Raw genomic sequence first — 125,129 nt, 5'->3', positions numbered from 1 at the left:
CGAACCTTTCCTTGCCCCGCCAGAGCATCAAACCTTTCCCATCTCCCAAGAAACCTGTCCTCATTCTATGCAAGACCCTTTCTCAATCGCCTCTACCTATAGCCAGAAATTCCGAGTTGATTGTAGGTGGTAAAAGTATTTTTAATTATGTGCCACGTGTTGTACATTTATTTTAAACAACTGTTTGGACTGAGTTAGTCAAGTGTTCCGCTTAATTAATATGAAATACATTAATGTCAAACATTCTTTCCAAGTTAACTTTTTTAGTGCTTGGTGAAATATTTTTAACGCTATCAATTTTAAGTGTCCAAATGAAGCAAGACGTTATTTTAAATGAACATTTTGGAAACTAGAAATTTGAATGATATTTTGAATGGTGTACATTCATTTATCACCTGTGTCTACAATCTGCGAGTTTACAGCCTAGTCATAATACCAATGAAATGTATTTACAATGTCAGCGTTTACTTGTAATTTATAAACTATTTTCCACCCAAACAGCAACTGTGTGAATTTTAGTAGAAATTTTTTTTTTATTAGTGGCGTTCATTAGTTTGTGAAATTTGTGTTTGTAGACTACACAAAATTAACCCAAAGACTGTGTAGTTAAAAGTATTCACGTTGACAAGAGCAGTGCATCAAATAGGTTCTCTTGATATTACAATTTAATAGTATATAATAGTAGTAGAATTTATTTCTTAATATATGTATGGTGTGGTGTAAAGTGCTTAAAGTGACGATATACAAACGTGAATGCAGTGTTAACTTCCAGTTGTACTATACACCGGGTTAAATATAAAATAAAACGAACTTAAAGAATATTTCATAATTTGTTTATTAGAGAAATAAAGTGTGTGGTGTATTTTTCAATAAGTTAACCTTATAAATACAGAGAAATTTGTATATGTTACGTTACATGTGGTACATAACCATTAAGATCACCTTCATTTTTTTCACTTTCTTTGTTTCTGCTTCATACTTGTCAAACTACTGAAAGTTACGTAAAAAAACAAAACCATATACAAAATCATTGTAATTTAAGTTCTAGATATATTGAGTATACGTATTTAAAATAAAGTATCGAGAGGTTTCTTTTTTTTTTTTTTTTTTTGCAAATAACATTGTAATTAAATTTCATAGCATTTTCCTAGTCGTAAAATGTGTCAATGTCAGTTAACTTGTAAATTAAATGTTAGTTTTTTACAGTACTTTGATATCATATAAAGACATTGTATAGCTACGTTTTTATCAAAAAAATTATAATATATTATAATTATTGTACATATTACAAATATGTTTTGAACTTAATAATAATTTTAATTAATTCACTTTAATGAAGCATTTCACCAGATGCATGCAATGTTGCCAATTTGATTTCGTTTTTACATTTTCAAACACAAAGCTAAATAGACATTCTCGTTAATTTTTGGGAGTCGCTCTCACGTCAAAGGTTTGCATAAAAGTGGTTTTAATTTTAATTATTAACTAAGTATATTTAGCATAAAAATCTGTACAGTATTTTAAATAGTAGTCAAGTTTTTTTATTCGTTAATACTGGCTTCTAATAACTAATCGCAAAACGTAATTATTCCTTAAAAAGGTAGTCATACTCATGTTGTTGATTATAACTCTTGAGAATTAAAAAGTTTTACGAATAAAAAATTAAAATAATTTAATCTGTTTTTCAATTTGTATCAATATATTCATTGAATAAATCGCGTTTACATTAAGACAGTTAAGTGTAAACATTTTCTGTTCTGTTCGATCTAGTCACAGTAAGACTCGGCTAATATGTGTTAATTGTTACCTAGTTATTTTATGTTTTTGTAATGTAAAAAATTATATGCTGGTATGTTTGTATGTTAACATAATTTTAGCCATGTTTTAATAAAATCACATGCATTTTCTGCCTCTAAAATAATGGTAGGCTAACGCATATGTGTTATTAAGGCACAACCTTGAAAGATTTGTTACCGAAAGCTTTTTAGTACTACTTTTAGTTTATAAAAAACACTATCTCAGACATTAATGGATTCGAAACATTGTAAGTTAGATAAATTACATAAATAAGTAGAAAGTACTAATTTTAAGTGACTATGTTAAATATTTAAAATATTTTATAAAGTACATTACACTGATATAATTTTTTTCCTCGTTGTTTAAATACTTTAAATTGTAAAACCATTAAATATAAATTGGTTTTATCCTTGTAAAACTATAATAAAACACTATGACCTTTGTCTTTTTTTTGTGGTTGTTCTATAAAAAAAACTATTGTTTGGCTTCACGAAAAATGTTTCTAACAAAATCAAATGTCGTTAAAATGTCGATTTTTGGTATTTAGTATCAAATACAAAAAAAATCCAAACGTTTTCAATTTAATTTTATGAATTTTATGAAAGCATCTTTGCACAAATTTTTTTTTCATCAGACACGTGAACTTTGATAAACAGTAGTGAAATCGCTGCAATTTTGCAAGCAGGCTTAAAAATCATTACGTCGACTACATTATCCGTCCGTCCCAACGAAGCCAAAAAACTGAGACTCTTCACAGAGCTTCTCAGTCATTAAACCTTTTCAAAACATAGACCTATTGCTTGTAAACCTTTACGAGAACTTTACAATCAGAGTAAATGTTTTCCATATAGAATAAAGTCCAAATTCAGTTAAGCCGCTGTCTCGTGAGCCATGTTCAATTTTTCATTTTCTCGTCATAAATATTATTTAAGAGCTAAACTGTGAATTTAACACGATACCTTCCTTGCATATGTTGTTCTGTGACACTAATTTCCAACAGATATTCTCTACATAAGTATAATTTATTTTGTACAAAAAGTTGCACAAATGTTTGTGATTATTGTCACTGTGCGACGTTTTACACATATTAGTGTGTAACTTAGTAAATATCTGTTGAAAGTATTTGTTACAGATTAATAAACTCAAATGAGATGTCCTGTAAAATTCTAATTTTTAAATAATAGTTTTGACGAGAGCCTTAAGTACCTACCCTTTCTTTAAAATCTTTCTTTTGATATTAATCTCGACTTGTTGAAAACAATTCACTTTTAAGCTGTCATTCATAGTGATTTTTCCTTATTTTTACATAATTATTTATATTGTCATTAGTAATTATAATATCATATAAGCTTCATAAAAATACTGTCTCCGCGTGGCTTTAGAGAGTGCTGTGATCATGAATGAAGTCTGAATTTTTTAATGTAAGAACTCAATGATGTAATCATGTGGTTTGTATTGTTGTGAATTTAATAAATATTATTTACTTGATACATGTATATTTTTCATTAATTTCCAACAAATTATAAAATATAATATTATATAAATATAATATAATATTATATTATATTATATATTATATCATATCAATTGTATTTTATGAGTTAATTTTTTTTTGTTATAATTGAAGTGCCTGCAACCAATCGAAGTCTGAAGGAAGCAGGCACTAAATAAATAATAATAATATACACAGACAAATTTTGCACTCATGAACACAGGGTAAAAAAATATTAAACAAAGCACAGGACAAGGACAAACACAAAAAAATAACCTCAGAAACAAACAAAATACAATAGATGAAAACATGTGTATGAAATTCATTTAATTAAATATACTTAAATTGGTTTTAACATTGCCTTACATAATAATTTACAATTTCTTTATTTGAGTAAAATCTTTCAAGCATGCGTTACAATAATTATCTGTTTGTATACAACGTTTTCAGCTAATGGCTTCTTTAAGATTTTTGTGTTAGAGAACAGGACGAACTATTAAGATAGACTACAGTATCGGGTAGCAGAAAGTAATGCCTTATCTATGCAAACTGAAACGACGGTAGGAACCAAACTCTAGGAATTTAAACAAAAATAGTTTTAACATTTAATAAAAAAACTTAAATCCGCCTGGCTTCAGGGCTTAGCTTCAGCTTTTAAATTTTGTAACGCTTTTTGCGATTCAATTCGCGGATTCCACATTTAACCTTTAAAAATACGCGGAAAGAATGACGTTGTTTTTAATAAATTCTGAAAAGAAATTACATATTTCTTGAAAACAAGATGTGAGTGAGTAGCTACAGAAGATTAAAGCGATTAGAATTCGTAATAAAGAGAGAGAGAGAAAACGGAAAACACCAGTTGTGGACATTCACAGGTTGAATTATGACAGAATTAAATATCTGCTTTCAGTGTTTCAGAAGCAACATTTTTATAATGTTAATTTAAAAAGTCTTTAATGTGAAATAGTAGCAAAGGGTCCTAAAAATTGCAATACCTTTGAACCCCAGAAATCTAGAATAGTAGTACAAAAATTACGTAAACTCTAACGCATTTTCAGAATAGCTTTGTTGAAATTTAGCGTAAGCTTAAGACCATTATATCTGGAATGGAATTCCAGGCAGACAATCTAACATTATTGTTCTTTTTTTTTCTCTTTTTCTAACCATAAAGTTTATAACTCGATGTAATGGCAGCTACTGACGAGTATAGGCTACTGTTGGTTTGTTTCCAGCAGTTATAATTGACACAGTTAGTTGGATTAGTTAAGGCCAGTGCGGTCTTATGGGAAGGAAGATGGGGATAATCCCCCCTCCGTTTTTATAACTTTCCCCCCTAAATGTGGAACGATAAAACTGTAAACTAAAAAATTATTAGGTAGATCGGAAAAATTTCTGCTATCCAGATTTAAATAGGTGTAGGGTGCCGTCCCTTTTAGTCACACTTTGTAAATTCCTAATCTATCATTTTAATGTTTTATTTAACTAAACTTTTTTTATGTGGTTAATAATTTTAAGTTGTAGTTGTAATACATATTAATACATAATATATATTACAAATTCACACAATTTTTACGTAGGTAGCCCTAAAGAATGAATTCGACTAGAATGCAGGCTACGCCATGACCCACACATTCAAACTTAAAGTATCATTAAGATATAAATTGTCCACTTCAGTTGACGAACAGACTGGAAGAGTCAACTGTGCACACACCCTTTCCCTGGCTTCGTACGTCCACGCAGCAAAGCCACGGACGCGAGGCAAAGAAAGGCGAATGTTTACCTCTTTGGTGGGTGATTCCTCATCGCCGCGCGGCCACCTATAAGGCGAGACACGTGAGAAGTGTTGGTCGCAGAGCGCGAAGAGCAATATGGTTAGGACCAGTCCCCGTGGCGGGAGTCACCGGTCTATTTTTCTACCGCGGACTAAACCGGGTGTGCGTAGTTTCCATTCGCGGGCGTGGCTGCGGCGTGTTCTCTTCCTCGGCCTCCGAGGTCGGCGCCGACTTCCAGGCGCGCGCTGTTGCACAGATACCCTTCCCCCTCACACACAAGATTAATCCAGCTTCCAGTTCGGACTTCTCAGCCCGAACTGACGTTTGGCACCATCAGCGAGTCCCTGGGTGTCCCTAGTCGTTTTGGTAGCAAAGAAGGGTGACAAATTGAGGTTCTGTGCGAATTAAAGGAAGCTGAATGACATAATCAAGAAAGGAATGCTACCCCCTTTACAGATATTGATATCACTCTATAAACAATTTATGGTACTAGGTGGTTCTCGCCACTAAACTTGAAGAGTGAACACTGGTAAGTTAAGCTACACCCGAAGGACAAGGAGAGGATGGTTTATTCAACTGGAAGTGGATTGTTCCAGTTCACTGTAATGCCTTTGGATTTTGTTATGCTGCTGCAAATTTTGAAAGACTGGTTGAATTTGTGTTGTATGGATTGATGTGGAAAGCAATCCTGGTATATTTGAATGAAATTATTTATCTCTAGAAAGTTTTTTATAGGCTTCGCTGTGCAAAACTCAAACTAATTTCCAAGGGCGTCGCCAGCCGATGGCTTGGGGGGGGGGGGGGGAAGTTGTGGGAAAAGTATGTATTTTTTGCATTTGGTTACTTTTTTTTAATCTCTAGGGCTCTAGGGGGGGCTTGTGCCCCCTACCCCCCCCCCCCCCCGATGCCCTTGCTAATTTCTAAGAAGTTGCAGCGTTCGCCGCTGCAGTTAAATCCCGCGCGTGTGCCGCCCCCCCCCCCCTCTCTCTTTCCTTTGTCTGTCCCTCCTTCCCCCTCCTTTCCCTTTCCAACCTCCCTTCTCGCTTGCTGTCTTCCCCTCACTTCCCCTCACCCGCCGTGCGCTTGCGCACTGTTTGTCTGCGATGCCTAAAACTTGCGAAGGACCTGGTTTGACCCTCCTTCTCCGTCCACCGCTTGTCGGAGTAACATCGTCTAGTGTTTGGTAGCTTCGGCTTGGGCTGATAATGTAGCGAGCGGACTTCCCTATGGGTGCAATGAGAGTTCCGACATGGCCTGAGTGAGTTTGATTTGCATTGGTTCTGTTGATCGCATGGCAGCTGCGCCGTAACGTAGTTTTGTAAATGTCAGTGACCGTTTTGTAGTCTGTTTCGACTTGCTGTCTCTAAAATTAATTTCTTTCATTACGTTCGTATTGCTTGAAGGTCACTGCGAGAATGTGTGATCCACCCCCGGCCATGTCGTCTTCCAGTATCGTGTGTAATGGAATACACTTATGCCCTTTTTGTTTTGTTTGAGCTTTGTCTGTTAACATTTCTCTAGTCTCTAATAAATTTGTACCCCCGACCCCTGATTCTTTTCTTGTCTTTCTGTCACAAACAAGACTCACTCTGGATCCTAATCCAGCTTAGGTGTTTAATTTTGTCGTCTTAACTTTAGCGTCTTAATTTTGTAGCCTATTAGGACGGATCGATCCCGCCCAGTACGCTGCAAATAACTGCGCTACTCTGCGTTCAGAGTGTTAATTCCTTGCTTGTTTCTGTGTTCGCATGCATTATGAGCTCGCCGGCTATCGGTTGGGTGTATAAGCTGCGGAGAGATGATCTCCTGGAGTACCTCGCAGACAACGGCATCGAGTATGAGCGGACCAAGACCATTGCCGAGCTGCGTTCCAAGCTGGTCAAATTCTTGCGGGATTCGTGGGAAGTCGCGCCTGAGCAGAGGCCGTGGCAAGCCCCGGCTGGAGAGAGTCCTACGGTCAGTAACTCCTTTAACCTCAAACTATTCTTTTCTTCCTTGAAATCCCTGCCTTGCTTAGAGGGGGTAGAGCATCGTGCAGTCTTAGATTTTCTAGTCGAGGCCAAAAGGATTGCTAAATTGAATTTAGTTAATGAAGATTAATTTCTTAAAGCTTTACTCAGTAAATGTGGCAACACCTATGTTCAGATGTTAACTGATGCTATAGTAAACAAGCTTAGTTTCGCCGCATTTAAAACTCAAGTCTTACGTTTTGATTTTCCCGCTCGTGTCATGGACGCCTGTAAACGTGACTTTGTGACTCGGTTTCAGAAACCTAATGAACCCGTTACTTGAAAGTAGTTTGAATAGTGCCTATGGTACCGCTGTTTGATACTTATTGTTGTGCTGATATATTGCTCCTGGTAGGAATATTAAAGGGTGGGGGAGTTGCAGCGTTCGCCGCTGCAGTTAAATCCCGCGCGTGTGCCGACTGCCCCCCTCCCCTCTCTCTCTCTCCTTTGTCTGTCCCTCCTTCCCCCTCCTTTCCCTTTCCAACCTCCCTTCTCGCTTGCTGTCTTCCCCTCACTTCCCCTCACCCGCCGTGCGCTTGCGCACTGTTTGTCTGCGATGCCTAAAACTTGCGGAGGACCTGGTTTGACCCTCCTTCTCCGTCCACCGCTTGTCGGAGTAACATCGTCTAGTGTTTGGTAGCTACGGCGTGGGCTGATAATGTAGCGAGCGGACAGCCCTATGGGTGCAACGAGAGTTCCGACATGGCCTGAGTGAGTTTGATTTGTATTGGTTCTGTTGAGTGCATGGCAGCTGCGCCGTAACGTAGTTTTGTAAATGTCAGTGTCCTTCATTTTGTATTCTTATTCGGCTTGCTGTCTCTAAATTTAGTTTCTTTCATTACGTTCGTATTGCTTGAAGGTCACTGCGAGAATGTGTGATCCACCCCCGGCCATGTCGGCTTCCAGTATCGTGTGTAATGGAATACACTTATGCCCTTTTTGTTTTGTTTGAGCTTTGACTGTTAACATTTCTCTAGTCTCTAATAAATTTGTACCCCCGACCCCTGATTCTTTTCTTGTCTTTCTGTCACAAACAAGACTCACTCTGAATCCTAATCCAGCTTAGGTGTTTAATTTTGTCGTCTTACCTTTAGCGTCTTAATATTGTAGCCTATTAGGATGGAGCGATCCCGCCCAGTACGCTGCAAAGTGGTTCTTTTTCTTACATGAAGTAACAATTCTAGGACATTCGGTATCATAATATGGAGTACGAACAGGCCCTGAGAAGATCCAGTCATTCTAGATGTGACATCGGCCTAAAATGAGGTAACGAGTTTCCTAGGACTTTGTACCTACTATAGGTGCTTTGTTCCTGAGTACCTGAGTTAACAGCTATTTTCAGACTACTGCATCAACTGGTAGAGGTAAAGAGACAGTTTTTGTGGACTTCTAACTGTGGGGCTGCCTCTCAGAAACTTAATGAGTTACTTCTTCTATACTTCTAGCCCTATACTTGCATACACACATCAGCATGGAGAATATATACTTGACAGAGATGCAAGTAGTGCTATAATTTTCTAGGTTTAGGATGGTAGAGGACGGGTTATCAGGTACTATAGCAAAGCTTTATCTAAGCCCAAATGTATTTATTGTATCACTATAATAGAACATCTAGCTTTAGGTAAGTCCCTGAAGCATTTTCCCAAATATTTATATGGGAGAAAATTCCTTGTATGAACTGACCATGCTGCACTTAAGTGGCTGTTACAGTTCAAGAAGCCAAAGGGACAACTCGCTAGGTGGATTGAGCAAATACATCAGTATGGTTGCTGTATCGAACATAAAAAGTGCCGAACTTACAACAATTCTGATGCCCTCTCTCACCAAACATGCTATGTAGTCTGCAAAACATTGGAAAAGGGCAGAGAAGAACTAAGAAATTAAAGACATCCGATGTACGACTATCGTTAACAACGAGGATAAGTGGGACCATTAGAGTCTAAAAGGGGCACAGTGAAAATATTCTGGCCTAGGGCCCAATATAGGCTGGTTAGATATGAGTACAGAATTTCCATCATGGCATGAGATATCCAGTGATGGAAGGGCTGTAAAGGCTCATTGGGCATAATGGGATTCCTTAAGGATAGTGGATGGGTTATTGAAGAGGGCATGGAAGAATCCAAATAGGAAAGTAGTTACCACGCAGCTTCCCCCAGACGAGCCTAGAACCTGAAGTGCTAAAATTAATCCATACTAGAACCTCAGGTATTCATATTGGAGTAAATATAAGTTTTATGTACCCGTTACACGCACTGTGTGTGCATTACACGATACATTGGTTACACAGGTTATCTGACGAGCTGTCCGCCATAATGCCAGCTGCTGACTAACGAACCATAGACAACACAACATTCTCAGCCTTACCAACCGAGCTGACAGTACATAACAGTCCTTCCCTCCAAGTGATTTTTACCCTAAGCACTTGTACATATTGGTTATACACAATGGAGAGCGTAGTCACTCAAGTATATTGGTATTTTCTTGACTCGGGTGGATCGCTCCCTCACCCTCGTTGGCAAGTTTCTCAGCTCCTGGGGCTGTCCCTGGGTCTCCTGCAGTGAGAACTCCAAGGTTCCAGCAAGCTCCTCAGATGTTTGCTGCCCTGGACAAACATGATCGACTGCAGCTGCCGATCCACAGTCACTAGGAAACCCCAAAAATGGTAGCTCGGAGTCCCCTAACACTAGGGAACCGGCTGCTCGCTGGAGGGGCATCTTGCTGCCACTCATCCTCGTACCAGATGATCCTGGTCATGTTGCTGTACTGCTTGGAGGCCTCGGTGGTTGCTGCTGAATCTCTGGTCTCCCCCGATGAACAGCTTGCTGGAGTGATTCTTCTTGCTCTCGGGGCCACGTCCCAGATGCTCCTCACACCGGTAACCTCGAGCTCCCCTGGAGTCGTGTAGCCATATTGCGTCGCACCATCTGATCGACATGTCTCCATGCCATGTGACCTCCAGCCTACACTTCCTCTTCAACACTGGATTCACACTCATGCATCGTGCCATGGGCATCCAAGGGGGCATCCGGCATTGCTTCAAATATCAGGATATCTGCCACTGCCGGGACTTTCATTGGTGATGTCGGCTGTGGCAACCTGCTCAAAGAGTCTGCATGTCCAATCCGAACCCCTGGCTTATGCATGATGGTGTACTCATTCATGCCCAGCAACAGACTCCACCGTAACATGCGAGGTGACAGTATGTTCGGAGTTGGGCGCTTAGGATCCAAAAGTCGTAATAATGGCTTGTGGTCCATCACCACTGTAAATGATCTGCCTGTCAAATATTGACGAAATTTAGTCACCCCAAATATCACCGCGAGGGCTTCCTTGTCGATCTGCGCATAGTTCCGCTCACATTTTTGCAGTGTCCACGACCCAAATGCCACCGGTCTCTCCTCACCATCATCCATGACGTGTGCCAACACTTTACCCACACCATACTCTGAGGCATCGCATGTTAGCACCAGAGGTCTTGTGGTGTCATAATGGATCAGCACACAGTCTGTTTGTAGCAATTCCTTGGCCTTGGTAAATGTGTCTGCATGCTGTGTCTCCCATTTCCAGGCAGCATTTTCATCAAGCAGTTGGTGTAGTAGCTCCAACACACTAGCTTTATCTCTCAAGAACCACTCATATAAATTGAGCAAGCCCAAAAAGACTGCAGGTCTTTCTTGTTTTGGGGCACTGGTACCCTATGTATTGTTTCCACTTTGTCGTGTGTGGGATGTATCCCTTCCACATCTATCCTATAACCTAGAAAATCCACCACTGCAGATGCAAAAACACATTTGGACTTCTTCAGCTGTAACCCAGCCTTGTCTATCCTCGTCACTACCTCCGCTACATGTTTCCAGTGCTCTTCTTCATTTGGACCCGCTATTAACACATCGTCCAGTAGCACTACCACTCCTTCTACTCCTACTAAGAGTATTTCCATGAGGCTCTGGAACACGGCAGGGCCACTGCTCACTCCAAACTGTAATCGGTGGACCTTAGAAAGTCCCTTGCTGATATTTACAGTCAACAAATCTGTCGTTCCCTCGTCGACTCCAACCTGCATGTAGGCATCCTCCAAGTCCAGCTATGTGAAATATTTCTCCCCTGCCAGCGATGCCAGAGCTTCGTTGATGGTCGGCAACGGATAACACTCTGGCTTACATGCTGGATTGATTGTGCCCTTGTAGTCAGCACATATGCGAATGGACCCATCCGATTTCATAATAGGCACGACAGGTGTCGCCCACGATGAATACGGCACTGCCTCATAAGCTTTTCGCATCACCAGCTTGTCGATTGTATCTCCTACCTTGTCCCTTATTGCAAATGTCACTGGTCTGCATTTCCTAGACTGGTGTGACTCCCTCTTTAAGCGCGAGGGATACCGGTGGACCCTTATACTGTCCTAAACAACTGCTGTCAAATACCTTTGGATACTTGAATACCAGTTCCTCCACCCATCGGCTCTTCAGCACAACACTCAGTTGCTTGCAACTCTCTGCCACAAAAACACCCTCCACAGAAATCCCAAGGGGCTCCAACCAGTTCCTCCCCATCAAACTCGGCACTTTCCCAGCCGCCACTAACATCGGAAGCAGTACTGCCTCACTTCCCCTTGTTTTTACCAAGACTGTTTTAACTCCCTTAACCCGCAACTGTTCCTGGGACCACATACGCAATGCGATGTTACACATGTCCAATGGTGGCTGTTGGGGCCACAGGGCCTTGTATGTTTCCCCACCAATAACAGAAAAACTTGTGCCTGTATCTATTTCCATGCAGTGTTTGTTGCCATCCAACCAAACGCCCATGACAAAGGGTGCCTTACTTTTCAACACTCGCAGGTTATTCAAACTGTACATTGTTTCATTCTGTTCTCCCTCTTGCTCCCTTATTGTATCTGACAACATGTGAGTAAGTCCAGAGTTAGACTTATTCCCCACATTTCCCTGTCGAGCACCACCAATAGGCCTACCTTGCATTTTGTTTCGTAATACAGGCTTTCTCTATGTGGCCCTGTTTGGAACAAAACTGGCACACAGTTGTCACATGCTAACACTCTTCCGCAACATGATTCCCTGTACATCACCAACACTGTTGTTTCCATTTGTTCTCCTGGGGGCCCATCATTTGTTTACGTATTCCCTTGTGCATGTTTGCCTGAATACCGTCCGGACGTCTGCCGGTATGGCTTCTGCCCGCCACCGCATGCACCGGATGTTCGTCAACACGCATTGGACTTATCTCGTCTCCTTTTCCACGTAAGTCCAATATGTTCTTCCCTGTTGCTTCAATCGCCATAGCAATATCCACTGCCTCTTTGAAGCTCAGTGGATCCTTAGACAGCAAAGTGTGCTGAATCGATCTATCCCGCACACCGCACACCAGTCTGTCCCTTAACATCCTCTCCAAATTGGGGAAGTTTCAATGTGTGCTCAATCGGCGGAGTTCCGCCAGATAGACTGCTATCGTTTCATCCGCTAACTGGTCACGTTTCAAAATTTTGTATGTCTCCACAATCTCGCTCGGTTTCGGTTCTAAATGTGCGGAAAGCTTGCTGAATTCCTCGGCGATGGGTATCTCATCGGTAGCCTGTGGAGCTAACAACGATGAAACTAAGTTATAGAGTTCCACCCCGCAGACAGTGAAAAATACAGCGCGTTTTGCTTCGTCGTTTTCAATTTTATTAGCTATAAAATAAAACTACACCCTTTCGTGGTAACTTTTCCACATGTCCCGACCCAGCACAAACTCTCCCATAACCCCAATCGCCGCCATCATCGCCCGCACACCACTCCACGTGCACGAACCGATCTGGAATTCCTCATCGCCACTTTTATGTACCTGTTACACCAGTAGCGGCCGGTGATGTTAAATTATGGGTGTTCACACACTCATACATACACACATGCTAACACATATGCACTCATAAAGAAAAAAAAAGACCTCCTACCTTACTGCATTCTTGAAGCCTGTTTTGGTGTCAGATTATCTGTGTTGGTGCGGCACTGTAGCAGTTACTGCTTATCTTGACGTCGTCCGACCGAAGGCCACCCTAAAGCCCGACCTGCAACCGCCAGTATTCACCCCCGCTAACGGAACGCGCCCCTAGCCATGGCCCACCCGAGTCAGGCGAGCCACCAGCAACCAAGGTAGAACCCGGCCCCCCCAAAATAAACAGACCGTCATTAAAACCAACCACGTTAAAAAACAAACATAGATTATTAAACAGTGTTACGTATTTATTTGAAGTTGGTCAACGAAAGTGCGACGTAGGAGTGCCCGGGCACTCACGTGTGTAACTACAGCAATACGCGTGTGAGTGTTCCCCTGGCGGCCTTCTGCCTGAATCAATCAATCAGACCTTATGACATAATTATTCAAACCTTGTGTTGCGTCATTAACCCCACCAGAGCAATCCGACAAGAGACGAACAGTCGCTGGTGTGACGTAAAAATTCAACCATAATAATTCTTAAATATAATAACTTTCAATTCGTAGAAGGGACGAATGACCTTGATTCAGCCTTTATAATTAATATAAGAATTTAACATCATTAAATTCTCTTATTAACTTATCAGATCAGAAACTAACGTAATGAGGTCAACCCTGGCGCGAGGGCCACCGAGCCTCGGCCGGACGCCATGACATGATGCCAGTTCAACGCGACTCGTGGACCGGGGCGGACGCACGTCCCACAGAGAGACATCATCCTTTGTCCACACCGAGTTCACTTCTGGTAAATATAGTCATTCTTCAAACCCCTTTTTAATAATCTCTCCGTGTGTACCCGGTCCAGTTTTTCGGTCCAGGACCTAATCCGGCCGCATAAATATCAACCCCCCCCCCCCCCCCACCCTGCACCACACTTGGTCCGCGGGGTAGGTTCATTATCCGGTACGGGCCGACTCCCGAGGACAGAACTTTGGTTAAACTCAGTCGCTCCGGCACTGACACTCCCCGTAAGGGAACTTTTGAGCGAATTTAGCTGCGGTCCGCGCTCCACTGCCGTGGACGCGAGCACCGCCTCGATACGCAGATTTACGGGATTGGCCGCCTCCAATCACCCTCACCCCTCGTTGAGCAGCCAGGCTCAGAAACGCCTAGGGACACGATAATACGGAATAATTAGTGACTTTGTAACATTTCTTTGTAACCTTGTGCAACGCACCCTCGTGTAACATTTTCTTTTGTAAACTTGTGCAACGCAACCTCGTGTAACATTTCTTTTGTAAACTTGTGCGACGCATATCTCCACGTAACATTCGTAAACTTGTATAACGCAACCTCGTGTAACATTCCTTTTGTAAACTTGTGCTACGGTAATCCAGTAACTCTCAGACTCAGTTGCGTGTAATTGTGTAATTTGTATCTTGTGACGTCACCTGTTGTACGACGTGGCGTGTAACCAACAACGTTACACCAGAGCCCCGGTCGACTGAATAAATGACGCACGTCATTTATTACCTCACTTCAGCGTACGCTTCTTTAAACCTGCTATTCCCAACCACCGCCGAGTAGGGAATTCCTCAAACCCACGCAACACCGCCGACGGTCCTAGTGGGCCATGCAGGGCAATCGACCCCACGACCCAACTACCGACTAGCACCAGAACTAGTCTGGCGCCCACCCGGACTCATTACATTTGCAACAGCCACTCCCGCTAGGAACCGCACCGGGACTCGAGCCCGAGACCCCGGACGACGGCAATCTTGGAGTCGTGAAAGATATATTTCGTTTATTACACAAACTCATGTCTGTAGTTGTAGCCCGAATTAACTCAACGAAGCTTATTGAGCAGACTAGTTGTTTTTTAAAAGATTTTAAATTGTAATTCAAATTGGTAGATCGCTGATCAAGCCTCACATAAATAATAAAAAATTATGTTTGATGTTCTTGATTTTTCAAATTTGTGGCTGGGCTTAAGCTTATCAAAGTGTTGCACCTGAAAGCAATGTGAAGCTAAAAAAAATATGATTTTACATATTTTAATGCTACAAAGGTATTGCACCATTATTTATTTGTAAAAAAAATCCATTCTTCTGGTTTTCAGCTGAGCAAACTTGTTGATGACTCTATGATTAAAATCATGCATGCTATTTATTAGTCTTTTTTCTATTGACAACATTACTAAAGCAGTAAGTCTTGCTTCTGACATAGTGTTCCTAAAATTTTAATTGTTAACTTTTCCTTGTAGTAAGTTTTCTGTTCGCTAAAATTGTTTGTACGGAATTCATTATAACGATTTTTAAAAATCGTACATGTTTGCTATACGCGCCAAATAACGCAGTCACATTTTCACATTTAAAGTCTTACAACAAAGGGAAACTTTATAACATACCTCAGAAAAATGTTGTCCTGCGTAAGGCACAGAAAAATATTTTACAAACGCACAGTCACACTAATTATTTAAAGATATTTACGCTCGCATTGAACCACACGCAAATACTTGTTTCTACTGGACGTAAAAAACTGAAAACGAAAAGTTTGTTTGGTTAGGGGTGATAGTATTGGAGTGGACAATACTGGCATCTACCGGGCTGATTCATAAGTTATGACTTACTTCTCTGATCAGTGCTGCTGTGCGTGCTGAAATTTGGAACTTCATCAATGAGCAACGAAATGCCAGGACAATCACGAGCACACCAGAGTCGTGCACTCGTCCAGTGTAAAATGTCCCGTAGGAGGTGACGTAATTCCTTCGAGCGCATGCGCAAAAGGACCGAGGCAGGCATGCAGGCAGCGCGTTTCGTGCACAGATCCATTGTGAACACTACAGCGTTGCCGTATCGCCGCAAACGAAAAAATAAAAACAGACGTCCATGACAGATGCAAACAAAGCGACGAGTGTAACTCTGGTAGCTGCCACTGGTAAAAGTAGATAAAAAGGAACTTTTAACACTATAAAATAAATAAATGTTCTTTAGAAAACTGGGTGTGCACATGCACTTGTACTCTTTAATACTGGCCGCTACTGCGTTACACGCACTGTGTGTGCATTACGCGATATATTGGTTACACAGTGTCGTGTCCTGCATTTGGCCTCGGCCTCCTCCCTCTGAAACCAACATGGCCGCCTCTCAAAGAAAAGCCATATCCCACAGTCTTCTCTACACCAGCCTTGGGATATAGGCGACGAGTGGTGCCACAACCAAACATAGATGACATCAAGCATTATTGACATTTATAACAGTGAATATGTATTTGCTAATTAATGAACCAGATAAAATGTGTGTCAATAATATATATATATATATGTAAATAATAATTAAATAGTGTCCTTGTGTGCGGATTTCTGGGGAGGAAAAATAATGACCTGTGTGTAGAATATGTGTCGCTTCTATCAGTAACTAATGTCTGAAGGAGTTGTATTTAATCTAGGTAGAAATTGAACAAATGTATAAATTTACCGTATCTTTTAAACCTAAAAAATTATTATTTCGCGGGCTGTTCCAATAAATGGGTGGCCCTAAATTCTTAAGTAAATTAATCAAAGACCATATGTTATAGGAATATCAGCTAGTGATGGGCAGAACGGTTCACTTTTATGAGCGGTTCAGAACTGGTTCGTTCTTCGAAGTGAATCGGTTCGTTGATATGGTTCTTCGGTTCATTTAATTTTTTTTTACTAGAATTTGAATTAACTGCATACTTATCGCAATTACGATGTATTTGTACTATCAACTTAATTTTTATAGAAGAAAAAATTTAATTGCATAGCTAACCAATTAAAAATATTGCCATTATTGGACTGCAATTAAACAAATCTGTTGATTAAGCCCAATAATAAAAAGTATATAAGTACTAAGTAGTAATAATAAAGATGTACTAGTAACTCAATATATATTAACTAAGTATTTTTAATCGTAAAATGAAAATAAAATTGAATGCATATTTGCTCATGATGTGAGAATTATACCTAAATTGTATGTAGAAAAATCCAATTTAGAGGCCTCTCGTGTGTACTAGAGCAGTTATTGTCACTATTAGTTGAAAATGTATCCGCAAGAGGTCAGCACGAATGGCAGCGACGAGCAATGCCATGTGAAACTAAAGAGAAAGAACTGTGATAAGCCGACCTCCGTAGCGTAGTCGGATGCACACCGGCTTACGGTGCGAGGGGTCCTGGGTTCGAGTCCCGGGTAAGGCATGGGTGTACCATACATATTCTGATATTTGAAAACGAGTTGAAATTGAGATTCATACTGAAAATAATGACCCTTTGGCTGTTGGCGAAAGCTGTAGGCCACGTTAATATAAAAAAAAAAAAAAAACGTGATAAGAAGGATATAGTGGTGGGCTTACCTGTTACATTTGAGTATCAGTGAAATCGGTTCCAGTGAAATTTAGGTTCCTGTGAAATTAAACGGTGAACGGTGAAATCTCTCTCTAGTAATGCTCGTAATCGTAAACTGCTTCCTTCGCACCGAAAAATGGTGAAATAAAGGGGATAAGTGAAATCACTGCCTCTCGGTGCATGATGAAATTAAATGCATGCAATGTTTTTCACAGAAACATTTCATTTTGTTTTGAGCTTATTTCGAGTTAAAATTGAAAAGTACTGCATAATTATTATGTTAAAAATATTTTTAATAATATTGATTCCATATTTATATCCCTGTCCTTTCAGTTCAATAATATAACGAACACACATTAATTTTAAAACATTTATGAGAATTCATTATCTTCCGTGATATTCTGCTAGGCTTTCATTCGGTGAACTGTGATTTTTTTTTACTGTAATTATTACAAGTATGCAATTCGTATACTCCACATACAGTTTTACTTCAAAATATATACATAAAAAAATGATTGTACTAAGACTGAAAACGTCAGAAACTCAATTCAACGATTATGTGGACACTAAAAGCTAGTGGTCGTATTACTGTAGGTAATCAATTTCACCGAAATTCACTGATACTTATAGAAACTGGTCGCAGGTATACCCGTGAAATTTTGATATCGGTGAAAAAGTAACAGGTATGGATTTCACTGCCCACCACTAAGAAGGAACCGACAGCTTTGAAAACCACGAGCACGAGAGCCGGGCAGGTCCTTTGTGGAGGTGAGTGGACGAGTAAAGAAAGAACCGAGAGATTTGAACCACGAGAGCCGATAATTCCGTAAGAGCCGAGCAGCTCACATTAAAATATATCAATTTATTGTTAGTTAAAATTTTTTGATGCACGTGTAATTGAAATAAAGTGAGGAGATTTGTTCAGTAATCTACTTATAAACAAATAAATGCTTTTATTAAAACTGGATAAAACAAGTAATAAAAAGCTTTTTATTTTGACTAAACAATGCCAACAAGACCATCATACAAATGTTTACCCCGCGAAAGTGTCTTTCTTTATCTCTTGTGTTTTTTTTTGTTTTTTTTTGTTTTGTTTTATAGTACATTTACTGAAACTCCTCCCTCGTCAGTCACGCACATAAAGATAGCTGCCAGCTGTTCTTCTTTTCTTCCCGTAAACATGAGCAAAACACATCTTTCCCACACTGTCATACCAAGTGCAAACTCTGTATAAATAAATTTCTTGCTCCCACATCAGTAAACGAAGTAAAAATATAGGTATATATAATTTAATAATTGAGAAAATTCTACTCAGAGCATACATCAACTGTCGAAGTCAGGATTTCAGTTGTTAATTGTTGCCACAAGCACATATAAAAAAGACCCGCAAGGGCAAACTAAACAGAGGATGAGAACCTTGTTCATTAAAAAAGAGCGACGTGTTGAAGGAGTGGGGGAAGGGACGGAGGCTTTTAGTCACAATTATGTATGAGTCACGTGCACTGAGAAAGAAGGAAGAGGAAGAAGAGCCGTGATCAGTGAAAGAAGGGAGGGGAAGAAGAGACGAGACCGTTCACTTGGCCGGGAAGGGGTGGTGAGTTGTTTGGAGTGGGGATTGGTTCTCCCCTCTCCCACTCTAAAGTGCGGAAAATAACCGAAGAGCGGAGAGATCAGAGAAAGAGCCGAGAACGCGAGAAGAACCGAGAGCTATGTGAATTGCACGACGCATGGAATCGGGCAGCTTGTGAGGAAGGGAAGAAACAAAGAACAAACCATCTCTCCTTGTAGAGATCGTACCATGGATCGTACGTGTACATCGTTCGACTGAGCTAGTGAACCGCGGTTCTTTTTTCAAGAACCAGTTCCCGAGCATTCCTCGAGGCGAACCGGTTCAATTGAGCGGTTCGTGAACCATTTGCCCATCTCTAATGTCAGCAGAGCAGTAGTATTTAAAACGAAAAACACATAATTTAATTATTTTAAATGCCAAAAACTTTAATAGGACTACTTGCGCACGAACATGGCAGGCAATTTAATTGAAGACAAAATCTCAAAAAGATTACAATAATACCTATAACCTTTTGCCCTATAGAGCTACAGAGGCTTTTAATAGAGCCACGTTTTAGTATATACCAATAAATAAATACTGTAATAAACCCATAAATAAAATCAGACATTGATGAAAAGCTGCTCCAAATATATATATATATATATATATATATATATATATATATATATATATATATATATATATGTAAATAATGAATTACAATTCTTTTTAAATAAAAGTTAATAAAAATAAATGTCACTCTAAAATGTCTTAATTACATCCGGGTGATTTATAATTTTCGACGCTTCGCTTCGCATGATACAAGGTTCGTTAAAATTGGTACCACGATGGAACATACACTCGAAGTTGTGGGCAGGGTCTTTTTGCAGAAGTTATTTTTGAATTATTCACTCTTATTTTGGCAAAGTCCAAATCAACGCCCCGGGATTACAGGGGCAAAAGTTCAGGGCCGGAATCACTTACTTGGACGAACGATGTACGTTGAATCACACCCCGGACCTCCTGGCCCGGAGTTTAGCGGGCTGTAATTTAGCAGAGGTGCTAAATGCTTCATATTAACTCTGCAATCAACGGAAAATGTAGCGTGAACTCTTCTTCTTCTTGGCGGCACCCGTGACGACGTAAGTATTCCCCAATGCTCAATACACGTCTGCTGATTTTATTGAAAAAGTATTCGCGAGCTTGCCCAGGCCCAATACCACGATCCATCGCGCCCGTTACGCTCGAAGCGCACACACGCCACACGGCGATCAGCTGACGACTCCCCGCCTACAGCTCATTCTGTCTTTTTTTTTTTCCTTGACGTATTTCCCCCACCACCTTATAGCCTTGGAACAGTCCATTTGCATGCTCACAGCGGGGGAGCGTCGCACACAGTATTTTGATTGAAAGTCCAATGCGTTATTATTAAATATTAAGTAACTAAACCATTAACGTAAAAAATAACATAATATAAAAACATATTTAAAAATAAGATTTACAAAACTTATAACAAACCAATACTTTTTAAAAAAAATGAAAGGGGCAAATATTAAAACTAAAATTACGTAACAGTCATAATTCAAAATTAATTAAAATAAATCTAAAATCAAGTGGCCATGCCGCCTATGGCCCCCCCCCCCCCTTCTCCCTCGCGGGCTGGGTTTTCCAATTTTTCCCAGCATCTTATACCTTTGCTGGTAATACCTTATTTTCATTCTTTGCTTTATTTCCCCTGCTCGTAGCAGTGTTTGCGAAAGAGCTCCAAGAGCTGGAGCGTTTGAACCCAACTGTTGGTGGTGGGATCGTGTAATTTACACGAGTGAGTACCTTGCTCAATAGGTGATACTTGACTTGTCAAACCTTTAATTAAAAAAAAAAAGAAAACCCTCCTTGGAGCGGCCTTTCGGAGCTCGCTATAGGGCTCCAACTAACGTCCCTCCTCTACCCCTGGCCTAGCAAACGGGCAGGAAAGTGCCAACATCCGAGAGTCAAGGAGCAGCTGCCAGCTTACCAGCGGGCCTTTCGCCCCACCTCACGCCACTCCAGCACCAGACGCTGTTGCCGGGACACGTCAACAGGTTATCTGACGAGCTGTCCGCCATGATACCAGCTGCTGACTAATGAACCATAGACAACACAATATTCTCAGCCTTACCAACCGAGCTGACAGTACATCACAATAAGTATATTAATATAGACTCTCGGTTCCCACCGCAAAACCCGAGCTACAGGATTTAACCAATTTCGTTTCTTAGGAATAAAACTACCGCGAGGAATAAGCATAACATACCAATATTGATAAGTTTGCCTGTGAAAACTGTAGATCTGTAAACCATGTCATGTGTGAATAAAACACGTGTTTTCCAAATGATTCTATCATTCAGAGACCCTTTTCAGCTTATCTGGCAATGCGAGTATCTGGTGAGTATTGGGTTTCTAATTGAACCGCAGCCTCCGAGCACAGTGGGTCATGCTGGGGCCGACGACCCACAAGACATTATTGGTAAGCCACAAGAGCTAGCCTGGCAAAGTCAAACCTTATTCATGCCAGCCCCCGCTATGCACACCCCAGATTTCCAACACAAGACTGTGGGTAGAAAGGTAGTTATTCTGGTAAGACTTCCTTTAATTGCATGTATTACTCGTACATCGTGCTACTGTGAACAAGGCTTGATTATGTCAAGAGCCGAGACTCGATGCGACACATTGATTGGTCACGAACTGATGACCATGCATATTTAGTGATGCTGGTTCTTACATACAGGCCCTCTTGCCTTAGCATAAACTAGATATGGGCAGATGTGACTATGTAATGCTGCATTGAATTTAAATGGATACCCTCTGGCGGCCCAGTTTGAGCGAAGCTGAAAAAGTCCAGTGTTTTTGAAGTTCATTACTTGAAGTCTGGTTCACATCCCATGCCCAGACTAAAATGTAAAATTACGAATACCACAAAAAGTCTCATACGTGGGCACACATATTTAGGTTACGCGGCCGGTGAGTTCAGGCCGGCCGTGAAAACTACCCACAGGGCCTGAAGCAGAAGGATTCGGAAATGTACACTATTGTAATGCTGACACCTGTGGACAAAGGTTGATGGGTCCTGGGAGATATATGCGCCTGGTCTGCTTGAAGGGTGGTGACGAACTGGTCAAAGCTGTGGCTTCTGTACGCTATCCTCAGCATGGTTCCTGCGAAAATGTGTTGTGTGCGAAAGGGATTTTCAAGACATGTCTTCAGCCGAGTCGCGCTACTTCAGACAATAATTATTAATTTAAAAAAATTAATAGAATGTAAAAATTGTCTAGTAATTGTCTTGTTTAAATTATGACAGCATTAATATTAAGTAAAATAACAGCATGAGGAGCAATAACACTGGTCTATTGCCACTCGGGCGACAATCGGTACGACTGTGACAGTTGGCATTCGTAGCATTGCACTCGTTTGACTTCACTGCAATGGGTCGCGTTCGGGTCGCTCACGCAGGTACACTCGTTCCGGTTAGGCGGTGATGTACCATAACGGTCTGTGCTGATTGAAGGAGCACCGACGGTTGGCGTAAATTCATTGCACAGATGAAAACAAATGAAAGAGTTAGGCATTGCGAACTAATCTGTATGTGTCTAATCAGTGCCGCAACTAGGGGGGAGCAAGCGGGGCATACGCCCCGGGCGCAAAGCTGTGGGGGCGCCGAAATCGCTTGCATTGTAATTCCTACTACAACTGGTAACTGGTAAAAAGTTTTTTAACTTGCATGCCAGGAATGTCTAATCTGATTTACAATATAACGTCTCAACATATTTAATGAACAAGTCTAGTGATTATACGGACTACTTTATGGACATAGTGGGTTCATGCATGGAAAGTACAGTAGCACAGAAACTGTTACATGTAGGTATGGAAAATGCTTAAATAGCACCATTTTTCCGTGGGAGGGCCCCCGGACCCCCCCGTGCTAAAAAAGAGGGGGGGGGGCCGCATAAATCCATTCATGCCCCGGGTGCCAGAGACTCTAGTTGCGGCCCTGTGTCTAATGTGTGCTAAAGTAGACACTCTAAACCTTGAGAGCCAGCTCCATTTAAGAAATACGTATCCAGTTCCATATCATTGTAGAGTGGCCTTAGAAAAAACATGAAAATGAATTTATTTAGTTCATTTCTATTTTGTATTTTAAGACATGTGATTAATTTGCCAACAAAATTTGCCTGCACAAACATGGCCTCCTTCAGTAACTTGTCATTAAAATACTATCAGCCTTTCGACGTAAGTAAACACTCGCTTCTAAAGTTTTTATACTCAAGAAGCTGTACTATACAATCACTATGGAATTGGTTGAATAAACCTTATTTGATGACAATGTTTTATATTCGTTAAAATGAAAAATATGTTTTGCGTACTTTGAATGATTGTCGTGGTTCTAATATGTTGACAGTTTTTAAATTGTTTTTGGAACAGTACAAAAGTGTGTTCGACATTCATTGAGTTCGTGGTTACGGCAAAGTGGTGTGCCTAAGGACAACTAAACCTCCCCGTTTCAAGTTTACGTGATACTTTAGCCATAGTCGGTAATGACATCCGCAAGCAGTATTGAGGAAGTTGAAAACGAACAACTAGAAGCTTTGTTGATAGAATGTGTACGCCTACGACCTGTTTTATATGACAGGGATCATGAAGATTTTAGGAATAATGATAAAAAGGAAGAAACATGGAGGGAGATTTCAAATATTATGGATGTGCAAGGTATGGGTAATCCATTATATTTCATAACTAAAACTATTTTTGGTTTGTTTGGACAAAAATAAATTTGTGATGATAATTTTAGTAAAATTCTCGCCTCGCGCCTTTTCGTTAAATATAATAATAAAATTTGGAAATTACTTTGTTTTCACACATTTAAGACGTTCCTCTTTTTAACAGTAAAATTTTTGAGAAAGTTATTTATGTAAGATTGATTCAACATTTGGAACTAAATAATATTTTTTCTCCTTCCCAATTTGGATTTAGAAAAGGTTTGTCTACTGTAAATGCAGCGTACCACTTATTAACTAATTTATTAAACATATTATAATAAAAAGTATGCCTTAGCTATCTTTTGTGACTTGACAAAAGCCTTTGACTGTGTTAACCATGACATTTTATTAAAGAAACTGCAATTATACGGTATAGAAAATTTATTGTTGTTGATTAAATCATATATATTGGATCGTAAACAGAAAGTACTAATATATGATCCACAGACTGGTAGAGAAGTGGTGTCAAGTTCTGGCGATATCAAACAAGGAGTACCTCGGGGATCTATTCTTGGTCCATTACTTTTTATGTTATATATTAATGACTAACCAGCATATCTGGATGATGGTACTTCATCAGTTTTGTTTGTAGATGATACGAGTATTTTTATTAATGCAAAATCACAAACTGAACTCGAATTGATGGCAAATAAAGTATTTAGCACTTTAATAGATTGGTTTAGAATTAATAAACTAGTCCGTAAGGTAAATATGTAGTTGGGCGGTATTTGCGGAAAAAAAATTTTAAAAATCCGAAAATACTTTTATTATATGCTCTTTGACTTCCTCTTTTCATTAAACCCGGCGGGGATAAGAAACTCCAAAAACTTTAGGAGATATCGAGTTTTTTAATTTTCATAGTTGGGCGATATTTGTTAAAAAAAAATTAAATTCCGAAAATACGTTTATTCTATGCTTCTTAACTGCCTCTTTTCATTAAACCCGGCGGAGATAAGAAATTCCAAATACTTTAGGAGATATAAAAATTTTTAATTTCCATCAAAATACCTGTGCATTCATGCGGCGTTCTCCATTGTTTCTTGTTTAAGAGTCTGAATTTTTTTTTTCGAGACGTAGGTGAACAACTACATAATTTTCTACTAATGGCAAAGGGTAAATATTTACAATCGCGGTAGATGCCCAAAAAAATGCTAAAAATCTGAAAATACTTTTATTCTGTGCCCTTTCACTTCCTCTTTTCAAAACAACCGGCGGAGGTAAGAAATTCCAAATACTTTAGGAGATATCGAATTTTTTAATTTCATCATATGTAGAGTCGCTGTATATGCCAAAAAAAATGCTAAACATCTGAAAATACCTTTATTATATGCTCTTCAACTTCCTCTTTTCATTAAAAGCGGCGGAGATTAGGAATTCCAAATACTTTAGGAGATATCGAATTTTTAAATTTCAGCACAAAACCAGCGCATTCCTGTGGCGTGCGTGCACCATTGTTTCTTGTTTACGTACGAGTATCTATTTTTTTATTGGATAACGATGTCACGTGATTGTTCGTGATAGGCCAGAATTCAAATGAACTAATACGTGATTATTTAGTTCAATTATTGTTTAAAACGGTGTTTAATTACCGCCTCCAACTTACGTGAGTTTTTAACGTTTCTAATTTTAAAGTCTTATTTGTTATTTTGATATTGTTGCGCAAGTAATAAGTAACAAAAAAATTTACGTGAGTTGTTACTGTACATCCTTTGTTACGGGTTTGTTAGGTAAGGTCAGTTACATTATAAATAATCTAAAACTAAAGAATAATTAAAATTAATTCACATTATTTTTAATATCACCTTAGTTTTAAAGTATTTATAATGTAACTGACCTGACCTAATCAACCATTTTAGTTTACTGTTCACCCTCTGTCCGGGTTTGTTTGGTCAGGTCAGTTACATTATAAATATTTTAAAACTAAACAGCCATTAAAATTAATTCACAAAATAATTTTTGATGTCGGCTTAGTTTGAAAGTATTAATAATGTAACTGACCTGACCTAATCAACCATTTTATTAATTACGCATTCACGATTCACGTATTCAAGAACACACGGCAAAATAACAAAAATGGCGCCGCTCGAATGGTTCCACAGGTCTTGTATTGCAAAATTAAAAAATTCGATATCTCCTAAAGTATTTGGAATTTCTTATCTCCGCCGCTTTTAATGAAAAGAGGAAGTTGAAGAGCATATGATAAAGGTATTTTAGGATTTTTTACATTTTTTTTTTGGCATCTACCGCGACTCTACATATCATGAAATTAAAAATTTGATATCTCCTAAAGTATTTGGAATTTCTTATCTCCGCCGGTTGATTTGAAAAGAGGAAGTGAAAGAGCATAGAATGAAAGTATTTTCGGATTTTTAGCATTTTTTTTGGCATCTACCGCGATTGTAAATATTTACCTGGCAAAGGAATTGTACCCGCCTCTAACTTAGGTGAGTTTTTAGCGTTTCAAATTTTAATGTTTTATTTGTTATTTGGATATTGTTGCGCAAGTAATAAGTAAAAAAAAAATTATGTTAGTGCCTACTGTTTATCCTTTGTCACGGTTTGTTTGGTCAGGTCAGTTACATTATAAATACTTTAAAACTAAACAACCATTAAAATTAATTCACATTATTTTTAATGTTCGTTTAGTTTGAAAGTATTTATAAAGTAACTGACCTGACCTAATTGGGGCGACTGAATTGCGCCCCATTGGAAAGGGCGCCTTTCAGGTTTTTTCGAGCACACACACAATTATTTAAATCCTGATAGGCTGCCTTTCCAGAGTTGGCTGTTCGCTTTGCTTTAAGCGAAAGAAAACCCTGAATTGTGCCCCATCGGAAAGGCCGCCTTTCAGGTTTTTTCCTTGTACGCATACAGTCCGTAAAATCCTGATGGGCTGCCTTTCCAGAGTTGGCTGTTCGCCTTGTTTTAAGCGAAAGAAAACCCTGAATTGTGCCCCATCGGAAAGGCCGCCTTTCAGGTTTTTTCCTTGTACGCATACAGTCCGTAAAATCCTGATGGGCTGCCTTTCCAGAGTCGGCTGTTCGCCTTGTTTTAAGCGAAAGAAAACCCTGAATTGTGCCCCATCGGAAAGGCTCCCTTTCAGAAATTTTTAGTTTTCGTTAGATCGTTGTGGGCACTGAATTTCGCCCCATCGGAAAGGCCGCCTTTCAGGTTTTTTCCTTGTACGCATACAGTTTGTATCATCCTGATGGGCTGCCTTTCCAGAGTTGGCTGTTCGCTCTGTTTTAAGCGAAAGAAAACCCTGAATTTCGCCCCATCGGAAAGGCCGCCTTTCAGGTTTTCCCTTGTACGCATACAGTTCGTAAAATCCTGATGGGCTGCCTTTCCAGAGTTGGCTGTTCGCTCTGTTTTAAGCGAAAGAAAACCCTGAATTTCGCCCCATCGGAAAGGCCGCCTTTCAGGTTTTTCCTTGTACGCATACAGTTCGTAAAATCCCGATGGGCTGCCTTTGCAGAGTTGGCTGTTCGCTCTGTTTTAAGCGAAAGAAAACCCTGAATTGTGCCCCATCGGAAAGGCCGCCTTTCAGGTTTTTTCTTTGTACGCATACAGTTCGTAAAATCCTGATGGGCTGCCTTTCCAGAGTTGGCTGTTCGCTCTGTTTTAAGCGAAAGAAAACCCTGAATTTCGCCCCATCGGAAAGGCCGCCTTTCAGGTTTTTCCTTGTACGCATACAGTTCGTAAAATCCTGATGGGCTGCCTTTCCAGAGTTGGCTGTTCGCTCTGTTTTAAGCGAAAGAAAACCCTGAATTTCGCCCCATCGGAAAGGCCGCCTTTCAGGTTTTTCCTTGTACGCATACAGTTCGTAAAATCCTGATGGGCTGCCTTTCCAGAGTTGGCTGTTCGCTCTGTTTTAAGCGAAAGAAAACCCTGAATTGTGCCCCATCGGAAAGGCCGCCTTTCAGGTTTTTTTCTTGTACGCAATCAGCTCGTAAACTCCTGATGGGCTACTCAGACAGTTTATACTCTTTATTTTATTCCAAGACAATTTTGAATTGTTCCCTATTGTTGAATGATCGGCGCAGATAAAACCCTTTTACGCTCAAAATGCAATCAATGTATGTCTATACAAATTAATATTCAACTTATGGTGTACAACAAAACGAACAATTTTAGTTTCCTTGTAATATTTTATTTTAACATTATAGTTATCTTCTGACTGATGTCTACCATCAGAAACAAAATCGATGCTTATACAATCGCCCAAGAGATCATAAAGCTATACGTGAAGGAAATGCAACGTAAATAAAATTATAATACAACTTATTTCTAGGTACTATTACAGAATAAGACCACGGGGCGTGAGGACATCCAGTGGGCATTACAGTGACTTGTACGGCCGTAGATGTACACACAGGCACAAGACAGCTTTGTTTTTGACATTCGGTGAGGGATAGTAGAGAGCTTTTATAAAGATTGCCGTGACAACTTGTCTATGTTCTTGCGGGTTTGTGGAAGTAGTGTTGCATTTAGTGGGATTTAAACTGTGTAACGCAGAAGGCCTACTGACCATAGTTCTATTCTACGTTTTTTGCACCCATGAATGTGAAGCCATGTAAAGTTAATGTAATAGAAAAAAGTTTAAAATAATCAAAATGAAAAAGTCTATGTGAAAGCGTCTGAGTGCCTGATTATGGCCAGTAATTATAACATACAAAATGAAGTGTACTCACCGATAAACTAAGCTCTAAGCTCTCTTTTTATGTGTATTATATATATATATATATATACACACACAAACACACACACACTCCACGGTACCAGGTTTTCGTAAAAGCTGCTGCGTGGACTACTGTAGCTGCTCCCATAACACCTTATATCATAGAAATCGTCAGACCAAGAGCAGATTTCGCAGCGGGTTTGACGATATAGCATGCTTTATTTTCTCCAGGAGGTGAACAGGGTTGAAAAATGTTTACACCATTTTATTTTTAACTCCCTAACCTGTGCAGATATGGTACTGTTATTTGGTTCAAAAAAATTGCTAAATTAAAGACCCTATATAATGGTATAGGATTTAGGAAATTATAAAAATAAGGGAGTGAAAAGGGGCGCAAACTGTCTTTGCAATTTCCTTAAAATCTCCCTCTAAATCCCCATAACTTGGGCAGAAATCGCTATGCTTTTTGGTTTCAAACATTGTTGATTTAAATACCTAAAAAAAAAGTATTTTCAGGATTTTTCGAAGTTAAAAATTTAAGGGGTAGAAAAGTGGTGAAAACTGTTTTCGCCATATACTTATTAGCTCCCTAATCTGAACAAATATACAAATATATTTATACTATTTGGTTTCAAATCACTGCTTACTTAAATACCTACAAACTAATTATTTATTTTTTAGACATTTGGAAATGTAGGGACTGAAATTGGGGTAAACCTGTTTTCGCAATAAACTGGACATATATCTTTATCCTCTCTGGTATAAATCTCAACTGGACATGTATCGTTTTTCCCTTAGTATATTAAACTCAGAGTAAAACATAGACTAAACAATTTTAATGCGGGTAAAGTCGTGTCAGGACAGCGTCAGGACCATTATAATAATGGCGAAAGTTTATATTTTTGTTATTCAATCACGCCTGAACAGGTTTGTATAATATTTGGCATAGAGAAAAATTATGTCCAGGAATAGAACATACGCTATTTTTATCCCGAAAAATGGGTTTCTAAGGGAACTAATCAGACATGATCTTTGTTAAGGCTCTACTATACTTTTTTCTAGGTGATATGATATTGTGACCATACATAGGCCTACATAAATAATTTATGCAAAGTTCGTTTGCCTTCCGTTACATAAATGTACGTATATGTTCATCGTTTCTTATGGCCGTAGCAGGTAGTGTTAACATTTTTACAAGCTTTTATTTAACTTGCAATGTTTGTATGTATGTATGTCTGTGTGTTCGACACTAATCTTGGAAGCAGAATTAGAACCACTTCCCTATGTCCGATTAAGCTCAAATTTGGTGCACATATGTATCTTCGGTGACAATACAACAATATGGTACCATGAAGTTCTGATAATGAAGCCGGAAGATGGCCATAGTAATTTCTGAACTAAATAAGATAAACCCATCGAGTTTGGGCTCGATAGAATCGTTTTGAGGAGTATGTTTTTAAACCTCAAATCTACACTGAAATAAAACTTAGTTTGTAAAAACAAATTTGAAATATAGCAAATGAATTAGGCGCAATGATTAGGTTTATACTATCTCAACAATAAGCCAAATTGTTTTATTAATAACAAAAAAACTAAACATCTATATTATAGTGTTTACATAGAGAAATAATATACACCAAATTTTAGAGTACCACAGGGCAAAAAACACAAAATCTGCTTTCTGTAAAAAAGTTGAAGGTCAAGATGCGAAAGTGGAAGACGTTCATCTACCTTAAGAACTTCAGAGGCTCAGCGGCATATTGGCGTACTGCATTAAACGAACTGTTGGCACAAATTCGGTGTCTAGGACCGCAGACTTACTTTTTGACATTCAGTTGCAATGACATCAATTGGCTAGATATGTTAAAAGCTCTCCTCATCGTCGTTGGACAACCTATGGAATATCCGGATGATTTGGATATGGTAACAACACAGCGGTTAATTGAACAGTATCCCGTAATTGTTCGCAGACATTTCATGTATCGCCACAACGCCCTTATGAAATTTATGTTAAGCAAACATACAATTTTAAATGGTCGTATTAAATATTTCTGGCGGAGAATCGAATTTCATAACCGCGGAAGCCCCCATATTCACAAGGTAGTTTGGGTGTTCACATTATTCAACCTAAATCTGTGCAATTCCCGATAAATTTTTGTCACGGCACTGCAGAACGAAATTATGAATTATATTACGCTAGGCTTGCGCAGTACACAAAATGCAAGGTAGCACTGTCGACCACGCCGTCGTGTACCTACTAAGGTTCAAAGCTCTTCGCAGCTGGTCAAGCCATATGTGGCCCTAAGTAGAGTAAATTCGTAAGAGGGTCTACTTATTGATGAATTAGACTGCACCAAAATTGACTGACAAACAAACAGTCAATATCGAACCTCTAAATGAAATGAACAGCTTAAGAAACATTTTGATATTTACAATGATAAATAAAAATTATGAAATAAATTAATTCTAAAAAAATAAAAAAAACTTTTATTTAAATGCTCTAAAAACAAGAAAATAAATTAAATTGATTCAAAATCATCTTTTTATAACATTACACAACACCACTATTTTTATGAAACTAGCGACGGGTCGCCCCCAGAAGACCGTAGCGACACTAGACCGTACGCTACCTACCTGGCCAATGGTAGTGGGGGGGCGGGTCATGCGGGTGGGGGAAGGCTTTCCTCACGCCAGTTAGCCAGTCATTTAGCTGTTCCTTCAACACTCCTGCGTTCACAGTCCTGAATGCGATATAATTTTTATAGCTTAATAGCCCATGAATTTTAGTGTTCTACCTGAAAAAAAATAATGCAGTTTAGAAATTTGGCACAGATGTTCCTTTGGGTGTTAAAAATTGATCCTAAAAAGTCCCCATCTCTCAGATGCTGGCTTCATACATTTTTAAGGCAATAAGGGCGTAAGTGCCGAAATATGCATATCACGACTGTTGCGTGAAAAAAACTCATTCTAATATATCAAAATTTGGTCAAAATTTTAAAGTTAAGGGCCCTTAGTCCTTAATCATTAGTTTTTATTACTTTATACATGGCAAAAATTATCTTATAACCTAATTTATACTCAACTAATGGAAGTAAAATATATCACTGCTCTATACAATCACCAGTTACATCAAATTCACCACTGATAGGCAAAAATATACCTATATAAAAAAAATTCCGTTATTTTATTAGCTTTAAATCGGTTGGTCAAACATGTATATGCGATAATAATTGACTGACGTATTAAGGATGACAATGAACTACTGTACAACAATGGGTTTTTGAGCAATTTAGGTCAATATTGACTATAGCATATTACCTGAAAAAAAATAATGTAGTCTTGAAATTTGGCACAGATGCTCCTTTGGGTATTAAAAATTGATCCTAAAAAGTCCCCATCTCTCAGATGCCGACTTCATACTTTTTTAAGGCAATAAGGGTGTAAGTGCCGAAATATGCATGTCACGACTGTTGCGCGAAAAATTTTCATTCAGTTGTATCGTAACTTGTATAAGATGTGAAGTAAAAGGCACTTAGTTATTTAACATCCATTATTGTTGCATAATACACAGCAAAAATAAGAAACCTGATCTAAAATCAATTAATGGAACTACAAAATAAAAAAATAACCAGTCCATTAAAGTCCTCTTCATCAGAACGATCATTGATAAACAACATTAGTGCATGTTGCCCCACGACATTTGGTGCACATAATACCACACTGCAATCCACACTTCATCCGCACACACTCGCATTTGTGGCTGCATTCACTTTTACAGTTACATGATATCAAATTCAGGAGCTGTTCTGGAGCTGTAGGAAGGGAGGTTGTTATAGGAACAAGTGTGTCACTCACACTTTTCCATCCCCACTCAACAGGATCTAATGAATGGCCCAGCCACTCTTGCACCTGTAGGTAAACCCGAAGAGAATGCTGTTCACATGCGGCACTGGTTGGTGGAAGAGAGGCTAGCTGGAAAGAAGCACTAACAGGCATCTTTGCTATCTTGCAGGTATACATATATACTCTCATTTCATCCAAAGTGGAATACTTATCATGTCCCTGATACATTGCAATTGCAAACTTTTCTCCAGCTGCAATAACTATCTTCTTGTCCGCATGTGGACATGTAAAAACATGTACTGTTCTCCGAATGGAAACATCGTTCTTGATGATGTTCCATGCTTGCTTCTTTCCCTTACCGAAGAAAGCACTGGTTGTATCTGATCCGGTCATAGCAAAGATCTTAAAAAGGTGTGAGGTAACCAATGAGAGCATTAGTGTAGACTGCAAAGTAGTTATCGATGGAGGATACCTCTTGCATGTACTTGTGTGGCCAAGACCTACTACATTTGGTCAAATATGTGAGGTTTATGTTACATTCGTCCAAAAACATTTTTCTGTGACAGCAACTGTAGTGTTTGATGGTTATGACAAGTTAACCACTAAAGAGGAAGAGCGAAGGCGGCGTTCTGCAGGGAGGTCTTCCACCGATATTTCAATAGCTGCTAACAATGTTGTTACATCGACGCAAATGGACTTTCTGAGGAATGGCCATAACAAAAATGGGCTCATCAAATTATTAGTAACTTATTTTCTAACTTCAGGTCATCACGCAATTCAGTGCTCAGGAGATGCTGATACCACTATAGCAGCTATTGCTCTTCAGTATTCAACAAGCTGTTGTGTAAAAGTAATAGCTACTGATACAGACATCCTTGCGATGTTGACTGCGAGGTTAGAAGATGCACACATTGAAATTGTCCATCCACCCTCAAGCAAGACAACAGGAAAGATTTACAGTATATCAGCTATTCAGCAGGACATTGGTGAAATGAAAAACTATGTTTTGTTTTGTCATGTTATGTCAAGTTACGATACAACTGAATTAATATTTTTCGCACAGCAGTCGTGATATGCAGATTTCGACACTTACGCCCTCATTTCCTTAAAAATGTATGAAGCCGGCATTTGAGAGATGGGGACTTTTTAGGATCAATTTTTAACACCCAAAGGAACGTCTGTGCCAAATTTAAAACCTGCATTATTTTTATTTCTGGTAAAATGCTATAGTCAATATTAACCTAAATTGCTCAAAAACCCATTGTTGTGCAGTAGTTCCTTGTAATCCCTAATATGTCAGTCAATTATTATCGCATAGGGTAGAGTGGGGGAATTCCGATCACTTAAGCAAGATTGTCCATATTATGACAATTTGTTACGGAATGGAGGTGTAAAACAGAATATATATTCTCCTATATTATGAATTGACTTGTGGGTATTAGAAATAAAGAAATTGTTATTGGTTTGGGAAAAAATTTTTTTTAATAAGTCATATGTTTGGTCGGAATTACCCCGACGTTTGGGTAATTCCGATCATTTATATTCACCAATATATTTAAATTATTTTGGACATTTGGCTGTCACTTAACTAATACTTAAAGCACAAATAAATGCATAGCACACTACAAGCAAATGAATTAAAATATTTTGTGTGAAAAAAAAATTGTTCAGACAAAATAAAAATTATGTAAATTATAGCTGATAAAATCAACTCTTAAGTGATTGGTATTTATGACTTCCAATAGTCACAAATATAATTGTCTGGTGTATCAAAACCAGTGCACTCTGCATGAGCCCACTCTGAACACGAAGTGCACCTATACCAAAGTTCATTGTCATGTCCTTCATCTCCACAAAGAATGCAAAAGTCTTTGGCATTGCTTATTGTTGGTTCTATGTCATCACAAGGATCAGCAACTGCATCATCTTCTGAGGAACTAACTGGAAGTATCTTTTTATGACTGTTTCTTTTTTGGCCGGGAATCTGGGCCTAATTCTCCATTAAGTCCTTTCTTCTTTCTTATTCGAACTTTTTTTTTGCAACAGCCCTTTTTGCCCTAGCATCTTCAAGACATTTATTTTGCGGAGTTGAAGTTAGGATCTGAGAATGCAATTTTTTCTTCTAGGCCTTGTCTTTGACTCTATTGCGACCCGAGAAATTATTTTTGGCACTGGAGCCACATCCTGGAAAGAACACGAAGGACCAGCACAACTGGAATGTGTAAAATCCATATTGGGCGAGACAATTCTGTTCCCAGTAGTTGAACTTGAAATAAAAGGAGAAGTGACAGTGGTAACATTTTCAATTCCTCCTTCTATGATAGACCTATCCACTCTTGCAGGTTACTGGGAAAGAATTCCTCTTCAAAAAAAATATCTGGATCTAGAGGGAAAATTTCAGTTTTCCGAAAACCATTGACTGCCTTCTCAATTGTTGCTACCTTCATAAACGCAATGTTAAAGAGTCCTGAAAGTTCATCTGGACTGAGTTTTTCGTGGGGATGATTTACCATCCATCTTCTGCATGCTTCGTGGTAGGCCTTCTTCAGCGGTGCATAGAAAGCAACATCCAAAGGCTGCATTCAATGGGATGTTTGTGGAGGCAGAGACAGCATGATTATTCCATTGTGATGACAAAATTCATATGACTCGTGAGATATGTGGCTGGAATGGTTGTCCAGAACAAGCAATACTGGATTGTTAGGATCTGGTTTACAAAAGGCACTGAAATGTTTTAGCCATGCTAAAAATAGTTCCTCGTTTATCCAGCCTGACTTCGAACACTGATACAAAGAACCTGGGGGACCATCTGTGATTTCGGCACTTACGCCCTTATTGCCTTAAAAAAGTATGAAGCCGGCATCTGAGAGATGGGGACTTTTTAGGATCAATTTTTAACACCCAAAGGAACGTCTGTGCCAAATTTCAAACTTTTTTTTTTTTTTTTTTTTTTTTTTTAGGTTTGCTCGATTTTTCCCCTAAAATGCCTGGGCTGTAAGTTTTAAACATTATAATATGGGTGGTAAATAAACCTACACATGTGTAGATCTCATTTACTATTCACTGTTATTTAGAATGCGTTTCTATATTAACTTGCGGTAAATTATACTATCTTGTTTTTACTTGTAAAATTAACTCTGTTTATTTTTGCACCTTACATAATATATCTTTGAAACTTGTAACTTAAGTTACTTTGCCCATACGTTTATTTCAATCAGTTTTCGTGTATTTAATAAAATGTAGAAGTAAATTTTAAATACATCTTTCATTGTGTGAAAAACGCTAGGCGTTAGTTATTCGCGCGACAATTTTTCACCCAGTGTAGGCCGACTTGTTTACTTGGAAAGGAGGGCTCCCTCCCCGGCAGACTTCTCTCTCCTGCCCTGGGGGTGCCGCACAGCTAGTACGACTTTCATGCTCCATATTATGTCTGTTGTACTTTTTAACAGATTAAAGCGGCTTAGCCCACCCATTCACGTTAGTTTATACAGTTTACATTTATTTTTGATAAATGTTTCGTTGGGTGCATGGTTACACGATTTGTTGATTAAGTTCTGTAAAGTTACAATTACGCCTAACAAAAGCTGTATGTAAAAATTTGTTAGAGACTTGACAATGACTGTTATTGTTGTTATTATTATTAGGTACGTATATAGTCTTAATAACAGCTTCAAATTATTATTGTTATGATTATGTATATCGTCATAACAGCTTCATATTCTAATGTTAAATGCATAATTATTTAAAAAAAAAAATCTTTTTGTAACAAACATTCAACAGGCGTAGGTAGTTTCGAAGTAACTATTCTTCTGGAAATATTTTTGAAACTTCTATAAAATCCTAGAGAATTTTAAGAACCTAATGTAGCTGACATAAATACCTATCTGTTCGCCAATCTTCAAAAAGGATTGGTGTAACATATTCTCATATTACATGAAGCGAAAATATTTTGAATGTTTTTAACTTAATGTCTTAAAGATATTCATAATATGTCTACTAAGGTAGTCATTAAATTATTTTTGATTTTAAAACACTGTTTTTTATATCTTACACTAATGACATATAATTTTTTTTCGGACAAAGGTTTAAGATAATCTTAAGATTGTTATGAATAAATTCCAACGAAATTGATACTAAAAAATTTACTTTCTTTTTAAATTTCGAACCCTGTTTTTATGTTAATAGTTAGTTTCATAAAATATTATTTAAACCAATTGTTTTAGATAAAACTTAGGAATTTTTACAATAAATTATATTTAATTTGATAGTAAAAGTATTTAAAAAAAGTAATATATTTTTGTTTTTCTACCCTTGTTATTTCCAGCCCTTGAAGTATTGGTTTGTATTATCAAAAATTGTTTCAAACTAAAGTTTTAAGTAACATTATATGATTAACAAACAATTTGAACGGATTTGAAAGTGCACCACTAAGGGAGTTATGAATTTTTTTTATTCTGCCCCTTATTTTTTTAACCCCTTGTAGCAATAGTACTTCCAATCAATTTTATTGTTTCAGACAAAGGTTTTTGATAAAAATTATAAGGTTTACCAACAACTTGAAGAATGTTATATTGTAACTAATGAGAGTTATGAGTTTTTTTTTAATTCTACCCCTTATTTTTTCAACCCCTTGCAGTAATGGATGTTCCGATCGAAAATTGTTTAGACAAAAGTTTTAGATAAAAATTATATGATTGATACACAATTCGTACGAATTCTATGTTGTACCTACGAAGGAAGTTATGATTTTTGCCACCAAACCTTGTTTTTTCAACCCCTTGAAGTTGTGGTTGGTCGTATAAAAATTTATTTCAGATGAAAGATGTACTGAATACTTTAAGGTTTCACGATAAAGGGATTTATGAGTGTACATGGTACATTATGATTTTTTTTAATTCAACACCTTTATTTTTTCCACCCCCTGCAACAATGGTTCGACATATAAAAAATAATTTCAGACAAAAGTTTTAGATAAAAATTATAAAATTTACTAACAATTATAACGATTTTGATGGTGTACTTACTGAGGGAGTTATGAAATATATATATTTCTTAATTTTTATCGTTATTTTATTTACTACATTACTGCAATGGTTCGTCTAATCAAAAATTGTTCCAGACAAAAGTTTATATAGAAATTATAAGAAAAATACATAATTAGTACAAATTTGATGCCTTACCTACGAACACAGTTATGATTTTTTTTGTCCGCCAACCCTTGTTTTTTCAACCCCTTGGAGATACCGTCGGTCGTATCAAAAACTTATTCAGAGAAAATATTTTGGCATTACTCCTAAGAATTTTAATAAATTCAAAGGATGTGATATTTTCCATATTGCGTGAATTAGAACGATTTTTCTGTTTTTGAAAAAACCTTCCCCATTTCTACCCCTTTCTTCGGATATTGCTCATTAACGAACTCGATCGAGATTTTCCACATTTAGATTTTCTATATTAGTTTGGAATTGATTTGAGAAAAATTAGGACAGTTATCGCGTCCACAAGAAAGTGATATATATATACACATATGTATAAATATACAAGCTTTTGAGTTGACGATGGTTTTGGGGTCTATGGACCATGAAACGAAAAACTATGTAAAAAAAATTCCGGAAGTCGCACCTTCGTAACGGCTACAATAGGTAGTACCTATTTCTTTGAAATCTACCTAAAATACGTAGGTATTAAAATGCTTCTATGCTAATGCACAAAGCTGTTTCGAATTGCTGGCTCCCTTGAGTCACGCGAGACAATTCATATGCTCCTGGGGTTCTCCTGAAACAGTAAAATCTGCAGCTGTGTACATCAATTTAATTTTACCAAAAGAAATGCATTTACCAGTGGTGATTGTACTTTGTTTCTAATTTTATTTTTGGTCAATGTTACTGCAGAAAATATTCTTTCAGTTGCTGCGTATGAATGAGACAAGCATAGCATGGCTTTAATGAACACTGTTATAGAAGGGAACATTTGGTCTCCTACAGCATTTTTCATTCCAAAAACTGTATTCCAAAAATCCATTATATTTCTTCTCTACTGTAACTTATAGGTAGCTATATTGTGTGTAGGTGTTGACACTGCATTAATAATTCAATTATTAACTTAATTTGATTGTTAGGTAAAAAGTGTAGGACTATATGTATGTACAAATCCTTATTTTACTTAAAAAACACAATAAACATTTATTCAACACAACACAGTACACTATAATGACACAAGGATTTCCAACAATAAAATATTAGAATTTTTCTTCCTAAATTTATATATTAAAATTATTATTTATATGAATATAATATCACGGATGAGTCAGAAGTAGATGATGTACACCCAGGACAATACGTTGAGCACTATTAGATAGAACTCCAGTCAACAATACAATATATGAAAACAAACAGGAAATCGATTAGGAAATATTCACAACATAAAATTAGTGTTATAAATTAAATTAATCATATATCATTTCCAGAGGTAAATACAATTTTTGGGTTATGTCAAGTGGCTTTAACTTGGTTTGTTCAAATTTCTATTACAGATGTTGTTGACAGCTTTTAAACATGAATGCATGTAGTTAATTGGCATTTAGACTGAGCATAAATAATAACAATCAAACGAAATAGTATGGTAAGAAAATAAATAAATAGTACTTAAAATAAAATCTGTGTGGGTCATTGTTACCGCACACCATAAATTCGTCGTCTTTCTTCAGTGCTTCAACAGTCTTTAATAAACGCCATTCCCTATCCAGGTTATCGAAATATTTTTCTTCAATAACATTAAGAAAACATTTGGCAAGTGGCATTATACTGTGATTGTCATCTGATTTATACTTTTCTGGACTCAGCAAGGCTAAACCTTTTAGAACAGAGTTATTAAAATTTATTTGTTTTAAAACTTGGCTCCAAAATACAACATAGAAGGCCAAACAATTAACTTTCAATAGTGTTAACCTACATCACTTGGTCTAACTATGCTCTTATCTAATCCCATCAAAAAGAGCTTCCACTCGCGCTCCTAGATAAACTTTGCTTATGTCTAAAACTGGCCGTTGTCAGCTGTATTTTCTTTTTCAATTGGATTATTTGAAACATATTGATGTTTCATGTAAGATTTCATTGTCAGTTTCATTTTTTCTCCCACCGATGAAACCAGAACATGAAAACGATATTAGTACATTGATAATCTAAATTTAAATTAATTATTACTGTCGACAGAATAAAAGCCAGGAACAAAAAATATGACTTAATTAATGCCGAACGACCGAATTGAGTTCCTGACCTGACTCGTCGTCGTCAACTGAAAAATTAGATTCCCTTCCACTCCTGTGTGTGTTTGAATAACACTTAATAATAAAACAATTTAGTGTAAACATAATATTATATTCAAGGCAAAAAACTCAAAAAAGTACTAGCTGGGGACACCCTGATTGTGTCTGAGAGTTGGCGTACTTATGTTGTTCTTCTCCTGGTCACGTTCCCTTTCCCCTCTAGCTACCGGCCAATGGCAGCGAGGGGGCGGGGCTAGCAGTGATTCTGACACACTTTTCTCTGATACGGTCTAATGACCATTCGGTCAAGCGGTGTCCCCCCACTAGCGACCTTCCCCCACCCTGCTTCGGGTACTGTTGTGTATAGCCTTTTGTAACAAAAAATTAATTAACTGATAATAAATACCACATTAAAATCAGTTGCATTTTTCAGAAGAAGTAAGCGGAAATAAAAACAAACGCGTACAGCGACACTGTTTTATAGATATTATATAGAGATAAAAGCTTCCTTGAGTAGATACACAAGAATAAATGGTAAATACACCTACACTACATAATTAAATCACTACACCCGTGCGAAGCAGGGCAGGATAGCTAGTAATTCCACAAAAAACGTTTCAGTAACAGTAAGTAGTAGGTTACTGACGAACAGTAGGTAGTAGGTTACTGAGAGTAACAGTAGGTAAGAAGCAACTTCTGCTGCTGCCCTGAAGATGGAGGCTGCAACGCACTCCGAAACGTCAGAAAGAACTTCCATTGTGACGCGGCTAGAACCCAGAAGACAAGAACATTTATTAAAATGTTTCTAGTTGATTTGATTACTTAATGTATTTAAGTAAATTCTTGCTTATTGCCATAATGTTCCTGATTTGTTATGAAGTCGCTTGAAGTCTCGATTATCAGTGACTCCGACATCTTATCATGTTTATCATCGGCCAAACATTATTACATTTGCAAGAGGAATTACCTCACAAAATGTGCCAGCCAATTTCAAACTTACCATACATAGTTTATCAAATACAGACACAAATGCAGACTTATTAGAACCTATAAATAAACACATGATCTTTATACAAGCATTCATTTTTCAATTATTGTTTTTATACATTCTAGATAAAATGGCTTCTTACATTAAGTACTGGTTGAAATACACTCAGCCGAGTTAACACTGATATTGCAATTATCTTTTATTTAAATGTAAATACGAATAATGTTACAGGAATATATCGCACATATCTATCGAATATTGGATTATTTCATATATACAATTTTGAGACTGAATCTCTCCCCACACAGTGCTGAAATAGCAAGTTAGAACACATCAAACGTATACTTAGTGCAAAATGAAACCTTTCTTTCAAGCAGAAACACTTTCCCAAAATGTACATGTTAATAATTTATGCAAAACTTGATACGATTTTATCTTTAGTGAAATTCTATCACATGCAATGTAGTAAGCACATAACTAATAAGTTACACTATCGCACTGAAAATGTATGTATGTAGTTAAGAACTGAACAATGCATAAAATGACATACCCAAAAACAATACAGCTATATCATGCGTTTGTACTAAAGAATCAAATGCAAACGTCTTGTAAAGTTCAGGTGAGTGTAACATGTGGTATATTTATAATGACTTACATGAGACGATTTCATTATGAATAGTGATAAATCATATTCAAAAACACAAATTTCTTCTTGTCTTCTTTGATTCGGGTTCATCATTGTTGGCAATAGCTTATACACTTTTATTTCTTCTGGAATTTGATGGTTTCTTGACACTAAGTTTGTGTTGTCTTGCAGCAAATTCGTTCATAGCCTTCCTTTGTAATATAGTCAGGATCTCGTATGGGCAACGACCGCGGTCGTCGCGGGTCTACAAGTTCTGGCAGCATACAGTTTAAGTAAAACTTTGTCAATTGCTGATCCATTTGATCCTTCCAGAACAGATAATCTCTGTCAATACGTGTGGTTTTAATTCCATTTGGAGTCCAGAGCCCGAAGATGCAGTAATTACGCCTTGTCACATGAAGTTGCCCTTGAACTTGGTAGAAAAAATGGTGATTCTTATTAATGTCTATAACAGTTTTTTTTTTGTCTCGAGATATGTTCCAAAATGTGCATTTCCTTTTAAGAATTAACTCATCAGGACTTAGAACTTCTGGCTTTACTCCAGAAGATGGACATTTTACTTCCACGATACGATCTCTTTCAATCAGTCCATCTGGGCTGGCCCCTAGAAATTGTATTTCTTCATCAAAAAACAGTCCACATGCCTTTACTTGTACATCACAAGTCTCTTCCAGCTTTTTCACTACCTCTTTTTCGTGATCTCTAACCCATATCATAGCATCTGTATCGAAATCCTCATACAACAATGTAGCCACCAATTTTTGGCATGAAGTATGTGGTTTACGCCTACAAATAGTGCCAAAATTAGAAGCTGTCAACAATTTTCTCCTAGTTTATTTCCACAGGCCGCACTCCCTTTGTAAAAGGGTACCATTCTGCAGTTTCTAACGCTCTTCAAATGTAGAGGGTAAGGATTTAAAAAATCCTTCCTTAGCTAGGTTGTAACCTTCGTAAGTCATGTCTGGTTTTTGAGATTGGGGACTTTCAAAGGGAAACCTTGAGGATTTAGAGCTGTAGGTGGTAATCTTGCGCACATACTGGGTTATTAACATTTTGAGATTACAAGTGAATATAATGTCATATGTTGAGCGGACATAGGACTGAATTGTATATTTAGTTGTGAAGCCCTTTCATAGCAAACATTATATAAAAGCTATATTCAAGTTAAAATCTCTTAAATATGCTTTTATGGTATTAAAATGACATTAATTTGTGTAGCATAGGGTAGTAACATGTTATTATTATTGGTGACTGTAAGATATGGATGGACGCTGTGAAAGTGTGAGTATGCGGAATTCCCCCGACCTCATATAAATATTTACTACACCTTCACAGTTGTACTGAAATAAGCTAAATGAGTATAGTTTCAGGTACATTGCGTATATAATACATTGATTTATAAGTTCTTTATTTATATTTAGCTCTCCGACTATTCCACGTTTTCCTTGTTTTTCTCGATGATGGACACAATGATTCAGCCACCTTGAAATAATTTTTTCTGTGTTTTGTTTTCAGATAGAATTCCTGAATAACTTTTCATTGAAAACCAAATTTTTTAACAGCCATTTGCTCTGATTTTTGTAATGACTCCCAACATAGATATTGGTGGAAAGTGTGTCTCATATTGTACATGTACACATGAGCATGTGTGTGTTCCCTATCTCTCTCTAAAGCTATCAAGTGTACATAATGGGAGTGCGTCGTTTGCCCTACAGGCGTTTGCCCTAAAAGCGTTTGCCCTAAAGGCGTTTGTCCTAAAGTCGTTTGCCCTACAGGTGTTTGCCCTACAGGCGTTTGCCCTACAGGCGTTTGCCCTAAAGGCGTTTGCACAAAATGTTTGATAATCACATTCGGACCAAGCTCCGGCATTTGCCCTAAAGGCGTTTGCCCTAAAATAAGTTTTTCGACAGTCGTTTGCCCTACAGGCGTTTGCCCTACAGGCATTTGCCCTACAGGCGTTTGCCCTAAAAGTTTGCGAATTTTCAATAATCCGAAAATAAATGCTTGCCGGCGTTTGCCCTACAGTCGTTTGCCCTAAAGGCATTTGCCCTAAAGTCGTTTGCCCTACAGGAGTTTGTCCTACGAACCTTTTCGAAGATAGATGTCCTTACGTTTGTCGCCCCTGTTGAAAAATATTGGAACCATTCTCCAAATGAGTACAAAGTACAAAATTCAAAAATTAGATGGCAGCACATACGGTTTGCTTTCCCAAAGTTGAAGTCTAAGAATGCAGCTGGTAATTGAACCTTACAACAGATGGTGCGCCAATCTCAGTGACTGGATTGTATTTTTTAAATCATTTTTTAACACAGAGGTTGATCATGTAATATGTTCCATGGTGGGGGGGGGGGGGGGGGGGGGAGTGTTAACTAGCAAACAAATTAACTTAATTTAATATTGCTGCTATATATAAAAACAAGCGTTAACGAAAGTAGCTTACAAAATTTTATTATCCTTGCCTGCTGGAATTTTCACTTAAAGTTGTCCTAAAAAACGATGACCCTAAAATAATTTAAGGCAGAGGATTATGCATATGCATTTATAAAAACATTTTTAGTGTTTAAAAGTTACTGTTAAAATAGCCTCCGAGACCTTCATGCCTATTTTCAATTTTTATATAATATGTGCCCAACTGAATCTGTCGTTTTATTAATATGTTTGTAGAATGCGGTGAAAATACTTCCATCGAGAGTGTGCATATTTTGCTAATTCGCCCAGATCATCTATAGCTTAACCCCTAATAAGTTTTATGGGAACAAGTGAAGTAGGTATAATAAAAGACTGATTTAATGTGTGACAGCCAATGAAATGTACAACTTTTCAAAATGCATTTAATCATATCATTTATATTGCCACAATATTTGAATGAATGTCATAGGTATGAGTGTAAACTAGGAACGATTTTGATATGTCGTGGAATGTACAATAATGAATTACGTAAAAGTATAATACACAAAGAAAGATCATTAAATATAACTCTGTTTCATATGTTAATGAATCAGCATATTCGCAAAAAAAAGTGCAATTTTAGTTAACATATTTTCAAAACAATTAAACAAACAGAATTTACTGGAAAATATGTTATTCATAACTTAGTAGGAGCAAGTGACGTCTATTCACCATCACCTATGTTTAATAAATAAATACGTTATTTGTTATTTTTGTTTTGTCTCATTGCTATGTACATGCTGTGCTGAAAGACTATTACTTCTAGATTTCAATGACAGTTTTTCTTGAGCGCGCGGTGTATGCCATGTCTACGTGTCGTCTTTGAAATCGTACAAATGACTTGTAGTTTTTATTAGTTTAGTTTCATATTTTGACATGGTTAATGAATCAAAACAAAACATCAATTTGTATACAACCTCAGTACACATAACATGGTAATTGTATGGTTTCTCAGCCGTATTTATAGTTATATGCGATTACGTAATGGAAAAGGTGTTTTCGTGTATGCTGCTGAAAGAATTCACTCCTTAAAATTTTATTTATGTGCTATGTGATAAATGCCCCATTGTGATACTTATGTAGGCCCTACCCAGCAGCCTAGTATCGTGAGCTGGGGCGGTTTAGCATTGAGCTTGAAACCATTGTCAACAAATCCCACTCGCAGAAATCAGTTTTTATTTCGTTCTTATTCATGGACACTATTACTAAAATTATTTATTACCGTGTATTGTAATTTTTTTATAAGTATACATAAAGGTTTTTAATTTTTTAATAAGACATTTTTTTGTGACAGATATCTCAAAGAAAACAAAACCAGTAATTCGGTAGAATTCTATACGAGCCTCGTTGCCAAATTTAATGGACGCAAAATAATAAATTACCTACACATAGACACAGCGTAAATGTTACATGGCAGGACAAGATTCAAGAAAGGTTTAGCTTGGGAGAAGAGTCCTTTAAAAAAAATGTCAGGTAGGAGCCCTGGTTCAATACACAAGAAAGTCATTCGTAAAAAGATTCGACACTGCACAACTCGGCGTAAACTGGCTTACCAAGAAGATAGTCGGATGAAACTAAAACGGCGTGAACTCCAATCGACTAAACCAAATGTTAACTATGGATCCTCATCAGGGCAAGCTACGGATGTACAAGGGTGTGATCTTCCTGAAAATGAACTATTAAGTAAGTGTGAACATTACATCGCGTCACTGCAAGTCACTTTGGAAGAAGGAAGGAATATTGTGTAACAAACAAATATGCATACAATCCCGCAAGGAAAGTCGTTCTGTGTGCGGTGGACTAAAGTCACATTAATATTATTGAGAAATACCATTACATATCTTCATTATTTTATTTTGGGAATATAAGTGGAATCCACTATAGGAATATGGGAAATATTAAGGATAAATTCAGGGTTTTCTTTCGCTTAAAACAGAGCGAACAGCCAACTCTGGAAAGGCAGCCCATCAGGATATTACGAACTGTATGCGTACAAAGAAAAACCTGCAAGGCGGCCTTTCCGATGGGGCACAATTCAGGGTTTTCTTTCGCTTAAAAGAAAGCGAACAGCCAACTCTGGAAAGGCAGCCCATCAGGATTTTACGAACTGTATGCGTACAAAGAAAAAACCTGAAAGGCGGCCTTTCCGATGGGGCACAATTCAGGGTTTTCTTTCGCTTAAAACAGAGCGAACAGCCAACTCTGGAAAGGCAGCCCATCAGGATTTTACGAACTGTATGCGTACAAGGAAAAACCTGAAAGGCGGCCTTTCCGATGGGGCGAAATTCAGGGTTTTCTTTCGCTTAAAACAGAGCGAACAGCCAACTCTGGAAAGGCAGCCCATCAGGATTTTACGAACTGTATGCGTACAAAGAAAAAACCTGAAAGGCGGCCTTTCCGATGGGGCACAATTCAGGGTTTTCTTTCACTTAAAACAGAGCGAACAGCCAACTCTGGAAAGGCAGCCTTCAGGATTTTACGAACTGTATGCGTACAAGGAAAAACCTGAAAGGCGGCCTTTCCGATGGGGCGAAATTCAGGGTTTTCTTTCGCTTAAAACAGAGCGAACAGCCAACTCTGGAAAGGCAGCCCATCAGGATTATACAAACTGTATGCGTACAAGGAAAAAACCTGAAAGGCGGCCTTTCCGATGGGGCGAAATTCAGTGCCCACAACGATCTAACGAAAACTAAAAATTTCTGAAAGGGAGCCTTTCCGATGGGGCACAATTCAGGGTTTTCTTTCGCTTAAAACAAGGCGAACAGCCAACTCTGGAAAGGCAGCCCATCAGGATTTTACGGACTGTATGCGTACAAGGAAAAAACCTGAAAGGCGGCCTTTCCGATGGGGCACAATTCAGGATTTTCTTTCGCTTAAAACAAGGCGAACAGCCAACTCTGGAAAGGCAGCCCATCAGGATTTTACGGACTGTATGCGTACAAGGAAAAAACCTGAAAGGCGGCCTTTCCGATGGGGCACAATTCAGGGTTTTCTTTCGCTTAAAGCAAAGCGAACAGCCAACTCTGGAAAGGCAGCCTATCAGGATTTAAATAATTGTGTGTGTGCTCGAAAAAATCTGAAAGGCGCCCTTTCCAATGGGGCGCAATTCAGCGTCCCCACCTAATTGACCTTTTTAATTAATTAGGCATTCACGAACACACGGCAAAATAAAAAAATGTGACGGTCAAATGATTGCACAGGTCATTTATTGCAAAATAAGAACTGCGATATCTCCTAAAGTTTTTAGAATTTCTTATCTCCGCCGGGTTTAATGAAAAGAGGATGTTAAAGAGCATAGAATAAAAGTATTTTCGGATTTTTAACATATTTTTTCGCAAATACCGCCCAACTACTACATATTTACCCATCTATATATAAATATTCGACAGGTTCCTACAGTTAAGTTTTTAGGGTTAAAAATTGATGATAAGTTAAATTGGAAAAATCATATTAATGTTATCTGTAAAAAACTTAGTGCTTCTTGTTACTCACTAAGATGTCCTTCGCAGTTTGTTTCTAAGGATAAGTACGTTGAAATCAATTTATTATGCTTACTTTCATTCTATTATGTCTTATGGAATAGTACTTTGGGGTGATTCAGTTGAATCTAAGAAAGTATTTATTCTTTAGAAAAGAGCCTTAAGAATTTTGTGTAATAAAAGACCCAGAGACTCTTGTAGAGGTTTATTTGAGAGTGAAAGAATTTTCTCTCTGACATCAATACATTTACAATGCCTTATACATAATTGATAACATAGGGTTCTTTATAAAAAATCATGAAGTGCATAAATATAATACAAGATATAATGATAACATTCATTTACCTTCCGTATCATTATCAGTTCAGAAAGGTCCCTTTGTGTCTCTGGCAAAAAATTTTAATTCTTTACCTAACCAATACAAAGTATTAAGCTGCCTAGATAAAAAGAAATTTAAGGTTAATGTATAGAAATTATTACATAAGAATTGTTTTTATAATATCAATGAATATTTTAACTTATGTAGTTCTTTTAACCCTTTCCTGCCTAGAAATGTAAAAAAATTGAATTTTGTAATTTTTATTTCATTTTTATATTTAAGTAGGCATAAAAGGAGGCCATAATTTTTTCCAATTTTTTTTATTTATATTTAATATTTTTTTTAATGATGGGACTTTTAAGTCCTGACAGGCATTTATCATATGTCCAGCTCAACAAACAAAAAAAAGGGCGCTCCAGACAGGTGCAGCGCTGCCGTATTAGTGCTGCAACCTCTTGGCTGTCAATCGAACTTCTTCGACAACTGGCAGAGCGGAGCTATACAGGGACCCAGAGGTCCCGACAGGCAGCATGTGGTTTCAAACATGCACACACTATTTCTATGGGGCTTCAAACATTGTGGGACTCACAAGTACCGCCAGGCAGGAAAGGGTTAAAAATCATTTATAATTTATATAGCTAGGTAGTCGTTATTCAATATGGTGTGGTAGGCCTATGTTGTCTTTTTTGTATCATGTTTGTATCGTGATTATGATTTGTTAATATGTTGTATTTGTTTTTATCAATTTGTAATCTTTGTTATAATTTATATGTGCAATTATTGACGTTCTCTATACTCCAATTGTATTACATACATGTATAGGGGTCAACAGAGAGATGTAATGAAATAAATAAATAAATAAATAAATAGCCTGAAAACAATATTTCTAAATTCTTACTGGTTTCTGAGAAATTACTGTTTACATGTTACATTAATTCAATACCTGTGCATTAACGCCGCCGCCATTCATTGCTTTCCTGTGTTGGTCCGTGTGTTAATGTTTTGGAGAACTTAAGTCAAATATTTAGAATGGTCGATTAGGTTAGGTTAGTATAGATACATTAAATACTGTCAAATATTTTTTATGGTTGCTAAGGATTTACCAATTTACGATGTAGTTATCCTGATATAACTAACTGTTCACACGATCTCACAGTATTTTTAATGTAGTTATACTAACCTAATCAACCATCCACACTTGTTAAAAGTTTTTTTAATGTAGCTCTATAGATACTACTCTCTGATTTTTCCTTCACATGAGTCCATGAATGATAAAAGAAAAAGATGAAATGGACATCTTTCATGCTTTTTAACCTGTAATAATATATGCTAGTGAATTTGCTCTTGTGAGCGGCGAACTTTGGTAATTTTCGGTGAACTGCGATACTATTTGGGCCTCGCAATGAACTTATGTGAAGTGGTTGCACGTTGTCATTCCTAATCAACTATAAAAAAAATTTAAATGTAATAATATAGATATACCAACCAAACATCTATAATAGGTATATTAAATTATTTTTAATGGCACTAACCAAATCTAAACAACTATTCTCAAAATTTAACAGATTTGTAATATTTATATTGAACATTCACAAACGTGGCCTTGGAATGGATTGTTGTGAAGATTAGGTTTGCTGATTCTGTGATTTTTCCAAGTAATAGAATGTTAAAAAAAATTGTCATGGCTACATCATTGCACAGGTATTATAGTGGAAACTATATCCAGATGGAATATAAAGACACTGTTTTCAAGGTAAATACAGAAATGTCTAGTCTAAAAATTCAGAATTTTATAATTAATTTCCGGAAAAGCTACTATGTAAGAAAAATACCGTTAGTATTTTTGTTTTACCTGTAATTCTTAAACAGAGAGGTTTTTTTTTTGTGTTTATTTTTTTTGTGTTTATTTTGCTTGTTTATTCTGCAAAACAGCATACAGGTAAAAAAAAATTAAGTAGTAGGTAGTTTCTGGGAAATAATGTGAATAATAAGTGTAAAATAATAATTAGGAATAAAAAAAATTTATTTTCGACTATGTTGTAACAATGTGGTTGACCTAACCTAACCAACCTAGTTGTTATTCACCATGTTTTCCAGAAGCTACTGCTTTATACAACTGCTCTGGAATTCTGTAGCAATGAAACTTTTTCATAAAAGAAAAAAAATTAAGACTGTTTAATGGCTTCTTATTTAAGCCTTATCTGTGTCATTGAAAAATTGTTTAGTCATCTCATTTCTAACAAGTGTTTGAGCATTGAAATACTTTGCTGCCGTCAACTTAAAATGCGGGCCAAATGTCTTGTTAGTTGTCAGCTTGGTGGTGAAGATTGTGAGAGGTAAGCACAATGGAAGCGGAAGTAGGGGAAGAGAATATTTATCAGTGGGGCCCAGCCAAGAAGATTAAAAATTCTCCTTGGGCACTGCGTTTTTCTTTTGAGTGCTATACCGGTTCAAAATATGTTGACGAAGTAGTGCTAGCAAACAACATGTATATACGTGCACCAGCATCATTAAAATGATTGATGTTCTGAGAACAGTGGATGTGTAACTGGACCATGCCTAGTTGTCACTATTTGGTTGCGTAGTGCTCCACCTACTATTAAGCTCTGTTGGTCCACTTTTCGAGCAATGCGTTTCCATCAAACTATGGAGCACAGCTAGCAAGACATTTGACCTGCGCTATAATTGAGTTTGTACCACCAAGCTGTATTTTGATTAAATTTTGTTCTGTTACATGTGAGTGTTTTTCCAAAAGTTTTTTCAGAAGTGTTCATCAGTGCAAGTGCACCACAATTACATAAATATACTTTTTTTTTTGGTTGACAGTGGTTGACTGCAAGCTGAAATGGATTCGCCTGAGGGAATACTTTGCCAGATTCTTGCGGTGCAACCCGAAAACAAAGCATTACTCGGAAGTGAAGAAACCGTGGATCCACCTGGAGCGGATGTGGTGGTTGAAGAACTACGTGAGAAAGAGGAAAGTGTTAGTATTTGGAAAACTTACTAAATCACTTGGTTCAGTAGAGGGGGACACGGGGCCACGTGCATTGCATGGACGTATTTGTAGCTGTAACAGTAGGTATTTTGTTTTTTTAAACTTAAAAATTGTATATTAAACAAAAATTAATATCTATTCTAGCATTTTCCATGAAAATAAAAGGTATTAAAATTTTGCACCAGTATCTGAAAATAATATGTGCGAGGCATATCCAAACATTACTACCCTTTCAGTAATTGAAGATATTAGAAAAAGTAAAAATCTTTTTAATTACTTTAAGAATATGTAATTTGACTTACATTTTTGAGTTTTAAAAAGTTTTATAAGCAATTGAAAATTTTGCCATACATCATACCAGTTTCAGTTACCACATACCTATATATTGGTCTTATGAAGAAAAAAAAATGGTTATTATTTGACATGGTATTTTAATTCCTAGCAATGATTAGTTGCAGACACAGCTTTCAAAACATATTAAAGCTTCCAAAATATATATATGCACATTCCAAAACATATTACAGGTTCCACAGTGCATACCATTCATGTGCACTCTGCTGAGAAATGAAATTAACAGTTCAGTTAACAACAAATTGGTTCAACCACATCACTATCTTCATTAGATATTGTGATGCCTTCCTGTTGAGCCATTGAGCCAATAGGAACATCATGAATTGAAAGTGAGAACTGGTGTTGGTTTTGTCTTGCAGCTGAAAATCTGTATCCAGCAGCCGGTTCATATGGTATAACAGCTACCCCAATTTTATTAAATTAGAAGATTTTACCACGGTCAGCAGCATAGGTCCATTTAGAGCCTTAGTGAATTATTTTGTCACGCAGATAGAACAGTGGTCTTAGGCGATTTGTACCTTGAGTAACAAGCGACGAGAGGGGTTTAATATCTTTAAAAAATGATAGCATTGGACAGTCATCAAATATTATTTCCAAGCGATGAAATATTTTGTTTGAGCAAGTGAAGTTGTTTCTTCCGTAAGATTTTTTTTTTTTATGTATAAAGTTTTATGGTCAGATTTGACACGAAAGCGGAGATGGATCACGTAAACGGAGACAGATCTCACAGAACCGAGTATGTATCTACAGTGACACACATTTGGACACGGAGCCGTACTGATGAGCTTGCCATATTTCTAGCTCTTATGTTAAGTTACTCCATGCAACCAATAAAAGGTGAATATTTAGCTTTACATGTTAAATATTGATTCTAGTGCAAGAATATCTAGAGTTCCGACATATTTTTGGGTTTATTTTTTTATTTTTTGTACCTACTGTATATGTAAATCCTGACGTGTTATGTTTTCAACCACAAAAATTTTTCGATTAAATTTATTTTATAACTGTGAAATACAGTTAATTGGGTGCCATATGTGATGTTTCCGTGAATTGTTGAAGTGGCAGACGGATAGCGAAACTTAAATATCTTGCGGATCTGGATCTTTTTCTGTTTTTATGTTTCCGCATCATTTTTGAATGGGCCTAAGGAAGAATAAGAAAAGTATAAATCAGTACAAATGTTTTTGAGTGATTATATTTCATTCCAATTCATTGATAGTAACAGCTAATGGAATTCAGCAGTTTCAGCACCCAGAAATTTTTTTATCTGTTCTGTGTATGTAACAAACAGGCAGACCATTGAGCTAGCCGGAGGTTTGGACATTTATAATATATAATAATAATTCCATGTACAGTAGACCTAAATATTTAGTCCTTGTGAAAAATCAGTACATATTCATGGCACTGAAATTTTGAAACATCCAGTCAAAAAATGCTATTTATTCAGGTCAGTCTGGAACGTTGAACAAATTCATTGCGGTTTTCAACAAACAAATAAAATATGCATTGGCTGTCAACTATACTAAACAGATATAATAATTGCTACCATAGTTAGATTTATTTTATGATCCTATTAGAGATGGTTCTAACCAATATTTAGTAATCAGAACTGAAATGGAGATGCATCTGTGTGATTCTTAACTGTGATGTAATGAACTTTTGATGAGGGTCATAAAATTTTAGGGGGATGGATGGTTTGCAAAAAAAAAAGTTTTTTTTTAATCTTAGATAGCAATTAATTTTGTTTTTAAGTACAGGGGCATGAAGATTTCTGAACTGAAGAAAGACCCATGTAAAATAATCTGAACACTTAATGTATTGGCATTGTTCCTTTGTTCCTGGAACATTTTAAAAGCTATCAAAACATTTTGACACAATCTAGAAACGTTATTTGCAAAGCAATATGTTTTCACGAATATTCAATATTCCAAAAGGATCTATTGGACTTTTTCTCATATTCCAAGCAGCTAGTATGTTTCAAATGCTTTCTATTCAATACACCTTGGATTTTCATTGACTGTCCAGAATTTTCTTGTTAAGAATGATCTGGAATAATACTGACATGAGCATTACATTGGCCCAGCACAGGAAGGTTTTTGCTGTGCCGCCAGTAAAAACTGTCGTGAAAATGACATATTTATATGAAAAAGGTTGCAGTTAACCAAAATAAATTCAGGCAAACGATTTTAGTAGTATTTAGAAGATCATAAAACAATTTTGAACTTGCTCAGTATTATGTCTACTAAGGAAACAATGAATTTTTTTCGCAGTTATCAAATTTTTTTTTATTTTGTGTATGTTATTTTAATTTTTGACCCTTCAAGTCTGAATTTGAATTTGAGAGGTGGATTTAAGTAACTCTTTGTGATGTGAATTTGAGATTCAAATAGGATAAGTGATTTGGCCAATCATTATTTTGAGCACACCACTCATTTCACATATCCTTCACTTCTCTTGTCCTGTCTCTCAGAGAGTTGGCTATGGCGCTCTATGAAAGGCCATGGACAAACAGTTTGATCTCCACTTCTCAACTTCATTACAAAGGTTGTTTGGTAGCAGTTTATTTTTACTGTGTACATTTATTTTAGAGAACATAAATACTAGGCAAAATGTAACTTATGATTTTTTTTTTGTTGCACCATGGATACTGTTACTTTTTAAATGTTATAGAACTTGCTCAATATTTTTTATAAAATACTCATTTCTTGTAATTTAAATAATTTTGTGACTGTGTGGGAAGAATGGTTCATTAGTGGGTTTGGAAATCATTTAAGTATGGTGGAAATATAAGGTATAGTGCTGCCTTGTTATGTAAATTGATAAATCAATTATCTTTTTTTCTTCATCATTCATTGGATATTAGATGAGTATGAACAATTTCAAATGTCCATTTCATTTGGAATTATTTTTAATGATGCACTATTTTGAAAGCAAAATGGTTGTTATGGCAAACAAAATGCATACCTATGTAATTTTATAATTATCTTGTGAAATGTTCTTGCAGTGTGGTCATTAATAAAGTGTGTTGTCAAATAGTTTTTTTTTTTTTTTTTTAAATTGAGAAAGTGTAACTAAGTTGGTCTTCTTTGCCTCCAGGAAATTGACAGAACGGCGAATGCACAATAAATTGAACGGCATTGCCAAAGAGTCGTTTAAGGAAATTTGGGATCCCGATGTGTCTTACTTATCGACAACAGAAGTGGTGCTAGAAGAATCTGTAACCACATCGGACATTAACGAAGATGAGGAAACGTTAGAAATTCGAGAAAATGCTGGTGTGACAGAAATGTACTACCCGGAAGGTTCTCAGGAAGTCACCATCAACAGTTCCTACAAAAACATGGGCTCATTTGTGGATGAAAGGGACGTAAAAAAACGCGATCACAAGTATGCGAAGCAGGGTGGTGACAAAGAAGTTATAACGCAGGCAAACACACTTGGGAAGGTGATCAAGAAGAGGAGAGAGGACCGTTTCAGGGACGTTTCCGATCCGTACGGGAACCAAAACTTCTGCAACAGTCTTGTGCCGATGCTGGACCAGCTTTCGGCAGAACACAACATTGACTGTAAGATAGCCATCATGAATATAATGAAACAGTTCATCACTAAGTGAATATCATTTTATAAATGATATTGTAGTAGTTCAGCAAATGGATACCTGCAGTTATTGTGGATAGTTAATACTGTAACTATTAACATTACTACATAATAAATAGCAAATTTATCAAATTTATATGGCCAGTGATAGTTTTCCTTAAAACTTGCCAATACTAGTTTTTTTTCATGCAAAGGAAATATCAAATCAAATGTTTCAAATATTCGCAAAGTCAAATTGAATTGACAAATATTTTTTCTCCACTCCACTTATTTTCATAAAATACTGAAATGAAGTAAAAAAATATAATATATATACAATTTGTAATGATTTTACTTATTATAAAACCAGTTGGGTTCTATATTTATCAATAATCAATATACATTGAAAGATGATCATGCATAAAATTAATATCGTGCATTCATAAAAGTAGACCTGAGTGCCACTTTTTTTAAGTAACCAACATTATTGATGCTAAACTTACATAACACCCAAAAAATTATTATTTAACTAAGGTTTTACCCGTTATAAAAATAATGATAGTTCAGCATTTTAAAATTTCACTTTATGTACTAAAAAAATATTATAAAATCAGTTGCAAAAATTTATTTTAACCTTTTTTAAAAAAAAGAAATCGCATTATTAAAGTAAATACCAAAAAAAATACAATGTAAAAGACTTTCTTCTTGCTATACAAAGCACAAAGAGCATTATCATATTGCCCCAATACATCAATACTATCGATTGACACTCTAAAAGAAAAAAAAATACACATGAGATATTTAAATAATTGGTTTTCATAATAATTTCCTTTGTGTGTTACTAATCTGTGACTTACAGTGAGAAATTTATCATAAAATGGTGTTAACCTCGAATGTTAAGAAACTTAAAAAAATGTTTTCTGTTAAGTGTAATTTAGGGAATATTTTACAATAATTTAAAATAAAATGTACTTTCAAAAAACCTTGCAAATTGCTGGAAAACGTAAATTGGAGGTTTCTTGGTATTAATGTTGCTGGTCATACCAAACTGACAACTCAACTTCAGTTATGTTAATTTGCACTTCCGAAATTAAAAAAAAACACAATTTCAAATTTAGAAACTTTGGGTTTATAACTGAGAAGAAGCAAAACTTGGGCTTCCAATCATGGGCGTAGATCCCGGGGGGGCCAGGGGGGCCCGGGCCCCCCCTGGAATTAATGGGCCCCTCCTTGGGGGGGCCCACTTCGTGATTTTAAAGTTAATGGTGTACACAGCATATATATCAGATTATTATTTACAACGACGACAGACACTTTGACATGCTTTATATTCCTACCTTTGAGTTCCGTAGTTATTTTCCCCTACCCCTTCTGCGAAAGCCATGGTATGGAGTTTTCCAGTGAGAACTTTGAAACCCTTAATTCCTAGAAACCGTTCATTCCAAAGGACGAAGCTAGGGTAGGGTTCCGTTAGCATTTCCTCCCCATTGATACCCACACTACCTTGTCCTCTGAAACGACAGTATTATAGGTTTCAGGTAGTCTGTTTTTAAAGTGGTTTTGCTCTCGTGTGCGCCAGTCTTCTGCTTTCTTGGTAAACATCAACATGGATAATTTCGTGACGCGGAAGAAACGGAAAACAGAATCTGATTCTCACCTGGTAAGCTTGATTGTTTTATAAGTAGTGACTATTATTTAGGTAATATATTTTATTTAAGTGATTATGTAACGTTATTTTTTCCAGTAAATAAACAACTTAATACTTTAACAGTAATTATAGCAGAATTTAGTTTATTTACGAACTGAAACTTATATACCATTACTGGAATTTTTTTTAGCTCATCTCCATTCTGTAAGGCTAGCTGCTCTGTACGTTACATGTGAATATACAGGGAATAATTTTTTTCCTCGTCAATATGGAATTTAAAATCACTCCCCTTTTATTATCAAACGATAATTTTCACAATTCATGGCCGATAATCACTTTATAACATTTGTTATTTGATAACTGCAACACTGCACGAGTAAACAAAAGTAAGATTGAGAAAGAAGTATTTAAACGTTACACATCCGTATTTAAGTTAATAAGGAAGCAAACGCGTCTCTTTAATAACTAATCAAGCGGTATATTTTAACTAAATAATATTCACTGCCAAAATACTGATTATACTAAAAATAAGCCGAGAAATGTATGTGGTTCAATTAGCTGTAGGATAAATTTCATAGTTCTATCTACGAGATTTTTCATTTGTGTCATTAAGTTTTTTTTTCTTTTTTACCTGGTTGATGCCTTTACTAAATAAAAGAGTCTTTAAGGGTTTTAATATGATTCGATCGTTCATTTGATGTTGATCCGTTTATTAGCTTTGGAGCTTTGGGTTTTTACGGCACATCAAAAACTGTGAACAAAGAATTTCACGAACAGCATTTGAATCGCAGTAATTATGTGATGTGGCATAAAAAAACCTGACAAAGTGCGAGTCGAACTCGCGCACGAAGGGTTCCGTACCATTATCTATAAAAACGGCAAAAAAAATCATGTCTGTTGTATGGGATTGGGAGCCCCACTTAAATATTTATTTTATTCTGTTTTAGAATTTCTTGTTATAGCGGCAACAGAAATACATCATTTGTGAAATTTTATTCTGTTTTCACGTTTGTTGTATGGGATCCCCCTTAAAAATTTGTTTTATTTTAATTTAATCATTTATTTTAAAGTGAATATATAACTAAATATTCTGTGAATATTTCAAGCGTCTACCTGTTGCCGTTTTCAATATCAAGCAAAAACGAACAAAAAAATCACGTTGGTTGCATGGGAGCCTCCTTAAATATTTATTTTACTATGTTTTTAGTATTTGTGTCTAACTATCACGGTTCATGAGATACAGCCTGGTGGCAGACGGACAGACAGACGGACGGACAGCGTTATATTCACGTATATTATTTTAATAGATTTTTTCATGGATATTTTATGTATTTAGGTTAGCAAATTATACAAACATGTTTGAGAGATCATTTCTTATAGTCATTAATTAATAATTACTAAAACATATGTTGCTCTGCTTTATTGTTAATATCACTTACGTAAAAATAAAGTGTATAACATACGAGCTTATCATCCAGAGAAGACTTGTTTCGGTTGACCTCTAGCGCAAAATTCTTAAACCACAGAATTCACGGGCCCCCCCTGGAAATCCTACAGATTTGCGCCCATGCTTCCAATGTTTTTAAGCTTCGCAACAAACCCAAAGCTCCACATCAGACACGTAGCTTCGCACACATTCAAAGCTTCAAATAAATTGATATAAGATTTCCTGGCGAAGTCAAATCAAATATTAAAAAGAGCTTTCAGCTCATTTGATTAGTCGAAGCTTCGAACAGGCCTACGTTAAACTAGAATTCAGTGGTATATAAAAATGGACCAGTAGACCAATTTAGTCTGTATAACCAACCCATAATTAATAATAACAGTATAATAGACTCTCTTTTGGTCCTCGTCCAGTTATCAAGCTGCCTTACCAAATCACTAAGTAAACTATTTGTGCTCCATAAGCTGCATCTGAGTTAGATGTGTGCATCATATTTAATTTTAAATTTTTTTATTTATGTGCATTGCTAGAGGTAACTCATAGAAACAGGTTTGCCTACTGGTTCATTACTATTTATATACACTTAATTATATTTTTGGTTTTTACTGTAACCGTTTCCTATTCCGAGGCTAAGTGTTTGTTTAATGATTCTGTTGTTTCAGATATGTTGGTAGTAGTACCAATGGTGAAATCTCATTGTGCCACTGGTTTAAATCAGTTGCTTTAGTGAAATTTCAAGTATGATTAAGTTTGTCAATGCATCTGTTATTTTTCATTTTGAGTTCTCCTTTTCACTTATTTTACTTTATACTGAAGTTGGAGTCTGAATTTTGTGGATGTGGTCTATACTTAGTTCCGTATTCTACATTGTGTAAGTAAGAGTTAGAATTCTGTTTTTCAAAAACCAATTCAAATTTTTTTTTTTAAGTTTGTTTAGAAACAATAATGCTGGATAAGTAAGTTTAAGTTAGATTATACCATACTTTAATATCCATGGATTGAACAGAATGGATTATGTAGTTGAACCATATTTTATTAATGCAATGTTAAACGTATTTCTTATGAATTTTATTTTTATATAAATACCATTGCTACATTGAATTGCTGCTGGGAGTCATCATAATTAATGGTTATATTGATCCTAAAAAATGTTAATGTGCACAAGAAAATATTTACTGTCTTTTTTTTATTCAGGTATGATGATCAAGTTTACTCTTGGCTAGATTGTATGTGTCAACTGTAAATTGTTACTATTGTGATACAGTAGTAAAAAAAGATGAAATACCCAAATTTATTACTTTTTTCGTCCTAAATTTTTTTCTAATTATTTAAAAGTAAAAGTTGTTTACCGTTAGTATATCCTTTTAATGGTTGCTTAGGTTTGGTTAGCTACATTTAAAATGCAGCCAAATAATTTGGAATTTTGGTTATGTTAGGTTAACTAGATTTTAAATACAATAAAATATTAGGATTCATTTGGTTAGGTTAGCTACTTTTAAAATAATGTAAACTTTTGATAACAGGTGGTTAACTAAGCTAAATTTTAAAATACTGTAAAATTTTGTGAGCTGTTGTGTTAGTGGCGTTTAAAATACTGAATGCAGTATTTCACAAATTCCATTTTTTTATTTTTTTTATTTATCATTGTGTCATAATAGTAACAAATTAATATTTTAAAAGACTGATAGGTATTAGTGATGTTAGATACATTGTTTGGTTTAAGAAAAACACATTGTATTGCCAAACTTATTAGGTTAATTTATTGAGGCATATGTAATAAGGAGAATTAAGGAACCATGTGATAAAGCTAGTGTTAGGATATATTTACTGAACAGTGATTTGTCCTGGTTACACCATGCAGGTACATTAAAGTCACATATTTTTTAGCAATAAGCTTTGATTGTCGCAGACTTCCGTGTAATTGCATTATGAAATACAAGTTCTGACTTTTTTTTCTCCTCCAAACCACTGAGAATAAAAGTTCTAAGGCCACAAAAATGCAGTCATTTAAATTTAGATAACTAATCAATTTGTACTTAAGATGATTTGTTAATTTGTGCATATTTCATCACTGAAATTTCTGTTTTCTGGTGTTATAATTATAATTTTATGAAAGTTTGAAGTGATTAAAGCTTCCACATGTCTTATTTGACTAGTTGTCTTATGTAGCATTGAGAATGAATGTCTGGTGTTATTTATGATGCTTTAGCACCAAAGAGGATGAAGAATTATCTTATATATAAAATTCTCGTGTCACAGTTTTCGTTGCCATACTCCTCCGAAATGGCTTGACCGATTTTGATGAAATTTTTTGTGCTTATCCGGTATCTATGAGAATCGGCCAACATCTATTTTTCATCCCCCTAAATGTTAGGGGTAGTCCACCCCTAATTTTTTTTTTTTTTTAATTTTTGGAGAAATTTTTTTATTTTATTTTTTTTATAATGTGGCATTAAAAAATACACACAACCCTAAATTTTCACCCTTCTACCCCCAACCCCTAATTTTTAATAGAATTTTATATTTTTCAACCCCGGTCGATAGCTGATCAATTAACACTTGATCAACCTTCCCCGCCTACAGCGAGCTCATTATCTGGATTAACACATAAACCACATATTAATATGAAATTCCATCCCTAAGGGAGTGAAAAAGTGATAATTTCATTTTATAACAGAAAAAATCATAGGTCATAGACATACAAATAGTGAGTGAGTGTCATTTCTCTATGTCTGCCACACGATCATACACATAGTAAGGTCTTGCAAATTTATATTTTTCTCCTTGGTGAGACCAGCCCGCTTAGTGGAGCTCGCAGCGGCTAGCAAAATAAAGGCGCTCATAACAGTTTTCTTCTTAACTTTGTTAATAGATAGCGTTGCCTTGAATTTTAAACGCACCATCGTTTGATGCGTTTGTCATGTCTTTAATTTTGTTTGTGCCGTATGCGTTCCTATATACCATTCATCCGATTGCGATGAAATTTTGGTGAGTTGTTATGCGCATGCCCGTGAAGGTTTCTGAGACGGTATAACTATTTTGCAATAGTTGTAGTACAAATCGTTTCAAAAAATGTGTTTATTTCATATTATATAGCGGCACTTCGTCTGTTTTTGTAGTATAAGTGCGCACGCATGACACAATTTATTTAAATATAAAAGAGAGACAGAGATAGAGTGATATATATAGAGTGAGATAGAGAGAGACAGAGAGATAAGTTGAGATAGAGCGAGGTATAGAGAATGAAATGGGTTAGATAAAGAGATATATAGATGTATATAGCTATATAGAGATTTATATATAAAAGAGATAGAGATAGTGTGAGGTATATATGTAAATATGTAGATATAATGAGATAAATAGCGATAGAGAGATGCATAGATATATAAAGATGTAGATAGAGATAAATATATGTTTAGAGAGATGGATAGATGATTTGTATATGTGTAACTACTTCAAACATATTACAAAACATAGCTGAATGAGGCATTGCAATGCATGTCGAGCATTAGCTAGATAATTGAATTTTTTCTATATTTGTAATCTCTTATTTTTAAGCTTTTTTCTATATTACTTTATAGAGTCTAGATTACATACAGACCAGGTAAATAACTATAAACTGGCAGAGCAACGTCTGTCGGGATCTGAAAGTGATATAAATTATTTTGCACACTTGACATTCAAATTAAGAAGACAATTACTAACTACATCTGATTTCGAAAAAGGTACCCTTCATCATGTATTCAGCCCGGGCAACGCCGGGTACTGCAGCTATAAATTCCCTAGAAATAATTTATATGGCAAAACAACGTTTGCCGGGTCAGCTAGTTTTTTAAATAAATTAATGTGCTTTTTTTTCTGTTGCAGAATTTAAAAGTTAGGTAGTTGGAACTAATCTTCTCCCTTCTGCAGGGTGGCCAAAACTCATGAGGTGAAAAATGTTTCAGACTAAAAAAAATTCCCCAATACATACTTCATTTCAACATGAGTTTTATTTTTTCAGATTATTCAGTGTAAAAAAATTATCACTTTAATTACCTGCATGATACTTTACTGATTGATTGTTTATGTTCTTCGCTAATGATGCTAATACTTTGTGATGTTTTATCAGTATTATGTATTTCTTTAACATCCAAGTTATTAAAATTTTTACCCAGATTTTGGATATTTTCCAGTGGCCTTGGGTCTTTTATATTATATAGTTACAAATTGTATTTCCCATTATTCCTTAAAATCTGAATTTTTAATTACTGTGTTGTCTTACAAAGTGGAAAAAAATATATTTTGTTTTTCTCTCAGGCATACGTTGATGTGTTTCATGTACTGCTGAAAAGATGGTAACATAATTTCTTCCTACATAACTGTGGTTTCTTCTTAAATCCAAACTTTGAAAAAATTACATTTCTGAACGTTTGATTACAACTTAAAGAATATATATGTTAAGGATTTTTAGATGTGCACGGCATACAATATGTTCATTTTGTATTGCACAGTACAGGTTGAAATTTCTGGAAACATGCTTTCTAAGTTATTTATCCAATTTTTTTTATTACTTAAGTTATTTTTTTATATTTTACCTTTTTATAGTAAGAATCTGCTTTTGGTTCAAATTTTATTTTGTCATAAATGTGGTCAATTTTGTTAGATTGGAACACACTTATGATTTATTTAAAATATTAATTACATGTTTATAATTTTATTTTTGCACTTAATTATATCTCTCTTTCCAGAGTGACTTAATTTAGACTTGTTGTACCAGCTTGTCATAAGAAGCTTGATTCAAGCTTGAATACAAGATTGACGTAAGCTTTTTATAAGCCTGATCACAGCCAGGGGTGCATGTGCCACTGGTACAAATCCAGACATGCACAAGCACCAGTGCGGACCGCAAGGTCCCAGTTACCGACCCCGGCTTGGTTGGAACTTTCTGCTCTGACAAACTCTCATTCCTGGATCATCCTTCTTGTCCGGTACTGAACCTGCCTGCTTAATGCATGCAAAATAACCCTGCATAAATGAGCCCAGGGGTTTCCCTTGTGTGTCTGTAGGTTTTACCTGCACTCAACTAGTTATAGTCTAGATCTAAGAGTTAGTCATGGCATCAATTGATGCTATGGCTAGCCAGTCCCCAAATAAAGCACATGATGCATGCTACTCTCTCTTCATGCAAGATGCACTTAGGGCCGGTTTCACAAAGTCTGGTTATCGTCCGATTATCTTCTGATTAAAATGTAAGTGCCGGTTAGCAGAATTACCTGTTTCTCAATATAGGGTTAACAGTAATCGGCCGATTAACTGATGGTAATCTATGGTTAAGTCAAACAGAAGAAGAGGTTCCGATTAGTTGGCTACTGCTGATAGTTTTGAGGTTATGTATATTTTTTAAGCTGTTTGAAACCATATGGTGTGCAAAACAGAGATAATTGATTGAAGTGCCACAGTGATGATGGCGAATGAATTGAACATTTTGTTTGAAGATGATGATGATGATGATGAAATTGTTAATTATTTAAATAGACCACGAATATTTCGAGTAAGGCCAAATCACTTTCAAATGAATGACAGTGATTTTGCTATGAGGTTTCAGCTTAGAAAAATACGGTCCTAGCACTGTTGAAAAAAATAGAAAGACAGTTGGAAGTGCCCACAGACAGGTTAGTGATGGCTTTTTTTTTTTTGTTAAGCTATTACAAGCAAACAAAAAAAAAAGTACTTTTTGTGTGAGCTTCCATTTGAAATTTATTTGGCTATGTAAACATGTGAGTATAAACAAGTATTTTTGTTTTCAGAAATTTTTCTCTCTCTCCTATTGATTAACTTCTAGTATCCTTAAGGTTTTATGCATCTGATGGATTTTTAATTTCCATTGGTGAATACTTCGGTTTACACAAGAGCACTGTATGTCGTATTGTAAAAAAGGTTACTCTTGTGATAGCAATGCTCCGCAGAAAATATATTGCATTTCCCGAGACAGATGAACAATATCGGCTGTTACATGAAGAATTTTACAATGTGGCACGGTTTCCAAAAGTAATTGGAGCTATTGACTGTACCCACATCAAAATTATTTCTACAGGTATGAAGACTTACGTAGTGTTTAGTAGGCCTAATTATATATTTGTTATATACATTAATGTCCAAGGGCAGCCATCGGTAAATATGTAGTTTAGGGGTATTCCTTAAAGAATATACTTAAAAATCCTAACATAACTTCATTCCATTCTCTAACCATCCTGAATTTAATAAAATAAAAAATAAAAAACAGAGATAAGAAATTCCAAATAGTTTAGGAGAAATCACAGTTTTTATTTTCCATCACTATACCTTTGCATTCATGCTGTTGCCGCAATTGTTTTGTTAACATGTTGGTAACTGCCTCAACCGTGTGTTTTTACTTGCTGGTCACAATATCTAATTGTTTTATATTTAATTTTTATATTTAATTTATTTTATTTTCTTTTTGGTACTTAATTGGTAAATTTAATTCCTTGAACTATTCTGAAATTGCACTGTCGAGCTAGCAAGTGTTAAGTTGTACACTATACTGCACGCTTTCGGTAATGTTCGGGCCGAGCCGAAGAATTCCGAGTGGAATGCTCCGAGTGAAGGCCGCGAGGAATGGGGACTGCTCGATGTGACGCCGAAGTGGACGGACCGCAAGGGGCGGGTGCCTGCGCTGAACGAGCGTGGAGGTTTCGACGGCCGGGCCGCGTTGGAGAGACGTGAGGCAATGGACATCACTGGTGCCCCGGGGTGGAGAAGTGCCGCGGCAGCGGTGAACTTGCTGTGACTTTGAAAGTAAGGCTAGAGACCCTTATTTATTTTCTGGTGATGGTTCGCCTGGACGGAAGGTGGAGAAAAAATCACAATTTGACTTATTGCTACGTGAAGCGATCATGACTGTGTCTAACATCATGTGCTAACGTGATTAATACTATCAACAACTTATAATTACTTCTGAATAAATGTGCTCCATATAGTTCGATATATTAGTGCAAAAACAATATGGAAAATACTGTTTGGTAAAAATGGCCATGTAGACTTTTTGTAAGAACTTTCATAATAATAGTTTCTCTTTTTAGTAAATCCATGCGCATGGTGCTGTTGCTATTATATACCCTGTATGACTTATTAATTTTTCATGTCAGTGCTAAATGTATGTCATTATTGTACGGCGTCATCACTCGCGGTGATATGTCATCACTCGCGGTGATAGTATACCATTAAATTCATACACCGTACTTCTGTGTGTGCCTTACTTTACGTGTAGAGCCCAATCGACCTCCTTCAATTTGTTGCTTATAGAATTATTTTTTGAATCCCATACACACATGATGGGGAAAGGGTACATATAAGTTGTTTTTTTTTCTACCTGTGGCGGTATGTGTGGAAGGTTTTTTGTGGACTCCGGTAGCGATCAAGGTCATTGAGATTTCTGAAGGCCGGGGTTACAGTTTCTTGTTTACTAGTATCAAATGTATATATATTTTTTTCAATAGATAATGTTGTCACATGACAGTCACGTCATAGGCTATTGAAATGTAAATAACAAAAAATAATTACGGGAGTCCCTACTGTTTAACCAAGCTCAGGCGTCAACCCTTGCCAGGGATGTTTTTTAGCAGTATGGAGACGCGGCGGAGCGCCGACTTGGTACGTGCGATAGCAAGTAACTTGACGTATATAAGGAATAAAAATATAAAAGGAAATATTGTATCCAACATAAAAATTCCTTTTTTTGTCCAGTTACTTGCTATCGCACGTAACAAGTCGGCGCTCCGCACCTCCATACTGCTAAAAAACATCCCTGGTAAGGGTTCACGCCTGAGCTAAGTTAAACAGTAGAGACTCACTGTTTTTTTTTTATTTAACTTTTCAATAGCCTATGACGCCCGTCTTCAAAACCTGCATCCCTTCTTCGCTGCACTTTTTTCGCACGTTTCATGTTATCGTATTTTGCTTTCAAAGTTTCTTCATTCCTTGGAAGTATTCCAGACAAGGAATCAAACTCTAATGTAATCCTTTGCCATGCATCTTCTTTTTGTCTCCATGTAACCGCATCGGTTTTCATGCATTCTATGATACTGGCATACTTTTCCACTAACTCCTTTTCCGAAGCAAGAATATTTCCGGATTGTGGCCGCTTATTTTCGTCCATACTGATGTTTGTTTACAATTTTCTCTAACCGAAACTTAAACACTGGCCAAAAGTAATAAACGAAGGTAGCACAACAGCCAATCGTGATCCGATACGTCATCGCTTGGTTGCCATATTTCCCTTAACCATTGTTTAGTTAAACACTCGTTAAAAGTACGTTGGGAAACAGTCAAATGATAATCAGTACTTTAATGCCCAGTTTAAATTAATCGTTTGATTAGATAACCAAAACTTTAAACAGACTTTGTGAAACCGGCCCTAAGTCTCTTTCCTAACCCAGACCCCCTCCCAAACAAATACATTTACTTTGTTAGGTTAGGAAAAAAAATTGCTTTGCTCTGCTTCTCAACTAGCAGCATTCCCCTACCAGATATTAAGCATAACGGGGTTTATAAACTACAAAAGAATGCCGGAACCATACCATTCACATAGTATTTTCTAGAGCTGGGCCGATCACCTATTTTGCCGATCATGCCGATGCCGATCATCTGCTGCCGATCTTGCCGATCTTCTGAGCCGATTAGAGCCTTTCAAGTACCTCTGATTACACGTTGCTTTTGACGGATCACTATAAACGGTGAAATATTCCCAGACAAAACTACTTTTCAAGGACATGATTACTTAAAAATCACGACATCATAAATTTCACGGACTAGCAATTATACAGGTAAGCCCGGAAGGTCTTGTCAAGCTTCTCAGACACCAGCGTGCAGCTGGGTTAAGGCCAAGGTCATGTGACGTAACATCTCCCGAGGCTTACTGCGCCTTCGCAGCAGATGGATAAAAATAGTAAACAACCAATTATACGTGTTCATTGGGACCCGCCGATGCCCGGATAATTGAAATTCTGTAAAAAAAAAAAAAAATAATAAACCCGGATAATCGGTTAACGGTAAGGGCCGCCTTCGAATTGTTGTCTCGGCTTAAAAAAATACGGCACTGGCTAGCCATTAGTTCACGGTCATTTACAACAGCCGAAGAGAGAAAGATAAGATCGTGCTGACATTGTACACATAAATTTTGGGTAGCTCCCCACCCCCCTCTTCCCCCTCGACCAGCCGAATGCCAGCCAGACACGTCACTCGCCAGGCGCCTGCCGTGCGTTGGCGGGCGGAAAGTGACTCAGCAGCACGTGAAACAACATTCAAACAAACGGAAAACGGGAAGCAGAAGTCAGGACATCCCCCTCAAGTTTAAAGAGTGACAAATGTGACAGCTGAAAGGGGGGCGACACAAAGGGTCGGTACAAACAGCGTTGCAGTGTTTGCCGCCCGCCGGCCCGCGTGACGTTAATTTTAAGCGCTGACAATTTTAGCTTCTCTTTTTTTTCTGCACTTTTAAATCGTCCCGGATTATCCGATTCCCGTATTAGCGCGTCACGGATTAACGAGGTTCTACTGTGGGAAACAAAACTCTACATCAACCAGGTTTTTATACAAAAGAAAGTTAAGCTCTATTTCCCGCTAAACAGGATAAGAATATTAATTTCTCTAAACAAAACTTTCAATAGGCCATATTTAGCGAGAAAAAACTAAATAGATGAATTCCCGAAGAGTAGTTTACTAACCACGAGACTACTAGCGCCATTAATCCGTACTAATTCCGTCGCGCGACGCGCGTCACTCTAATCTCTGGCGTCACATAACCAACCTAAACAACAGTCGCCATTCGCCATTCCGGTAATATTAATCGTAAATGGTAAACAAATACATAATTTTCGGTTCGTAAATGATAAATAACTTTGCAAATAGTATAATGGAAAATTATTTTACCGAAAGTACCGTAAATATACGTGGAAATTGATACTTAGGTATGTAACTGTTCAATGTTTATAAAACTTACGGTATTTGTTTACTTTATTGGTATATTTTTTTCGTGTGTGGTTAGTTTTAAATTATTAAATCCTATTATTTTTCAATGAATAATCAAATTTTCTTCCCGAAAAGTACTGTAAACAAACATGGAAAGTTGTTAGGTATAGGTAATTATTCAATGTTATAAGTTTGCAGTAGGAGACCAATGATCGGCTCAAATAATCGGCTACGTTTTGCCGATCATTATGATCGGCAAAATTAACAAAATCGGCCGATTACTACGATCGGGGATCAGCATCGGCCCAGCTCTAGTATTTTCCCAAGATGCATAATATTTAACTTTATGTAACTTTTTTTAAGTTATAAAACACAAGGGGACTATTTCAAAGTTGCAGCAAGTATCTTTGTTACATCACTTGACACTTGTTCCTGTCATTACGGGGGCACGCTATTTGCCAGCACAGAAGGGACTCGCACATACAGTAGAACCCTGCTATAATGTTCCTGCATATAATGTTTTCCTGCTTATAATGTCATATTTTAAAAGTCCCAATATTTCCCCCATAAGGACAATGTATTTATTTCCTGCATATAACGTTCATAAATAGTGTAATTTCCTGGTTATAATGTTTGCTTTCTAAGATTCAATAAATGGGGAAAAATGTTTTAAAACCAAATTATTCCAACACTTACGATAAAAGTTTCCTTTATGTATATTTATGTTTACAATCACTGCCATACAATACATGAAGTTTGTTAAAATATAATTTTATGCAAAATACTGAAGGTACACAATGTTAATAGTTACTTGTCAGTTGGCACCCTTAGTCAACTCTTCTCTTCCTTGCCATTCCAGTGGGTATTCAGATGCACGTACATAGTCCTACAATATTTAAGTTGCCAACCATTGAGCGAGGGCATAACTAAAAGTGTTTTCTATTGCTTACAAATAATTTTTTTTTTTTTCATTCATACGTAGGAATCCCAAAATTAAACATTTTCAGGTGGCGAAGGAGTAGACGTTCTCATTCTTATGTTGTCGTCATGAATCGTGAGACAATTTTACAAAAAATGTGGCAGAGTATCTTTAAAGACAAACAAAATTTAACCAGGGAACAAGACGAAGTTGAAAAAGTGTTGGCTTGTTTCAGAAAATTCATGTATCAAGTATACTATTTTTGGTTTTAACATTAAAGTTGTTTACATAGCTTGGTAAGTCCATTGGTGCAAAGCTCGAACATTGTTAAGTGCTAAATTGAGATTTCCTGCTTATAATGTGTTTTTCTTGTGCTCCCTTGAAAAACATTAACAGGGTTCTACTGTAGCAGGTTTCCCCAACAAAGCATGGAATTAGCGAGATGTCACAAACCTTGAAATAGAAAAATTACAGAAAACAAATGAAATTGTCACTTTTATTTTAAAAGGTGATTTCCTTTACCTGTGTGAACGTTTGGTGAGTGTAGATGTGATGTTTATAGGTAACAAAAAACATGTTGCCTTCTATGCACATAATGCCTGGGTCTATAAAGTTTTCGAATGTGGAATGCGAAAACCCAAGCCTTAAACATAATGGTTGAAAATTACTCAATGCTTAATTTGCTTTTTGTGTTGCGTATTTTATAAACAAGTATTTGAAAACATTGTTTTAGTGAACTTTTTGCATCTTGTGTTTCTTGCGATCTGGTTGTGTTTGTGCTTAGGCCCGGCTAAGTGTGACACCGGCACGTGCATTAAGTGTAAAATCATCTCTAAGAGCAAGACAGATTCAGCAAGTTTCCTGTAAGTGTGCAAGTGTGTGAGAGAGTGCGAGTGAGTGAGTGTACGTGTGGAGCGCTCATTTACACCAAACATGTCATTTGTACCCTAAAATTGTTAAGAGTGGTTTAAATTAGTTAAGAAATGACCATCCACAAAGCTTGTTGAGTTATTGTCTTGAAATAGATTATTACTTCACAGAAAAAATTACAGCATGTTTGTACAACACGAGTGATGGTTGGTTAGGATATTCGTTCTGTTGAGAACATAATAAAATTTTTGATTCCACTTCTGTTAAAGTAGCACTTAGAGAAATAAATTTTACATTCCTTCGCGGGACATATCCAATCTCTTGCTAAAATAAATCTGGACCAAAATAACATCTTAAGTTTTTTCTATAGCATTGCTATGACCAGCATAAACCTTAAATACATTTTTACAGTTTTTAATACTTTATAAATCATATAAAATAACTTTGCTCTTAGAAGATGTGAATGGTGTCAAGATGAATTTTAAAAAAAAATTCATTAAGCTTATTGTCACCATATAGTATTGTGTTTGCCAATTAAATTATTTAACTGTTAATTTGTTTGTTCTAAATATTTTCACGTCCACACAAAGCCTAAGACATGTGAATGATTAAAAAAAAATCACAATGCACATCTCCAAAAACCAACAAGTTCAATGTGGAAGCATTAATAATTACATACACTTCAGTTTCACTTTCTTAGCCAACAGCTACAATTTTTTTAGTTATCACACAAAATGAACATAACATAATTAAAAAATAGAATCCAAACTAGTGCTGAGCCGATACAGATTCTGAGCCTTTTCTGATACTACCGATACTGCCAATTCCATTACCGATATGTACTGCCTAAATGTTTTTACTAGTGTGTTGGATGTAGCCGACATATTTTACTTCAGAAATATAATGCAATAACACAAATCAATGACCATAGCTTTAAATATAACTTATAAAATGTTTAATAAATGCAGATTAGTTACTACAATGAGGTAAAAACAGAACCTAGCCACCACATTGGCTGCACTACGAATGTTTGTACCTTGCTAGAGCTATGGCAACGGTGGAAATGCCGTTGCATCTGGCAGCGCTGTGATGACTTGCTCTTCCTTGGCCCTCAATTGTTGTGGACGCCATCTTGGTACAGCACCTTACTTGTTCCGTGAAGTACACATCATCGCTTCCGAACAGCTTGTTTTTATTGTGATAACGGCACCAAACAATCAGTTTCAAATTCGCTAATATCATTTTTAATAGTGTGCGATACATGTATATACTGCAAGAAGTTACGTTACAGTTTCTAATGAAAATGAAGTTAGCTATACAGACGTGTTGCATTGCTGCAGGCCTATTAAACAAAAGGCTGTTACTATATTTACATAATTTTTCAAAGTCGTTGCTTAAACACGGGCCTATGTTTGGAAAGTCACTACAATACAAGCAAAGCTTCATTTGCATCACTTTTTGAACGTGTCGAGTTGAAATTTTACAATACCCGGCATAACCCGAGTGAGTTCATGAACTACTTGTGCCTTTTATACTTTCATATTTTGATTTTTTAACGCATAAACATACACTGTAGACTGTAACCATATTTTTTCTTTCTGTTCAGCGAAAATTTTGTAGAAATGGATAAATAAACTCGGTTGGGATGATGTAATAAAAATCAATGTTTAAGTATTAAAACGTACGAATTTATTGGTTTTAATACCTGCATTTTTTATGTGAATCGTGCACAACTCCGATATTGATTATATCGGCCGGTTTTGATAATCAGAACCGGGTTCGGCTCAGCACTAGTTTAAAGGATGCTACAGTGTTGCAATTTTTGTTCTGGAAATGACATAGAATTCTTTTCAGTGATTGTGAATTGTAAAATTATCTATAATATGTATACAGACAAACCTTACTAATACCAAAATAGAGGGACCATAAATTTGGCACTTTGTTATAATGAGGTTTGTATAAACCTAACTATTGAATTTTAACTCTGTGAAAAACAAATAATTCATAGACAATCAAAATAGTTAGAAATGTTTTTCTCATTTAATAAAGACATAAAATTTAAAAAAAAAAATTTGCCTTGTAAGAAAACTTGATAGTAATTATACATATTATCAGAAGTAAAGTATATGTAAAAAAATTTCTACTGTTCTATTCTTACAACATATACATAACATATCTTCATTTTTAATTACTATAAACTTTCTAAGATGTTTCTGTATCATACATTGGCATAAGTATTATTTTATTTGAAAATGAAATGGTGACTTCTCATAATTTTGTGATATTTGTACAAACATTTAATGTTTTTTTCCAGGGTACAAAAAACTTTGTATTAAATGATAAGAACAATATTTTGTACTAGGTAAATAATCTGCTTAGCACTATAACTTCTATGTAATTTCTAGGGACTGAGAAAACATTTTTATTAATGTAATGTTTCACTGAAGTACTATTGTGTACTTATTTTTGAGTAAAGTGGTTTCATAAAATTAAGATTTAAAATTTTTTAAATACATAGTAGTTAATTGCATTCTGCTAATTGCGTGCTGGAAAATTATTCATGTTGTCTCGCAGCCTTGTGTTTAGAATGTTAGAGAGTATTTCATATTGTTTAAATTATTATTGTTTGTTTTAAAAATTTTGTTTGTATTGTTTGCTTTGTTGTTTAAATTGATTATATTGATTTATCGCATAATCATAGCACCATTATTTTAGGGCGTCAATAGAAAAAAAATTCTCGCACAAACGTTACATGATGTTTTTGGTCCTGCACTGTTGAACAACATTCGGTTTTGAAGTTGCTTTCAGGCAGTTTTGTAGTTATAATAGATAAATACAGTATTACAATTAAAATGAACTGCTGCAATATGAATTTCCTTTCAATATGGTGAATTGTTTTAGTGCTATTTGCTTTTTGCTCAATATATAAGTTATTTTTTCCATGTAAGATGTTGCCCAGATATTTTTTCCCCAATATAAAATTATGTATTTTAAAGTTTAAATCTATAATTTAATATGCTTTCTAGCTCATGTTAGGGTTTTTGTCCTCTATTTAAAGTTGAACTAAATAGGTTTCTGTTGCATGACATATTAATGCAAAAATTTTTTGGCTTGCTTTGCTTTTTTTGTATACTTTGTTTTAATTAAAAACATTATTTCCATTTTATGAATAACTTTTCAAACGTGATGCTAATATAAAATGTGTGAAGATTATGCGATAACACTATGGTGAAGAGTAATGGTACCTTGGTGATGTGATGAATGAAGTCTTTATAATACTTATTTAATAATATTGTAACAGATTCCTTGTTGAGTACACTTGTGTAGTATTATTAAAAATATAAATAAATTTTGTTTTGAACAGGAAACTTGTTTTGTCTTATTAGTACCTTTGTCAAGAAAATTCTCTTGTACATACCTAGGAATGAAAAATTTTGGTGTTGGACTTAGGACAATAATTTGGGTGACAAATCAGGGAATTTTTAGTCCAATTAAAGGATATTTTGGTAAATTTCATATTAATTTTGTCTTTATGTGAATTTCAACAGATTTCTTGTGTATCAACTGTATACCTGTTCATAATATAATTCAAACCAGCACATTGCAAAGTGGCAACAAAAAAAGTTCGAAGTTAAGCCACAATCATGTCGGTTTATAATCTAATTGAACAAAAATATAGCATTAACTGAAAAAATAAACTAAAATCAAAAATATGCCCCAAAAAATCACCCTAAGTCCAACATCAAAAAAATTGTTTTCTAGTTTAAAATTGAAATAAAATACAAACATGTTAATAAAAAATCTGACAGGTTCAATATATAACATTTTATTTGCACCAGCAAAATACAAAATCATTTGTCGTTATTTGCAGTAAGTAACAGTTTACATCTTGCATGACATGTGTTTATCTTAACAATTTACAATATCTTCCTCACAATTGTTTGCTCACAAAATTTTCTGAAGATGTACTTATTATGTCATATAACAGCAGTAAAATGTTATTCAAGTAATTATCACTTGTATGCACACTTACAGCTGTTATGTAACATCAGAATGTGCCACTTGATAAAATAGGCTTCGCTTTAACTCCAGGAGATATGTGATGGATGTATCCTTCTAGCCTGCATTTCCATACCACTGAGTAGATGGGCTGGGCAGGCTAGTTGATGCACCAGGGAAGTGGCTAAAAACTTCTGTAACATACAGCATGCATCACACACTGGTCTGTTTTTAACATGGATATGTTCCCTTATCTGCAGACATCCATGACATTTTGTGCTGTGTTGATTTGTGATAGAATTTAAGTACCCATAGACAATTATTACAATCACAGGCTGCTGCAGTCTGAGCATCCATCCATCCATCCATCCGGCTGTCTACATTCTTCCATCCGTTCAGTCCGCTGGCTACCCTAATAAAATCATCCAGTCGCTTCTGACTGGCTGTCTTCATCATGATACTACCAACAATCTGCATCATTCATCTAGTCGGCTGCAGGTCAGCTCTCTTCATGGCTCCAGTCGGCAGGCTTTCTGCATTCTGGTCTCTTGATAGTTGTCTGCAAGCATGCATCCATCAGGTAAGCTGCTGGCTGGCTTTGTCTGCTTCAAGATGCATGCACCCTATGCATCATGATACATTCGACCGTTTGCATCATTATGCATCTGACCATCTGAATCCTAATGAATTAGATAGACTGTCTGCATAATAATGCATTTGACCTGGTATATCATGATGCTGATAATCTGATGCATTATGATGCATCAACTATTTGCATCATGATTAGAGATATGGAAATTTCGCAAATTCCTTTAGTCTCATGATTGGACTGCAGTTATTTGGACACACCCCTCTACAACCTCGAGCCAACGATGCCCAGCAAGGAGAAAAGTAAGCGAAATCATGTTGTATTTTCGCTCAGAAATCAAATGGGGAAAGTAAACATGGGTGAACACACCTATGGCCCTGAGGCCAGACGAATCCGCGAAATTTCCGGGTCTCTAATCATGATGCATTTGACCATTTGCATAATTATACATCCAGAGGGTTAGTTTCAAGTATCATGCATGAATCGTGTCCGCCTGCACGCACACATCCATCCAGTCGGTTGCTGGCTGTTCCAGGTAAAATATCACTGTATTCTGAAAACTATGAGTAGTAGTTCACAAATCTACTCTTACATCAAAACAGTTATTAAAAAGGAAAATGTATCTGCAGTTTTATAGATGCCTTCACACCTTCGAGCATACCCAGGTGTATGAAAAACGAACTGAAATAAACAAATTAAAGAATACTTTAGATGATATTGCGAGGGTTGAAATTATTAAATTTATTCAAAACTTATCAAAATATAATTTGACAATAACACAAAATTAATCTCACCATTCTCACATCTCAGTTCTTCAGTTGAATCTCAGTTAATACAACAAATGGACTAATATTAACAAAGTCTGTGTGTACCTATCTTTAATTTTGGCTTTACTCAGCAGCGAACTCGACCACTGGGTTTGGTACACTAATTTAATCAAAACTAAAGTATATTTCTCAAATTCAATTAATCTGTAACATAGATATATCGTATATACTCGTGTATAGCGCACCCTTTTTTCCCCTCAAGTAAAGGAAAAAAATAAGGATGCGCGCTATACACGGAAAAAAAAGTGAGAAGGGGGGCGGGGAGGAGTGGAAGTCGTTAACTGACGGGTGACGTTTCTGGCCAGCCCCCACACATATGCACAAGCAACAAGGCCTCTCTTTCACACACACACACAACCTGATCTATCGCGCACAAGCTCGCACGTCTCTTGTTTATTTTTAGACCTCCCACTCTACAGAAATCCAGCGCAGCTAGTAAAATAAAAGAGAGAGAGAGAGAGAATGTTGTCACCAGTCCCCCTCCCACTTCCTTCGCTTCCTCGTCTTAGCAGCTATCGGTGAGTCATCCAGTCCTCCGCGCCAGCTTAGCAACGTAGCGTGGCACGCTTCATTTTGCGTGTCCCTAAAAATGTGTTAACAATCAGTTGAAATATCTATGTAGAAGCTACGTGACGGGAGTGGTGGTGTTTAGTCCTGTCAACTGTCAAGGTTACTTGATGGTCATAGTCCCGTTCCTGCCTGCCTGCCTCCCTCCCTCCCGTCCACGTAACAGTTGTGACGATACAGCGCTTCATTATCTTCCGTCTACACAGCAGAGTTTAAGTATTTTCCTGACGCATCACCACACAGCAATTTAAATTATCATTTGTTTCATAAGTAATTACTTAACATGGACCACAAAATGTTAGTAAAATTTATTTATGGGGAAAAAAATTTTAATTTTTTTTTCTTTGGAATTTGTTGCAAAAAAAGATGGTGCGCGCTATACACGAGTAAATACGGTATCTGGTTTCAACTTCAAAATTCAAAGCATTCAAATATATTAAACTATTATGTTACAGCTTAGCAAAGCTAACTCTAAACAAATCTGAATTCATGGTGCTTTCATGTATTTACTCAGATGAACAAAAAAAAATGAATTGATCTTAGCAGTCTTAACAATCAAAATCAGCAAATTGATTTAAAAGAGATTAGTTATTTCTTTAAATGGTTTTTACTTAAAACAGTTTGATACATTTTTATTCACTCTGTATCTCACTATGTACTTGTGATACTCGCTTATGACAAACCGAAGGTGCCCTTCCAACATCTGCAAGAGAGTTGAAAAGGTCCCTCATCTTTTCCCCCATATGCTTCTATCATTCAATGTTCATTATTTCTCTGTACTAGGTCTATTTCCCAATTCCTCCTCTGACAAGAGCAAAACTGCAAAACTTGGAATGTATTTTATGTTAAATAATGTACCAGAAAATAAATACTGTATGTCTGATTTAATTTTTAAACTATTATATACATTACAAACGTATATTTGAGATATCACTGAATAAAATAAGTGAAACCCTCACAGCTTAAAAATTTTAACTTTTTTTTACAGTACATTGATTAATTTAATGCACCTTGATTAATTTATTTCTGGGCCAGGAGAACGTGGTTGGCAGTACAGACTTTTCGTAAGTGTAGTTGTACAGGCAGCTCCTCACAAACTTCCCTTTGTTTGTAGGCTCCGGGTAGAACGAGAACACACCTACGCAAACAAACATGTAATAAATTACTTAATCACTGGGAAAACATGCTGCACTATCTAGATGTCTACAGAGAAAAATATAAATTTAAATTTTCTTCCAATTTCCCTTGCTCCACCCTCCTCCCATAAAAATTATTTTTAAAATAAAAGATTTATATCAACCAATACTGCTGCTGATGCTGGATTCAGATACCAATGAGTAATGTTAGCAAACACACAACTTTTTGGTGAACTTAACATGACCATCAGGGTAATAAATTCACTAAGCTGGCAAAAGCTTACTACTGCAAACAAGGTGGCCCATGAGAAAATTGTCTTTTTAGTTATAATATAAAGTAAATTCCAGATGCATTGTAGGCATGGGTTTAAATGGCATAAGATTGACTCAATTATTCAAAATAATGAAGTGCTCTAAATGAATTAATAATTACTCAGTAACGGTTGAATGTCTCATCGACATTGAGGTCATTAGACAGTGAGGATGATGAGAGCATGGAATATTTATGGAATGAATGGGTGGGTGGAAACTAGTGTGGATAAAATGAATAATGCATTGTACTTCTGTTCAGTGCTTTGTTCTATTCTTGGGTTTAATGTTATAGTTAATGAAGCAGATACTGCTAAAACATGCAAATGTGAGAAAACATTTGGGCTTGCTGAAAACACAAAAAAAATAGGAAGAAGCCAAAACCAACCAAACAGAAAGCAGTTACAAATGTAAATCACAATCACCAATACAAATAAACCATAAGCCTAAAATATTTTTTGCTTGCAAAAACAAAATTACTAAAAATATGCACACAGAAAGTATTAATTAGTACATAAAACAGGAAGAAGCCAAAACCAAACAATCAACACATGGTGCAGTTAAAATACGAATCTTGAATACTGTATGTGCGCACACATCCAGCCATTTCAATTTGTATTCATTTTAAAACATCTATGTAGTACTCACAAAAAATTTTCAGTATTCAACCCACAAATTTTAACTACCTACTTTTACTAATTTCCACTAATGAGTGGCCATCCCACAGTGTACAGATCTGAAAACTAGTATGTATTGAGGAGTAATTTTTGTATCCTTAATTAGTATTCATCATATTATGTGTGTCATCCTCACTACAATTTAAGCATTTCAAAACACGCCATAGCTGTATGATTGTCAGTATGGTCTCTACATAACAATTACTGCGCTACTTTTAATTATGCTATGTTAAATTGCCATGCTCTAAATTTTAACTACAACCATTTTTTAAAAAAAAGTATATTTGCTCAATTTAAGCTATAAGTAAAAACAACATTTTAACATTTTGAAAGTACATAAAAACAGAAAAAAAACTCCTTAGGTATAATCAAAACATGAAGCTTCTATTTAGGCACTGTCTTATATGCCAAGTTATTTAATTTTCTTTACTATTCATTACTACCAAGATATTTTACTGTAAATTTAATGTGATAGCTCACTTGCATTTGTTGATTACAAATTCTCTAAACACATATTTATTAAACATTATTTACGAGCTGTAAAAGGTCACATGAATGATAATTCTAAACATTTGTGTTAAGTTTTTATTTAGTAAATATCATTTGAGAATAATTGAGATGAAACATATTGTGCATGAACACTATCATGATAACTTTACATGAAAAACCTTCGAAGAATAGAAATTAAAAAATCCAACAAGACGTGCGAGACAAAGAGTCGCGACTCGAGCGTGTGCACACAGATACAGCATCATGATGCGACGGCACAAGTGAGAGAGAGAGAGGGGGGGGGGGGTCATGGTGAGGTGGCTAGGACGCAGCAGCGAGGATCAAGCGAGGATCAAGCGAGGGACTGCTGACCTCTCACAGCGAGGGCCAGGGGTAGGTAGCGGGCAGGGCAGAGGAGTAGTGGTAGTCGTATTGCTGAGTGCAGATGAACCCTGCCAAGTCGCCGGGCGGCCGGGGGTAAACCGACGCTTCACCTGCAACACACACCCCTCCCCTGGCACGTATCCCTCAAGATGCCACTTCTCTCCCGCAGGTAAGCAACAGTTATACCGTTATACGGACAGTGAAGAGCAATACTTTCCCAAACCCAAATACCAAGGTAGCTTGAAACACTGCATTACATACCTTTTGCATAACTGTACTAAGCTAAACCTTGTCTGTAAAAAGACATGGTTGCAACAGGTCTGGAAAACATGGGAGAGTCAGGAAATTTGAAAATTGTCAGGAAAATGCTGTATATATCAGAGAAAATAGTCACTTAAGTTGTAAATTTAAATTAATACTTCACTTAAATAATTAAGTGTGCAAGGTATTGGTACAGTAGAACCCTGTTATAATGTTCCTGCATATAATGTTTTCCTGCTTATAATGTCATATTTTTAAAGTCCCAATATTTCCCCCCTAAGGACAATGTATTTATTTCTTGCATATAATGTTCATAAATAGTGTAATTTCCTGCTTATAATGTTTGCTTTCTAACATTCAATAAACAGGGAAAAAATGTCTTAAAACTAAATTATTCCAACACTTACGATAAAAAGTTTCCTTTATGTATGTTTATGTTTACAATCACTGCCATACAATACATGAAGTTTGTTAAAATACAATTTTATGCAATATACTGAAGGTACACAATGTTCATAGTTACGTTCAGTTGGCACCCTTAGTCAACTCTTCTCTTCCTTGCCATTCCAGTGGGTATTCAGATGCAGTACATAGTCCTACGATATTTAAGTTGCCAACCATTGAGTGAGGGCATAACTAAAAGTGTTTTCTATTGCTTACGAATAATTTTTTTTTTCATTCATACGTAGGAATCCCAAAATTAAACATTTTCAGGTGGCAAAGGAGTAGACGTTCTCACTCTTAATGTTGTCATCATGAATCGTGAGATAATTTTACAAAACAATGTGGCAGTGTATCTTTAAAGACAAACAAAATTTAACCAGGGAGCAAGACGAAGTTGAAAAATTGTTGGCTTGTTTCAGAAAATTCATGTATGAAGTATACTATCTTTGGTTTTAATATTAAAGTTGTTGACATAGCTTGGTGAGTCCATTGGTACAAAGCTCGAACATTGTTAAGTGCTAAATTGAGATTTCCTGCTTATAATGTTTTTTTCTTGTGCTCCCTTGAAAAACATTATAACAGGGTTCTACTGTAGTAGTTTACAGGAGAGTTATCAAGCATTAAAACCAATTTGGCTTGAAGTAGAACATTTTGAATTTTTTTTGTACCAATTCTGTTGAAATAGCATATATTTTATCTTAAAAATGAATGGAAATTATTTTTTTTTCTGTCAGGAAAGTTTGATTTTTACATTTTGTAGTGACCATGATGCAGTATAAACATAAACCCCATTTTACATTTTTAAATGGGCAAAAAAAATTATGTAGATAAGAAAGAGTAAATAAAGACCAATAGTTATTTGCATTATGTACTTTAAAGTCAATATTCTTCGGAATATTTGAACTTAACAACTAAAATAATTAAGAGTAGATTTTATATTTATGATCATAACAAGCAGTTTCCATACATTTTAGCAATTTTCTTCGAAATGCTGTATGTATTTAATTTAAATATTCTTTCTCCAATCATAAAGCCTGCAAATGACTCACTTTTAACATAGAAACTTACATTAAGTAAGCCTTTTAATTAACATACAAGAGTTTGATATTTTTTAAGTTCTACCTTACGATATCTGTGAAATAATTACAAATAACTTAAAACCTTTTAAATATTTACCACTAACTAGTATAGCCTATAGTCGCACATTACTAATAACTTATATTTATTTTTCTTATCTATATTTTGTGTGCACAGTTATACAGTTCAGAATCAAACACAATAACAAGATATCAGATAGAACACACAAAACAAACACACTATAGCTTAAGTGTTGCACCATTTTCTACACACTAATGCACAACTGTTGTCACTAAGTTAGCCTACCTTGGTCGTATGCGCATTCTGCTATCTTGGTAGCGATCTCAATGGAGCACTCCTTGATCTTGCTGAGCGGAAGGTACAAGCCGCCCAGATCGAGGTCAGCGGGCGTCACCAAGTTCGCCAGTGCCTGCCAGAGGAAATGTGAACAGTGCATTTCACAACTCGCTCCGGCTGTGTTTCGTCGCGCTTCACGCCCTTGTGACATGCACGTGAACAAGCAAATCCAATGTTTTACCAGTTAGTAAGTACCCTTGCAGATTTCATCACACTGGCCTTATTTTTCATGCAACTAGGTAAAAGTATTGCACGAGACTAAATATTATTATTTATTTTATGGTTACCATTAAATAAAAGACTCACTTTAATTGTTTGAGTATAATATGCAAGCCTGAATTTCTTGGTGCCATGACAAATTTGTAGGGATGTGCAGGTACCCAATATTTTCGGATACGGTTCAAGTCCACGACTACCCGAACCCGGAATCGTTGTATGTTCATGGATTCGAACAGTAATACGGATATTCACAAACGTTATAAATTTATTTAATAGGCTTAAATATATTAGAAGTGAAAAATTAAATTAGGTTACTATTACGTATTTATAACATGATGTATCAAAGAAAGAAATGTAAATTAAATAATTAACACAGTGACATTAAAATAATTTCAAGATTTCGAGAGCTTAAACTGTAATTACGAATATAGTCACATAGCAAACTAGAAACTAAAAACAATTACATACCACAAGTTATCAACTACTTTTTTTTGTTCTTATAAATAGTTGTAGGCATGTTGTACTAGACTATATCATTATTATTGTGAACAATACTATTGACAATAAAATTAGATATATAAAAAAAGTAACCCAACATCTTTTGCTTGATTTGCAGTCAGTTGCAGTAATCATAGAATATTGTATTATTTTTATTTAAAAAATACTGCTTTAGCTTGCTTACATTACCGCTACAACTAAGTTCTTACATAAATGAATATGATATACAGTTAATTGTGTACTTCAAACTTCACCAAAACATATCAATATAGGCCTAGAAATGAGCTGTCTTTAAGCATTCATGTAACAGAAACTTGTGAAAACCAACTGAATTAGGTAGGCCAAGTAGGGAATACATATTTGAAACTTGCTATATGTTTTGATTTTCATGGTTTAGAGTGTTTATTATTAAGTTTACATAATTATAAACATTTCAATCTCAGTGTAAGAAATAATTGCCAGTAGTTACAGTTAGAAAAAAAGAGAACACACATTTTTAAATTAATCGGTTATTTTTAATTATTCTGTATTTAATATTCGAAATCGGATTCATACCTCAAATATTGCCAGGGATTCAAATCAGATTTGAAGCAAACTGAAAATCAAGGATTCGCACATCCCTACAAATTTGCACATATTACTTAATGAGATAATAGTGAAATGTAATGTTAATATACTTTTAAAAAATATATACTTATACTTTTGGTACTAAATGAAAGAATATGTATTTTATCTGAACTGTTACTAAATGTTATACATTTACTAGGACTCCTAAAAATATAAACTAAATATATACTATAAAATAATAAACTATTTATAGTAATGTTCTACAGCAGAGAGACAATAAATTGATTCAACAAGTCTGAACTTTTGTCTGACAGTATGAGTTTGTAGAATTGTTTCCGAATGAGAGAATAAAATCCTCCAGCAAATCTTAAAATGCCTTCCTTGATTTGAAAGAATTAATAAACAAAAACAGCAAAAATTCTAGTGACAGCAACAACCTATAAAAATTATTTTCTGGTAAGTATTACAGTAGTGACCTTTTGGCTGGGTGGTTACAACTTCGGTTTGGTGAGCCAAAGGTTTCAGATTATTTTTTTACTTGTGGAAAGTTTCCTTCCTGAGTTCTGTGCTCTTTCTTACTCCATCCCACATGTCATGTTGATTTTTTTAATTGTCTGTTCATTTGGGAATATCTTGTAAATTCATCCCAATAGTACTCTTGCATTTTATTTGTATCTAAAAGTTTCCAACAAAGAGTTATAAAGTATTGTCTGATATCTTTGGAATTTTACTCAGATGTTTATAATTAAGTTAAGACAAAAAAATGGAAACTAACTTGGCATGAGAGACAACCTAACGATCCATCCTGCGGAAGATAAGGACAGACCACTGTGTATTCATCTTGTCCAATAAACCCTTGTCTCCCCATGGCAATGCCTGGGGTTTCATACCAGCTGTCAAGTGTTTCATAATTAACTCTTATCAAAATTGTGCTCATGGTTTGTTACAGAAGAGATTTACTTCATCAAGTACCTTAAAAATATGCTAGGTAGGTTGTATTTTGAAATACAGCCGCCCGGGGTTTGTTTGGTGAATTTCCATCCTGCTAAACAGGAATGTTGTGTATGAAATAAATAAAATAATTTAACAAAATTGATGTTGCTTTATTTTTTAACATGCATTTGATGAACATCTTACTTTATAGTTGGGCGGCCATGCAAGAAAAACTTTGATAACAAAAATTGTGACCAAACCGAGACAAACTCTGCCCATCATTCACAACCACTGACTCAACTGTCTCCGTATCCACAACAGAATCACCAGAGAGCATATCCACGTCCATTACCAAACAATTGTCTGCATTCCCCGTCGCTTCTCACGAGGTGGACGGCTGAAGCTCGCCTGAGTGCACATTTCACATCTCATTTGGGGGCTCGTTTTGTCCCACTGGCTCATTTCTTTTGGATACTTTTTGCCTCATTCGATATGAAACACTGGTGTGCATTTTTAATTGCTTCTGCTCAGACAATTTTGCTTTTTTTTCTTTTTCTTTTCTCCAACATACCCATATTTCGCTTAAGCATTTTGTGATTAATGGCTCCAAACCCAAGTTATTAACTTTATAGTTATTCCACTCAGTTAGCACCACTCAAGAGCAAATTAAAGTTAAAATCACGAAAATCTGTCCATTACTCTCAGAGTCCCAGCTCTCACCGACTTCAAATCGACGCTCCCCACCAAAACTCATTATGTCACCATTGCAAATGTGAACTGGGTGGTCATACGTAACAATCACGACCAAAGTCTGACCTAAGATATACGTATTTACTTCATCTGTAGCTTTTATAGTTTGCAGTGTCGAACCCTCAGCTGAAGTAACACCCAACCTGAGATGAAACACATTCATATTCCTGTTGGGAATTCATGTCAAAATAACAAGCGGCAGTGAATGCAGACTTCTGGGTCCCAAGTGCTTGCCTACCTGGGCAGCGATCAGGAACACCTCATCACTGATGTGTGTCACTCCTGCACAGATCACCCCCAGGGCCACCCCAGGGAAGATGTACGAGTTGTTACCTTGCCCTGGGTAGGTCTTCCCGTTGTACATCACCGGAGGAAACGGTGAGCCACTGGCAAACACTGCTCAGCCCTGCAAACACCTAGGACGTTACACTACGCATAGCTACCAACGGTCCACGTACCAAATAAAAGTATAAGTAGTAGCGTCAGCAGTTGGATAGACAAAATCACAATTATGATGAAATAAAACTCATTAGCCAATGACCAAACACAATACGACAGTTTATAGCAATTTTCACTAAAACAGAAATAAACCAGATACAGATTAAGTAGACTGCATAACACTTAACTACAAGAAAACTTTCCTCAAAACAAACAAAATTCAAACACGTAAAAAAAGTTTTTTTTTTGTTTCATTTAACCATAATATAAAATTCAGTAAGTTTATTAAAATTTATGAAAAGTCACGGGGGGGAGGGAGGGGAGAAATGGAATTTCTTTTCGCAATGATCCTCTGAACTCATTCTAATATTATTAGTGTGTTTTTTTTTACATGCTAGAGTAGTCTTTTTTTCACTGTGTTAAATACATTAAAGACATTAAAAATTAATTAATATAAAAATCTGACACTTTTGGTAAAATGGTATTTTGCAGTCTAGTATTATGCTGCACAAAATATATCATATGTAATGGTATTGAGCATCAAATATTTAAATCTACAAAAATTTAACTATTGAAGTGAAACTTTTTGTTTGAAGGTTGGCAGCAAATGGCATGCAGGAGAGAAGGAACAGCGAAAAAGATGGCATAGTGTGCTGTATTAAATCTTAGAGACATTTAATAAAGAATGTAACTGAAAGCAAGTTATACATCTTCTAGTACATTCCAGCTTGTTTTCAAAATCATGGTGTACTTTTATCATTCTGAATCAAATTTAAGGTGAGTATAAAAATAAATCTAAACAAATTAAGTTCCAAACATAATCAAATAAAATGTGTTGGTAAAATAACACAAAATAAATAAATACATAATACTTAATAAGAAAATGGGAGTGGCACACCATTGCCACAATGCCACGTGGTAAAAATGCTCTAAAATTTTAAGAAAGCAGCCACAACTTTTCTTCGAATGTTATATTTTTATTTATAGGTGTTATGTTGTATAGAGGACACATTTTGTATGTATCTGTTGTTAAGATATTTTATCACTGTAAATAATTACTAAACAAAAATCACATTTTATGTTAAGTTCTCTTACAATATGTTATAATTAGGGACACCTGTATTTCGCGAATACATTTAGTGTCAAGGTATTTCACAAAATACTACAGCTTTTCTCCTGCGGTTATTGGCTGAGGTCGGTGAGAGGTGTCGTCCCGCTCTTGACGGGGCCAATGAGAATGTGGTCACCGTGCTGCTGCACCCTCACAATTTGCCATGACTCTTAGAAAAAGCTACAGTGTTTAGTGAAATACCTTTACATGAAATGAAATCGCGAAATACAGGTGTCCCTAGTTATAATAGATACATGCTGGATATCACTTCCTAGGTCCTGGTGTAATCCGCACTCGCCGGTCCGACATCATACGACGTTATTGCTTGTCTGTAGACTGGTGCCCTGTTGCCAGATGTACATCTGCCTTACACACCGCATTGATGCCAGTTGTTGTATGTGTGGCCATAACACCCCTCCCCACTAGAATGTAAGTTAACTTTCCCACATGGTCACCCTTAACTTCCACTGATCACTGGTACCAAAGGGGACGTCGAGATATACGCCCACAACTGGTAACTGTAGATCTTGTAGACTGCATGGGCTGTGGTTGGTGGGGAACTTGGTCAGGTGAACTGCCTCTCCGGAGGGGTAAAGCTGCTGGGCACGACGCTTCCGGAAAGCCCAGAAATGGAGAGTCTGGTGCTGAGCAAGCCGTACGGGTAGCAGCATCATGAAGGGGAGGCGAAGCTGCTGGTGATGAGCTAGCCACTCTTGCAGATGTAGCACAGTCATTTTCTTGGTTGGATGGTGCAGGTGACAGTGTTGACGTTGTAGCACCAGTTTCTTCCTGTGTATCAGGTGAATTGTGCCTGATGCCTGTTTTGATGTACGTTACCCAAGGGATAAGCCACCCCCAACGTTGATGCAGCATGACTATGTCCTGACATGGGAGCAGTACATCCCTCAGAACTTCTCTGGAATAATGGTAATACAGACCATCCTCGTAGGAAGGTCAATCACGTCATCTCCAGGTTCTTCAGCAAATCGTTGACGTACATAGTCATGGCCAGCAACCCAGAGTTTAGACGAATGTCATAGGCTCGAGCTCCAGAATGACCATGTACTATACCTGGTACCCAAATAGATTTGCTTGAACTATGCTTCATCATGCATACCAGTTCCAAACTTGGAGTGTGGGCAATGTCACCGGTGTTGGTGTGTCAAACTCGGATGCAGGGTGTAGTTGGGTAAGATGTGTACGAAATGCTCTACCCATGGCTTCCGCAGGGGTTCTACCCATGGACAATGAGGGGCGTGTTCGCATAGCCCATACAGCACGAGCCACTCGTGCATGGATATCTACATCCTCGAACTTCAGCAGTAACTTCTTGACTGTTTGTACTGTGCGTTCCGCTAGCCCATTTGAAAAAGGGTGCCACGGCGGGGTACAGGTGGCATATGCCATTTCTGCGAAGGAAGTCATTGAAGGCATCGGATGTAAACTGCCGTCCATTGTCAGTTACAATGACCACTGGTTTGCCAAGATCAGCCAGAATGTAGCGTGTGTGTGAAATAAGAACCGAAGCAGTCAAATTTGACACCACTTTGACTATTGACCATTTCAAAAATGCATCAATTGCAATGAGCAGGTAATGACCCAGAAATGGTCCTGCATAGTCAAAATGCACTCGTTTCCAAGCGAATGTTGCACGGGGCCATGGAGATACAACTGATCTTGAAGGTGCATTAGCTACTGATTGACAGGCTTGGCAAAGTTTCGCCATGTTCTGAATGTCAGTGTCGATATTGTGCCACCAGACAATACTTCGGGCAATGGCCTTGCTGCAGTTTCGGCCAGGTGTGTGGAATGAATCAATTTCAATACTGTCTCTTGCAGTGACAATGGAATCACGACCCTGTCGTGCCATAAGATGCAATTAGATTGTAGTGATAGTGCTGACCTTTTGACGAAACATGGGTGCAAGCTGTCTTGTACCTTTTCCGGCCAACCTTGATGCATGTAGCGTTTGACTTACCGTAGAATATCATCATTCTCTGTAGCTTTTGCGATATCTCGTAGAGATAAGAGATGTAGGTCCCTAGCCTCCAGGAGGTGCACGCCAACTGGTTCAGTGCACAAATCATCTACAGATGTAGGCTGAGGCAACCTACTCAAGCAGTCAGAATGACCAACAGATTTTCCAGTTTGGTGGCGACGCTGATAATCAAATAAACTTAAGATCAGAGTCCATCGTAACATTCTCCGCGACAAATACATGGAGAAAATATGCCAAGCAGAGGCTTGTGATCAGTTACGATCGTAAATGGACGAAAGGCCAAATAAGGAGTAAATTTCTTAACAGCAAAAATAATGGCAAGACCCTCGCGATCAAGTTGTGAATAAGCTCACTGACTGATAGGGTTCGCGATACGTAAACAATAAGTACTTCTGTAAATACCTAGCAGATCATCGCTTCGTATATATGCAAGAACCGCACCAACCCCTACAGGTGAAGCATCAGCTGTAACGACCAAAGGTAAATTAGGATTGTAATAGCCCATACCTTAGGACTGATTAACATGTCTTTCACAGTTTGGTGCTTTGCAGTCCATACTCATGTAGCGGTCTTCACATTGACGGTCTTCACATTGACAGGCTCGAAGTGTGTTAGAAGGTGTAGTCATATACAACAGATTTTAGAAAGATTTGGGAGAAAAAAAAATTACACTGGAAATAGTCAAATAGGGCTATATAGTGAAATTTATTTAATACAAACCCCAAAGGACGTAAATGTTCACAGTTTGTAATAATGAGATTTGTATTAACACATAATATAAAAAAGATCTCAGAATTACCAAATTCTGATTATTTGATGTAGGTAGGCCTACCACATAGGAAAATAAAATAAAATGTAAATACCTACTAATAAAAACAAATATTACTGTAGGCCCTACTTTCTATATTATCCTGATATAAGATATGATATTCAACTTACTATGATTTTAAAAAAGTTTAAAAAAGTTATCTTCAACATATTGCTCAGTTGGTTATAAAATTCAAAACCTTAATTTCCTAGAATGTGAAATTTCTGTTTATCTTTTTTTTGTGCACAATTAAGCAGAAAATGCATATAACAGGCCTAACCATTTATTATGTTAAAAAAAAATAGCGGTAATTTCAAATCTAACCAACACAATCAGCAATCACTGAGTTATGCACAGACCTTTACATTATCTCGTATAGACCCCTTCAAATAGTTTTAGAATACACAAACCACATGAAAAAAAAATATTCTTATTGACTGCTGTTTGACTGGATACAGTGATCACACGCCGGAAATAGATCCTTGTTAAGTTACCTGTTTTACGTAGGAAGTAAAGTTAGTGGGACATTTACTGTCCTCAATTTAAGAAGTTATATCCAAATTTGTTATATTTTACCATGCTATTAATAGTGCAATGCATGATGTTCTATGAATCATAGAAAATAACATTAGCAAACACATGCATACAATAACAAAAATTATTAAAATTTCTTTAACATACTGGTTCGGTTACCTGAAAGAGTGATATCTGCTTATGAAGTATCACTTACCTTATAACTTTTGAAGCTTCATGTTTGGTTCTTTCAACTGGAGGTTTCCTCTTCATTTTGTCCAAGAGTAAATGTGCAGAGAAATTATAAACTGACGGTATGGAATCTGGCTTCAGTTTTCTTCCCAAGCCAAATGCTTCATTGTCGAAGCATTCTGGAAGAAAATACTTTGAGCACAGTCTGGAATGTCGACTAGGAGTAAATTTTTCTCTCTTTAAAGACAAGATCCATTGGCTCCGTCTTTTTTCATCTACAGGAAAGCTGAAAAAATGTAATAAGAACACAATAAGATGAAAGGGGACTAGTCCACTTCGCGATACCATATCAATACTGATGACGTCACCAAGATGGCATCAATTACGTCATTACCACCCCTACGGGACACGCACGGAAAAATATGGGTATTGGGCAGGGAACAACAAACACTATTTATCTTGTATATCAATTTTCGTATAATTTGGTTTTTGGTATCGTAAACTAGACTACAATCCCCCCTGCTCTAGGCTATTTTGCGATACCAATTATGCATTATGTATGAAATAATGCCTGGAGAAATTATGACTAAACGTGGTATCATGAAATATAACATTGTGCCCTATTTATTACAAAACGTCATTGATTAGCTAAATATTAAAGTTGCTGGAAAAGAAGTTATATTATGAGGAATAAAATATATCGCAAATTATACTAGACCGGGTGGGGTGAATACGTAGTTAGGCGGTATTTGCGAAAACAAAAGTTAAAAATCCGAAAATACCTTTATTAGACGCTCTTCAACTTCCTCTTTTCATTAAAAGCGGCGGAGGTAAGAAATTCCAAATACTTTAGGAGATATCAAATTTTTAAATTTCATCATATGTAGTCGAGCGGTATTTGCGAAAAAAAAATGTTAAAGTCCGAAAATACCTTTATTAGATGCTCTTCAACTTCCTCTTTTCATTAAAAGTGGCGGAGATAAGAAATTCCAAATACTTTAGGAGATATCGCCATTCTTATTTTGCATACAAGACCAGTGTTTATCATTCGACCGCCGCCATTTATTTTATTTTGGCAGTGTGTTTGTGAATGCCTAATTAATGAAAATGGTTGATTAGGTCAGGTCAGTTACATTATAAATACTTTGAAACTAAGCGTACATTAAAAATAATATGAAATTATTTCAATGGTTCTTTAGTTTTAAAGTATTTATAATGTAACTGACCTGACCTAACAAACCAGGACAAAGGATGAACAGTAACAACTCACGTAAAATTTTTTTGTTACTTATTACTTGCGCAACAATAAAAAATAAAACTTTAAAATTAGAAACGTTAAAAACTCGCCTAAGTTGGAGGCGGTAATTAAACACCGTTTTAAAACAATAAATGAACTAAATAATCACGTATTGGTTTTGATTTGATTTTTTATTTCATTCAATAGACCATACAATGGTATAGAATATGTCAAAAGAAAAATTACAAATAAACATAAATACAAACACATAAACAGGTACAAGAACAGTATTAAAAGCATTACAAAATTAAAATAATAAAAGATAACAGCTGCTCTTCCATGAATAAGCACCTATTATATATTATATATAAAAGAAATTAGATATAAAAGAAAAGTCATACATAAAAAAAAAATTACGAAGCTACCTCCTGTTCATAATCATCTATATTATAAAAAGCCTTATGTGATAAATAAAGAAATAATTCCTTTTTAAATAAATTATATTGGTCCATATTTTTTAGAACTGATGGTAATTTATTGAATAATCTAATACCAACATTTCTAACTGACTGTAAAGTTTTTTTCTTGTGAACCCTTTGCAGATGAAAATCTGCATTACTTCGCGTGAAATGCTCATGAATATTAGTATTTTTTAAATAAATTAATTTTTTTTATGATTAAACAATAATACTTTGTAAATATAAATACAGGGCACAGTAAGAAGACCTAAGGATTTATAAATATCACGACAACTGTCCAAACGTTTTATGTGGAGTATAATTCTGATTAATTTTTTTTGTATAATAAAAACTGATTGTAGATGATGTCTATTACTCCCCCAATACATAATTCCATAGCTGATTAAAGAATAAACATAGCCAAAGTAGGCAGACCATAGGCATTGTTTGGTAGTTATATGAGAAAGTACTTTAAACATATAACACATACTGTTTAATTTATTTAGCAAACCAAACGTATGTTTGTCCCATGATAAAAATTCATCAATCTCAAGTCCAAGGAATCGTGGATGTGCCACGAAATTTAAGTTAGTATTTATTAACAGAGTATTTGGTTTATTTGATTTTAATTTAGAGGAAAAATAAATAAAATTTGTTTTACCATAATTCAGTAGCAGTTTATTATTTGTAAACCAAGAGTTTAATGTTTGTAGTGTATTCATAACCAGAGCATCAAGTTTAGAAGCTGGATTGTCTTTAACCAGTACATTAGTATCATCTGCAAAAGAAATGATAGGAATATCGGTAAAATGATAACTTAGATCATTTACATAGACCAGAAAAATAAGTGGCCCTAAAACGCTACCATGAGGAACTCCTACATTCATAAGTTTAGGTAGGGAATTATAAGACTCTAATATGTTGTTACTATTGACTCTAGTAACTTGAACTATCTGCAATCTGTTTGTGAGATAAGACTTAAACAATTTATTGACTACACCTCTAATCCCAAATTATATAATTTATCAATAAGTAATTTATGATCTACTGTGTCGAAAGCTTTGGACAGATCAATAAAAATACCGACGACATCCTCTGATCTGTCCTTGCATTCTGTGACAAAATCAACGAACTCGCCAATAGCCGACTCGGTATTTTTTCCCTTTAAGAAACCATGCTGGGATGTAGATAGCAGGTTAAATTTTGTGAGATAGCTAACCAATCTGTTATTAATGATAGACTCAAATATTTTAGAAAAGGAACTAAGAAGTGAGATTGGTCTATAGTTCTCAATTAATGTGGAATTACCTTTCTTTAACAATGGGATACATTAGCAATTTTTAAGTCATTTGGAAAAACACCATGTATAAAAGATTCGTTTAAAATATGGACAAGAGGTGCAGCTAAAACATCCGAGCAATCTTTAATGACTTTAATGGGGATTCCATCAAGTCCAGAAGATTTTTTGATTTAAGATTTTTTATACATACAATAATTTCTGAGTATGTTACATTTGAATTCTGGCCTATCACGATCAATCACGTGACGACATTATCCAATAAAAAAATAGATACTCGTAAACAAGAAACAATGCGAAATGCCACATGAATGCACTGGTATAATTGTGATGAAAATTAAAAATTCAGGTAAATATGTATTGTACGGATTAGCGCCAAAAAAAATTGTACAAATATGAAATAACTTTCATTAAGGTAAATGCACCAGTCTTTGACACTGTAAGAATAAAATTTGTTCTAATAAAATATTTACATATGAAAAAATAATATATATTATGAAAAGCAACACCCAAAATAATGCTCAGAGTTTATTCTTTTTAATACCATTCTCAGAATACAACACAAATTACTATTTAATTTTAAAAATATATATTTAGTTTTAGGTTAAGACTGAACCAGTGTTTGACATTGCAGAAAAGGCTATGCCCTAGTATTTGACACCCAATCTTTGACACCCTCGATTTTCATAAAATAAAACTGAAATGGTAGTATAAACATTCTTAATGAAAAACCTTTTAGTTTTGTATTGTAACCCTAAGAATAATGCACAAAAAAAGTTAACATTTAGGACAAAAACTGAAGTGCTACCAAAAATTATCTACACATATTACATACACTCAATAACATCCACTGGCTGCATGAATTCATATTTAATTCTGTCTCCTGTCATGCAAAGTGTAGGGTGAGGAAGCAATCCTAAAATTGCCTCTCTAGATACACATGAAACATCACTTTCCACCATTTTGAAAACTTTCTTGCTTTCACTTAGACATTTTAAACTCATGACTTCTATTTCACCTTTCCTGGATACCTTTTGGATAACACAAACATATCGATAGAAACTACTGTGTCTCTTTCCACCCTGAAACTTAACAAGTGCATAATCACCAACTTTCAAATTTGTTGTATTGCCAAGTTCACAAAATCCTTGTGTATCATCATCACTGATATCACAATCTGAACTGTTTGCTTGTTGCACTGTCTCTACTTCATCCTCATCATCTGAACTCTCACTAACAGCTATTGTATGCTGTTTCTGTTTTGTTAAATTTTTTTTTTGCATTTTTTTCTTCTATGTTTGCTAGCCTTTTCTTCTTTCTTTCTTCTTTTTCTTCAATTTTCTTTTTCTTCTCTGCTTCTTTTTTGCGTGATAGCTTTTCCAAGCTACAGATGTTACAACAGATGGAATTTTTTCCTTACACTTTCTCTTTTTGCTCTTGGTTTCTTCTGGCCAAAATAAAGCATTCTTGAATGGTGAAGGTACAGTTATTGTAACCTTTTCTGTATCTTTTTTACAAGTTGTGATGCTGTTCGGTGAAACTGTGATAATTTCAGGTTGATGCATGCTTTCCTTTTCTTGGGATGATGCAGCTTCCTGAGTTTTCGGTAAAGTAACAACATTAAAATTGTTTGAGCACTCTGGAAGAGGGTTGGCTATTGTAACTTGTTCAGGATGATGGGTTGTAATGTTGTCAGGCAGAACCTCGGGAACAGGATCTGAATTGTTATTGAACTGAATATTTACATTCTCACTGCTTGGTTCATTTCCAGCTATAAATGTGGATTCGCCTATGCTCATGTTCGCATTTTCCTGAGAAGTTATGCTGTCATTTTGTAACACATTATGTTTTAAATTTTTCCAAAATTCAAAAAATGTTGTCTCTTCCACAGCAATTGACAAAGAGCCATCCTTCAAACACTGTTCAAAGAGTAAAAGTTTCCCATCAGAAATTGTGGACTCAACATACTGAAGCACTCCCAGCATGTTAAGGTGCAATTTTATTCTGAATTTTCTTTTGTTGTTTTGATGATGCAATTTTTTTAAAATTTACTTGCTCAACATCAAATGGCACCAAACCACATGCTTTGAAACCATTTTGTATGGTATCTTCTGAGATATGTTTCAATGCCTCATTAAGGACAGGAGCAAAGTTAGCTTTGTTCACTTTCTCACCACCATTTTCCAAGCGCCACTTGTTTACCTCTTTCTTCCAATAAACCTTAAGAGGACGAAAAACAGATACGTCCATTGGTTGCATTAAGTGGGTGGAGTTTGGATACAATGCTATCAAATGTATTCCATTTTCTGAACAGAACTCAGACAGGTGCAGAGTCATATGTGAAGCATGACCATCACAAAAATATACAATGGGGCGCTGAATCTTCATTTCAGTCAACCATGGGTGGAAAACATTAGTAATGTATTCGTAAAATGTTGATACACACATCCAACCTGACTCAGATTTACCTATGCCAAAATGTTCAGGAACTTTTTCAGTTATTGAACTAGGAATCCATTCATAGGCATAAACCACTAAAGTTGGAGCAAACTGTCCAGCTGCATTGGCTGTTATCAAAACTGTAATGTTTTCCTTTTCGTCACTAACCAACAGAATATACATTTTTATCGCCTTTTCTTGTAAGAACTTTGTCACCTTTGGGAAGAAGATAAAAAGCACTCTCATCCCCATTAAACACACTGTTCGGTTCATTGAAAATTTTTATTAGGTCAATTGAAACTAGGTATTTCAATATTTCTTCAAACCATGACCTAATCTGTTGTTCGCTCACATTACTTCTCGAAGTTGTCAAGTTCTGTGCTACTCTTTCAGTGACCTCTGGGTGTCTTCTTAAAAATGCTTCGTACCACTTTCTTCCTGGTCTTCCATCAGAAAATGGATGCTCTCTCTCGGCATTTTTAGGGTGATTCATTATTTTCTGGACACTATCAAGCAACTGTTCTTTTGTTACTGGAAATTGTTTTGAAGCCAACGACAATATCCAGTCAACAAGTAATTGTTCCTCTGTAGCAGACAGTACAGATGGTGGTCCCATTTTGCATTGTTTAGGGCTCTTCCCTGAAGTTTTGTAGAGTAGGGTAACTCTTGGAACAGAATATTTTCTGGCAGCAGCAGCAACTGGACAGCCACATTGCACTTCAACAATGGCATTGGCCATTTGCTCTGGAGTATATTTCATTTCTCCGACATGATATATACCTGAAACATATGAGTACCAGTCTTTGACAGTTTGATGCTCTAGTAGTTGACACCCCTGTCAAACACTGGACACACATCATTATATTAATCATTTACAAGGTTATTCTCAAAATTGAGACTTGTTTGTTAATATTAGCCTAATTTATGATTGATTCATTAATAAAATTCATTGCACCAGTCTTTGACATCAGTGTCAATAACTAGTACATGAATTATTTTAATGAACCAGTAATTGACATGTCATATTATTCGTGTTCTAAAAATTTTGAGGTTAGATTTCACTAAGTACAGTGTACTAGAGTAGGCCTATATAATGTCTCAAACTTAAAAATTCATGTCAAATGTACACATACAGTCAATAAGAAAAATAATACAAACTCTTACCTTAGTGTTTTCATTAAAATGAAGTGGAAAAATGGTGGAATTCTAACATTGTAAACTTGTGTTGCTCTGTAAAATAAAACAATTGAAGTAACAACAAACCTATATGTGACAGTCTATCCAAAATGAATAAAATTAATTTTCTCACCAGTAATAAAACCTTAAAAAGTGATATTTTCCTTGTTATAACTAATAATAATACCACCTGTCAAACACTGGTACACTGTCAATATATGGTACATTTACCTTATATGCTCTTTTACGTCCTCTTTTCAAAACCACCTGCGGAGATTAAAAATTCCAATTACTTTTGGAGATATCGCCGTTCTTATTTTGCAATACAAGCCCTATGTAATCATTCAACAGATACCATTTTATATTTTGCCGTGTGTGCGTGAATGCCTAAATAACAGAAATTTTCCATTAGGTAAGGTTAGTTACATGATAAATACTTCAAAATAAACGGAAATTAAAAATAATATCAATTAATTTTACTTGTATAGTTTTAAGTATTTATAATGTAACTGACCTGACCTAACAAAACGGGACAAAGCTAGATTATGTAAGGTCAGCTACAGTATAAATACTTTGAAACTGAACGGACATTAAAAATAAAAATTAATTTTAATGGTTGTTTAGTTTTAAAGTATTTATAATGTAGCTGACCTGACCTAACAAACCGGGAAAAAGGACGAACAGTAGGAACTCACGTAATTTTATTTTTACGTGATGTAGTCGTTCAACTACGTCGTGAAAAAAAAAATCATACTTGTAAACAAGCAACAATGGTGAACGCGGGAAGCCTACGATTCACTCATCCTTCTGGACATACCCGAATACTCACGTTGGCAAGCCTTCTTTCAACAGACGAGAGGCAAACGCCCAATCGTGCATCTTCGGTTTTTTTTTTTGTTTATTGTAAATAAATATGCAACTCATGAAAACTAATGGTCAATTAGGTTATGTTAGCTACATTATAAATACTTCAAAACATTGTGGATGGTTGATTTGGTTAGGATAGCTACATTAAAAATACTGTGAAATCATGTAAACGGTTTCCTAACGCTGGATAGCTACATATTAAAAATTTATTTGCTAAGCAACCATAAAATGATTTTACAGTTTTTTTAATGTAGCTATACTTACCTAATATAACCAACCATCCACAATGTTTTAAAGTATTTTTAATTACTTCTTGCTAATTTTAAGAAAAGAAGGCTTGCCAACGTGAGTATTCGGGTATGTCCAGAAGGATGTGTGAATTGTAGGCTTCCCTTTGAACGCCGCATCAGTGCACAGCATGAAAATTAAAAAATTCCATATCTCCTAAAGTAATTGGAATTTTTTATCTCCGCAGGCGGTTCTGAAAAGAGGACGTAACATAGCATATAATGAAAGTTATTTCATATTTGTACAATTTTTTTTGGCGCTAATCCGTACAATACATATTTACCAAAATTCAATATCTCCTAAAGTATTTGGAATTTCTTATCTCCGCCATTTTTTATTAAAAAAAGAGGAAGTTGAAGAGCATCTACTAAAGGTATTTTCGGATTTTTAACATTTTTTTTCGCAAATACCGCTCAACTACATATGATGAAATTTAAAAATTCTATATCTCCTTAAGTATTTGGAATTTCTTACCTCCGCTGCTTTTAATGAAAAGAGGAAGTTAAAGGTAAATATTTACAATCGCGGTAGATGCCAAAAAAAATGCTAAAAATCCGAAAATACTTTTATTCTATGCTCTTTCACTTCCTCTTTTCAAATCAACCGGCGGAGATAAGAAATTCCAAATACTTTAGGAGATATGGAATTTTTAAATTTTGAACATGTAGAGTAGCGGTATTTGCGAAAAATAATTCTAAAAATCTGAAATTACTTTTATTATATGCTCTTTCACTTCCTCTTTACATTAAAACCAGCGGAGATAAGAAATTCCAAATACTTTAGGAGATATCGAATTTTTAGATTTTCATCACAATACCTGTGAATTCAGGCGGCCACCATTGTTTCTTGTTTACGAGACGAGTATGATTTTTTTCCGCGTAGGTGAACCGACCATTGTTGCTTGTTTACGTTTATGATTTTTTATTTTCGCGACGTAGGTAGAACGACTACATCATTTTCTACTAATGGCAAAGGAATGTACCCGCCTCTAACGTATGTGAGTTTTTAACGTTTCAAATTTTAATGTTTTATTTGTTGCGCAAGTAATAAGTAAAAAAATTACGTGAGTTCCTACCGTTCATACTTTGTCCCGGTTTGTTAGGTCAGGTCAGCTACATTATAAATACTTTAAAACTAAACAACCATTAAAATTAATTTATATTATTTTTAATGTCTGCTTAGTTTGAAAGTATTAATAATGTAACTGACCTGACCTAATCGACCATTTTAATTAATTAGGCATTCACGAACGGTAAATCAAAACGCACATAAACTTCTGCCATTCCCGATTACACCCGAACCATTTACCTTCGGCCAACCTCGGTTTTATCTATTAATATTTTTATTTCTCTGTTTATTTTAATGTAGCTATACTAACCTAACTAACCGTCCATAGTGTTTTAAAGTGTTTTAATGTAGCTAACCTAACATAACATAACTATAATAAAAGTATTTTCAGATTTTAATAGATACTCCTAAACAAGCAACAATGTAGTCGTTCACCTACGTCGCGCAAAAAAAAAATCATACTCGTCTCGTAAACAAGAAACAATGGTGGCCGCCTGAATTCACAGGTATTGTGATGAAAATTTAAAAATTCAATATCTCCTAAAGTATTTGGAATTTCTTACCTCGGCCGGTTGATTTGAAAAGAGGAAGTGAAAGAGCACAGAATAAAAGTATTTTCAGATTTTTAGCATTTTTTTTTGGCATCTACCGCGACTCTACATATGATGAAATTAAAAAATTCGATATCTCCTAAAGTATTTGGAATTTCTTACCTCCGCCGGTTGTTTTGAAAAGAGGAAGTGAAAGGGCACAGAATAAAAGTATTTTCAGATTTTTAGCATTTTTTTTGGCATCTACCGCGATTGTAAATATTTACCAAGTTAAAGAGCATAGAATAAAAGTATTTTCGGATTTTTAACATTTTTTTTTTTTTCGCAAATACCGCCCAACTACATATTTACCCCGGGTGGGACTGTATTCTACTTCATGATACCAAGATAAATTAATCACGAAAATTCTGGCTACAAATATACCCCTGCGTAACTTCCTCAATAAAGCACACGTTTCACAACATGCATCTCACCTTAGAGGTGGGTTGGGACAGCAATTTTCGGTATCAGTCCCTACCTGATAGTGATACAGTAATGTACCTAGGTACAAGTCTCTGATACTTCTGTATCAGACGGTCCCAGGAGGCAACAAAGCTCCGCGTACGCAGACCGTGCGACCGGAAGGAGAATCTGATACATTATTTATCACGCCCGGTAATTCTCTACCTCTGATACTCTCATGACCGCCTGATACAACCAGTATCAATCAGTTCAACATTCACTGCAGTTCGTCCTGGCCGTGTATCACCATGTTGCGGGCTGTCATGCTTTGTAGTTAGTATCATTATAGTGAAATAAGGAATTGATAAGTGCACGAAAAAGACTTCATTTGTGTGGAATTTTTTCACGGAAAATAATGAGTTTGCTAATTGTAATTTGTGTAAACAAAAACTGAGTTATAAATCATCGACTAATCTGAAGAAACATTTGAAACGTAAACATTGATATAGTATGCTCACTAATGTACCTATCTGTTTTTTCTTTTTATTTTTGATAAAATCGTGCATTTTTAATGTATAAAAACACTAGTTACTAATTGTTTTCGAAAAAAGAAAGTCCATATGTTGATTACATCTGTTATTAGTGTCAACTGAGAATTTATTTGCATTTTCATAGCTGTTAGGTGCACAAATATAAATATTATATCTTGTATTAATGTACTTTTTAATATTAAATTTTCATTAGTTTTATTATTGAACGAGACGGTGCACGCACTGCGCACTGAGCGTACTTTGAAGTAGGAGAATAAACAAAACGACTTGTAACCAGGGCTGCCACTCTGATATTCATGAAAAACCTAGATAACCTACAAAAAAACCCAGACACATGGGTAAAAAACCCAGATGCGTCTAAAATGCTATCGTTGAAAATGTGTGCGTACTAATTCAAAAATATAAACATAACTGGTTTTAATATAAAACAATTAATTACCTTACAAGACTGAAAACGGTTAAATACAACCAATACAAGAAAATTACACTGCAGCAAAATGGCTGTATAAGTAATTCTTGGACCAGTACATATCATAAAAAAACCTACAAATGTATACATGACAAAACAAACACCATCACTGCATCCTTTAAACCGGTAATTGTTTTCATAAAACTGCATCATGTACGTTAGTCTTTATTCAGAGTCTGATTCTACAAGATTGGTTTGAAGGTTAATTGTTGCATTGGTTTTGTGTTCTGCAAGCCTCTTTGAAGAATGTGTCTAATTTAATATTCGACTTAGCTTCTTGAAAACTAGTTTTGTGTTTATATGTATTTTTGTGTGTGAAACACATAGACTTGTTTGCATTTATCAAACAGATATTGCAACAGATACAGTAGCTACTACCTTTATTATTGTTTTAGGTATAAAAATAATTAAAATTATAAAAAACCTAGAATTGTTGGAATTCATTATTTAAAAACCCAGAAACCCAAACACCATTGGAAAAACCCAGATCTGGGTGGAAAAACCCATGAGTGGCAGCCCTGCTTGTAACAATATCGCTTTGCGCCTCTCCTTCAAGGCTTCAACGCCTTCCCCTGCGCTTCCTCCCCTACATTCTTTCCCTTCTTTATCCCTTATTCATCGTTCCTGCTCCCTCCCCTTTCACAAGCTCCGCCCAAGTGACCGTCATCTGCGATCGGGTACTGTATTCATTGGCCGTGGTGTTGTTCCAGCTGAATTCTGAACTGATACTAAAGTCTCTGATACTTTTCAAGTGTACTCGTTTGCCGTTACTGATACAGGCGCGTATCAGTGCCAAAGTATCAGGTTGATACTTTTCGAGGTAAATCTGTATTGTACGGATTAGCGCCAAAAAAAATCGTAAAAATATGAAATAACTTTCATTATATGCTATCTTACGTCCTCTTTTCAGAACCGCCTGCGGAGATTAAAAATTCCAATTACTTTTGGAGATATCGAATTTTTTAATATTAATTTTTTGGCGATTTTTTTAAAAAAAAATTTTAAAAATCCGAAAATACCTTTATTCTGTGCTCTTTAACTTCCTCTTTTCATTAAACCCGGCGGAGATCAGAAATTCCAAATACTTTAGGAGATATGGAATTTTTTAATTTTCGTGATGTGCACTGATGCGGAGTTCAAAGGGAAGCCTACGATTCACACATCCTTATGGACATACCCGAATACTCACGTTGGCAAGCCTTCTTTTCTTAAAATTAGCAAGAAGTAATTAAAAATACTTTAAAACACTGTGAATGGTTGGTTATATTAGGTAAGTATAGCTACATTAAAAAAACTGTAAAATCATTTTATGGTTGCTTAGCAAATAACTTTTTAATATGTAGCTATCCAGCGCTAGGTAACCGTTAACATGATTTCACAGTATTTTTAATGTAGCTATCCTAACCAAATCAACCATCCACAATGTTTTGAAGTATTTGTAATGTAGCTAACATAACCTAATTGACCATTAGTTTTCATGAGTTGCATATTTATTTACAATAAACAAAAAAAACCGAAGATGCACGATCGGGCGTTTGCCTCTCGTCTGTTGAAAGAAGGCTTGCCAACGTGAGTATTCGGGTATGTCCAGAAGGATGAGTGAATCGTAGGCTTCCCGCGTTCCACCAGTGTTGCTTGTTTACAAGTATGATTTTTTTTTTTTTTTCGCGACGTAGTTGAACGACTACATCACGTAAAAAGAAAATTACGTGAGTTCCTACTGTTCATCCTTTTTCCCGGTTTGTTAGGTCAGGTCAGCTACATTATAAATACTTTAAAAGTAAACAACCATTAAAATTAATTTTATTATTTTTAATGTCCGTTCAGTTTCAAAGTATTTATACTGTAGCTGACCTGACCTAATCTACCTTTGTCCCGTTGTTAGGTCAGGTCAGTTACATTATAAATACTTAAAACTATACAAGTAAAATTAATTAATATTATTTTTAATTTCCGTTTATTTTGAAGTATTTATCATGTAACTAACCTTACCTAATGGAAAATTTCTGTTATTTAGGCATTCACGCACACACGGCAAAATATAAAATGGCGTCTGTTGAATGATTACATAGGGCTTGTATTGCAAAATAAGAACGGCGATATCTCCAAAAGTAATTGGAATTTTTAATCTCCGCAGGCGGTTTTGAAAAGAGGACGTAAAAGAGCATATAATGAAAGTTATTTCATATTTTTACGATTTTTTTTGGCGCTAATCCGTACAATACAGATTTACCCTTTTCGACCCACCTCTATCTCACCTATCGCATCAAACTAAATATACATAAGAAATACGAAGAACAAACATTTAAAAGACTTAAAAACACCACTTACCTTTCATGACTATATGACAATAATCATTGTGTCAATATCTCTTGTATATATTAAATTCACGCAAAATTTTATTTATTCATTCCTGTTTTTAATTTATTAAACACGAACCGTCTCTTACCCGTTTACAACAATCACAACTACACTGTGCCATTGTATTATTTCAATACAAATAAACACGACCTTCGTCTTCTCTCATGACTACTACACTCATTACTATAAACGTCTATGACGTCATTCATTTCTCCTACAATAGTTTTTTAACCAATTAGGAACCTGATATCGTAAAACAGACTAGACCCGATTAAATTTGTAAACAATAAACAATGCATCCTTGGGATTACTAGCTAGTAATAGACATGGTCGTGTTTAATGTAACTATCAGCGAGTGAAACTATATAACGTTATTACGATTACATAGTAGTAATACTGTATGGCAATAATTCACATTCGATTTCTTAAACCCTATAGTAATATAAATCTACACAATGCCGAGTGCTGACGTACCTATTAAATACTTAATGGTCTTACAAATGTAACTTGTCTTAACTCACCTGTGAAATGAAATATTACTTCCTTTTTTAAATGTTTGCGTACAACCATACGCGACACAAGAAATAACCATTTTAATGGTAAAATAACCACGTTGTTACACAATAACCCCATTATACCCTGAGCCTGAGTCATAGAACAATAAGGGTTATAAAAGGTCAAGTCAATGGGTCGGATGGGAACAGAGCGATCGTAGCGCCTATGTGGCGGTGGGGCAAATTAAACGATATATATCGAACTTATTAGGATCGATTGTTATTTAAATATATCTATATGATTTGTATCGATATCTATTCATTCATAAGCTGGTAGCGATAATCGACCTTTGTTTTTGTTTATATATTTTAATGAGCTGTTGATTCAAAATATTGTGTTCCTTACCCATATTACACATTGCTGTGCAATATTCTTATGGTGAAGGAAATTACAACTTACAACGCCAAAAAATAATGTTCGTACAAGAAAATGTCATTAAGCTGACGCCGACCGCCAATGCTCCTCTGTCGCATAGACCGCTATGCCTCATCAACGTCTCGCAAAAGCGTGTGCACCGAACGCGCCCGTGCGCGCAGCAAAGTGCAGTTCGTGCGACGAGGCGAACGCCATACAACGAGTGCTACACCGGCGCAAGGATCCGGCCGGGTGTGGCATATCCTTCCGCCGCACTACAACAAATTGTTATAATTATGTTTTTCCACAGGATTTTATTAAACATTATTTTTTATTAATTAATAATTAAGTCTTTGCAAAATCATGTTTCAATGTGCGATTTGTCCCGAACCTGGCCGGTTCAGTTTCCCGCGAAATTCACACGTTTCCGCGGGAGGGCTGGCGGGGGAGGGGGGTCGCGCGCGGCGACACCGCTAGTGTCCTTCGAGAGCTCAACCAGGCCGGCAGCCTGCGCGCAACGCGGAACCTTCAAACTTTGCATTCACCGACATGTAGTTTTCCATAGTGTAATTTCTTTTCAACCTTTTTGTACAGTTCCGCGGTCGGCCTAAATTTACCATGAGGTACTTAACTTAATTCAATCAGTGCTCAAGATGAGTGTTCCACGTCATACGTAAGTACTGTGGGGAGATTATGTGGTTTCACGTCGGCGCTTCACGCCCAACCTAGCCTACAGGCTATTTAGTTTTGGCCCGCACGGGGCAGCCAGCAGGCGACACGTGCTATCAGACTTAATAACGATTCAGTCCCTGGGTCACACCTAGACACCACGTAGAGTCGCCGGAAACACGGGCCTACGTGCTGCTAGCCCAGTTTATCAAGTGTAATGTATTAGTGGAATAGTTGTTCGCCTAAGTGTAATTCGTCATGTCAGGGCTTATGTATCACCGTCGTACGGCAGTGCGCCACCAAACTTAATCCAGAGCTAGGTATTAGTGTAGTGTATTGTGCTTCAAAATATCGTGTGCCATGTCAGAGTGTCTTTTGTAACTTTCGCATCACGTAAACGAGTCTGCCCCTCACGCGCATAAGAATCGTGAGCCGCCACTGAGGAAGTGAGCTGCGCGTGTGACTAGTCGCGTCGGGCAAACCGTTACGGCCAGAACGGGCAGCACCATGTATTGGGCTGTGCTGTATTAAATTCACGAACTATCTGAAGAAGTTTTGTGTTATTATTCAGGCGTCCCGAGTGGCCTCAACAGCTCGGGGGGCCCTACTGCGTTGACCCCTACCTCTAGCCACAAGGCCGAACCTTCCCTGAGATCACGAACTGAACAAAATCACGTCTAAATACTCAGAGGTAGCGGGGACGGCGTCAAAGCTTGTTGTGACATCACATATATACTGTAGTTATATAAAGTTACGAAGTTTAGATATTTGTTTAGATCTAGACTCGTAATATTTTTATTTCTTTAGATCGTGATTCATTAGTCACACTTTTATGTAATCAGGCGCAAGTCGCAGACATTGTAACATAATTAATACTAATTTTTGAAAAGATGGATCATGTTTCATAGTGAGTAAATGTGTATATTAACAAGCTAACAGTACCTCGAGCGCCAGGAGGCGCTTGACACCAGGTCGACCAGTCTTCTCCTTGCCGCCACCTGGAGTAGCAAGCTCTCCGTACCTCGCCGCCTTCAACTATTGGTAAATCTGATCTTGTAAAGATGAGTTCAGTAATAAATCTCACGTGTGTGAACCTTGAGTTTACCTTATTTCGACCATGTGTGTTCCTGTGAAGTCACATTGCATGTGGGACGCCTAGACCCCACTTAGGTAGCGAGTAGGGAACATACACGAGAGAACCAACGTGCCTGCCATTGAGAGCGGGTGTTAGGTCCAGCTAGTTAGTTATTTCGGGTTGTGTCTCGTCGCACTTGGGTGACGTCACGCCTAGAGGAGGGAGTCTCACCAGGTCCACGTGCCCACTAACCACATGATGGCGCCTAAGCACCGAAATCTCCATCCCTCTAAAACATGGGCATAGCCTGGTTTCTAGCAGTTTTTTTTGGTGGTGGTGGGGTGGGCGTTTAAAATAAAATGACAAAAAATGTGCAACATAAATATTCACGTGAAAAGAAAATGCACCTACAAATAATATAATTAATCTTCTGTAATTGGATAATTGGCGGCGGGCAGCAGTGCAACGAATTCAAAATATTGATTTAGCAATAGGTAATTACTGTGGAATAACAGGTGTTAATATTACAATGTAAAATTTTAAATATTTTAGGGGGTGGGAGGAGTTGGGAATTGAACCCCTAAAACCTACCCCTGGCTTAAGGCTATGGTCAAAGACACAATTTTAATTTATGGGGGCCTACCCTTTTCATTCTCCAAAAGCATGCCATTAGGCTTCTATGTAGTTCAGAACCCAGAAGTCATTATAAACCACTGTTTGTTAAATTAGGCATTATGCCTGTGCCTTGTATTTTTATGTATCAATGTCTGCTTTATGTAAAGAAATATATCCACCTTTTTAATTTTCACAAAGACATATACTTACATGTACGTTACCAACGAGGTGCCAGCGAACTAATACACTCTGCACTCGAATCCATCTATATAGTTGACATGGCATGGCCTGAGTACTCGTGTACTCGTTACCAACGTTCAACAGTCAGGTTCCGCTCATAGATTAAATAAAGTACTAGTACAGAGAGGACACTCAATGTTATTGCAGTTCAACGTTTTTTTATTCCGAAGTGCCCTAGTTGCTATACAAAAACGCAAACTTGACAAACATTAAAACGAAGTTGCAATGGCTTAAAACCGAGATAAAGTACCTTTTGGAGTAAGACTTACGTTTCAAATTATAAGCAAATTTTAATTTAAATACAACATTGATCCTAGAAAGTACGATTTGCAGTTAATATGCTTAAAACACGAATTTGAATAGTAGGGAAACTTGCAGCTTCAACTGAATGTTGGCGAGCTTGTGACTTGTTTCGTGCATGCATTAATATTAATAAAAATATATTTTTTTATTTTTTTTTCCTTATAAAAAAGCAAATCATTTAACTAAATATCGGTAAACTTAACATATAATGATTTAGGAGAGCAATATTTTTAAAACAATAAGTAAATTTCTTACCTTCGGGACAGTGTTTGCCTTAAGGCGATTGGTGCATGGAAAATATTACGACAATACTAATTTAACTGTACATATTTATTTTTGATGCTTCTTTTTAAGACATAATATACCTAGGATATTTTTAATAAACTTTTTTTTACTGAGTTATGTCATTTTAAATGCATTTATTTTTATTCCAAGCCAGAATTATTTAGAAAACACATAATTATGTTAAACTTAAGTATAGTTCAAGAAACTAGTGTACGAATAGGTTTCTGCACATATAAAAGTAAGAAGAAAAAAATTTCATCGTCAAAATTACAGTTTAATATTGACAATTTCCATTGATCACTGCTGGACTACTTCAGGAGCGATTTAAAGAATAAATTGAAATGAAAATGAAAACATAATTGGCACAACACTATTGAGTTATGTATATATTTTCATATCCTTTTGTTTTTGATACGATCCGACTCAAAACATGCCCTCTGGAGTGACAGTTCTAGTGCTGCGTGTAAAACTCTCGCCGCCGGGAAGAATGTCCCCGCGACGTGGCGCTGATGGCGGCGCTTGTCGCAACCAGGTAGTCCGGCGGAGCTCCGGCCGGCGGGCCGCAGCCTGCGGGTGGGGAGGGGGAAGAATGGGGTGTAGAGGGATGACGGAGAGGAGACCGAATAAACGAAGGGACTTCAAGGTCGCGCTCATGGAGCTAATATACAGTAATACATCTGGAGAGGACAAGGGAAGGCCAGCAGAGAATGCGAGGTGAAGCCGGGTATCGGCTTCCTACGCTGGAAGAAAATGAAAAAGAGCCAAACTCGCCTCGCGCGGCCGAGAATCCTCCAAACTAAACTCGCAACAGCTCCGAAACTATCAAAACAATCAATCTGAAAATTTTACTGGAGTATCTATAAACATTTTTCCCCACATCGCTTTAATATTTTTTTCGAAACATGAATGCTTTCATTTTTAAAAATTAAATACTTATTTACTGCCAACATTTTTTGTGATTGCGCAGAGTAAATTACAACATCGAGGAAAAATTTTTGTTTGCAATTGTAAGTGGGGGACACTAGCGTATGAAATAAGGAAGAAGCCTCAAATTTTATTTATACACCCCTTTTGACGCATTCAACCCCATACTTTTATTTTTACAGAGAGTTGAAGTGGGAATAATGTTTCAGTGGGTAACACTACCGACATATGTCTTCGGAACGCACTTCTTTTTGTTATTATACATCTCAAAATTTATAATTTCATACACAACATTTATAAAAACGAATTCTTACTTACCTCATTTAATCTATTACAAACCTCTTGTAATATACGTGTATTAGTAGAAGAACCAACGTAACATGCAAACCTTAGGTAAACACTGGTAGAGAATTGTTTGGAATAACTGTAATGCTATGCATATACTGACAATGTAAGAAACTTCCAATTTTATTAATTGTTTGCATAAGAATTAATAATTTTAAATAATCATAGAATAGGCCTTTATAGACTGAAAACCTTTCACGTAGTTTCAAGTCGCGTACATAAAAGTTTTTTAATATATATAATTACCAAATATTGTTGAATATATTTAACATGTTTATACATGTTACAACACACATATAATAACAAACCTATATAGTATATAAAAAGACAAACGCCAAATTTTAGCATTTTGTATTTATTTTCTCTGTGTGAATAAAATAACAGTTCTTAACGTAGTTGCTAATACTGTACTATATTTCTAAAAAAAAATTACGAAAACCCCTGACATCGTCACCATAACAATGATAAATTTGCAAAATAATTAAGGCACATTTTTTAATGCTACGAAGCACACTCTTAAGAGAAATGTTTTAAACTTATATTGGGATGTAAATAATATCTTAAAAGCATTCTGAAACCGTTACTTTGAGGGAAACCTTGATATACCGAACACCATACCATCCTTTAATCGAGTACGATTTTCGCTTCTTAAGACCCATTTGTCTTCAAAATGCACTGTACTGCGTAAGTAATAAATCAGTCTTAAAATCAGTTAATTATTTTATCTTCCTATTTCGTATTCTAATTGAGATAAATATCAGATAAACATGTGTTACTTGTATCACATCAAGGTATTATTTATCAGTAATTAATATTTCATTTTATTTCTTTGTTAACTAATGTGCATAGGGCAGTGCACTAGACATCACTACTTGTGTGTAGTGTTGCGTTACACTTTTTAACGCATTAGAGTTTACATAAAATGATAAATTCAAAATTTCGTTCAAAAGTATAAATATCAGCGATCAATTAATTAATGTCCAGTATAACTCAGTCAGTAAAACATTCGGAAATATGTATAGGACCTGTTAACCTAAATATTTGTTAACAGTTAAACTGAACTAAGATGTGTTAGAGTGGTTTTTTCTCTGTCCGTATATTAGAGGTATGGAACATCAATAAATATAGTTTAAAAAACTAAAGAAACATGCTTTTAAAGATTATCAAACTAAAAAGTTAAAAATAATTTTAAAATTTAATTTATGACAATAGTATATAAGCAATACTAGTATAAATGAGAAAAAAAGCTTGAGGCGCTTTGTGCCATATTTTTTGTATATTAAGCGGCCCAAGGTTTGTTTCTCATTTATACTAGTATTGCTTATATACTATTGTCATAAATTAAATTTTAAAATTATTTTTAATTTTTTAGTTTGATAATCTTTAAAAGCATGTTTCTTTAGTTTTTTAAACTATATTTATTTTTAACTTTTTAGTTTGATATTCTTTAAAAGCATGTTTTTTTAGTTTTTTAAACTATATTTATGTATAATTATCATAGGGAAATGAGTTACCGACACTACCTATTACCATTGGAGTTGAAACGTCACAAAGAAATGGTAAAGTCTCTCCGAATCATTTACAGTTAGATGTATGGATATAATCTTAGAATTTACCAGAAAAAAAAAACATTCTTTATTTCCGGCGTGGCCGAGAGTAGAACCCATAATCGCTGAATCCATAAGCTGACGTCTCAGAAGTCGCGCGCCTTAGACCACTCGACGTGATGAAATTAGTGGGACATTTTATAGTGATGAGCCACTCACTCTTAGTCGAAAGAGTTACAGACGGACAGACAAACAAACATACAGGTGAAGCTAATATAAAGCATGTAATAAAATACGCATCTGTCGCCCATTTACTTTAAATACAGAATTATAAACTACATATTGTGAAAACATTCTGCAGCAGTTTTTGCTGAACGGAAAAACACGGATGAGAAGACAGACGAAATGTGTTTGGTAAGTGATTTTTCGTCAAATGAAATGGAACAGGACAGTGCTTATCAGAATGAAATTACAGAACTACTTTTGTGCAAGGAAATGTATTTTACAAAGACATTTCAAGAGAAATCACCTTTAAATGAAATAGATCTTGCTGACATGGAAGAAATAGACTTAGATTTAGAGGCCAGGCCTGTGGGCCAGGCCCCTTTCAAGTGACGAAATTTCTCTTGAAGGGCTGAAATATGTTTCTGGCTATATAGCTCACCGTTTCAGAAATAAATATCCTGACCTTGGCACTCGATCAAAGGTGTATCGTATCACAGGCTCCTACGATGGACGTCTCACAGATCAGCAGCCAATGAGTGGGTGACGTTTTCCCGAGTGTGCGTAGAACTGCGCAGTCCATTCTGGGATTTCAATTCGGAGGACGATAGCTGGATACATGTACAATCAAAGGGTAACTTAAAATGTCCCACTAATGAATTTTTTGAATTAATAAAGATCGCTGAAATGTGTTTTGATAATATTCATGGCAACAATTTGTGCAAAAAAGAGCGGATTTTTGAATCACTGACTAAAATTATTTGCGGAACTACTGAAAATAAATATCCAGAAGAAGTTATATACTGTTTTGTCAGGACAAGAACGTATATGCGTATCAAGTATTTGAACATGAAATATTTTAACGAACAAGACCAAAAACGCAAAGAAAGAAATAAGATGAGGACAACTACCCTCTAAGATTTTTCAGTGTGATAGTGTCCACTTTCCTTCACCATAATATGTATGTTCATAATTTATTTACGATGTTTTTTAATTACTATATTTAAGAAAAGCATTTATTGTGAATATCGCAGCAATTATGTAGGGCTTAAGGTATTTATTGTATTCCAAATATTGAGTATGTCATTTTTATTGCCTTTATTAAAAATAATATATATATTAACAATGTAACAAAATTGCGATATTTTTGTATTGCTATTGCAATTTCGTTTCTTGTAAACATCATGGTAGACTTTTTCATATTGAAATTAAATTTGCTATAGGGTTGTTTGTATTTTAATTTTACAGTTATAAGATTTTTTATATGTTGTTTACTGTTTACAAACATTTGAAAAATATTTCCTTAAACATATTTCCATTTCCATGGCAATAGTCTTGTTAGCTTTTCGGGTAACTCTTCTACATGGATGATAAGATGGTGCGACATCTAAAACATATCACACCACCTTTACATAACTATAAAACTAAGAGGTGTTTTCTTTACATAATATTAAAGCACAATGTTTCCTTGTGGCGTAGGTGATTTAGAATTTCCATTTATCTAGAAAAAAGGGCTTTCAGAATTTTTTTTAACACACAGTGTTTGGGAAGGTTTTTGAAGAAAAAAAATTGACTACGCGTTTTATTTTTTTGCAGCTGAATTCGGGCACTTGCATGAAATATAATTAATCCGTAGGAAGCGCAATGGTTTAAAGTATTGATGTTGAAGATTTGAAAAGATTTATTGAAATAGTGTGAGAGAATGAGCGAGTTGAGTGAGAAGAGTGCGGGAGTGGCCACATGACGTCTGCGCAGTTGCGGACAAAAAATAATCCATTCTGCCTCCCCATGGCGAAGAATGAGTGAAAGAGAAACCTGAAAAACATTCCCCTCCTCCGGGCACGATAGAACCTTATCGGCTGTGTGTTAGAGGGAGAGCGAGATACAACCTTCTTTGTTAGTTCCCGCTAGATGGCAGGCCGCAGAGCGACCACCAGCGACACCCTTCCCGTATGAAGGCCATCTCGCCACTGACGAGCTGGAACTAAGCTCCTGACCTCCCTACATAGTAACGGTCACCCACATAGGCATCTAGACTCTTTAGTGGTCATATGATACAAAATTCATTGTTTTCGGGCCTGTGACCGTTTTTTACCGTGCACCAATCGCCTTAACCCCATTTCGGTTAAAAATGTTTGGTTTACGTAGCATAACATTTGTTAAAATGCATAACATGTAACATATTTTCGGATTATAATAAATTGCTGCCTTTTTTTTATGTTCAAGAAATAATTTCTGTTCTAGTAGAATCATGTTGATTGAGGTAAAGGTTAGGATTTTCGTAGGTACCTACCGAATTGCATTACAAATCGCAAACAAAACTAATGCATAAAAAAAAGTGCAGAAGTATTTAATCATTAACACAGGCAAGGTGTATTTCTGGCAAATTTAACTGCCTAAGATGTACAATTTTTCCACAAAAACTGAAATGAAGCTGTTACCAATGGCATCTAATTCTTTATGGATTAGGTGAAAGTACAAATCTTTGTCGTATCTTCACTTCTTGAAGACAGGTGTATAGCAATTGTTAAGGGGGGGGGGAAATCTTAATTTCAACATAAAAAATTAAAAGACACTTCATTTAATCGCAACCCTCACCTCAGTAATTGTTCCGTAGCACGTATCCAAGTTTATCCCTTGATCCTGTTGGCATGATCATGTATGATTTATCCGGTGGCACGTGATGCTTGCTGTTTTAATTAATGTTAAAACAACAAGCATCATTACCACAGGATCAATGTATTCAGGATCATGCCATTAGTATCAAGGGATAGACTTGGATACGCAATACAAAATTTTTATCCACACCTCCCTCTCGACCTAAAAATAAAATTCATACAAAACATTTAGACTAAATAAAGTACATAAGCAGCAAGTTTGAGCAGAATTTGAGACTCATTGACATTTAGAACAGTACCTACCTAAGTATTAATGTCTTGTGTGCTTGTCCTCAATGTGCGACTACACACTAGTACCTAAAAAGAGGAAATTCTGTAGGGCATGAAAACAAAATGCTCATCACTATTTTAATTACACAAAAATTTTACTAGGGATGCGTCCATTAAGTTCACGTCCCTACATCCCTAAACAAATGCACCCACAATTTAAAGGATACATACTTAAGTATGTACGACATCCGAATAGTTATACACCTAGCACTACCTGTTGGTTTGTCATTGTACTAATGTGGATTGGCCTTTTATATTCATGACATCTAAAGGTGGGCAAGTAAAACGTAAATGAACATTCAAATTTCTAAACAATTTCGGATGATTTAAATTATTGTTGGGAATTAAAATATGGAAGAAAATTTGAATCGGGCACTTGTTGTTCCTACAAATCAAATTAATTTACTGTTTATGTGAATTATGTAAACATATACTTATAGTATAAGTATTTATAAATACCATAGTTACATTTTACGTGTTTATCTTCAAGTTCAAAATCCACTTTGATTAACTATTTCGTATCACAAAGCTAAGGGATGTATGGACGTATCAGTGGATGTGAGAGTCGCGTCCCTTAAAATCTCTAACTAGTGGACGCATGAGAGCAGGGGCGCAACAACTAAATTTTCAAAAAGGGGGGGGGGGGGGCAATATACCTTTTTATAAAGAATCTTAGATCCCCCCTATTGAAGCAGGGGATCCGGGGGTCCTCACCTGGGAAAATTTGTATTTCAAGGTGGAAAATGGTGCTATTTAAGCATTTTTATTATATAAAAATTGATTACACAGCACTTTCTTTGCCCCCATTTGCCCCCCCCCCCCCTGTTGTTGCGCCCCTGCATGAGAGGATGCATCGACCTCCCTTGTGAGAATTCGGATACAACTCAAAGATGGCCGCGTCCATTACGATGCACTATCTACGGATCCCTTAGCTAAGGGATCCATTAGGCCACCATTCGGATACAGCTATTGTTTCGTCAAGCGGAAACTTAAAGTAAAGTAAATTATTATTATCTCTTCTCTTGTAGCAGTAGTTAACACAACACGTAGCCGAATCAGGCATGTTTCATAACAGTGATTTATAAAGTAGTTCATGAAATCATTGATATTATTTAACGAGATTACTATTTCAACATTATTGAAACAAAATTTTTATTAAACCTAATATTGCTTAATTCAACGCCGACGCCATTAATCATGGGTTGTTGTGTTGTTGGATAAACAAGTGGTTCAACATGCCAACGAAAACTTGTTTATTTTGTTTTAAGTAAATATATTATTTTTATTTCAACAATACCAATTTATGCCATAAATTTGATAAAATGTTAAAACAAATGTAATAGTTATTTAATCAACGTGGTATTTTGATTATAATTTTCGTGCTGAGATGTTGGATAAAACTGTATAGCAACTAGAAAAATGCGATTGCTATGCCCTATGAAGTGTTCCCCCCCCCCCTCCTGGTTCCGCTCATCTTGCCATCACAACAAAACGTTCAATACGCAGTCTATAACTATCTATGGTCCAAGCCACCTTCATAATATAATTAAATATTTAAAAAAAATCAAAATTAATAATAAAAACTTACATAGTTAAAATATAATAATACCATTTAAAACATTGCGGTGTTATTGCATTATTTAAATGTAGGAGTTTTATTTATGTTACATAAGTTGCAATACCATAGAACGTAATCTTAAAATTTTTCGAAAAGGAATTCGTTTCCTTATCTGTGTTGCAGGAGCCTGGCCAATGCCACATGGACGGATCGTGTACCTCCTGGGATGTGGGCTTGGGCGATGTCATTGAAACGGCGCGGCAGGAAATAGCGAAGGTGGATTCTCGAGCAAGAAACTGGCTTACGGGCTTTATTTCCGGCACGGAGATTTGCTGGCGAACTTGGCCAGCTATTCTGCGTTTTGTGTCGGCGAATTTCTCGGGTGCGCCCTGCGCCGAGAAGCAAAACCCTCAATGTCCTTACTATTTTTTTTCCCCCTTTGCTTACCTTTCATTATGGTGTAGCGTCAAAAACCACGCTGTAAGATATTTATTAGAAATACTAATGTACGAATGTAATAAGAAACGAAGAACTGTAGAGATCAGATCCGATTTTATACGCCAGTAATGGACGGGGTTGGCGTATTGTCATAAAGTTTTTTTTTTTTTGGGGGGGGGGGGGGAGCGTGATATTAGTTTGAAGTGCACATAAACAATTAAAATGATTGCTCTTAAGATTTTTAGACAACATTAAAGAAAAATAATAATACCTTGTAATGGATCAGTAGGAAGTGTTTAAACCTCTTAAAACCCTATGTTTATAAACGAATATGGTAGAGATGTTTCCCATGAACTAATGGTATCTCTCCTACATCTGTAAATTTATATTCATAGGTACTTTACCATATATGTGTAGTAAATTTTTCAAACTGTTTTTGGATACATAACGTCAGTTTTTATGAACGTTATAAAAAAATTGCAGGGCAAGGATATTTTGTAATGAATTTTAAAGGCGGACACATATTTCTAATCAATTGAAATCAATCTGCTGAGAGAGTTAAAATAATGTTTCGTCTATTTCATTGTATTACAGCCTACGTCTGGTAGAAGTAAAATATAGCTGTCACTTGAATCTTGCATTGCGACTATTTAGACGAAATAGAGTTAAGACTGAATATACCTAAGCACATATCTGAAGCTTTTTATGGTTATGGTTATAGTTTTTGCCGATAGTGGAAGTCATTAGTCATTAGAGACGTATAAACACCCATTTGGGGGTGGCGGAGGGGGGGGGGTTGCAAAAGGCCTGAGTCCCCTGGAACTAAAAAGTTCCTCACTATGGTGAGATACAGGTGAGACGTTATCGATTTATTTCGTGTATAATGTTGTTAGAAAATAGATGTTGTTTGGTCGCAAATTTTCAGCACAGTTATTTACATAGCTGTATAAAGTCACGCTAATGTACGTAAATATTTTCAGTAAGACACGTTTTACGCTTGCAAAAAAAAGAACATAGGTACCTAGTTAAGTAAATATCTAGAGAAAAATTTTCAACAAAACAATAAACGGAAGAGATCTATCGTGATAAATGTTATAATAATGTCCGAAGACCAAAGATATTACTTAAAAATTAAATCTTAAACAGTATGTATGTGACTGAGTCTTACAGTATATGCGTTTTTCCGTGTGTGTCCTAAACCTATAGGAAAACGTCGTAACGCTAGCCTCTGCGTCCCGTCTCTTTCATGTGGGCGGGTCCCTGACTCGATTTACTGAACCGTCGGGATCGTAAAATACTTTTTCTCTCTCGTTATCTCTTTCTCTTTCTCGTTCTCTCTTTCTCAACATTTTGCTCTTCTCTCCATTTGTTCGTTCTGCGCTCAATCGAAATATTTCTTATTGGAGTAGACTACTGAATGGGTATCCGTTTGTTTTTACTTTCACACGCGAATTCCGGGCTTTTTGTTTGGGACATGTTTTTAATAAACCACAAATAAGTCTTAGCACCAGTCTTTTTTTTTTTAGTTTTTATATTTCGTAAGATATGTTTTTAATAAATAATCTCGGTCCATAAAACGTTTCATTGTTGGTTTTTTTTTTTTTTGCTTAAACTACTGTGCAACGGAGTTCGGTTCTAAAAAAAAATGTGAAAATACGTCTTTAAATGAACAGCTTATTGCGTGTAGGAATGGTTGAAGGACATTGTTCACAAAACTACTGCACAAACAAGTATACCGCATGCCGCTAAAACATCAAAGACAACCGTGTGCAGCTAAGGATATCGACACGTGCTGTACACAAGCGTAGCCTATAGACGGAGATAAAAACATTTTATTATTATCACATTTTTATTAGCTCGCTTTCCTATCTGTCTATCCGGTAAATTTTGCAATCGATTTTAATTTAACTTCCCGATGAGCAATATATTTGAAACTTTAAACGTAGCTCAGAACTGGATGACAATGCACACACAAGACTACAAAGCATAAAATAATTATTTAATTTAAAAAATATATTTATTACTTTTTTTAAAAGGACTACGAAGTATAAAATAATGTATCCTAACCACATAGAGATTTATAATCCCTCACATATTGTCCTAAAATTTTGTAATTGTGAATTTCTAATTCGTGGGGCGCATGTATGTAACATGTAATATTAAGGAGTATGCATAGTAGCTGTCGATGAGAAAACTCACACAAAAATTCATATCATTTGTAGTGCAATAAAATTGTTAGTGACTTAAGTGAACTATTCGTGCATCAATTACCTATTGCATGGGCACCATGTTTTTCGTTTTAAATCTTACAGGTATTTTCATAGGTATTAAAAATTCACAATCACAAATTTTCAGGACAATCTATATAATTTTGGAATCTGTATGGGGTTATAAATCTGTATGAAGCTAAGAGAAATTATTTTATACCTGTTAGTCCGTTTTAAAAACAAGATATATTACCTTTTTTATTTAAATATTTTTTAATATTTTTGTAAGCTAATTATATGGATTATAATGCTCAATGTAAACAATATTGTCCAATTATACATCGTTGTATCTACCCCTGAATGCGTATTCGTTTTTATAATTATCAGAATCACAGTAACCTTTCTTTAGTCTGGTGATATTAGGTTACGCACATTCTGAAATTCGATACCAATCAAACCGCTCGTGTTCAGATATTTTCGGGCGATTGTTGTCCTTCGCGCAACGTCATATAACACACGGAGTTCAGCATTGTCAGGGGACGGCATTTTGTGACGTAGTCTATTTTTTTACCTCGCCATCACCATTTTGTACGTCCAAAACATGGCGGATTAATGAGCTTCTACTGTTCTCTGTAAATAGGGCCCAAATTTACATTACATGTTTTGCTCAAAACAACGTGAGGGACAAAGGGGACGCACCACAACGCCGAAATACCACAACGCCGAAATGCCAAATTGACCAAAACGCCGGCAGCTAGAAAACTGCTGTGTACCACAGGGACAAAGGCGGTTTCGCTCAGGTTCCCGAAACCAACTATGTTACTGAACCGACGCACCTGTAAAGTAAAATGTTCGTCATTAAATTGTAGACTCATATTCATTACGTTATGTAAAAATCATTTATTCTGATGTTAATAACGCTGAATTCATCTTTACTGATATTAATTTTGCGTTACTTTTGACGTACATATAAATAATTCAAAAAAACATTGTTAAATATTCAAGTTCATGGTTGGCTTGAACACTTTGATTTGAAGAGTTTATTTTTCAAATATTTCAGGGATCCCTTTTGAAGAGAAACTTCTTTGCTGAGGGGGTTACAATTTTCGTGCGTTACGAAAATTTCGATCGCATGAGGAGACGGCAGGGAAAGGTAGAAATGACGCAGCAGCATACTCGCTCTCTCGCTCTAACTTGTGCTCTTGCACTCTTGCTCTCTCGCGCACTTGCGCACTTTCATCTGCGCGGTGGTTTCTTGGGGGGTGGACGTAGCGCTATCCCCACTCCGGGGCCGTTGGCGCGCACGGTGATCGCTGGAGCAGCCTTGAGCGGGCTCCACGTGGCGGTGTGCGGCTCAGGTTGAACCCTGTCATGCCGCAGCGATAGGGACCCGCCTGCGCCTGACGCCACACCGACTTTAGGGAGTATTTGGGCGGAGGGCAACACAACGGGGTTTGAGCTTTTTGTTGTGCACCATGCCACGGGGAAAATTCGAAAGAAAACATTGTTATTTCATGTCTCTATTATTAATTTAATTATTTGTGTAAATCAATATTGTTAAAAAAAAAGTGTTATATGAGTATTGTTTCAGCTGTACAACTAAAATTTCTGCTGGTATAATGCTTTTCAAGCTTTAGTTTGACATGGGTAATTTTATTTGTCACGAATTATTATTTTATTATCTAAATCACACACCGTATTACAGTTACGAGCCCATGAATGTGTAAATATGTTAATTTCAACTAAAAGAAGTGAATATTTCTCGATCGGAGTGTAGCTGTGGGCGACTGGGGCCTTAACAAAGTAGCATTGAGCTAGGGTCCCATTCGTATGCCATGCTTTCACTTTCACAAGCCAGATACCTACCTCATATTACACACGTACATTTGGACAATTATTTAAACCTGCGTAAACTATCGACAAACTTCAAGGTTAAAAGAATTATTTAAAATAAAAGTTAGTTTAAATGATTTTAAAAACTTTTTTTTTTTTCATTCAAAGAATCTACGATTTATTTATTCGTGTTGAAAAGAGTTATTTTATTTGAGATAATACCCGAGTCCTTACTATTCTCAATTATTAATTCTTGTTCTATTTTTTTTAAAATAGTAATTTATCTCTATCTAAAACTAATAAGCAAGAAGTTTCACTTTTCTGTCGCGTGTAAACTCCGGGCACACTTTTTTTTTTCTTTTTTCTCCCTGGGGGCTTTCATAATCGTCGAAAAGGAGAAGGGGGGGCCGCATTTTGGAAAGCCACTCTCCCACAGAGCACGTCGCGCATGACAAGGAGCGAAAGGGATCGCTGTTTGTTTCTGTTAACGCCCGCCGCACCACGTACGGGGGAGGGGCGGAGGTAGGTATGTCGTGTGCGGGAGGCAGCGGGGTCGGTCCGGGGAGGTGTTGGGGGGGGGGGGGGAGCCGTCAGCGCGCGGCGCACAGCTTCCCAGTCCGCCGCCGAGTGCCGCGTGCATAGCGTCCAGGGGCGCTCGTGCGGGGTTCAGCGAGGAGAGAGGTAAGGGTAGGAACGAACGAACGAACGAACTTTGAGTTTGTGTGATTTTTGTATAATGGCGTGTGTCTCTCTATCTATTTCTCTCTCTCTCTCTCTCATATAGTACAAGACTATCGTAACTCAAAAAAATTGAGTTTGTGAGATATTTTTACCATAAGCAGGAAAATATATCATTATCTAGGCACTGCAAGACTATCGCAATATTGTATTTACTTTTACGGGACTTATGGCGAATAATGTAGTGTTGCACTCGGGAAAACATTAGCCTATATAAGAATATGTGCAAGACTATGGCAAATGAGTTGTGATAGTATTGCACTGATTTTTGATTCTTGTACTCAGGGTGATATATATATATATATATATATATATATATATATATATATATATATATATATAAGTTATTGGTCAAATCTCAACGTTCTCGAATTCGAATCCCAAACACTATCTCAAATACAACCCCTAGAATTCAAATCTAGGTCTCAAAAGTCAAAAATAATTAAATTTGCAAGAAATTTAAAAATATATATATATATATATTTACTGTTGAAGCATTCAACTCTTTTTTAAATGTTTGTTTCACAAACTTAAGTTTCATTTATGTGGTTACGTGTTGAAAGTACACGATCTTGGGGGAAAGGTAACAGGATGGGTATGAAGAAAAAAAAATAATTGGCCAAGTAAACTTCAGAGGTTATCAGTGTTTGAACGGTTTAGTTTATTTCCTATAATAATATTTTACTTCAGATCTTTCTCTTCGTATATCGAATCCTTCGAATACTATGGATTGATGGTATCTGAGGATTTGATTCGCCATCTCTTATTTTTATGTATATATAAATTTATTCATTCCACCCACTTAGTCTAGTTGCTAGCGTGTCTGGCTAGTTGAGATGAGGGGAATTTTCGAAGAAAAAATAACCACCCTGGGTTCAAGATTGGGTATCTGTGATGTTCCTTTTACCTTCATCCCGGTAATCCCGGTGAAGGCAATGGCAAACCACCGCGGAATCATCCTGTATTGGCAAACATAGGGACGTACAGCTTTCACCAATGTAGCGTTAATTGTGCTCGCGACACCCATCAATGGACTAAAACGACTCATATATGTATATATGTATATACATATATATGTATATATGTATATATATGTATATATATATACACACACACGTACACACTCACACGTCAAGCAGAGAACAGTTGATAGGCCAATTAATCATGGTTATGAAAAAAATAAACCAAAATTCTAAAAGTTTCGTTACGAGTACAGGCTTCTTTTTTTTTTAATTTTTTCTATCCCTACGCTGCACCAAATTATAAAATACTGTGATTTTTTTTCTTTACTATGCAATCATAAATAACACTAATATCGATAACAAAAATAAAATCAAGTATTAAATATTTTTAGGGGTGGAGGGAGGAGGAATTATTTGGAAGACTTATGCGATTAAACGAGTTTAATAGAGTAAATTTGACTAGTCATACTGTAAAAAAAAACAATACCTTGCAAACTTAAGCAAGTTATTTGAAAAGATGGCTAATCAAAGCAAATAACTTGCTAAGTTAGCGAACTAAATAATTTACAGTGCGAATATCCAAAGTTAACCTATAACATTTCTACCGCATAAGTCGTACAAAGAATTAAATTTTCCTCAACAATATAGTTTGTTTGATGTTGTTTTTATCGTTATCAATAGAAGGGTTATGACTGCGAAACAAAAATTTGTAGTCATAATATCTAATTTTTTTTGCATTGTAGGGATTTAAAGAGGTAGTAAAAATAACTTTTTGAAACTGAAACTGAAAAGTTTCCTAATTTACCCAAAATATTATTTTTAAAAAAATTGTAAGGTTTACTAAAGTTCCATACTCTTTTATATGGAAACAAATTTAATAATTAAATTGAAACCATTGCTGCAAATAAATTAAAAGCATGCCCAAAAAACTGAAATCATAATGCAAAAAATACGAGCACGATTTTTTAAATTCAGAACCATGATTAATTGGTCTATCGTAAATTCCTGGCTAGATGATCAGTTGTAGGATACTTTAATATACAGAATGAGTCTGAATTCGACCGAAAAAAACGTCGGCTGCAGGTTTATCAAGGCTGGTATAAAAGTACTTCTTCAAAATGGGGCTGAACAAAATTTTTATTGTAAATAATAGAGAAAGTGTTTAAGATGAAACACTGAGCATCAGGATTGTTTTTTAACTGATTTAATTTCTACAGCAAATTTACAGTTTTTTCGCTGTCGAAAAATTATTTTATGGAAATAATTGGAAGTACTGAAATCATTTTGTGACAGTGACGTAGTTCGCGGCGGTTGTAGAATGCCATTCAATTAAACATAATCCAGACGTTCAGTGCTCCATGTTAAATACTGTTACGATTTATAATTTGGGGAGAACTGGGTTCGTAATGGATAGCCCGATTAAGTTCTCTTACAGTTTTCTATAACTACTGATATTTACATTAATAATAAATGATTGCACTTAAAAATGTCCGATATAAAATCACTGGCACTTAAAAATGTTTATCGATACTCAAGTCACTCAGGGTCTGTCAAGTTCCGCAGTTCGCAATGCTCACGTTGTGGGACTGTCACCAAAAAACTGTCGTGGGAGGCTGGCGTCATTGCTTAAGTAGTCTGTGGCGCCCTTCTCGAACCGACGAGAGCAGCTGCGACGAGTCACGTCATCCCGGGCCGACCCGACGCCCGAAGCGTCGAGAATAGCGTCACTTGATAGCGGAATTCCCAAGGCCGCTCAGCGATAGATAACAGCGCTGAGGCAGGGAGACGCGCGGGGACGCTATTTTGTAGTGATACAGTTGTTTTCGTGTAAATGTACACATTTACAAACGTATGTAATTTTACGTGAATATTTCTGTTCCATTTACATGAATAAATACTGCGTAGTGATGTTTGCATGGCCGCGCGCCGGCGTGCGATTGGAACACTTTGATCCCAGGGAGTTACTCGGCCGCCGATTGGCTGCTACGAACGCAAGTGCAGGGGTGACTTCACGCCAATTAACCTCCCTGTGACTGCAGTTTGCTCCAGGCCTCCATCGCGTTGTGACCGGTCAGGGGACGCTCTGATTGGCTCATCAACGCCCGGGATCAATCATTACTTCCGTTCGGAACGCTGCCTCCGCGATCACAGCTTGCAGTTACGTAATAGCTACAGCCTGTGCCGCGTAACTTTGCCTCAAAACTAAACAGATATCGTTAGTGCAGTGCCGATGGTCTACGTTTCCTTCTTCCACTTGCTTTCCGGCCATAAGTATGTTGTAAACAAGTTCATGTGATATTCAGGGGAACATACCACTTCCTCTCAATTTGAGAACTGTTGAATTTCAGACAAGTGACGTGGCGCAGACTATGTGTACATGGGGGAGCTTGGGTGCTACCGATATTCGCCGCCAAGTGCCTACATTAATGAAAGCTCGTTCATCATATTTTTTTTTCATCGTGCATTTTAAAATCTAATATTTAATTTATACTTAGATGTTATTTTGTGAATTTTTTATTATCTTTTTTTTAAAAAAGAGGAATCGCCGATAAAATACCAAACATATAACTCAGTGTAACATTTTTGATCGTTTTACAGGGAAATTCTGTGGAAAATATTAAGTTGTTAACATATTTTATTGTAACACAAATAAAATAAAAATGTTAGCGGAAAGACTACGTACGATACTTGTTTGGTAAGATAAAACATTAACAGGGGAATTTACTGAAAATTTGCACTGTTCAATCTGCAGATTTATAAACAAAATTACAAATGGATTCCGAAAAAAATACTTTTAAAGATTACTTTTTTTACTTTTTTATTCAGTTACGTCGAATTATTCCAATCACACTATTTTACGGACTTTTTATGGAAACAAAAAACAATTTTTAGAACACTTTCGATGAAATGAAGTTTAAAGGAAAACTAATAAGTTGTTAACAATCATAAGTTTAATTTTGTAAAACTGCAGATGCAAGCTTAGCGTATATTTTCATTCAAAATATAATTGCTGCCGTGAACTGTCACTATCTTGCTAACTCGAGGAAGAAGTCATCATGCAAACGGCTGTTACATTTCATTTCGACAAACTTGATGAAGACAACCTTTTCCCGTAGCTTCATATACTTACTCACGAAGTTGTTCGTAACAAGATGTCGAGAGTAAGTGCCTCGCCAAGAGAGTCTTGAACTTTTAAGGGTCAGAGCTACTGCAAGACGTTTTATGTGACGAAAATCTGCATTAAAGGGTTATAAACCGTTCCAGGTCATTATTTTATATTTACGTCTAACGCGGTTAAACTTGTCCACGTTTTGAGTGGCTGAACTTCAAACAAAATAAAATATATATACTGTGCATATTTTTTGCATAATTAGCTGACAAGTTGAATAAACATTTTTGTACAGTTTGGATAATGGTAACATAAATTTTGAGTTTAAAGACAATGCTGGTAGCTATTGCGTTGAATGGTTTTAATTAGTTCAGAAAAAAATAGCTTTAAAAATCATAAAGATACTGAGGATTTTAGAAAGGCTATGTAAAATTGAATATTTATTTTCTGAAAGAAATCAATCCATATCACATAATAGCCATTAAAATTGACTTTAAACCAAAAATCACCCTTATCTTTACTTCACTAAAACGTTAAAAATGCAACTTTGCCAGCTAACTATGCAAAAAGTATACGATATATATATATATATATATATATATATATATATATATATTCATTTTGTGAAAGTTCAGCCACTCGCGGAAAAATCGGAGTAGTTGCTCCATGTCTAAGGATTGAGAAGCTTGCGTTGTAGCTACTCCTTGACTAGATTGTCCTACGGTTTCATTTTCTAAAGTATGTCCCACTAACTCGTTATTTCTGATGTTCTCATTATTGGCCATCTTGTTTTTCGTTATCCTTGTTCTGGTTGTCTTATAGCTCTTATTATTATTCCTCAAAAAATATCTCTCCATAAACTATTCCCACTACAGCTTTTCCAAAACGACCCGACGTTGGGCGCCACTGAATTTTTTTAATATTTAATATATTATATATATAATTGAAATTTAAACTACACTTTAATAACTATGAGGTATCTTTCTGTACGTGTCTCAATAACCAATATGCCCGGTAAGGTAAAATAGTACTGATCTAAAATTACTGTTCAGGCAATATAGCCACTTAACTGAAATGAGCGCCAAATTAATTTAGTTGTATCTACCGAAATCTTCCAATTGAATAATACAATATTAAAAAGGAAAATATTTCAAGAAAAATAATTAAATGTTAAGCAATTTACAACTAATTAATTAATTGTATCCAAAATTAATGGTTGTAACTTAAATAATCCGAAAATTAAAAAAATAAATTAAATTTGCCAAACAGTATTAACCTCAGTAAACAAAACTAGCAGTAAACAAAACTAGTTCTGGGACAACACAAAGCATAACTGGTCGGGTAATAATTTGAATCCAGTATTGGTGTGAACTTTATTTTCTAATGATACAGTTTGTTTTCATGTAAATTTTCAAATTAACAATCATCTGTATTTTTACATTAATATTTATATTCATTTTATAAATTTCATTAATGTTATAGTGGAGAGGGGGATAAAGAACATTGAACGCCCCACTCCTCACTCTTGGGAAAGCTTTAGTGAAGTGACGGCACAGTGCTACACATTTTGTTACGCTGGAAACGACGAAGAGTTTTCTCTTAAAAAAATTAAATTGAATTAAGTTAGAATTGCGAAATCTTGAATAGACTTTTCCGTTTATGTACTACATTTTAACTGTCAAATACTCAATGTTTCGTTCTTACAGTCCACTGAAATATTTGGTTACCCTGTAAACTTCACAAACTTCATACCCTTATATCTGTAAAGTTTCATTTATAACGCATATAGCGGCCGTGCATTATTATTATTATTATTATTTTGACTTGATAACGTCTTATAAATCGATGAACCCCGGCTGCACGCAAGAAAAAGTATGACTCATTGTCACGTTCCGCCTGAGCCGAGAGTGCAAGAACCGGCCAACCACCGTGCGAGAAAATCTTTAATATCAAACAGGTTAAGGCGGACATTTTAACTAATTGTTCGTGATTATATTTAAACAAATTATTTAAATTAAATTTACATAAACTGTAAATAATATTTGAATATTAAAAAGTATTTTTTTCTTATGACGTTATCACGTAAAATTATCGTCCGTAAACCGACTTTACAGCCAACCCCCCCCCCCTTTTTTTTTACGTTTATGTATGATCAGACAATGTTAAATTTTCCAAACTTCGTGTACAGTAAAACTGCTCTGACACAAAACCGTTCCTGACGCTTCTTCTGCTCTCTCGACTTTACCAAGCCACCGAACGCTGCGTAAATTTACTTCCGTATTAAACCCCAGATCAGCAGACGAGAGACGAAGGAAAACAAAAAATTGTTAGTGCTTAACTTACACTAACATACACGCATAATCACTTTCCGGGGCAATCTACGTGATGAAGGGCTCTGTTCGCCCGGGAAACAACTTTGCGTTGGCGGTTTCGTTACAAAACTCCATCTACTAGGCCAGGGGTGGCCAGCCTTGAAAGGGGGCGTCCATAAATTACGTGAGGCTTTTAGGGGGGGAGGGGGGATGTTGAGCCGAATCTCACCCAGTCTCACGTTGGGAAGAAGGGGGGGGGGGAGTTCTAGGCAAATATGTAATTTTTTTCCCGCAAGAAACAGTGTAAAATTGCGAGAAAACTGGATTAGATTAAGTAAAACATGTTTCTCCACTAAAATATGGCTAAATCCTAACACAATAATATTTATCGCGGTCA

General features: G+C 36.0%; 2 protein-coding genes and 1 long non-coding RNA gene across 4 annotated transcripts; 1 reads left to right on the top strand and 2 right to left on the bottom strand.

Annotated features, from left to right (window-relative positions):
* Window positions 1-11,154: 11,154 nt before the first annotated feature.
* LOC134542891 (uncharacterized) lies at window positions 11,155-21,021 on the bottom strand. Its single transcript, XM_063387476.1, has 4 exons — window positions 20,931-21,021; window positions 12,556-12,685; window positions 12,160-12,435; window positions 11,155-11,386 (listed from the first exon to the last, which is right to left on the bottom strand). Exons 1-4 carry the CDS (start codon window positions 21,019-21,021, stop codon window positions 11,155-11,157), a joined length of 729 nt encoding a protein of 242 aa, XP_063243546.1.
* Window positions 21,022-23,182: 2,161 nt separating this feature from the next.
* On the top strand, window positions 23,183-72,514 carry LOC134543069 (uncharacterized). Its single transcript, XR_010076888.1, has 4 exons — window positions 23,183-23,659; window positions 50,201-50,357; window positions 53,817-67,356; window positions 69,061-72,514. It is a non-coding gene; the product is annotated as an uncharacterized LOC134543069 (long non-coding RNA).
* Window positions 72,515-72,956: 442 nt separating this feature from the next.
* LOC134543068 (NADP-dependent malic enzyme-like) lies at window positions 72,957-102,155 on the bottom strand. 2 transcript variants are annotated; one of them, XM_063387823.1, is made up of 6 exons: window positions 102,015-102,155; window positions 88,316-88,576; window positions 83,468-83,635; window positions 80,212-80,335; window positions 76,139-76,266; window positions 72,957-73,704 (listed from the first exon to the last, which is right to left on the bottom strand). In XM_063387823.1, exons 3-6 carry the CDS (start codon window positions 83,591-83,593, stop codon window positions 73,645-73,647), a joined length of 438 nt encoding a protein of 145 aa, XP_063243893.1. In that variant the 5' UTR covers window positions 83,594-83,635; window positions 88,316-88,576; window positions 102,015-102,155; the 3' UTR covers window positions 72,957-73,644. The 2 variants fall into 2 exon arrangements, with proteins under 2 accessions (XP_063243893.1, XP_063243892.1); XM_063387822.1 differs by having other exon boundaries at window positions 101,464-102,137.
* Window positions 102,156-125,129: the final 22,974 nt, after the last annotated feature.

This window comes from Bacillus rossius (assembly GCF_032445375.1).
Source record: "Bacillus rossius redtenbacheri isolate Brsri chromosome 9 unlocalized genomic scaffold, Brsri_v3 Brsri_v3_scf9_2, whole genome shotgun sequence".
NCBI classification, from domain to species: Eukaryota; Metazoa; Arthropoda; class Insecta; order Phasmatodea; family Bacillidae; genus Bacillus; species Bacillus rossius.
This window is presented reverse-complemented; position numbering and strand designations above follow the sequence as displayed.

Bases quoted from the DNA above. Each gene is read 5' to 3' on its own strand.
- LOC134542891 (XM_063387476.1), bottom strand. From the start codon at position 21,021: ATGGCGGACAGCTCGTCAGATAACCTGTTGACGTGTCCCGGCAACAGC. The intron at 12,686-20,930 runs GTAAGCTGGCAG...TCTATAACTTAG, and splicing joins GTGGGGCGAAAGGCCCGCTG to TTTCATCGTTGTTAGCTCCA. The intron at 11,387-12,159 runs GTGATGTACAGG...ATTTGCAATAAG, and splicing joins AAATGGAAACAACAGTGTTG to GGACAAGGTAGGAGATACAA.
- LOC134543068 (XM_063387823.1), bottom strand. From the start codon at position 83,593: ATGTACAACGGGAAGACCTACCCAGGGCAAGGTAACAACTCGTACATC. The intron at 80,336-83,467 runs GTAGGCAAGCAC...TTCCTCTGGCAG, and splicing joins TGTTCCTGATCGCTGCCCAG to GCACTGGCGAACTTGGTGAC. The intron at 73,705-76,138 runs GTGCATTAAATT...GCATGCTTGCAG, and splicing joins CCAGAAATAAATTAATCAAG to ACAACTATCAAGAGACCAGA.